This window comes from Lissotriton helveticus, chromosome 1_1, assembly GCF_964261635.1.
Source record: "Lissotriton helveticus chromosome 1_1, aLisHel1.1, whole genome shotgun sequence".
NCBI lineage: Eukaryota > Metazoa > Chordata > Amphibia > Caudata > Salamandridae > Lissotriton > Lissotriton helveticus.
Window position 1 is genome coordinate 226,679,188 of NC_136057.1, and position 144,179 is coordinate 226,823,366.

At 44.2% G+C, this 144,179-nt stretch overlaps 1 protein-coding gene and 1 long non-coding RNA gene across 2 annotated transcripts; one reads left to right on the forward strand and one right to left on the reverse strand.

Moving 5' to 3' along the window:
- Window positions 1-3,270: 3,270 nt before the first annotated feature.
- Window positions 3,271-107,886, forward strand: LOC144768635 (uncharacterized). The gene is made up of 3 exons (XR_013598590.1): window positions 3,271-3,370; window positions 32,467-32,622; window positions 107,812-107,886. It is a non-coding gene; the product is annotated as an uncharacterized LOC144768635 (long non-coding RNA).
- On the reverse strand, window positions 24,161-25,099 carry LOC144810322 (olfactory receptor 5J3-like). Its single transcript, XM_078673815.1, has one exon. The coding sequence runs from the start codon at window positions 25,097-25,099 to the stop codon at window positions 24,161-24,163; it is 939 nt and encodes a 312-aa protein (XP_078529941.1).
- Window positions 107,887-144,179: the final 36,293 nt, after the last annotated feature.

Here is a 144,179-nt window from a genome sequence, read left to right on the forward strand (position 1 = left end):
ATTTACTTTCCAGCGCTAAATTTGTTTAGTGCTGGAAATAATGGTAAAGAAATGCAACTCAGTGCAAATCATTGCTTTACATTGCTGAGCGCCAAGGGGGTGTACCACGGGTGGAGCATGGGCATTCCAATGCAACTACCCAAGGCTTCTCATGTTAAACTCAAGGTACTAAACTAAGTAAAAAGGTTTAGCATGAGAAAACTGTGGGCGTTCAAAGTAGGTGAAAGGAAGGAGAATGCTTTCATTTCTCATTCCTTTTCTGACTTTGCATGTGTGCTGCACTGTAAAGCACACATACAATAAGGGAAATGGCTTCAAGTTAGTATAAGCATAGTATTTTTACTGGAATAGTTCCAATCCACTACAAAACCTATGCTATACTCGGGGAGATCCCCTTGCACCCTCGTGCAAGGTTGTCCCCGTGGCACAAGCCAGCTGATTTCAGCATCAGCACAAGGGAAAAGGGAGGAGGGTGCCCTATTTTAGTAAATTAGACACTCTTCTCTTCTTTCCTTTTCACGCTGCTCAGCACAGTATTTGTGCCTGCTGCAGTGCACTATGTGAAAAAAAATTAAATCTCCACCCTAATGTGTTAATCCTTTACCTCCAAAACTTCACTTTCATTCTCCTCAAATTATTGTTCCTGAAACAAAGGGGCACATCTACAAACATTTTCAACTACTAAGTGAAGCAAAGAAAAGACTTTTGGTGCATGGATTTATTTTTTTATATGGTCAGACTGGCTGTAATTGGTAGATGCCATATTTCGCTTCTGCTGGAGATGGATGGTGGACTTTCATATTCAAAAGTTTTAGAATCATTTGACCTATACCTTATAAGAAGTTACATTTTGAAAGATACTCACTTGCATAAGTCAGAGCGGACAGTCGCTCTTTGACTAAGACTGCTTGCCTTAGCAAAAAGTTAACAATTTAAATTAATATAGGTCTTATGATCTGTTGACTTATTACAGGAGGTATGGGAGTATTATAACTAGACCTGCAGAGAAGGACGAGGTGCGCTCTCTAAATTTGAGAGCCCATGTCCTAATCTGAGAGTTCCGGAAATGCCTCTGAGAAGAGTTTAACAATAAATTGTCCAGGGTTCTCCCTTTCTCTCCCCTCTGGAATGCAAAAAATACAAAGGTTTTTACGACGTTGGCAGTTTTCCAAGTCCTCAATCTTAAATTGAATTTTGTTAAGGTGCTGGTTGTGACATTCAATGGTCTTATTTGTAAGTGCCCCAGCATCCTCTAGATCAGACTCTTTGGAACGCCCACCATCTCTGTGCATGTAATGCATGAATATCGCTGACTCTTCAGCGATATTCATGCATTGCGGCCGTTTTTTATCGCATTTGCGATAAACCTTGGTAGTACCAAGGTTTATCTGCGATAAAAATCGCCGCAGCTCAGCGGTAAATTTTTGTCTCTAACCAAGCAATGGGGATAATTATCGCTATTGCTTGGTAATATGCCCAAGGGTTCTTCTGAAAAATAAATATATCACATTTATGCCATTCAGATTCGTGGGACAATTCTTTATTTTTTCTATGAACATAATATATCATGGAATATAGCATTAAAAAGTCTACTACAAAACCCAATGTGAAAATTCTGGACTTCTGATAGACCATAATCAAACCATACACTATCAATTTAAGACTTTGACAGCCTGCTCCTGAGGTTACTTGAGGAAGCCATTAGGTTCCTTCTGTCCTAGAATGTCTTAGATCATTGCCATTGCTGGACACTACTGAGAAGACTGAAAATAATCTAAAGCACAGCAACCTACCTGCTTATGCATGCCCCAAACCATCATTCCATCTCCATCTCATCGAACTGCATTGCTTGCGGGTTGATAGATTGAACTATTTGTAGCATCTTGACCTAACAAACACAGGTCCACAGTACTTTCAGTGTCTCATCCAGTATTACATTCCCTTTAGGGCTGTTTGGTCCACTAAATTAAATCTGACTCGTGTTTCTCCTATTACAAAAGGAAGCTCTTTTAGATACCTTGAGCCAACAATTTGGAACAGTCTACTAACTTATCCCGACATAGTCCTCCCGAATAATCTACCAAAGTCGGGGCAGAGACCTCTGCCTGGTAAATTATAGGAAAAGATAAAAAAGTGAATTTAAAAAAGAAATTACATTTTAATAAATGCAAATGCAATACATCAATTTTTTTTCTAAGGTTTAAATTCCTACCTAAAAAATACATGTTTTAGTATGCATGAACAATTATTAAATGTTTTAAAATAGGTATTTGTACATTATTTTTGTATATTTGAAATATGGTATAATTCAATAACGCGTATAGTCTATTTTTACATTGTTTTACAATAAGATTTGTACTTCTTTTAAATAATTAGATTTATTTGAACAATAATTCCTATTCATTGTTATTTTAATTACCTATCTTTATTAAGTTAAGTAATTTAATCATATTTTTTCTTATTTTTTGGTTATTAGTATATTGCACTGCTTTTGTGAAATCAAATAGTGTAAGTTACCTTTGTAAATTAGGCCATAGGTTCAGATTTGTATTTTTTAGTGAGTAGAAAAACTGTAGTACTAGTAAACTGACTATAAAATGCTGTTTGTTAATCAGACCCTTAAAGCCTGATTCACAAAGTGTAACTTACATGTTTTCAATCCCTCATTTGAAAAAGTGAAGTCTGAAAAGTCAAAATTTACAAGAGTAAACTTACTACATGTAGCTTACGGCCATACTTTACAACTCGCAGGCACTGTGTCTCATTTATGAGAGTCTTCATCCGCCGGAGCATCAAAAAAAGTAAGTCCCTCAATCATATCTATGAAGCGACGTTAAGCCACTCTGCATGGCTTGCATGACCTCATAGATATGAAGTACAAAGCAGCACATGTCGCTGCCATGCCTTGCTCTGCATGAAAGTGGCATTCCATGTGTGCTGTGGTCGGTTTTTTCAGCCAGCACACATTGATTTTGATGCTGCCTCAGATTTACTTAATCATGAAACTGTGTGCAGCGCCAAAGTCTTATGCCTCTCTAGAGCAGTTGTAACAAAGAGAAATATTTTAATTTCTCCCGGTTGTTTCCTCTCTTCATTTGTTCCAATCTGCAGATGGAAAGAGGTTAACCTCTTTGATTTGTTTTTGTGCAGGAAGGTGACCCATGGTGCAAAGGTGTCTACACCATATATCATACATACTGTGTATTCCTGCCCTTTCACATTGCTCAAATGTTTTTTTTTTCATTTCTTTTCTTTTTCAGTCTCAAAGTTATTACATACAGACCCAACCAACATGTTTCGCAAATGACAAGGCCTTCTTCAGGGTGGCTGACACATTCAAAAAGACATATATATCTACAGTGTTGTCCAGGTATGCGCATCTCCTCCGAACCTCAGGTTTATTACATATTCATTTGCTAGAACTAGCATAGTGCTTAGATATAACCAGTGAGCGTGTTAAGTACAATAAATTAGGATGTTACAAGTTGTCCCTATTTTCACTGTTACTGTAATTTCTGTATGTTTCCAGAATTTTTTGCACTAAATTCCGGCATTTTAAAATAAACATTTTAAAATAAATACATTGATTTGCATATTATGTTTCTATTGATATTGAGGGTCTAAATTATTAATTAACGATCAATTAGATTACCACTGCTTCATATTAGTAACCCAAAAGCTATTACTCTACTCCAGTATATATTGGGTTGGGTTCTGCGAGGCTACAGTGACTCAACAGTCACATTTATCTCTGGTGCTGCCATGGCTGTGAATTCCTATTTTGTAGAGCTGATCCAAATTCTCAGTTTGCGCAACAATAGGGAAGAGAGTGTCTGTGAGAGGCCAACATGGTCATAGGAGACCCTCTGGAAAGATCCAGTGGCCATAACATTGAGTTCACTTGTATTTACACATATGCCAGTATAGACTGGTAAAACCCTATAGGTGAATCCAGCTCATGCTTCCTCTTAACAACTTTGCCCAGAATCCGGTAGCAAGTCGTATCTGGAAATGGCTGCTTGCCTGAACATATTTCAGGGGAGATTTACTAAGATTTCATGCCTTTTTTTTGTCACAAAAGTGATGCAAATTGGGACATAATCTTTTTTTTTTCTGATTTACTTTCCAGCGCTAAATTTGTTTAGTGCTGGAAATAATGGTAAAGAAATGCAACTCAGTGCAAATCATTGCTTTACATTGCTGAGCGCCAAGGGGGTGTACCACGGGTGGAGCAAGGGCATTCCAATGCAACTACCCAAGGCTTCTCATGTTAAACTCAAGGTACTAAACTAAGTAAAAAGGTTTAGCATAAGAAAACTGTGGGCGTTCAAAGTAGGTGAAAGGAAGGAGAATGCTTTCATTTCTCATTCCTTTTCTGACTTTGCATGTGTGCTGCACTGTAAAGCACACATACAATAAGGGAAATGGCTTCAAGTTAATATAAGCATAGTATTTTTACTGGAATAGTTCCAATCCACTACAAAACCTATGCTATACTCGGGGAGATCCCCTTGCACCCTCGTGCAAGGTTGTCCCCGTGGCACAAGCCAGCTGATTTCAGCATCAGCACAAGGGAAAAGGGAGGAGGGTGCCCTATTTTAGTAAATTAGACACTCTTCTCTTCTTTCCTTTTCACGCTGCTCAGCACAGTATTTGTGCCTGCTGCAGTGCACTATGTGAAAAAAAATTAAATCTCCACCCTAATGTGTTAATCCTTTACCTCCAAAACTTCACTTTCATTCTCCTCAAATTATTGTTCCTCAAACAAAGGGGCACATCTACAAACATTTTCAACTACTAAGTGAAGCAAAGAAAAGACTTTTGGTGCATGGATTTATTTTTTTATATGGTCAGACTGGCTGTAATTGGTAGATGCCATATTTCGCTTCTGCTGGAGATGGATGGTGGACTTTCATATTCAAAAGTTTTAGAATCATTTGACCTATACCTTATAAGAAGTTAAATTTTGAAAGATACTCACTTGCATAAGTCAGAGCGGACAGTCGCTCTTTGACTAAGACTGCTTGCCTTAGCAAAAAGTTAACAATTTAAATTAATATAGGTCTTATGATCTGTTGACTTATTACAGGAGGTATGGGAGTATTATAACTAGACCTGCAGAGAAGGACGAGGTGCGCTCTCTAAATTTGAGAGCCCATGTCCTAATCTGAGAGTTCCGGAAATGCCTCTGAGAAGATTTTAACAATAAATTGTCCAGGGTTCTCCCTTTCTCTCCCCTCTGGAATGCAAAAAATACAAAGGTTTTTACGACGTTGGCAGTTTTCCAAGTCCTCAATCTTAAATTGAATTTTGTTAAGGTGCTGGTTGTGACATTCAATGGTCTTATTTGTAAGTGCCCCAGCATCCTCTAGATCAGACTCTTTGGAACGCCCACCATCTCTGTAGAGCGAGTGGAGATCTTGTTGGTAACTTTATCTAATGATTGCTGGATAGTTTCACTGCCACAACAGCCAGGGATCAGAGATTCCTGTCAGTGGTACAGCAGTCTCGAGCCAGCAATATGCTTGGGGTGACCCCTGTAGCCCCGCCAAGCATATCACAAGTTTCCCCTCTGCCACCGCTTTCATGGCGGTTCCTACTCCATGAAATACAAAACAGAGAGGAAACAAAAGGGCCTGACAGAGAGTCCCCTGCTGCTTAAGGGTCATGGGGTGCATGCAGGGAGGCACATATGGTGCCCCTCCTGTCCATGCACCACAGGACCTGCACAGCATGGATTGCAGCAGTCCATGCTGTGCATGTACTTCCTTTGATGTTCCCATTGTGTAGCCTATTTCATAGGCACTGCTGTGGGCCCACCATAGAACCAACAGCCATTGATTGTAAAAGTAATAATATGGTGAGTAGTGCGCACATAGGTTTGGAGGTGTGCGAGCTGGGTGGCAGCAGGGCTGAGCATTCCCAGACAGCCATACTTGTAATCAGGGCCAAAATGAGTACGATTTACTATTACCACTCCAATTTAAACCAATTTGGGAAAGGTTTGAACACTAAAGGTAATACATTTACTATTCACATTCCAATCTAAACCAATTTGGGGAAATTGATGCTCACTATAGTGATAACATTTACTATTCCGACTCCAACATAACCGTATTGAGGAAGATGTTGGACACTAAAGGGGTGACATTCACTATTCCCACTCCAATGTAACCATAAAAGGGAAGGTGTTGCACATTAAAAGTGTAACATTTGCTATTCCCATTTCAATATAAACCAATTTGGAGAAGGTATTGGATACCAATGGGGTGTAATTTGCAATATCAACTTCAATGTAAACCATATTGGGGAAGATGTTGGGCACTAAGTAGGTAACATTTACTATTCCCGCTCCAATCTAACCATATTAGGGGAGTTGTTGGACTATGAAAATAGTGAAGGGCACTAAAGGGGTGTCATTTAGTATTCCCACTCCAATTTAAACCATATTGGGAAAGGCTGTGGACACTAAAGGGGTGATAGTTACTCTTCACACACCAATTGTATCATATTGGGGAAGTTGTTGGACACTAAAGAGTTTGGGCCTGATTCACAGAATGAACTTAAGACTCAATCCTAAACTTACCAGAGGTCCTGAGTCAGCATTCAGCCGTGAGGGCAACGGCTTTAGCGGACGGAGCATTTTCTTCACCCTTGCTGTAAGGGGACAGTGGGGCCACTTTCGCGCCGTGAGGGAAACGGCAGCGGGGAGACTACAATCCCCAGGTGCCCCGGGACCCGCGGCGCACTACACACGCCACCACCAGCGACCGGAGGTGCTACAAAGCACCGGACCGCCTCCTGCACCGTGGGGGGACTTACCAGAGGTCCTGAGTCAGCATTCAGCCGTGAGGGCAACGGCTTTAGCGGACGGAGCATTTTCTTCACCCTTGCTGTAAGGGGACAGCGGGGCCACTTTCGCGCCGTGAGGGAAACGGCAGCGGGGAGACTACAATCCCCAGGTGCCCCGGGACCCGCGGCGCACTACACACGCCACCACCAGCGACCGGAGGTGCTACAAAGCACCGGACCGCCTCCTGCACCGTGGGGGGACTTACCAGAGGTCCTGAGTCAGCATTCAGCCGTGAGGGCAACGGCTTTAGCGGACGGAGCATTTTCTTCACCCTTGCTGTAAGGGGACAGCGGGGCCACTTTCGCGCCGTGAGGGAAACGGCAGCGGGGAGACTACAATCCCCAGGTGCCCCGGGACCCGCGGCGCACTACACACGCCACCACCAGTGACCGGAGGTGCTACAAAGCACCGGACCGCCTCCCGCCCCGCGGGACGCGCGCGGACAGCGCCGGGCTAAGCCCGGGCAAAGGGCGGGCCCTCTACGGCCCTCATCGGCAGGAGGAGGCAGGGGCAGGGCCAGAATCCCTGTCAGAAGCTCAAGAGGCAATCAACGGACCAAGTAAGACTGTATTGTTTCTAACAGCCCCAGGTACTTTTTATTTAGTTGCCTAGGCTCTGCGCTACATTAGCTATAATGTCGAAAAAGAACCAAGGTCCTCAAGCTAATAATATGAAGAACTATTTGGTCCAGACTGTGGAAAAAATCAACTCCCAAAGGAGAGATTCATTGGGTCTTAGTCAGTCACCTGACCTACGTTGTTTATCCCCCTCCCTAATCCCATTACCGGATGATATAGTCTCCTTACAGACCTTCCCTGATGCCAGTTATATGTGTCCGAAACCACTGGAATCCGGCCCCATGACCAGTAACGTACCATCTGGATCTGGCTCCGAGGTTCTCTTAGTGGACCTTGGGAATCAAGTGGTCAGTGATGAGGACCAGGAAATTCTTGCATCCCCCACCGATGATGATACCTCTATTACTGAATTTCCCTCCTGTTCGGATTCCGGAAAAAATAAAAATCCACCTAGGCGAGGTGGTCTGAGATCTGGGACTAGGAGGAAGAGGGTTAATACCCCAAAAGTTCCTCCTAAGGAGACTCGAGGGGGGCGTGCAAAGTCTACCAATACCATTGATGAGGACTTATTCGATAGACTCACTGAGTTAATTGATGTGAAAATCAAAACCATCGTCAAGCCTTTGCTTTCTAAAATCGATAAACTTCAATCCGAGATTAAAAAATTGGGAGGGCAGATGAACAAACTAACTGAGGGGGTTGACTGTGTTAAGACAGCTGTGGTAAATATGGGTAAGAGTAGAAGTCAGGATGATGATCAAGAGAGGGTGATTCCAGTTGTAGCCCCTAGTAATTCACCATCCCAGCTTCCTGACCAACCTTTTGGCAGTTTAGGTACCAGTAGAGGGGAGGGCTCCTTAACGGTTGAGATACCCCCTGCTCAAGACCAGCCAACTGACCCACTTCAATTTATAGTTGAAGCCTCCCCGGTCGTCCTAGTTCTGGCGAACGTCCCACCACTAGAAGCTGGTACTGAGGAATTTCCATCGTCCCTGTCTAATAAAGCCCTACAGTGGCTAACAACAAATATGAGATTAGCTCCAGGGGGTGGGCGGCAGCTGGCCCAGGAAATTAAAACAGCCAAAAGGGTCTCATGGCTGGGCAATCGCCCTAAAAAATTTAAGGGGGATTGCGTAGCAGTAAGTTTTACTCACACAGGGGTGTTACCCAACATCCTAATTAACTTACTCCCACCACAACGCAGGCAGGGTTCTGTTGTACCATTGACACTTAAATTCTTTTATGGTGAACAACAGAATGTCACATACCCTAAAACACCAGCTTTTGCCTGGGATTCTAACCCTGATACACACCAGAGATGGGGTTTTGAACAAACTCGCAATACAGTGAATCATTCTGTACCCCAAGGGTTTCAGAATCCTTTTGCTCAACCCCTCTCACTGTCCAACCGCTTTGCACCCCTTTCATTTTTAGACCACAATGATTGACTTCAGCCAGAACAACCCGTAAAGCCTAGGATCAATGTGCCTGTTTTTAGTATCCTTACCTGGAATATTGCTGGCATTAAGACAAAGGCAGATAATGCAACCTGGTTAGATTTTATATCCACGTATGACGTTATCGCCTTTCAGGAAACCTGGGACACTAACAACACCTTTTCTCTTGATGGCTTCAGCTACTTTAGTATTCCTGCCGTGGCTAGCTCAGCAGGAAGGGCTAAGGGGGGCTTGATTAGCCTGTTTAAACTTGATATTAAGGGATGCCTTAAGGTACTAGCCTCAGGTTCAGAACACTGCCTTATCGTTGAATTGTCTCATGCTGAGTCTCCTAATATTTTGTTTATTAATTTTTATAACCCCAATGCTGCCGATTGTACGTCATATAGTCTCGGTAGATTGGATGATTTCCTGTCAGTCTACAGTGAGGATGTTAATGTATTCGAAATTATTTTTTTAGGGGATTTTAATATTCATCCGTGCTTATTATCATGTGTTTGTGATGACGTTGAATCCCCCCCGAACAGTGCAATGGTTCATCTGGCGCACAACAAGCAGGGGGAATGTCTAGAAAACTTTCTTGCTAGATGGAACCTTTATGAATCTAGTTGTGGGGAGGAGGATAGGGCCCCTACTTTTAAGGGCTCAGACAATGGCTCTATCATTGATTATATTTTTATCTCTGCATGTTTTTTATCTAATGTTTTTATGTATAGAACTGTGATATCTGTTTTTAGTGACCACAACCCAGTTTCTCTGGATATAGGAGAGGGTGGATTATTAGGACGCATCCATGGTTCAACCTTTATGGATGGACCAATTAAAGTTAAGGACCAAAGACGCAGACTCAAATGGGACAGCTTAACCCCAGAACCATTCATTCAGGAACTTTTGTTAGACGCTGAGGAAGAGGTTGGGGTCTGCTTATCGAATGATGCTAATGATGGGGATGTCATTCTCGCATTTACCAATATATGCTGTAAGATAAGTGGTAGGCTCTCTGTGATCAGTAAGACCAAGACAAAACCTCCTAAAAGATGGTTTGATCACAGTTGTTCCCTAGCACATTCTGTGCTGCTTAATGCCCTCAAATCCGATCCAAAGGATCGTGACCTTATTAGGACTAGTAGGGCCTTATATAAAAAAGCTATTGCAGCCAGAAAGAAAGAGCTTAAAGATGAAGCTTGGGCGCAACTTACAGATTCAGCCATATTAAAAAATAGTGGGGAGTTCTGGAGAATTGTTAATCAACCCCTTCTCACAGGCGAGGATAACTCCCCTCTGGAAGCAAATATTCCAGATCAGGACTGGATTCAACACTTCAGAGAGATATACTCAGGCCAGTCTCTAGCTAAGAATAGTGCTTATGAAGAGTCTACTATCATACTGGGTAACCACTTGCACTTTGAAGTTGAGGACATTTTAGACGCCATTAGTCGAACTCTGACAAAAAAGGCACCGGGACCGGATGGTGTTCCGGCCGATGCCTTTAAATGTTTTCCCAACTTCTGGTCAAGATTGCTTTGCAGGGTTTTTAACGCCTTAAACCGTGACAACATCCCGAAGTCCTGGAAAACTTCAACTATTATTCCGGTTTTTAAAAAAGGCAATAGGCAGGACCCTGTATGCTATAGGCCCATTTCACTGATAGACTCCTCAGTCAAAATCTTGGGGAGAGTTCTATTAGCAAAACTGAATACATGGGCCACCGAGAACAACATCTTGAGCAATGTGCAATACGGGTTTAGACCCAAGAGAAGCACTCTGGACCAGTGCCTCAATCTCCATCTACTGATTGAGAAATACACCAGAGCTAAGGATGGGTCCATGTACCTAGGGTTCATGGACCTCTCCTCTGCATTCGATATGGTCAATAGATCTAAGCTTTGGGGTAAACTGGTTGAGATGGGTCTGGACAGATCTATAGTCAGCTTACTGTCCGACCTGCATTCTGGCCTGTCTGCTAAAGTTAGAGTCTCTACTGATGGAAGATGTACTGAAGTGTTTGCTTCGGAAAGAGGTGTCCGTCAGGGATGCATCTTGGCACCTCTACTGTTCACGCTGTATGTGAATGCCTTAGAGCCCGCCCTAAGAGGGGTCACCTGCGATATTCCACGTGCGGGGGAACAGGGTATTCCAGTTCTCCTGTACGCGGATGACGCGGTGCTTCTGGCGCGAACAGGAGTGGGGCTACAACGGCTGCTGGATGCTTTCGAATCCTTCATGGGTTCCTTAGACCTGAAAATTAACGCAAAAAAATCCCAGATTATGCTTATGGGTCTGGCCTCAAGGAAATCCGCCCATAAAACCTTTCTCTGCGGAAGGGAAAAACTTGTTCGGGTTACTACTTTCCCCTATCTAGGGATCACTTTTGACGAAAAAGGTAGTTGGGGCCCTCACGTAAAAAGTAGAGTAGCTACACTGGCTAGAACTTCCGCGGCCCTACATGGCTTTTCAAAAAGATTAGGGGGCAGGCCTTTTGAAGCTATTAGTAAAATATACAAAGCCAAATGTATCTCTGTAGCTTCATATGGGAGCTCCCTTTGGGGGCATAAAAGAGTTGACCCCATACAGACCGCGGAAAACAGATTTTTCAGATTAGTTTTGGGCGTCCCGCAGTCAACCCCATCCTATACTGTCCACCAGGAGATAGGAGAAGGCTTCATTAGCGATATGGTTAGAATAGCCCCATTAATCGCATGGCTCAAGCTGTGGCTTAATCCTGAAATTTCCCTAAACCATTCCATAATAAGGGACTGTTTGACCCTGGATAATGTACACAAGATTGGATGGTTAAAGTACATTAAGGACAGTTTTTGTAGGTTGGGGAGGCCTGAACTTTATACAGCCATTGACTCTATAACATCCAATGACGTTGTATTCATCAAGGCTACCATGAAAGACCTTCTTTCCTTGGAGAGGGAGGAAGTCGAGCTACAGAAACCCTGTGTTAGGGCCAGCCTCCTGCTGGCTATACCTAGTGGTCCTGACAACTACCTTAATGTGGTGACTAACCCTTATCATAGGTTCATTTTAACCCGTTTTAGACTTAACCTAATTCATTTTAACTTGGGTTTTTACTCTGAGTGGAGTACCCCGGAAAAGGCCCCGCCATGTTCATGTGATCTTTTTTCAGATCAGAGCACAATGCACTTTATAATGTTTTGTAGCCATTATAACGATGCCCGGAGGCAGTTTCTCGTTCCTATACTTAAGGAAGCGGGATTCATTCTGGTCCGACCTGCTCTTATTTACCTACAAATGTTGCAAACTCCCAGGATCATGTTTTTCGTGGCAAATTTCCTGGTAAGAGCAATAAGAAGCAGGAATACCAGACTCAAGAGTGCAGACTTGCTTATTAACTAGTCGGGCTGATGGCAACTTCAGGTTAACGAATTTTAGATTAAAGTGTGTATCTTAGTAGAACAATTATTCGGGGATTATTCCTTGGGATATTGCACTTTATCATGCACTTTACTATTAATGTACTTTAATACCACGCAATTACAAAGTCTTAATGATTTGCACATGGTACATTGCTTTTTATCTGAAATGCTCTTTTTTAAAGTTTTAACTGTTTTTTAATTGTTTTTAATCTGCTTTTTTTTTTATTCATGTTATTTGTTGTTTTTTATGCCATTGTCTTTGTATGATATTAAGTTATCGCAATAAAGAACTTTGACTGACTGACTGACTGACTGACTACTACTATTTTGGTATTCACAGAATGCACTTACTACTTTTGGCATTCACCGAAAGAACTTACTACTTTTGGTATTCACAGAAGTTAGGATTTTGTCTTAAGTTTGTCTTAAGACAAATTTAAGACAGACTTAAGACAGACTTAAGACAAACTTAAGACAGACTTAAGAGAGACTTAAGGCAGACTTAAGACAAAATCCTAACTTAAGTTTGTCTTACGTCTGTCTTAAGTTTGTCTTAAGACAAACTTAAGACACATCCTTCTGTGAATACCAAAAGTAGTAAGTTCATTCTGTGAATACCATGAGTAATAAGTGCATTCTGTGAATGCCAAAAGTAGTAAGTGCATTCTGTGAATACCAAAATAGTAGTAAGTTTAGGATTGAATTTTAAGTTCATCCTGTGAATCGGGCCCTTTATTTTTACTATTTCCACTCAAATCTAAACCAATTAAAGGATGTTGCAAAGGACTGATATTTACTACCTGGCCGCCAAAACCTGGAACTCCCTCCCGACCGACCTGCGCCTGACCCAAGACCACCTCTCCTTCAGGAAGAAGCTGAAGACCTGGCTGTTCGAGCAGTAGCGGCACCCCCCCTCCCCCAGCGCCTTGAGACCCTACGGGTATGTAGTGCGCTCTATAAATGCCATTGATTGATTGATTGATTACTACTCTAACTCCAATCTAACAATATTGGGGAATGTGTTGGATAGTAAAGGGGTGACATTCACTATTCACACTCCAATGTAACCACATAAGAAAAGGCTTTGCACATTAAAGGTGTATCATTTGCTATTCCCACTCCAATATAAACTAATTTGGGGTAGGTTTTGGATACTAAAGGAGTGTCATTTACAATTTCCACTTCAATGTAAATCATATTGGGGAAAAAGCTGAACACTAAGAATGTGACATTTACTATTCCCACTCCAATCTAACCATATTGGGGAAGGTTTTGGACATGGACATGGTGACATTTACTAATGCCACTACCATCTAAACCATATTGTGAAGGTCTTGGACACTAAGGGGCTGATAACAATGCTGGGCAGTGTTGCCTCTGCCTGACATAGTCTCAGTCATCAGACCGATCGGCACCCGGTCAGCGGTCCCGACCAGCCCACTAGGATGCGATCCAACACTGTTGGGCCGCATTCCTACATTTTACAATGGGTGCATGTATTCTGGCCTTAAACTGACCAAAAGGCATGTTCCCATTGTGAAATGGGTGGTGCAGTTCATCCCTGCACCCCGGGTCAGACATCTCAAGGTGCCTGCCACAAGGTGCCAAGACTAACAGGAGGGCACCACAGGTGCCCCCTTGGCCTACAAGTGCAGGCTGTAAACCCAAGGGGGCCAGCCTGGGGGTCCCGAAAGGCGAATGTCGACAGCCTTTCTGTGTCTGAAGGGTCACCACGGAAAGGCTGCTGAAACCCTACATCGCAATCCCAAGGGTGAAACGAGCCACCCTTGAGATTACAGGCCACATTTCGACTGGCCATCGGGCTCTATGAGCCCATCAGAATCTAGCACGAATGACCGGTCGTATTCCTTACCAACCCCCTCCATTGTAGTGAGGCAGTCGGAAAGGAATCTGAGTAGCATATTATTATGCGGTCCTAAAGGCCCCGAATGAGGATCCAAGCTTTTAAGACTGCATCAAAATCGTCCCTGAAAGGGGTGCCATTTACTATGCCCACTCCAATTTAAACCATATTGGGAAAGGTGGTGGACACTAAAGAAGTGATATTTACTATTCCCACAGCAATCAGATCATATTAGTGAAGGTGTTGGACAATAAAGGGTTTACATTTACTATTCCCACTCCAATCTAAACCAATTCAAGGATGGGATAAATGACTAACATTTATTATTCCCAATTCCAAAGTGGTGTATTTACTATTCCCACTCCAATTTAAACCATCTGGTGATGGACACTAAAGGGATGAGATTCACCCTCCACACCCCATTCTAAAACAATTCAAGGAAGGTTTTGGACATTAAAAGAGCGCATTCCAATCCCAACCAATTTGCGGAAGGCATTGGAAACTAAAGGGGTGACATTAACTATCCCCACTCCCATCTAATCATATTGAGGAAGGTGTTGGATACTAAATGAATAATATTTACTATTGGCACTCCAATCTAAACTAATTTGGGGAAGATGTTGGACATTGCACTTTGGATATTTACTAATACCATTCCAATCCACAGTATTTTGGGGAAGGTATTAGACATTGAGGGGGTTACATTTACTATTCCCACTCCAATCTAAACCAACTTAGGTAAGATGTTGGAAACTAAAGGCGCAAAATGATTTTTCCCACTCTATTTGAGAAAGGTGATGGACACAAAAAATGTGTCATTTACTATTCCTTGTCCAATTGTACCTTATTTGGAAAGTTGTTGGGGCACTACAGGTGTGAACTGTAATATTCCCAGTCCAATCTAAAACAATTTGAGAAAGGTGTTGGACACTAAAGGGGTTACATTTACTATTCCTCCTTCAAATTAAACTCTACCTGGAGAAGGTGTTGGACACTAAATAGTTGAAATTTACAATCTCAATTTCAAAATAACATTCCCATGAAATGTTAGAATATAAAAACATCACAAAGACTATCAATACCACATATTCTGGCATTTTGTTTGTATTTTAAAATGTTGTAAAATATTACTTAAAACACACTAATTTAAATGCAGGCCTTTATATTCATAAAGTTTTGAAATTACTAAATAATATGAACAAATGCATTTTAAAACAAAAATGTATTTGTATTCATTGACTAAAAAAACCCACAAAATTAACAATAGAATTTTTTTTTTAAATTGCAAACATTTCATATTTTTAAAAATTATACAAAATTGAAGTTAACATTAAAAATATTTTTATATTTAAAAAACACACATGTTTTAAATTAATTATTGTTTAACATAAAATCATTTCTAAATATTAATATTTACAAACAGTTGTAACAATGATGTTACTATTATTAATATGTGTTTATTAAATATATAAGTTACTATTAACATATATCTTAAGTATCATCACATTACAATATATTAATATATTATTATAATAAAATACATTTTCTTCATATATTTGAATATAAGTGTACATTCTTCAAAAATCTCCTAAAGCTGATCCACTAAAAAACAAATATCCTTCTACTAGAACAATGAATAATTTGATACATTATTACAACTATAAAAACTAACTTCAACAAGTCCTTAAAAACATACTGAAAAATATGTACAAACACACTACAATACATTACATATTAATTAACTCATACAAGCGATATTACATTCAACAATATTTTCATCAATGATATGTTTTATAACAGTATTTAAAACAACGCTACAAGCAATATTTTTCCCTTTGATATTCCTGTTGATAATATTTTTGATGTTCTGATAGTCTTGACACAATATTTTTGTATTGCAATATTTTTTTCCGATATTCTATCCAAACACCACCTCTCGCACCACAGAGGACTGAGGGCCATAACGCCACAGATTGATAACCACAACAGCCAATGCTCAAAATATTATGTTGAAATGCTTGGGAAATCCGCCCCCAGCAAAAGGTCACACCTTTTTCGCAATGCTTCATGAAGGATAACAAGATAGGCCTCCTCCAGAAGACACATCTCCTATAAAGGAATAAACACTGGTTGAAATTAAAGTGATTCACCATGCAATATATCTCTTTTAACCATTGCAAGTTAGCTGATATTGTATACAGGACCATGTCCTTTTGGATTTCCATTAAGGTATATTTCTTTACTCTGATCACAATCCATGCCTGCAATATTGTCACATAATGATCCTCTGTGAAATTCTTCCTCTTGACATTACTTAAATTGACATTACAGGAATATATTTGCAGGTAGAGGCAGAAATATCTTGGCAGGTGTTGTTTATTACTGTACGGGCCCCACATAAAACAAATCAGCTCAAGATGCGGGTCGGACAAGTTTCTTGGAATGAAAAGAGGTTAGAACTAGATAAAGTAAGGGAGCTCTTGGTCACTCATAAACAGATGAGGTCACAGAAAACTTGGCAGCATCTCATTACAGCTTTTGGACAAGGCCCTTTGGGACCACTTCCAGAATGCAAATGATTTACCACCTGCTTTGAATTGGTGGTAAAATATTCATGATTTGCAGCTGGATTTCAGTTGCAAAACACAAATGCATACCTTAAGGAACCAGTGTTTGGAAGAAAAACCCTCAAAACTCCCCCATCCAATAATGATTATTTTTCAAAAAGTTACATGAGTTTAGTACATTTAAGGGGTTGCAAACAGATGTACCAAAACAAAGAGGGGCATATTCTCAAAGACTTATCACTGATTTATCGGCACTTTAGCACCGCAAAAGTGGTGATAGATTTATCGCCCTATTATCAAGCATGTGCAAATTGCCGACATCGCCAGTTTTCCAGCAATAGCTGCGGCAAAAAACATTGCCACGGATGAGAGCAACAACTAATTCCAGTGATATGCAGTGTAGGCGTTCCGGTGAAAAAACACACAAAAACACCACTTAGCGACATTCTCAATGACCAGTCTGATCTGCGATACAATCCAAAAACAGGCGATAATGCGCATTAGCAGCAGTGATTTAACACCTGCCTTTTACTGGTGTTAAGCAGGACGACAACCTGCAGTATGAAAGGGAGCCCAGCCCAGAGCCGCATCTGAAGACCAACACATGTCATGGAGCTACTGATCATGCCACCCCCCCGGACTTCCACCCTGGTCGTTACTCACCCTGTTGTTGTTGGCTCAGGTAACGTTATGCAGTGTACGGTCCCTCAACTCTTGCCACCATCTCCCTAATGATGGTCCCAGGCTGGTCCTCCATGGGGCTTGTGGGGTTCTGGTTGTCCTCTGTGCTTGCTCCGGCTACCTCCATGGTGCTTCAAAGTTGTTTGTGTTTTTTGTTGCCACCTTTATAGTGATTTTTTCCGCCTGACCTGTGGGACTTGCAGGCATGGCGCTGCTTATCTCTAAATTTTCTATTGCAGTTGGGCCCATCATAACTTTTTTTCACGATCGGGTTTAGATTTTTATCGATGTCCCAATGATTTTTATTGCAGACATTTGATGGGTTATCAGCAAACTATCGCATGTTACCGCTGTGTTGTGAATACGATGTTATCACAGAGTTATTTTGCCGCGATAGACAGAGATATGAAAATTTGCGTTAGCTTATTTTGGCAATTATTATCGAACGTTCTTGAGAATATCCCCCAGAGCGAGTGACAATCAAAGCACTTTGTACATCAGGCCCTTAGAGAGATTGGTGTCATCTACCAATATGGTGAGCATTGTTTCTTTTCTCTCTATATTTCAACTGCCTTTCTACAAAAACAACCCAGTCACCACTTCCAATGAGCAATAATATTGACTTCCTCCGCAGGGGTAGAGAGCAGAAAGTAAAGGTTGTCTTTCATATTTGTGCCTGTTAAGACATGAAAGGGTCTAGGTGAAAAGACTGCTGGCCTCGTGTACTAAAACTGCGTTCGGTAAAAGTTGTTTTAATTTGCACACTAACTGTCACTGAATGCATTTATATTTGTGATACAATCTATGCCTTAAAAAGTCAGAATTGTGGTTGGTCGCAATTTTAGCCTACCTCTTAAATATCAAAGAGGTAGCTCCGAAATTGTTACCAACTACAATTGGCAACTATGACAGGCATGCTAGCATGCTGGCATCAGCAGATCACAAGGTTTGCAATTGATTCTTAATAAAGCAATATGTTTTTTGTAATACAGCCTATTTTCCCAATTAGAAACAGAATGTAATTAAAAAGAAAAATGTTTTGTTTTACAAACATGGACTTGGAAGTTGGCATAGTGCAGCACAGAAAGCCACCATGCTGCCTGTCCCATGTCACAGTGAAAGGGCAGGAATGCACTGTATTTATCCAATACTGTGCATTCCTGTCCTATCCCTCTGCGCTGATGTCATTTTCTCAGTCTAGCGCTAATGCAGGTAGCCTTGCAACATGGTGTAAGGGTACCTGTGTTGTCAGTAGTATTGCTTTTGTGCAGGAAGGTATTCCTTCTTGCACAAAAATAATCCTGAGAGGCATTTTTTTCTCTCTATGAGTGAAGCACACATACAAAGAAAGATAAACATGGAGACATGTCTCCTTATAATTCCTCACCCTGAGAGTCGTAAGATTTAGATACATACCGAGTTTTACACGTCCTTGTAAACCTGGAAATATGTCAGAAACCGTGAGAGTTGTGTGGGAAGTTGGAAACACCTGTAATGCCCATGGAGTGCCACCCTTGAGTAGAATAAGACAACACAGCAATTTGCACAGCAGTGCCTCTCTAAGCCAAGCAAGGAGGCGTGTGGCTTCATAAATCTGACTCAGATCTTTGCGTCATGTGCGTATTACTTTCTTGGTGCAAACATGATGTAAGGCTCTCATAAATATGCCTCATGATTCATTAATAAACAAAGGTACCTTCAGCAAGTGCATAATCCCCAAAAATATTTTCATTAACATTTACAAAGGCTGGGTTAACACTTTATTTGAGGTGGTAGTAAAATATTAATGTTTTGCAACTACAATTCAGTAGCAAAAAGTTATTATATACCATAATTAATCCACATTTTAAAGGAATGTCTTTAACATGCCTCTTCAAAATACCAATTTTTAATGGTTTTCTAAAATCATTTAAATACTTAGCGAACCCTATCCATATCGTTAAATGTACTTTAAACCTTTTAAAAAGTATTTAGCATTTACGAATGCTAAACTCTTTAGTATATGGAGCCCACTCTCCCATACGCCCTAAACTATAAACCACAGTTGATGCCCTTCATTTATCTTATTCATCTTCTTTTTCTAAACAAATATTTCCGCAGATTTAGTCAAAAATCCACTCTCACTTAGGTCTAGTAATACCCAGTCACATAGGTAGTCACATAGGTTAGTCATCTGCTGATCCTTCGTAGACATCAGTTCATATACGAAGTGTGGTTGCGCTGCATCAGCTAATCCTATGATATGCTCTTCTGAAACTCTGGGGTGGATCCCAGGAGCACATACGATTGGTCAGTGTGCAGGGACCAGTATCCATTACTATGTGAGGCTCATTTGCTGCTCCTGTATGGATCCTCCCACCCGCTACGAAGATCATACTATGGCTCTCTGTACAAAGCCAGTTCTAAAAGCATGCTTCTAAAATGTTCTTGCGTTAACGCTACAGCATGTTTAGTGGCTTGTTGTACACCTTTCATGGTTTGCTCCTATGCCATTCATTGGTGGTCCCCTTAGAGCACAAAACTACAAACTACAATGGGTTATAGACTTCAACTGTCAATGGATTGTTCCTCTGCTATTCCGAGGTAGAAACTCACAGCTTATTCTTACAGAGGTTAAATACTTCATATTCCTTTGGTTCCTTCTTATTGTCTCCTGATTTGATTCCCCCTCGATTAACACATACAAAGGCTAAATATGCGATGCACATTCTAAAGCAATGTCATTCATTGATGAACCTCCGGTGCCTATAATCCTATTGACTGGAAGATGTACATTGCCATTGCTGATACTCTGTTGCTTCTGGGTAGCTCCCAGAGTATATTCAGTGACGTGTTGCATAATGGCTATTCCTGTGAGCTTCTCCTCTGCTTTTCTGGGTCACACCTCCTAGAGCACATACTATGACTTCTGTACGTATATTGGATTGTTACATAATTGTCATTCCACTGAGTTGCTCCTCAGCCATTCCTTGGCAAACTCACAAACTCATAGACTATGGGTAATGATATACAGTTGTTTCTACTCTCTGAATGAACAACAGTTTTTATAATATAGTTAATGGAAGCAGGCATAACTGCACTCTTCCTATACTTCATGTTAAGTGGGCCTCATTATGAGGGGCCCCATCTGTTACTGGGACCGACTGACCTCCTGTTGGCCATCCCAACCCAGCAATTAGAATGTTTGGTCAAACTCCCATTCTTTACAATGGCAGCATGCATTCTGACCAGAATCCCTCTAGGTGCCTTCCACAGGTGCAAGGATCAACAGGAAGGAACTATACTATAGGTGCCCCCTCGGCCTAAAACTGGAGGCCTTGTAGCCATGGGGTCCACTTGCAACTGTCTTTCTGTGTCCGAAAGGCCGGCACGGAAAGGATGTTAGAATCTGACATTGTAATCCCTCAGGCGGAAAGAGCCACCCTTCGGATTATTGGGCGCTTTCCGAATGGCAGACGGGCTCCCCAAATCCGTCGGAAGTCATTCGGAAGCCCAGTTTGGATTCTTTTCTGACCGACTACCTCCAAATGGGTCGGTCAGAAATTAATACGAACAGCTGATTATGATGCTGTAGGAAAAGCTTGGACAGAGGTTCAGAGCTGGTTACTAAGGCGTCGTAATCGGTCCCCTGGAGTTACTGGCACCACTGTTATAGATACCTCTAGGGGTTGGCAAAAGGCAGCCAATATTCCATGCCACTCACAATGAGGGTGTTACAATGAAGGATGAATAATACAGATGATTAAATGCTGTGTTTATTAAGCAATCATCATACAACCTCCAGTCTCACCTCACAGGCTCAACTGATAAAAACATTAAAACTTAGTAATGTGGCAGTCACGGCTGTACAAGCACAACAGAAACACTTCCAACATATACTACACTGTATTCATAAACTCGATGGGCCTCATTTACCAGCTTTCGGCATAGGGAAGTGCCACAAGCCATTTTGCTGCGCTGGCATACCACAAAAGAAAAGGACAGGAATGCACCGTATCTATCAAATATGGTGTATTCCTGTACTTTACTCTATCGCTGGCAAACTATTGTCTGCCATGTTCCAATGCAAAGCGATATCAAAGGAGATGATGGACGGAGTGTTTGAGCAAATCAAACACTTACCCCCAGTCAACTGATCTGGGTTTTATTCCATCATCATTCTTTAGCTCACTCCACCACCCCAGTTCAGACATGGCCGTATGCAAATCAGTATGATCGTGTGCCTCATAGGAACAGTCCAGCCCGAACTTCCAAGCCATGTCTTCCCTGGACCGTAAACAAACAACCTGAGACCGGTTTCGGGTTCATAACCCTCACCAGCCAGGCTATCTTGAATCCAGTGGCAAAGTGAGCAAGGGACCCACGTCTGGGGATACCCTGTCAACTTAGGGCGAACAAAGCGATACCAAAGGGGGATGATGGACGGAGTGTTTGAGCAAATCAAACACTCACCCCCAATCGACTGATCTGGGTTTTATTGCATCATCATTCTTTAGCTCACTCCACCACCCCAGATCAGACATGGTCATATGCAAATCAGTCTGACCCCGTGCCTCATGGGAACAGTCCAGCCCGAACTGCCAAGCCATGTCTTCCCTGGACCGGAAACAAGAATTCTTGGACAGTTTTCAGGTTCATAACCCTCATCAGCCAGGCTATCTTGAAAACAGTGGCAAAGTGAGCAAGGGACCCACGTCTGGGTATTCAAGCTAGCCTGGCTGATGACGGCTGATTAGCCAGAAACCGGTCCCAGGATGCTTGTTTCCTGTCTGCTTCAACAGTGAATGAAGGTACAGTCTTCTGTCTCTAGGAAAAACATTTAAAACCATAATTCTAGGAGCTCAAGCTGTTTTCACTCATCTCTTTGACTGCCAGGAATTAGTGATCATGCCCACCACATCTCTGAAACCCACAAGTCTTGCCTAATTAGCAACTCAGCTCCATCATGAACTCCTCAGAACCATGGTTAAGTGTATTATTATGCACTTTTCATGCTACAACATATCTTGCACGGTTCTCATAAAATATATATTAAACTTGTTATGAGGAAGTTGGAGAACTGCAATTTGTTGTACTCTGGTCTTTCGAAGTCGTTTATAAATGTGCTACACAACTTAAATATCAGGGAGCCAGATGTTGCCTGAACCCAAAGAGGTCTTAGTAGATAAATCTCCCTGCATGTCATAGTCAGGTCTCACAAGAAAATCTGGGCATTTGTCAGGCAGACAAGCAGAGCTTTACCAGAAATTGGGTTTCCATCACTGCACATCACCAATCTTTCAAAGATCTGTTAAGATATCATTGGTGCCTGTCTGAGGAAAATTATACATGTTTTCTGCAGAACATTATAAAGCAATCAGATTCAGCCTCATAAAAATATAGAAGTGAATTTTGTATATTAAGCTTACATTCTTGTGTGTTCCGACAATTATTTTGCAACACAGCTCAAAACAGCTAAAAGTGTGGCTCACTAATATCTTGAGTCCTGTTTTAGATATCAGAACCTTAAACAACATTCAAATTCTGGGAGACTCTCTAATGCACATCAGCATGAAAATGCAAAGAGGCCATCTGAATTAGTTAACTCACTGCACGCCATATAAATATTATATTAGAAATATATAATATTACTCCATCAAAAACACATGAAGCAAGTTTACCTGGTGTGGATTTGCATCTGAAAAACAGTGGTTGAAGAGGGGCAGTAGATGCAAGCGGAAGCACTGTTTGGTCCTCTGCCCCCTCTCCAGCATAACAGGGGAAGCAGAAAACACTGTCATTAAAGCATTAGCCTACAATGCCATTGGAAACTTTCTGCCCATTGCCCTCTGCTTCTATTGACCAGCACCACCCAGTTGACACTAAGGGCTTGATTATGACTTTGATGGCGTGAGAGTGCTGCCATGCTGCCACCACTCCCACACCACCAAAGCTGTGTGAGCACCGACATCGAGATTTTGCATGTTATCATTTCTGGTGGGCATTTCTTTGGTGGTCCCACAACTGTGTCTGTGAAAATGGGCACCATCATGGGAGCACCAAAGGCAGCTACTGCAAGGGTTAGACTCGGCAGTCCATGCAATGCAGGAAGTGGAATGTATGGACACAGGGGAGCACTAAATGTGCCCCCCACTTTCATTCCTTGCACTGGGCCAAGAGACGGCCCTGTAGGCCCCCTTTTTATCCTCACTGCCAGCAGTTTAATGGCGGTAAGAACCTCCATGAGACCAGTGGTGGCAAGGAAATCTGTAATATGCTTGGTGGTGCCGCAGGGCACAACGCATACTGCGACCTTCAAACCAGCACACAATCACCAGGGATTTCTGATCTAGCATTTGTGGCAATGCCATGGATGTCTGACCACATTCTGCAGTTGGACCGATGCACCACTGTGAGTTTGGCATTCGCCGGACTGCAAAACTCAAAATTTGGCGCTTAAGTCCCTATTCACAGCAGGGCTTAAATGCAGGGGTAAAATGTCAGTGAATTAGTAATTAGTATCCAGGAGCACAGGCATATTTTGACCTGGCATTTCCAGGCTTGCAAATTCATTCTCCACTCTCGGAACGGCGTCCTGTAATACAAGTGTAGTAGTGTGCACCTGGATTCAGATTTCAGGTCCTATATATCCTAGTACCTAGTACCAATATGATGACTTTGGCAAACATGGACAAAAAACATTTAAAGCTTGTCTTGATATGTAAAAAATGCCGGAATGTATATTTAAATAGGGTTTCATTCTCTGTTAGGTCTTGGCCGTTGCAGTACTTTCCATCACTGGGTTTTACATCTCCAGGTCAATATCTTCCTTGCAGCTTCTTTTACTTCATTGTTTCTCAGGCTGTATATCAGAGGGTTCAAAGCAGGTATCAGGATGGTGAGAATCACAGTAACCAGTTTGTACTGCCCCTCAGAAGAGCTTGCTTTCGGGAGTATCTCATTCAGGAAAACACTGCCATGGAAAAGAAAAACACAGGTCAAATGGGAGATGCAGGTGGAAGCAGCCCGGCTTCTCCCTGCTGTGTTACCCATCTTCAGGATGGCTGTAATAATGTATACGTAGGAAAAAAATATAACAAAGAGAGAGCCTACAACTATAAAGGAAGCAAATACAGAAAGGATCAATTCATTTGTCATGATGTCAGTGCAGGACAGCTTCAAGAGCACTGGATAATCACAAACAAAGTGGTTCATGACATCAGGACCACAAAACGATAACCGATAAAGACCACTGGCATGTATCAGAGAGTTTATAAAGCCACCTAGGTATGATCCTACAACCAACCACAGAATCATACTATTGTTCATGATGACTGCATATGTCAATGGATTGCATATAGCTGCATAGCGGTCAAATGCCATTGCTGCCAACAGGAAGAATTCTGTGCTGGCAAAGCCACTAAAGAAAAATATTTGAGCAATGCAGCCAGAAAATGTGATTATCCTTTTCTCAGTAAGAAGATCAGCCAGCATCTTGGGAGAGATAACAGAGGAAAAAGATAAATCCAGAAAAGCAAGTTGGGTGAGGAAAAAGTACATGGGTGTGTGGAGCTGGGGGCTGAGCCAGACAATGAGAATAATGCTGCAGTTGCCCAGCAGAGTAAAGATGTAGACTGAGAAAAACAGTAAAAAGAATGGAACTTCTAGCTTTGGGTCATTGGTGAATCCGACGAAGTAGAACTTGGTCACAGCGCTTTCGTTTCTGGACTGCATGTCTTTGGATGATAATATTTATCTAAGAGAAGAAGACATATAGCAAGTACATCAGCTTCCATACACTATTTTCCAATGTACACACATTGAAACCATAGTCTGTGCAAACCTGTAGAATAATGAATCTCACTAATTATGATAGTCAATGTCGCAATGCAAGTACACTTGCAGATAACAATTCATCTATAGATTGAAAAAGATACTCAAGATTCTCCACTTAAGAATGCCCGTAAGCCATATGCGACATGCTTTCACCATATGTCTCTTAGCATTGCTGTCTCAGGTGAGAACTGTCATAAGCTAATTTTTTAGGCTCATAAGTCATTAAGCAGTTTAATAAGAAATCCCACCTGATATCACTACAGTACTGGTTATTTATGCTTTCAGTTCTCTCTGTTTTAAGTTCTCTATGTAGTCATATTTATTATTTCTTCATTTAATAAGCAAAATAAAGTTACATTTACTATTTTAAAATAAATATATATGAACAATATACTCCCAATCTTAGAAGACAATACGATGTTGACACAGTTCATTTTGTCATACATGTTGTAACAGTATACTTGTTACGGTGTTATAGTTATTGAATATTGATAGTTCCTAAAGGCCTACATCCCACATGTGTATGGAGAATGAGAAGAAGCAAAGCACTTAAAATAATCCTGTGAAAAAATTGTTGGTACATCCACCAACAGGCACAACCAACAATATATTTTTTTACTACTATTACTCCAATTGCATATTACTTAAATATCCAGAAACATTATTTATTTTCCTCATCATCCTCATATCAAACACATGTGCCAGTTTTTCATGTTCAGACAGCTTTAGATATCAATTGGCAACATACCTATTGTACAGAATATAAATTTGGGTTTCAATTAAAATCATCACTGTCCGTGTATACCCACAACCCGATATTCTGGGTAGCGTAATAACGGGCATCAATCAATCAATCAACACCATTTGTAGAGGACACTACATACCCGTGAGGGTCTCAAGGCACTGGGGAGGGGCGCTACTGATCGAAGAGCCAGGTCTTGAGTAGCCTCCTGAAGGTCAGCAGGTCTTGGGTCTGTCATAGATTCAGGGGTAGGGTGTTCCAGGTCTTGGCGGCGAGGTGGGAGAAGGACCTCCCGCCAGTTGTTTTCCTTCGGAAGCGCGGGATGGTGGCGAGTGCGAGGTTGGCGGAGCGGAGCTGGCAGTTGGGGTGTAGAAGGAAAATCGTTTGTTGAGGTAGGCTGGGCCGGTCTTGTGGAGTGCCTTGTATGTGTGGACGAGGAGCTTGAAGGATATCCTCTTGTTGACGGGTACCCAGTGCAGGTTTCTCAGGTGGCGGGTCATGTGGCTGTGGCGTGGTACGTGGAGGATCAGTGGTGCCGAGGCGTTTTGGATGCGTTGCAGTCGTTTGATGAGCTTGGTCCGGGGTCCTGCATAGAGGGCATTCCCGTTGTCGAGTCTGCTACTAACTAGGGCCTGGGTGACTGTTCTTCTTGTTTCTGTTGGGATCCACCTGTAGATTTTGCATAGCATGCGGAGGATAATGAAACAGGAGGAGGAGATGGCATTGACTTGTTTGGTCATAAAGAGCGTTGGGTCGAGGATGATTCCTAGGTTGTGTGCTTGGTCGGTGTGTGTCAGGGCTGCCCCCAGTGCCGTCGGCCACCAGGAGTCGCCCCAGGCTGAGGGGTTGGAGCCGAAGATGAGGACTTCTGTTTTGTCCGTGTTCAGCTTCAGTCGGCTGTTCTTCTTCCAGTCGGCGACAGCCTTCATTCCTTAGTGGAGGTTGGCTTTGGCGGTGATGGGGTCCTTGGTGAGGGAAAGGATCAGTTGAGTGTCGTCGGCGTAGGAGATTATTTTGAGGTTGGGTGACGTGTGCAAGCGGGCCATGTAAATGTTGAACAGTGTCGGGCTAAGGGAGGAGCCCTGGGGTACGCCGCAGATTATCTCAGACACTTTGGATCGGAATGGGGGGAGGTGGACACTCTGGGTTCTGCCGGAGAGGAAGGAGGTGGTCCCTTCCAGGGCTCTGTCTCGGATCCCTATGGCGTGGAGGCGTTTGCGTAGTATGCGGTGGCAGACGGTGTCGAAGGCGGTGGAGAGGTCCAGGAGGATGAGGGCTGCGGTCTCACCGTTGTCCAGCAGTCTCGGTGCTGTGGTTGCTGCGGAATCCTGACTGGGAAGGGTCCAGGATTCTGTTTTCTTCAAGGTATCGGGTTAGCTGTCTGTTGACAATCTTCTCGATGACCTTGGCTGGGAACGGGAGCAGAGAGATGAGTCTGAAGTTCCTGAGGTCTTTAGGGTCAGCCTTGGGTTTTTTGAGTAGGGCGTTGATTTCGGTGTGTTTCCAGCTTTCTGAGAAGGTTGCGGTCTCAAGGGACAGATTGATGACGTTGCACAGGTGGGGTACGAAGGAGCTGCTGGCTTTGTTGAATATGTGGTGCGGAAATGGGTCTGATGGGGAGCCGGAGTGGATTGTGACCATGGTCTTGATGGTGTCATCGATGCTCACACTGGTCCAGGCTACCAGGGGGTCTTGATCGATGGTGTGCGGAGAGATTGATGTTGTTGCTGTCTGTTGGGGCTGTCTTGGTGTCGAAGCTGTCGTGGATGTCTGGTATCTTGCGGTGGAAGAAAGTGGCGAGGGAGTCGCACAGGGCTTGCGACAGCGGGATGTCGTTGGTGTTGGAGCTGGAGTTGGAGAGTTCCTTCATGATGTTAAAGAGCTCCTTGCTATTGTGGGCGTTGTTCTCAAGATGGTCCTCGAAGGAGGTCCTCTTGGCCATCCTGATGAGGTGACAGTGGTTGCGGGAGGCGTTCTTGTGGGCTGCGTGGCTGTCCGGGGTCTGTTCGCTGTGCCATTTCCTCTCTAGCTTTCCGCAGGCTCGCTTGGAGGCTAGGAGTTCTGGGGTGAACCAGCTGGCCCTCTTGCTGGTATCTCTGTGGGGGGTTTCTTCAGCGGGGTGAGGGTATTGGCACAGTCGTCGATCCAGCATCTGAGGTTGTGCCCAGCGTCGTTGGTGTTGGAGGGTTCGGTGGGTGGGCTGAGAGCGAGGTTTCCCTGAAGTTGGTCTTCGGTGATTTTTCTCCAGCAACGGCGGGTGATCTGTTGGGTACGGTGGTGTATGGTGTGTTTCTGGAAGGAGAAGTGGATGATGCGGTGTCGGTCCAAAGGAGTTCGGTGGTGTGTCTGAAGGAGACGTGGGGGCTTGCGGAGAAGATGGGGTCAAGCGTGTGGCCTGCGGAGTGGGTGGGCATTGTGATGAGTTGTCTCAGTCTGAGGTTGGCGAGGTTGTCAATCAGGGTTGTCGAGTTGCTGTTGTTGTTCTCTAGGTGAAAGTTCAGGACTCCGAAAAGGATGTAGTCAGTGGAGGTCAGGTCGTGCGTGATGATGAAGTCAGCTATGGAGTCCCTGAACTGGGGTCAGGGTCCGGGGGTCTGTAGACGAGGGTGCCTCTGAGGGTGGTGTTGGGGTCTCTGTGGATCTGGAAATGCAGGTGTTCGGCGGAGCTGAGAGTGTCATCAGTGCCGGTCAAAACCCTGATGCTGTTCTTGTGGATGATGGCGATTCCTCCTCGGACTCCGTTGGTGTGGTCTCTGCGGGTGATCTTGTAGCCGGCAGGGATGGCTATGGCTTTGTTGGGTGCAGAGAAGTCATTCATCCATGTCTCTGTGAGGAAGGTGACGTACGGGGATGTTGTGTCGAGCAGGTCCCAGAGCTCGACGGCGTGTTTGTGTGCGGAGTGGGTGTTCAGTAGGATGCATCTGAGGTGGTTGAGGTCTTTCTTGGCGGGTTGTTCAGTGGCTCTGATGGTGTTGAAGCTGCAGTTCTGGCAGGTAAAGGGGCTTTGTGTGCGTTTCGGGGTGGCCTTGAAGCAGGTGTGGGTCCTTCCGGGGTTGGGAGCGTGGAGTGTGCTAGAGTCATAGTGGTGGTGGTCGTTGTGGCAGGTGTGGGGACACGGAGTTCTGGCGCTGGGTGCGGCCCAGGCGCGGACGGGCGCTGACGGGCTTGCCTTAGGCGCACCTTCGGCGCGCCAGCGGCCACCATATATGGGGATGTGGGAGGGAGGAGCAGCTGGGAGGCGGAAGGCAGGAGCAGCAAATGTTAGCTAGGGGAGACAGGAGAAAAATGGGCTTAAGATACAAAAATCTAACAGAAGTAAAACGGGCAAAACAATGGCAGTGAGGGGGAGACAGAGGAGAAAAATGGGCACAAGATACAAAAAATTAACAGAAGAAAAACGGGCAAAACAGTGGCAGTGGGGAGAGACAGAGGAAAAAAGGGCACAAGATGCAAAATCAAATAGAAGAAAAATGGGCAAAACAATGGCAGTGAGGGGCAGACAGAAGGCAAAATGGGCATAAGACATCAAATCGAGCAGAAGGAAAAACAGTGGCCAAAACATTGGCAGCGAGGGGGAGACAGAGGCAAAAGCAGGCACAAGATACAAACCTAGGGCCTTCCACGGGCCACCAGGATGAGGCGCAGGTGGTAGCCTGCGAGTGGAGGAGGGACTCAATTTTCAGCAGCATCAGGGCACAAAGGCGGAGCTCTGTGGTGGGGGAGCGGCCTACCAGCAGGTCAAGGGTCGCTCATAATTCTACTAGCTGGACAAAGCTTTGGTTGGGTTCATCAGTAGCCACCTGATCACCAGCAAAGGCATATAATATATTATTTTGCCAGGCATATATTCCCGTTAAACCACAATCAACTCACCACACAAAATGGTCGACGCACATATTAACCACCTGCTCACAGACTGCGGTACATAAGTGTTAAATTCTATTCACTAAGTGCCCGATGTAGGAGCCCTAATACCGGTCGGAAACGGCCAATTTCGGCCGTTTCCGACCGGTATTAGGGTTTTCTAATGTGGGAGCATGCTTTACAGAATCGGTATTTTACCGAATCTGTATTTACAGATTCGGTAAAATTACCGAGTCGGTAAATACAGACTCGGTAAAAATACCGATTCTGTAAAAGCACATGTAGGTAGCACATCTTTGAGTGCCGCAGGCCTTTCAGATTCGGTATTTTACCACCCAATCCAATTGGGTGTTAAAATACCGAATTCAGGTGTGCATGCACATGTGTGCATGCACACCTAGCCATGTGACAGACAGACATGCCCTTAGGGCATTTCTGTGTGCCACATGGCGCACATGCCTATTTTTGGGGTGCCAGAGGGTGTCAAAGTGACACCCCCTGCACCCTTGCAAAATTCGGTATTTACCGATTCTGTAATTACAGAATCGGTATTGCCCATTGATTCCTATGGGCTTTAAGGCCCATAGGAATCAATGGGCAATACCGATTCGGTATTTACAGATTCGGTAAATACCGAATCTTAAAGATTCGGTATTTACAGAATCTGTAATACCTACATCTCCCCCCTTCATATTTACCGACTCTTAAATACCGAATCGGTAAAATTCGGTATTTAAGAGTCGGTAAATATGAATTACCTACATCTGGCCCTTAATCATTACCCGAACAAAATTAATTAGAAATTGCATGGTAGGGGGGCGTGGCTAAGCGCCCGATCCGGATGGCGGTGCGGCGGTAGAGCTCCGTCCGTACCAGAGTTGACTGGCGGTTTGCGCCCACCAATTTGCACCGAAGAAACAGCGCAAGACATGCGACAGCGCCAGGCTTCCGATGTGAGGACTCCCGTCGTGGCTTAAAGCCCCCACACCTGTACTTTTCAGCCTTCGTTCCGGTCGCGGCTCTGCAGCGGCCGCGGCCGCCATTTTGTTTTCCGAAACGGCGCTTTTTACCTGCGTGGACTTTCTTCACGTCTGCATTCCAGCGCCATGAAGCTTCCTGCTCTGTCCTCACCCACTCTACTATTATGGGGACATCTTTTGGATTTACTCAGGTGACTTTTCTTTGCTTTTTGGCTCCATGATTGGCAAATATTTCGTTTATCTCATTCTCCTCAGAACGAGCCGCCATTTTGTGCTGCGCTTTTCCTCTTCGCAATTTCTTTGCGCTCTAAAATAGGAGCTGCCTTTCTTCTCTGGCTACTTTGACATTTTTCTTGTGTCACAACATTCATTGACTCTTTTTTGGCCCTTTTATAAGATCTCCTGCACTTTTTGGGCGCTGCTTGCTTCTACTACCTATTTTTTATTCATTTAGAATCTATCCGTGCGTCTTCTACAATCCATTTCACGCACGCTTGAATGGCGCATACTTCCAGCAGGACCCCTAAGCGCAATTATATAAAAAACTCCAAACTATTCACAGCGCTAGCTCATTTAGAAGCTTCTGCACCTTCCAGCGCCAGTGACACTCTATCCACAATGGATGTTCCTTCACAGAATTCCTCTAAAACCACTCCAAAGAGGTTAAACCCCCCCCCTTCTCCCACGAAATCCTCCTCAGACATTTCCATGGCATTGTTACTTGAGGAGATTAGAGCATTGCGTCCCTACATGGAGGAGACTAATGCCAAGTTGCAAACGCTAACTGACAATTGGTCTCAGATGGATGCCAGGGTCTCCAATGTGGAAAAGTCTGTCTCATCCCTTCAGGAATCAGTCATCAAAATTTCCCACATGGATTCGCAGCTGTCCTCTCTTCAGAAGCAGGTGGAGGACCTTGAAAATAGAAATAGACGTAATAACCTTCGTCTTTACGGCCTGAAAGAAGGTTGCGAGGGGAATGATCCTATCACTTTCTTCAAGTCCTTTTTTCCCAAGCTTCTGCACCTACCCGAAGGCACTACGCTAAATATTCAGCGTGCTCACAGGCTTGGCCGACTCCCCTCTTCTACTTCTTCAACTGCAAAGCCTAGAGGAGTCATAATGTATTTTCTAGAATACACAGATCTTTTGAAGGTCCTCTTGGCTGCTAAAGCTTCTCCACGCCTAACTTGGTCTGATTCCACCCTTTTCTTCGCCCAGGACTACGCCAAAGCCAGTGCAAGTCGACGCAAAGCCTTCCTGGACATGAGAGCGGATCTTCGATCTATTGGAGCAAGATATGGCCTATTTCTTCCTTGTTTATTCAAAGTTACCCACAACAATAAGACCACAACCTATGAAGATCCTGTACGACTCCGAAGCTTCCTCAATTCTTGTGGTCCTGTTAACATGGAGTTCTCCAGTTCCGGCTCTTCATCCTCATTTCCTCCGTGACTTTTCACATTGTTGCCATTGGATCTCCTGATGCCCTGTTAACCTTTTATCCATGTTCTTCGTTGTACCGATTGTTACTCCTCAACCCTGTTTTTGACTAGTCCTTTTTGACTAACCGGCCCTCGTTGTTGTCTATTGCATTTTTTATATATCTGTTTTATTGTCATTGTTTTTTATGTGATGTCTTTTCTCACCTAACCACGCTGTTTTTCCTTCTTTTGCAGATCCCTATTTAGCGCCCCGTCATGTCTACCTGGTTGGACGTTTCGTTGCCCCGTTTCCTGCCCTCCGTTGGTTGGTCTTACCCCCCCCTCGTCTCATCTTCGCTTTCATCCCTCTCGTCCTCCTTCCAGATTTTGTATCCCCATTCCTTCACCCTTGTAAGTATCTACCCGTTCTTCCTTCCTAGTTTTGATTCTCCTCATCATCGTTTGTTGGTTTTGTATAATTGAACCTGCCCTCTTCATGTTTCTTCTTCATGCTCTATTTTTTTATTCTCTTGGTTGCTTATGTTTCTCTCTTCTTGTCATTTTCCCACTGCATTTTCTATATACCTTCTTGTGCTTCTCCTCTTCATTGACTTTTCTTCTTCTTGGTTTGCTTTTCTCTCTTTCTCACAACTCATTCATCTTACCACATCGTTCTTTTTCTTCATCAGGTTTCTCGACACTGATTTTCTTGGTGTTCTCTCTCTCTGGCTCTTTTTCTTTTCTTCCTATTCATTTTATCAGTTTTCTCCATTGACTCTGTTTTCCTCTTCGGTCTTTTTCTGTATTACTCTTGCTCGATTCTCTTTTAAGTTCTTCTCTCTTCCACTACCTTCTTCTCTTCCTTCTTCTATTTTCTCTTTTTCTTTTTCCTCTTTTTTCTCATTTCTCGACATTTATGAGGCTTTCTTATATTCCCTATTTACACTTTCCCTTCTTAATTATTCTTGATGTCAGTACGCATTGTTTCTTGGAACGTTAAAGGTTTAAATTCACCCATTAAAAGGCAAAAGATACTTTCCCATTTAGCTCAATTGAATGTAGATGTCGCCTTTCTGCAAGAAACCCATTTATCTGATACTGAGGCTGCTAAGCTCCAAAGAGGTTGGGTGGGAAAGGTTTTTTCAGCTCCTGGTGATGGTAAAAGAAATGGTGTTGCTTTGTTAATTCGAAAGTCTTTTTCTCATTCTGTACTGCATTCCGAATTTGACCCTGAAGGCAGATGGCTGTTTGTTAAACTTTCCTCGAAAGGTGTCCCTTTTTCCCTGCTCAATGTTTATGCCCCCACAGGGGGGAATCCTATTTTTTGGAGTGCGTTTGCCTCTCGTATTACTGAATGTATTGATGAAAACTTCAACTTAGCAGGCGATTGCAACATGCCATTGGATCCCTTTTTGGACAGGCACTCCAGATCTTTTTTTGTCCCTAACAAATCCCATAAGCTTTTTACACACGCCATCTCTCAACATAAACTAGTTGATGCTTGGCGAATATGTAATCCGACCAGTAAAGAATTTACATTCTATTCCCCGGTTCACCATTCCCAATCACGTATTGACTATATCTTTTTGTCTCACCATATGTCCCAATCCCTCACCCAGGCTGAGATTGGCCCCATCGTATTTTCTGACCACGCCCCAGTTCGAATTAACATCGACATTTTACCCAAATCCACCGGTCCTAAGAGATGGCGTTTCAACAATACCCTCCTTCTTGATCCCAAATTTACTGCCTCCTTTATTGAGTTCACTACTGAATTTTTTGTCATTAACGACACCCCCTCCTTAGCCACTCACACCATTTGGGACGCTTACAAAGCTGCGGCCAGAGATTTTATCATTAGACATGTTGCCGCAAAGCGTAAACTTGCCCGTAAACGTACCAGTGATCTTTTATCTCAGATCAAAGCCCTAGAACATTCCTTTTACACCTCTCACTCTCAGGAAAGCTTAACAGCCCTTGTAAATGCGAAAATAAGTTATAACAAACAGTCCACTGAAGATGCATCGTTGTACTTATTGAAATCCAGCTCGAAATTTTATGGTGGGAAAAATAAGGCGGGGAAAGTTCTTGCTAATTATTTGAAAGTTAAACAAAACAAATTGAATATTGAGTCTGTTTTTGATGTTAATTCAATCCTGCAACATAAAGATGCTGATATCTTGGAGGAATTTTCTCGCTTCTATACTACACTTTACTCTTCTGGAACTCAACCCTCTGATCACTCTATTTCCACCTTCTTTACAAGCATTCAACCTCCTCCCAACTTTCCTGTTGACCTAGCCTCCCTTGAAACTCCCCTTACCATTCGCGAATTACATACTGCACTTCACTCCCTTAAGAAAGACAAAGCCCCCGGCCCAGATGGTTTTACTGTCGAATTTTATCAACACTTTGCCACTCTTTTGTTACCCAAACTACTTCACCTTCTTGATTCCTTCAAAACCAGTGGTGCTTCCTCGGGCACTTTTTCAGATGCTTATATTTGCATTATACCAAAGGAGGGGAAGGACGCTCAACACTGTAAGAATTACAGACAGATATCACTTGTCAACATTGATTACAAATTATATGCCAAATCTTTAGCCATCAGATTAGATCCTTTTCTCCCAGATCTCCTTGGTCCTGAACAATCAGGATTTGTTAAGGGTCGCTTTATTTCCGATAACACCAGACTCCTCTTTAATGTTCTGTCTAAGTCATCACGATTTAGTAATTCCCTAGCCGCAATCGCCCTAGATGCCGAGAAGGCATTCGACAGGGTAGAATGGTCTTTCCTTTTCTCTGCATTAAAATGGTTTGGGTTTGGCCCTAATTTTATTTCCCTCATCTCCTTTCTTTATGCAAACCCTAGAGCAGCGGTCTGTGCCAATGGCCTGATTTCCTCATTTTTTAGCCTTGGCAGAGGTGTTAGGCAAGGCTGCCCTCTTTCCCCCTTTCTCTTTAACCTTGCTCTAGAACCTTTTCTATCTAAGTTACGTCAAAACCCAAAAATTCATGGCTTCCCTCTTTCTCATTCGCAAATCAAGTTAGCTGCCTACGCAGACGACATTTTACTCTTCATTTCGAACCCTTCTGTATCCATCCCAGCTTTCCTTGCCGAAGTTAACGTTTACTCCCATCTTTCTGGTTATAAACTGAACAACGATAAATGTGAAATTCTACCCCTCACCAAATTCACCTTCAAGCCTGATTTTGCAGCATCCAATTTCAAATGGAGTCCGACCCATATAAATACCTCGGTTTGCATATTACTCCTTCTATCTCAGATACTATCTCATTGTGCCTTACTAAATGTACTCAGAAGTTATCTGACCTCAACTCCAGATGGCATCCCTTATACCTTTCCTGGTGGGGCCGCCTTGACACCATTAAGATGATGCTATCCCCAATTGTCCTCTATACCATTTCTAATATTCCTGTTTCCATCCCTGCCAAATTTTTTGCTAAAATCAATACCACCTTATCCTCCTTTTTATGGTCTGGAAAGAAACCGCGCATGTCTCTATCACGACTGCGTCTCCCCAAATCGGAGGGCGGGGTTAATTTCCCAAAATTTTCCGCTTATCATAAAGCTTTCCTCCTGGAACAGGCTGCTATCTGGCTTAATGATCCTATCGAGCCTCTTCCCCTTTGGGCTGAACTCGAACGCCTTTCTCTTTCTCCCTTTTCCTTTGCTGAATATCTCTCCTTCTCCCGCAAACCCCAATTCTTGTCCACTCCAATTCACAAATACACTGCGAAACTACTTTTAGCTTCTGCTCCAGTTCCTCCCTCCTCTATTTCTGAACTTCTCACCACCACTATTTGGTATAATAATAGCATTCTTATCAATCTGAAACATTTTTACTGGAAAACTTGGAGGCAGCGAGGTTTAATCTGGGTTTCCCAACTCTTTACTGGGTCTGTCTTCACACCTTTTCCTGTTCTTAGCCGAATCTTCTCTCTCCCTTCCTCCTTTATCCACAAGTACATCCTACTCAAGACTGCAGTTATGTCTGTATATGACTCCCTTTCTCATTCTTCTTCACCCGCGATCTCTAGTACTCCAATTTCTTCTCTACATTCCCAACTGCGCTCCAACTCTTCAGCGTCTTCCATTTATCATTTCTTTCATAACCCTCCATCACCTCGGCCTAAAACCACAGTGGAAGAGCAGTGGGAATCTGAACTCGCCGTATCTTGGTCCACCTCCCTGTGGGATAAAATATGGATTAAGCTTCGCAAATCCTCTAGAGCTGCCTCTCTCACACAAACACTTTTCTTCCTTTACAATCGACTCCTTTACACGCCATCTCTACTTCACAAAAGATTCCCTTCGGTTCCGGACCTCTGCTGGTCTTGCTCCGCCCCCAATGCCACGCTTTTTCATATGCTTTTCCTATGTCCTCTCACGCACGCATTTTGGACTAAGGTATGGGACCAAATCAATTCTATCTTCCAGACTTCTATCCCCTTCTCTCTCACTGACATTTTCCTTGGCTCACTTTCTTCTTCCTGGACCGAAGTTGAAACAAATGTTCATATTATCGATTTGTTATTAGCTGTTGCGTTTCAACAGATTACTGTTAATTGGAAAGACTCAAAGGGTATTACTTTCAAAGCTTGGTGGTTCAATGTATGTTATAATCACAGACTGGATACTGCATTTGTTTATCCCCTTGCCCTGGCCCCGAAAAGACATGCGTTATGGCTTCCTATCACCCTTTATCTGGATGTTTGTGCCAAACGTTCCTCTCACTTACCCCCATTTCAGCAAGAGGTTTCGAAACCCCCCTGAGTTACCTTTTGTTCCTTCTTTTTCTCTAGTGTTTAATTTTCCGCATATATTCGCATTGTTTCCCATGTTACAAAGCCTCTTATAGTGTATATTTTACATTACCAGCCTCATTTACTTTTTATTTTCCTTTTTCCTTTCCCCCCCTGCATTCTTTATCTTATGATAATTACTGTGGTACCCTAGTTTATTATCCTTTTTGATGATGATGTATTTCATTTCTTTCTTTGTAATAATAATTTTGTTTATTCTAATAAAATTCTACTTGAACTTAAAGAAATTGCATGGTACTGGCAAGGTGTTACTGCATGGTACTGGAAACATGGGTCCATGGTTTTTGCCCAGCCAGAACCGTGCAACTCATATTCGGGTCCTTCGAATGGGCTAGTTTATTTTCTTGTTGATGATTCATTGGCTTTATTGCTTATCTCATTACCTTTATATTTCAGTGGCTCCCCTCTAGCCTGTTTGTGTGTCTGTGACATCAAAGGAGCATTTTAATCTCATCATGTTTTGATTGGATGAGTTTTATTCTTTTACATTAAACATCTTTGTAAGCTCAATTATTTATTTCTCCTGGTTGTTCATGCCCATCCCTTCCTTATGTGCCCCAGCCATCTGTTTAGTAAAGAATTAACCTCACCAGCACTGTTTTGCCCCCAAAATGCTCCAACCACACCTTGTGGCTAATGTAGTTGTAGGCACCCATTTCAGAGGTATCTATAACACATCTGAGATGGTCACTGATGCGTGCATAAAACACAGCTGTTATCAGGGCAACATTTTAATTATGCAGGACTAATAAGAGTAATTTGTGTAATGATGTGTTATTGTTTGACACAAAATAAATGACAATTCTGCTATTACATTGATTCTCATTTTTATGCGTAATTTGGCACATATTATATCCCAGGAGATTCTCATAATTATAAGTAATTTGGCACAAACTATACCCCATGAGAGCAGAAACAATCTACTCAGAAAATGTAAGTAACTGCTGGCCACTGCTGTTCATGATCTGTTGTATTTAGCAATATCCTCAGTGCAAAAAGCACCCTGGGGTCCATTTTGGATGCCAAGGTGCATTTTGTGCTAGAATGAAAGAGCTAAATGCTGGGTTGCGCTACTCTTGGCATTCCATGCAATCTTGCAATATTTTGCTATCATTTTGAGTGGAAATGCGACAGCAAACCATGCAAGTTTCTGCCCACCTCTAAATTAGACCTGAATGTCCAGCACCTACCTGCAGCTTAAATCCACCAAGACAGTTTGCGGATATTGCAGAAAACAGTAAGCAAAAAGTTCTCCAAACATCGCTCCCTGACATACACAATGACCTCTTCAAAACAAAGTACTACTAATTACCAGGGCACTTGTGTTTATTCTGGACACCAACCTTGTTGACAAGATACATGTTGTCAAGAAAACTGTTGAAGCTAATATTTAGACAACATTTTGAATTTATAATAGTTTAATATAAAAATATTATGCCAAAAATACAGTGGGTGCAGACATTTGTTCCACAGAATATTTTATAGTTTTAAATAATATTGCTTTATTTAATATTGTTTACTTAAATATGGCTGGAAAAATATTGTTTCTGTGAAATTAAATCTATGTTAGTTTTAGTATTATTTTAGATGTTAGCATTGTTAATATAATTTATTAAAAAGGTTCTTTTTTAAATTAAGTTTGTAATTTATAACCTAGTATGGAGTTGTTGGGCTTCCAAGGGAAAAGGATGAGAAGTAATTTATAACTCTCCTGTTCATTCTAATCTAGGGTGTCCAGGTGCTGTTATCCCTGATTGTTTCTAGTCTTCCTGATCCTAGTCCTGATCCTTTTGTGTAGAGTGGTGTGGCTCAATGGTTAGAGGCGGCAGACCTATAAGCAGAGAACGGCCTGGGACCAGGGTTCAATTCCCGACGCGGCAGGGTCTTGGACAAGGGTCAATGGATTCAATAATTCTTGCCTCAGTGCCTACTCTAACCAGGGAACACACTTGGCAACTCTGGGCATTACTACAACGGCCCCCCACAGATGCTGGGGATGCCTGGTTTCACCCTCGAGATACCCAGAAAAGGGACCATCTCACAGGGAAAACCAGGATGGGTTCCCCAGCGGTCTGCAGCGCCAGGACACTCGGGTAGAGTAACATTGCGCTTTACAAGTATCCCACATTTACATTTGTTTCTGGTCCCTTGATCCTTCTTGATCTGATTTCTTTGGTCATGGCCCTCCTGTATCTGGCCCTTCTTTAGATTGGTGTCCTAGAACTGGTCCTCTATGTCTATCTACCTGGGTCTGCTACTCCTGGCCCTTTTTGTCTGTGTCCCTCTAGTCCTGGGCAGTGTGACGTGGCCCTCATAGCCCTTCTTGTCATTATAGTCCAGGGCCCAATACCAATTACCTAATGTATGAGTCCCTTGCCCTAGGGCCCAGGTACCACTAGTATATCTTAATTCACTGTTTGATAATGGTTGTGACTGCTGCTGTTTCAGCAGATTTGCAATACTAAGCAAGCCCAATCTCCTTTAAACTGAAGCCTAAATGGAAGAATTCTATAAGAAGCCTACAAAAGTATCACACCGAGCATTGTGAACATTTAAAATATGTAATCTCATGAGTCAATAAAACATATATATAACATACATTAAAACCATACTCACTATTCTTTGCTGACAGAATACTCCCAGACTGAAGTGCAAAACGTCTGTGAGACATATTCTGAAGCTTCTGTTTGATTTCTACATGTCTTATTGAATTAAAAATTGATTTTAAGTTTTTTTTACCATTCATAAAAAGCTTATGTACTATTTTGTTGGCAGCTGAGTAAATAGCAAACATTTCGGAGCAGCCCTAGATCCAGTGCACTGCTCTCCTACTACTCCTGCTGCTTGCCTTGGCAGTCTTGTTAGGCTGCTTTTCACCTGAGCATGAGGATGGCAGTTCAGTACCAGGGACCGCTACTTGCTGTCTTGTCAGGGGTATCGTCCTCCAACGCCGCCCGGCCTCATTCCATTTGTGCACATATTGTGTGTCCTTATTTGTTTTATTTACTTTTCTGGTGCCCTAGCTTATTTTGTGACCGTATCTTCTTATTTATTTTACTAGTGCCATCATTTATTCGATTATGTGCCATTTTGGGGCTTTTTCCCAGGTTACTCACTTGCATTTACCACCCCCTCCCAGTCTTGCCGTTTTCTCCAGCTCCTGCTTTTTGGGATCCCAAGCTTTTTGGGATCCCAAGCTCCTGCATCCCTGCTAGCCCCTTCCACCTTCCAGGTCTATAAATTAAGGCTGCTGCTTGGCATGTCAAAAGCAAGGCTATCTGCGCCGGTTGGAGCCTGGACTGTGTTCAGCACCAGGAACCCTGGTCCTCCGACAAACCACCGATATTCTGCCACGGAACTCCTGAAGCTATACCCTGGAAACTGAAGTGACAGCTACTTCATCTCCACACCACGATCAATCAAAGGACCCTTCAGCTGCTGACGGTGTCACTTCTCCTGCAATACAACCCACCAAGGATCCCCTGCCACTCCTGCCCAGAAGACCACAAACATCCTTGACCCGCCCCAATGCATCCGACTGAACACCCTCTCCCTCTTCAAGTAAACCACTAAATCTGGACACCATCACCACTCTCTCCAATGAAGTTGCCTTCATCACAGAAACAAGGCTCTACCCCTCCTCTAACCACAACATCAGCATTGTCACTCCAGATGGCTACAAGATGCTACACTGAGACTGCATCAACAAGCAAGGTGGAGGAATTGCCATCATCTTCAAGGAAACCATCAGATGCACCATCACCATTAATGACTCCATGTCCCTCAGGGAAAACATCAACGTCCTACTACAGAAAGACTTGAAGATCACAATATGAAGCACCCTTGTCTACAGACTCCCGGGACCCTGACCAACTTACTGCAATTCCATCTCCAACCTAATAGGTCCTCTAGCCATAGACTCCCACCACTACTTCTGATTTAGCAACCTCAACTTCAACATTGATTACCGTAACAACGCCAGCTCCATTGCCCTCCTGGAGAAGCTAGACAATATTGGCCACACCAAACTGGTCACCAAACCCATGTGCAAGGCCGGACACAAATGGGGCCCCATTTTTACTTCCATTGACAGATTCAAATTCAGCCACACCACATAACTCACCTGGACTGACACTGCCATCATACAATTCACCATTTCTGACGCCCATCACCCCATCGCTAAGGGTCACACCACTTCACACTGTAGCAGAAGCAAGGACACATGCCCTGCCCACCCAACCCGAAGTCACAGCAGACCTTGACCAGGCTGTCTGGAACCTCTCCGCCGGGATCACTGATTGCACCAACAGAGTTGCTCCACTGAAACCTGCAAATGTAAAACAAAAACTCAAACAAGCCCGCTGGTACATCCCAGAGCTCTGGACCACCAAAAACAACTGTTACCAACTGGATAAGCAATGGCACAGTCACAAAACAGTCCTCAGCATCTAGCACATCAAGGAAGCTAAGAAAGCAGCCATGATTGCCCGGATCGACATCATAGCCAACCACACAAAGGAACTTTTCAAAATAGTAAAGCAATTTTCTAACCCACCAGCCACAGAGAATAGTCTAACCCTCCCAAAAACCCTCCTAGAATCTACAACAACTTCGACCCCCCCGGCCCACTACCCTCAACAATCTAAACTCACCAGTGAACCCCAGCCAAACCATCACTACTTGGTCTCTGCTCACCACCAAGACCACGCAGCCATATTGTCTTGTATCCACTCTGGGGCACCCTCCAGACCCTGCCCACTCCACTTCTTCAACCTCAGAATATCCTCAAAACCTGCATCAACATAGAAAACGTCCTAGGCAGAATGAAAAACCCAGAAGTCAGACCCCTCCTAGAAAATAGTCCGCCAACCCAGAGATCTCAAAATGTATCAACAATCTCCCTGCTCTCTACCCCAGCCAAAGTATTTGAGAAATCCATCAACCAACAAGTCATCAGATTCCTGGAAAAAAACACGTACAGTACACCTCACCATCAGGCGACCACAGCACAGAGACCTTCCTGATTGCTGCCACAGACAACAATGAAACTCTCTTCACCATGGAGAAACTGTGGCACCACCCTCATCGACAGGCTGTACAAAATTGGAATACAGGAAGACGCCTCCTTCCTTACAGAATGCACACAAATGTGGGATACTTGTAAAGCGCACTGTTACTCTACCCGAGTGTCCTGGCGCTGTAGACCGCTGGGGAACCCGTCCTGGTTTTCCCTGCGAGATGGTCCCTTTCTGGGTATCTCCAGGGTGAAACCAGGCATCCCCGGCATCTGTGGGGGGCCGTTGTAGAGATGAGGCAAGCTTAATGCCCAGAGTTACCGAGTGTGTTCCCTGGTTAGACTAGGCACTGAGGCGAGATTTATTGAGTCCGTTGACCCTGGTCCAAGACCCTGCCGCGTCGGGAATTGAACCCTGGTCCCGGGCCGTTCTCTGCTTACAGGTCTGCCGCCTCTAACCAGTGAGCCACACCTCTCCACAAAGTATCCGACTACCTCCCTTCGCCTCCGCACCTAAGCATATCATATGCAGCATACCCCAAGGATCATCAATCAGCCCCACCTTATTCAACACCTACATTACATGACCCCACCGCAGGTGTCTTCAGATCCCATGACCCCAACTTATCGAGGACCCCACCAATGACAAAATTAAATTCTACAATGCCATGAGCAATGTGGTCAACTGCATGAGAGACAACTGCCTCAGACTGTACTCCAAGACAGGAATACTGATCTTCGGGAACAACACCTCTGCATGGGATCATACTTGGTAGGTAGCTGAACTCCGGCCAACACCAACAGACCAGGCACGCAACCTAAGGATCATCCTCGACAGCCAACTGGCCATCAGATGACAAGTCAATGCAGTAGCCTCCTCCTGATTCCACAATCTTAGCATTTGCTGAGGAATCTTCAGATGGATACCTATCAACACCAGAAAGACTCTCACTCTGGCCCTCATCACCAGTCACCTCGAATATGGTAATGCTCTCTACACAGGCATCTCCACCCAGCTTCTCGGAAGACTCCTGACCATACAGAACGTGGTAGCCAGACTCATCCTGGGCCTTCTAAAATGCTCATACTTCACCCCCTACCTCAGAAACTTCAACTGGCTCCCCATCCAGAAGAGATGCCATTACAAGATCCTCACACATGCCCACAAAGCCTTCCATGATCAAGGAATACCTTACATCAATTATCAATTCAAATTTCATTAACTTTCCATGCACCAATGCTCCTCCTTACTCACCCTTCCCCATACTCCCCACATGCATCACAGCTGTAGCGGGGGGACGATCCTTCTCCTTCATCACCGCCAAGACCGGGAACAGCCTTCTCCTCCATCTGTTAACAGCACCATCCTTGCTGTACTTCATAAATAAACTCAAGACCTGGCTTTTTGATGGAGACTCTGCATCCTAAGTGCCCAGATACCCAGCGGGGTGACAGTGCTGAGCTATACGAATAGTGATTGATTAATTGCTTATATTATTTGGCTGGTGCCAGGGAAAATAGATACTTCTATGCTACACAGCTATGCTTGTGCTTCTGGAATACCAAAATGTACATAAAACAAAATTTTTTCATTTTTGAAATAGATATTACAACTTCTTTCTGAGGGGTATTGCATGTTGAGCTTGGGAGGTATAATGCTCAGTTTATTTGCTTTGTTACATTGGAACTTAAAGCAATGGCTGTCATTTCATGATGTGTATGGGTACATTTCATCAGATGTTGATACAGCATGCTAATGTTATCTCTACTTTCCTACTAAGTATGTACAGTTTTGATCGGTTGTGGTCATGTGCACTCCATGTAAATAATATTGATGTATGTAAAAGGTTTCTTGTAGAGAATGAGCTTGAACACTCCTATAACACAGCAATGTATTTTTTCAGAAAATTGTGCTGTAAAATGCACCATTGGCCCGGCTATTCAAATACTTTCTTGGTGAGAAATCTTATCTCCCAATTCTTCCATCATGAAGTAGGTTAATTTGTTTCACTCACTCCGACAATCCTATTAGAGGTAGCTATTTATGACACCACTGTGAAAGTGCACCAGTCGACACTACACTGCATCTCTAGTAATATAGTCAAGGAAAGAACCTTGTCATACAGCAGCAGGCCTTTTTGGTCTTTTCATCCAGGGTATTGTTAACATTCATGTATCCAAATGGGAAGAGTATATTCTCCATTGTTTATGGTGTAAACTACGGTTTAGACTTTCAAAGAAGTCTTGCACTGCAGTGCAGAAACAAACATGCTGCATTGAGTTGCATGACAGGGAGAGAGCAGGAAAGTGCCATATCTACAGAGATATGGCTCTCTCCTCCCATCTCCCTATTGCCTGCATTGATTTCAGCTGCCGTACTGCAGGCTCACACCATAGCGCCATAGTGCTAAGGTGTGTGCCTGAGCCTAGCATAGATTTTGTACAGGATGGGTACTCTTACTGCACAAAATACTATGCTGAGAGATGTTCAAATACTTTTCTCAATTTGTATGTGTGCTGCACAAGTGCATTACACATGCAAAGTAAGAAAGGAGAAATGAACACATTCCGCCTCTTAATGCCTCCTTTCCGATGGCATTACATTTTGGCACTAAATCCTGCCCACAATTATTTGTAGACAGGGTTTTGCATCAAAGGGCATAGATGGTAGCATGTACCACCCATGTAACGCCCCCTTGACGCTAAGTAACACAAAATAATTCTTTGGTCTGCAGTACCTTCCAATACAAAACAAGTTTTGTGCTAAAAAGTACATTTGCTAAAAATAAATTTTTGTGATACTAACTCAATGCAAAATGTTTGAAAATCTACCCCTGCATGTTCCCAGAAACTAGCAGTTTCTTCAATCACTTGTTGACCTTATCCTAGCCTTGATCTTGTCCAATCCTTTACTGCATGTTGGTTACGGTTGCTCTAGCAAATAACACATATATGCACATATGCATACTATGACATATCAAGATGTAGGTCTGATGAACATCTTAGAGTCACACCTGGGTTCAAAACATTTTGTGTGTTCACAGAATAATAGCAGGATTTTAATCAGATGTATATTTGTTATGAACCGATAAGGGAGCTACAGTATCTTTTACTGTTATATTCTTCTTTGTTTCCATTATTTTTCAAGGTGTTGCTCCACTGCACTTTGACACTAAATGCGGCAACCTCCAAAGTCTATACTGAAAAAGGCTTAAAGAAAGGATGTGCCCTGGCAGCCATGCATTTTATATGGCATTTAGCTGTGCTTCTCCAATGTCTAAAAAAAACCACAAATGTGTCCTTACCTAAAATTGGCCAGAAGGGCTTATTTCTGATGCAGTAAGAAGATGTTATGATTTTAATGGATCACACCAAGAAGGGGATGCGAAAAAGCCTTGGACACCCTTAAAGTATAAAACATAAAAAGAACAAACTGGTTACAAATTGCACTAAAACAAAGACCATTACTTTTGGGATGTATTCCAATATGGATAAATTACAATGGAGATTAGGCAACCAAAAGGTAAAAACCTCCATAAAATATAACCATCTGTTTATATGGTTGGAATGGAAGATGAAAACTGAACATTACTTGTATGGTAGAGAAAGGAAAGGCAGTGACCTATGCTTTGTGCAAGCTTCACACTAATTGTGCAGCCCGTCTACAGAAGCAATATGGAGGGTAATAAGAGCTAAACTCCTTCCAACCATTAGCTATGGCTAATTTGCTATTTCCAGGGACTTAACTGTAACATTGGAGCTGGGGCAGTGCCGAGCCTATAAGTGTATCTTTTGCATACATTCACATATTCTAAATTCCCTACTCTGCTTAGAGTTCCACCTGTGTCAACAATCTATTAAGAATATGGCGGCCATTGTCCAATACCATCAAAAAGTCTGTGCCTAGACATCCTATTCTCTCCCTGCCTCAGACCTGTCGAATTACAGTCTTTCTAATTTTTCGCTTGACGAGCAAACATTTGAAAGGATAGGTATCTGGGGCCTAACTCTACAATGGTTCTCGAGTTTTCTAACTCATCAAACTCAGACTATCCATTCTTGCCAGTTTAGATCCCTCACCATAGAGCTCAGCAAGGGGGTGCCTCAGGGCTCTTGCCCGAGCCCCACATTGTTTAACATCTATGTGCCCCCCCTATGCCAATACAATCCAAGCTAATTGATTTACCCCCTCTCATATGCGGACAACACCCAACTCCTCATCTCCATTAATACCAACCTATACACTAAGAACTTTTTCCAGTTGAATTTAGCAAAGTTGAGATTATGCTCTTTGGTAAAGATCAACTGCTCTGGTCGGCGGACTGGTGGCCAATAGACTTGGGTGTAGCACTGGCCCCAAATCGATAGTTAAAAGTTTGGACATTCGCCTGGAACAGATTCTAACTATGAAAGATCAGATAGTGGCTACCATAGGCACCTCCTTTAGGATGATGAGTCTGTTGGGAGGAGTCTTTCCATTAGTCCCACTTTCGGTGTGGAAACCCTAATACGGGCATTAGGGATCAGCCGCACAGACTAGTGTAATGCTCTTTTAGCTGCCACTAATGAGTCTCCATTTAAACAACTCCAAGTAGTTCAAAACACAGCGGCCGCCTCATTCATAGTATGCCGGCCAGAACAGCCTCTCCCCCTCCTATGTTCACTCCACTGGCTTCCCATCAGCAAGAGACGTATATTCAAGATCTGTTGCATAGTGCACAAATCACTGAATGACAGAGGACCCAGACATCTGGCAGAGAAACTTATTCCAGCCAAGCGGTCCTCTGTGATCGAGGGTGAAATCACTTCTCACTATGCTGAGCATTAGGAAAACACGCTCCGCGAGTAGAGCGTTCTCTTCCTTAGTCCTTTCATACTTGAATCAAGTACCCTCCCACCAATGGAAGAGCACAGACCACCTATCTTTCACTAAGCTTCGAAAAACAGAGCTAGCCAGATATTAGTGCTGCTTGTGTATGGTTAACACTTCCTGGGTGATCCATGGGCATTATCAATTAAATGTCCATAACATACAATGAATGAGGTCCTGAAGTGGATATTTATAGCTGGGAGGAGTCCCTGGTCAGACTACCTTTCAGTGATTCTGAACAAATTAAACCTGGCCTGGGAGAATTGAGAACATAGTCCAATTCAGCCCACAGCACTAAAAACCATATTGAAAAACAAGTTCCTTTCTTGGAAAGACAACATTAATAACAGAAGTCTCCAAATCCCACCCAGACTTATTTGAACAGCGCTCTGAGAAAGATAACAGTAAAGCTCTCCCTATCACAGAGCTATATGGAAGCTGAAAGTCATCTTTCATGGATGGCCCATGCAGACTACGTTATCGAAGTATGGAAACACTCTGGACCATCTAATATGTATTTGCCCAGCTCTTCTTAAAGTATGATGCATTTTAGTAAAACCCGTGTTCCTAGCATTCAGGGTTCGTATCTGGAAGGAAGTCAAAGAGCTAATTTACCTCCTAGAGATTCCAGTAGACCTGGCAAAAGTTAGTAAATACATGCTTTAGCCCAAAGAATTAGAATTCGCTTTTATGCTGGGTTTTTAATTGCTCTTTTATTCTTTTATATATTTCTTGATATTCACGAAAGATATCTTATCACAACATATGCTACAATGTAAATACACATTACAAGATCATTTGGATATTTAGGAATTGAAACTTATGTTTCAAGTCATGTCATTCCACTTTTGTAACAATTGTAATTGATTGAACAAATAAATGTACTACTTATTCACTGCACCTCATTAAGAAAGCACACTACAAAGGTGCATTAACGTTTGCAATGCCAGAAAAAACTGTTTGAAAACTAACTTAACCACTGGTGTAGTTACTGAAGTTAACACCTAAACTATGGTTCATTTATGGCAAATGAAGCAGAAATATGTGTAAATTGCAGCAACAGTCATACCCTAAATGGGCCAGGATGCAGCAAGTGTCTGATGCTGGTAAATCTAATACAATCAGTTCCTTAACATCAGTCAATGAATCTATTATTTTTTGGAACCTTGTGTGTTTTCTTTTTTAAATACATAAAAGTATCAGACATTGGAATCCATTGTTATGTGACCTAACATACTCATGGGCATTTGTATCAGTCTGTGAAAGAGAAAAAATGGAGGAAATAACAGAATTCGAGGCATAAAATGTAGCGGTCACTCTGTTTCTTTCTTGTCTTTCCATTTGTATTAACTTCTTCTGTCATACATACACACAAACATCACAATTTCTCCACTATTGATACAACAATTTGACATGTTATTTATTAATATCAATAGGTGACCAAAAAGGCTGTATAGTATAATTGTAGAAGGGCGAGGCTGTACACTGCACTGACTCTTTTACTTTTTGTGTTGACATGACTCACTTTCTCTAAATTCAGCCATGTAAGGTTTTGCACACAAATCAAGAAAAAAAATATGTTTTGGGAAATACCCTGTTTTAGGCAAGATGGGCCAGATTCACAGAATGAACTTAAGACTCAATCCTAAAGTTAGGATTTTGTCTTAAGTCTGTCTTAAGTCTTTCTTAAGTCTGTCTTTAGTTTTTTCTTAAGACAAACTTAAGACAAAATCCTAACTTCTGTGAATACCAAAAGTAGTAAGTTCATTCTGTGAATGCCAAAAGTTGTAAGTGCATTCTGTGAATACCAAAATAGTAGTAAGTTTAGGATTGAGTCTTAAGTTCATTCTGTGAATCGGGCCCGATATTAGCAAAGCAACAAAAATGTAAGGGTAGAAAAATTTCACTTTTTTCATGGTCATCCCCATTCTTATGGACTGATGCTGCTGCTGTCTTTTGACTATGTGCACGAGACCTCTACTTATCAGGCCCCAGTGCATATGACCCAAGCCAGGAAAAGCATTTAGAGATCGATTATATGCTGTATTAGCATATTTAATTTACCTGCATATTGCTAGTATAAGTAGAATTGTACCCAGTACCTGTAAGTTAAATGTCACCAGTAGACTGCAGCACACATTATTTTACCACTAGTGGGACAGTGCAAAACATGACTTTAGGCCTACTACTGTAGCCTGTCTGTGCAGTTACAGATAAACATATTTGACCAGTCAAAATAACCCTTTTTTTGACAGCCCTTAACCTTCCTTTTCAAATATTAGTATGTCACTCATACGTAGGCCTCAATGTTCAATAAAGCAGGGTGTATGGTAAGTAGGACATGGAATGTATTAATGCAAACTATGTTGATACATTGGCTAGGACAGTAACGATATTTTCACTTTACAAGGGTTATCAGATTCAAAGTAAAGCCTTCTGATATAATATTAAAATTTTATAATGTAATCTCTGCCTAGGAATAAGAGCAAAATTGAATTTTTGTACATTCTAAATTATTTATTACAAGTCCAGTTCGTTGGTAAACTCAGATTTTTACAAAATATTTTGCAAAGGGTACTTTTTAAAAATTGCAATTTTGCCTGCCTACAGTTACTAGACACCCATTTAAATGGCATTGCAGTTGTAACCTAGGACCTATATAACTCTTTGATGAGGGATGAACTTGCTCCCACAGCTGGGCAAAGGCCTGGAGTGTAGGGAGCTGTCATGTACCTCTTTGAGGCTGACCATCTGGGTAGTGCCCAGAAACTTAGTTAACTTAAAGAGGCATATCCTCTCACAGTCAGATGGAGCTAACACCTGGGCCTGTGTCAGAACCAAAACCAAAAAGAAGGATAAACTTACCAGACAATTTTTTGCACTAACCTGAGTTAATCAGACTGGCAGGAACAATGCTGAAGATAGACCAACCCCACAACTTGACGTTCCACTCAGACTGAACACTGGAGGCGGTACGGGATTGGATAAACTGCACAACACCTTGCGATTTCTTAAGTGGCTCTGGACCTCTCCTCGGAATGATTTCTTCTGGATTGTGCCCTCTGGATTGTGCCTAGGAATCAGTTGGTGTCTGTGAGAAGTAAACCCACTAGAATAAGTATAACGAAAACATAGATTCCTTCTTTACAAAATAACTTGAGATACAATTGTTTTTCTTCTCTTTTACAAATTATGCCTGTGAAATATTATCATGACATTCGTTAGTCAGTTCAACTTTTAAAAACCGTTTTGCAATCATATCTTTCAAATCTTTTGTCTGAAATCCTTTTGACTCTGGTCAAACGGCGGCGCTGATTCTACTAGATCTCAGTGCCGCCTGGAGGAGGTAGGGATCTTGAATGGTTCAGATCTTTTCTGACAGGAAGATCCTTTCGTGTGTCCTATCCTGAAAGTTTTGGGGTGATTCGTCAAGCGGTGGCCGAGGAAAAAGGGGGGTCCCAAAATGTGTTTTCCCCATGCAATTTTCTATAGGGACCTTTAGCCGTGGCTACAGCCCGAACTGCTGAACAGAATTACACTAAATTTGGCTGAAAGGTAGAGTTTGGTACACAGATCATGCTTTTTGTTAAATGGTGCAAATCCATGCAGTAGTTCCTGAGAAAATCTAAAGTAAAATCATAGATATATCTATGGACAAAGTAGGGTACGTGAATCCTCCGAGAATCAAACGCGAACCCTTATCAGCACGAGCTGCATGCTAATTGGCTGTGTACTGTCTGTCAACACTCCAAACCAGGAAGTGTTGGCAGCCATCTTGTGTCTCAGTAGTACTGAGGCAGAAGAAAACTGAAAAACAAGTGAGGAAAAAGATGCAAAGGGGCAGGGTAGAAACACCCTGACCCCGATAGGCCTGCTCAGGGGACCACCAAGGCCCCCAAAATTATATATTTTTTTTAATTGCTGGGTGTGCGGATCCTGCCGATCCCAACAAAAACGAAGTACCGGCTGCCGAGCTTTAATGCTAATTAGCCCCCGTGGGGGCAAATCCCGGGGGCATTGTAAAAATAAAGTGTTGGGGGCCCAATAGCCCGCATCCTGCCCCAGGGACCGCCACCCACGGGGCAAAGTATGTATAATAGCTAGGGGCACACGGCTGACTGCATCCTCTGGGACCGCCACCCCCTGGGCTTAAAAGTATAATGATGGGGGGCCTCCAAGGCCCCCTGAGCCCCGGGGACCGTCACCCCCCGAGGCTCTACTAAATTGAAATTGTAGTGGGGCACACTGCCCCCGGCTTGTTTTTTTTAAAAAAACATCCTGTGTGGGGGGCTTGAACCCCTCCCACATGCCCCAGGGAACGCCACCTCCCTGGGGCTCTAAAAATGTAAATTGGGGGTCCGTAACGGACCCCCCAGCCCTGACGACCACCTCCTCTTGTGGCTTTAAAAAAGGTGGGAGGGGGACCATGCAGCCCCCCTTCTGGAGCCCTCGAGGGCCCTGGGGACCACCACCTCCTAGGGCCGGCTCCTGCAGTGTCCCGGGGTGCCCACCCCAGGGACACTGTAGTTTGTTATGGGAGGGTGGGAGTCTGTATGGTTTGATGGGGTGTATTACTTAGCGAATAGATGCATGAATGAGTGACTCACTGTTTGCATGTGTTTTGAAGACAGCATGTGTGCAGGACGTTATGGGTGGATGAGTGTGTGTATGGGTGTGTTAGTGAGTGAATGACTGTCTCAATAGTGTCGTTATGAGTAACTACATATGTTTTAATCTAGTATATGTGAGTAATTGATGTATTTAAGTGAGTATCTGTGAGAGTGAGAGATTGGAAGAGTTCCTGTATAAATAAGTATGTGTCTCTATAAGTGATTGTTTAAGAGAGTAAGTATGTGTACATTTCTGTAAAAGTAAGTGTAGTAGTGTGTGTATATCTGTATATGCAAGTAAATGGATGTTTGATAGTTTATTTGCATGTGTGAGTATGTGTGTGAGTAACTCTATGAATGAGTGTCGGTGTGTAACAGGATGTATAGGTGTATGAGTGCATATGATGAGTGAGTACATGTATGAGTGACTGTATAGAACTGTTGGTGAATCAGTGGATATGTATGTAGATGTTGGAATTACTGAATAGATTGTTGTAACTGGTATTGATATGTCCATTTTTTGGAAAATGTTAGTTTCTATTTTTGAATGTGTGTATCAAAATGTATATTACGGTGAGAGGAGGTCTGCCACTCTTTCACAAGGATGATATCATCAGTGATGTCATCAGTGATGTCATTTGAGATGTCATCAGTGATGTCATGACTGATGTCACTGACCATGTCATAAGTTATGTAATATGTGACGTCATCAGCAGTGCATTGCGGGCGCGCAAGTTATAGTTAGCTGAACTAACTATGACAGGGGATTTTCAATGGTTTTGTATGAGTGAAATGTCCAGCTTACTGTAACATGTGTGAAACCTATGGTTTTTTCAGTGAATTTCTAAAGTTTTTTAAATGCTTATTCCTAACTATACCATTGTGAAACCTATACTTTTTTCAATGAATTTGCAAGGTTTTTTAAATGCTAATTCCTAACTATAACATGGCTGAAACCTATGTTTTTTTCAGTGAATTTCAAAGGTTTTGTAAATGATAATTTTTAAATGTATTAAATATTATATTTCTTTCTTTTCATACTAACTTACTACATTTTTATGATCATTATTGTTAGTTATTTTATTTTTTAAGTTACATTACATATTCTTAATAAAAAATAATAAAAAACTAAATTCCAAAAGAATTTTTGTATTATTTTTTTTTCCTTTATATTAAAATTAAATTCTATATATTTACTTTTTCATACTTTTTTGGGGGTAATTGTACGGTACGCGTACGGTGATCGCACCATCCTTTATACTGGTAATTGTACTGTGCATGTACCCGCGCATACGTTACGAATACGTTTAAACGATACGTGTCGCATTGTCACTTCCGCGTGACGTCATGTACGTTTGTACGGCGCCCCGTTCGCGTCCTGGGTGAAAGTTTCTAATTGTTTAAAAAGATATTTTTATGTATTTAATGTAAATATTTGGGGAAGACATTATATGGGATAATCATGAAAATTGTTTTTTTTAACTTTTAATAAGCGTATATTACTTTCAAAAGCAATCACGCAAATCACAGCAGTATGTCGTCCGTACACGAACCGTAAGCTCACCCTACACGTACGCAAAGCCATGTGACTTCAAAAGAACAGATTTGATTGGTTCATAACACTTCCTATTCCAACTGTTGAAAGACCCCACCCATTTTAATCATTCTTCTTTGACTTTCTTTGGAATGAAGCGGATGAACACTGTAATGTTTGTAGATTTTTTCAGATCTGGACACATCCACTTTTTCAATTTGTCCAGTTGACGAGTCACTATCTTCTTCTACAGTTATTTCTTCTTCTCCCACTTACACATATTTACAGTACTGATTATTTTTTACCAGATACAACATTGCCGTTTTCACTTTCCTAATATCCACTAATTCTTGCCAGATTTTCTTACTCTTAGTAGGAACGCTATTAACAAGAATAACTAGAGGTTCATCTTCTACATTTTCTACACCAATTGTTTCAATATTCTTCTTTAAATGTAGAGGCAAATATACAACTTTTCCCTTTAATCCTTTTTGTGAATCTGAAGGAAGCAATTTCCCTTTCTCAGTCTCCATACGAAAAATAGCCTGAAATGGATGCACACATTGAATAAGAATAGACTCATAGGTATTTAAATCCATCAGTTCAGAAGGAATAATTACCTACTCAAGAATATTATGCACAGCTCTAGCAGGCATTTTGTTCTCGTCTAATTTGTTATAACAATATTTACAAATACGCTTGTCAGAACCCAAATCAAAACAATTCTCTACCAATAAATAGGTTGCAAATTCCTTCCACTCATTATTATTTTCCTTTTCACTTTTTAAATACAAATCAACAGTCCTGATCTGATTTTTATAATGTGTTTGTCGACAACAAATACAAGAATAATTTGGCCTTTCACCTGAAATTACCCTAAACTTCGTAATTTCTTGCTCAGAATGTTCTGTACTACAATGTTGTACATTCTCTTCCACATTGCCTTCTATTAATGTATCAGTTTCTGCACTGCCTTCCTCAGGACCAAAGTAACTAACCTGAATTTCTTCACAAACGCTCATTACATCTGATACAGATCCACGCAAAAGAGCACTGTTCAACCTTTTTAATATTATTACTGGACTTTTTGCATAATACAATGTTCTGACTAATTTCCGCATTTGAGTATGAAGTACTGCTAACATCCTGAAATGGTGAAAAACACTTTGATACACTTTATAAGAAAGACAAGCAAGAGAATGACCTTGCAAACTAGTATTTCTCTCACTCTGCAAGGTTATAGTCCTTGCAACATCCTAATCTTTTGTTTAACACTTTTCTTAGTATAGTTACGTAAGGAATTGCGTAAAAAAATCAATAGATTCCTGCCGTACACTACAAATACTACTGCAATTCCAAGTGTAAACTGGAGCTTTAGGACGTCACCCTAAAACTTCATCAGCTAACACCTCTTCTGCATTTCTGGGAAAAAAATTCTCTTTCTCAATAGCACAACCATTTCTAACCTCATAAGCTCGACCACTAGTGTCAACTGCATGCAACAAATCATTACTCTCTTCATTAAAAAAAGGCTCAGAACTTGAACAATGTTTCCATTCACCCAAAAAAAATCAGAAACATTACTTCTGTTAATTAAACTTTTCCACTTACTTTTGGCCTTCATTAAATGGATTGGCTTATTTAGTTATCGAATTCTATTGATTACTAAATAAAAAACGTGTTTTTCGATTCAAAAGCGTTCTCAACTATATTTTTTATACGTTTCGTCTTCTTATAAAATGCTGGTTTTCCTATACATTTCTTCATTTCCTCCATCAAATTTAAAACAACTCTATTATAAAACATTCTTTTTCTAATTTCCTGAAATTGATTCTTCCTCCTTTTTCTATACAGTGTTTGTTTAGAAGATGATTTCCCATCGTTTTTCTTTTTTCTCTTGTTTTTCTATTTTGTTGCAGATACACTGTTTGTATTTTTCACATTGTCCACACTACTCCTAGTGTTTGATAACTTCTTCAAAAAATCCTTTGTTGTCTTACCAGAAGTTTTTTCTTTTTGTTCACACATTGTTGTTCAGGTAAATCTTGTGGTTGACTACTCTTTAAATAATAAGCTTTATTATGTTGTTTCCTCTTTTCACTTTTTGAAGGCATGATGAATTTCTTTTAGTGTTGATAAATAGAATATGTTCTAAAAAATATATATCACATTATAATTTTTTTTAATGAAATATACTATTCTATTACTAAATAAATACAATGTAAAATGACTAAGTATCAAAAAAGCTGTGTAACTAATAACAGAAGTGCATACATACTGCATAAAACTTTCAAGAACTACATCTTGAAGAAGAGTACCTTAATGAATTAATCAGTAGTTGAACTTTTGAGCAGTGAATGGATTAGTACATGGTACTAAATGCATTACTAGAACAGTACAAGGGGAAACACATACTATAACAGCGTAACTGAAGGTTTAAAATACACGTTTGCAGATGCATAGAAGACTAAATTCATAGTGTATAGTGGTTTGACGCAGTCCATGGCCTACGGCCTACTTCACTGCATCAGTACTTGGGTACTGACTAAATAATTACAATTCTGTAAGAAGAGTGCCTGACTGAATTTATAAGTGCTTAAGTATTAGTGCAGTGGAAGGATTATCACAGACTGCTAAATAGGTCACTACAGTAGTGCAAGGACAGTCACAGCGTGTTTGGTGGAAGGATAGCAATACAGAATGAAGAATTGAATATGTGAAACACAAGTGTGCAGGTGGATAGAAGAATGAATATATACTGGATAGGGTTTTAAAGCAGTTAATCTCCTAATGCCTGAGTATTACTGCAGTGAATGGATCATCACAGCCTGCTAAACGGGTCACTACAGTACTTCAAGAACAGTCACAGAGTGTTTGGTGGAAGGATTCAAATACAGAATGGAGAATTGAAGATGTGAAACATAAGAGTGCAGATGGATAGAAGAATGCATAAATACTGGATAGGGGTTTGAAGCAGTTCATGTCCTAAGGCCTACGTCACTGCATCAGTACTTGGGTACTGACTAAATGGTTACAGTTCTGTAAGGAGAGTACCTGACTGAATTTATAAGTGCGTGAGTGTTAGTGCACTGTAAACATTATCAGAGACTGTTAAATGGGTCACTACACTAGTAAAAAACAGTCACAGAGTGTTTGATGGAAGTGTAAGGATACAGAATGGATAATTGAAGATGTGAAACACAAGGGTGCACATGGATAAAATAATGCATATATACTGGATAAGGGATTGTAGCAGTTCATCTGCTAAGGCCTACTTCACTGCATCAGTACTTGGGTACTGACTAAATGATTACACTTCTGTAAGGAGAGTGCCTGCCTGAATTAATAAGTGCTTCAGTGTATGAGGACAGAGGAGGAGTATGAGGAAAGAGGGGAGAATATGAAGAGAGAGGGGGAGAATGAGGAGAGAGAGGGGAGTATAAGAAGACACGGGTGTGTATAAGGAGAGAGGGGTGTGTATGAGGAAAGAGGGTGGAGAATGAGGAGAGACGGGGAGAATATGGAGAGAGGGTGGGGGAGTATAAAGAGAGAAGTGGGGATAGTAAGAGGAGAGAGGGAAGAGTGTGAGGAGATGGAGGGAGCATGAGGAGAGGAGAGAGAATGTGGAGAGAGGTGGATTAATAGGAGAGAGGAAGGGGTATGAAGAGATGGGGGAAGTATAAGGAGTGAGGGGGGTATGAGGAGAGAGGGTGAGTATCAGGAGAGGGGAGAATATGAGAAAAAGGGAGAGTATGAGGAGAGGGGGAGTATGAGGGGATAGAGGAAGTATAAGGAGAGAGGGGAATATAAGGAGAGAGGGGGGACTATGAGGAGAGAGGAAGGAGTATGAGGAGAGAGCTGGCAGCATGAGGAGAGAAGGGGGATATGTGATGAGAGGGGGAGTATGAGGAGAGAAATGGTATATGAGGAGAGAGGAGGTAGTATGAGGAGAAAGGCAGGACTATGAGGAGATGGGGAATATGAGGAGAGATGGGGGTATGAGGAGAGGGTGGAGTATGAGAAGAGGGGGACATATGAGGAGAGAGGGGGAGTATGAGGACAGGGGTGAGTATGAGGAGAGAGAGGGGAGAATGAGGAGACAGGGGGGATATCAGAAGAGAAGGGAGAGTATAAGGAGAGAGGAGTGTGCATGAGGACAGAGGAGGGAGTATGAGGAGAGAGGGGGACAATGTGGAGAAATGAGAAATATAAGGAGAGAAGGGATGTATGAGGAGAGAGGGGTTAGTATGAGGAGAGGAGGGAGTATGAGGAGAGGGGGAGTAGGAAGAAAGAGGGGGAGCATGAGAAGAAGAGGGAATATGAGGAGAGAGGGGAGTATGAGGAGAGGGGGAGTATGAGGGGAGAGGGGGAGTATGAGGAGAGAGGGGAGTAAGAGGAGAGGGGGGGAGTATGAGGGGAGAGGGGGAGTGTGAGAAGAAGGGGGAGTATGAGGAGAGAGGGGGGATTATGAGGAGAGAGGGAAGAGTATGAAGAGATGGGGAAGTGTGAGGAGTGAGAGGGTATGAAGGGGGAGTATCAGGAGAGGGGGGAATATGAGGAAAAGGGGGAGTATGAGGGGAGGGGGGAGTTTGAGGGGAGAGAAGAAGTATAAGGATAGGGGGGAGTATGAGGAGAGAGGGGGGACTATGCGGAGAGAGGAAGGAGTATGAGGAGAGAGCTGGCAGTATGAGGAACGAAGGGGGAATATGTGGAGAGAGGGGCAAGTATGAGGAAAGATGGGGGGTTGAGGAGAGAGGGGGGGGTATGAGGAGAGGGGAACGTATGACGAGAGAGGGAGGACTAAGAGGAGATAAGATGGAGTATGAGGACAGGGGAGTATGAGGAGAGAGGGGGAGAATGAGGAGAGAGGGGGACAATGAGGAGAAAGGGGGTAGTATGAGGACAGAGAGGGGGAGTAAGAGGAGAGGGGGGAGTATGAGGAGAGATGGAAGAGTAAGAGGAGAGAGGGGGAAATATGAGGAGAGGCGGAGTATGAGGAGAGAGAGGGGACTATCAGGAGAGAGGAGGGAGTATAAGGAGAGAGAGGGGGAATGTGAGTAGAGATGAGGGAGTATGAGGAGAGAGAGGAAGAGTATGAGGAGAGAGGGGGGAGTATGGAAAAAGAGGGGCAAGTATGAGGAGTAAAGAAGAGTATAAGGAGAGAGGTATTTGTATCTCCCTTGGACCCCCACTTTGGTGGCCACATGATTTGAGTTCCCCCCCTCGCCTAAGGAATCTATAAAAAACCTCGGTATCAGATGGGACCCCATCCTCTCTTTCCACAACCAAGTACAGACAGTATCAGCGGCTTGCTTCTCCAAAATTAGGATGGTAAAGAAATTCATCAATTTCCTCCCTAATAACACCAGGAGAGCCATAGTCCAAGCACTGATCATCTCTCAATTGGATTATGCCAACGGTCTGTACACCGGGCTGTCTGTAGGGTTATGCCATCGACTACAGACAGTTCAACATTCAGCGGTCCGTTTAGTGTGTGGCATTTCCCTAAGAGAGCGTATCTCCTCTCACCGGCGCTCGCTTCATTGGCTACCAATCCAGAAGAGAGTTGAATTCAAATCCCTAATCTTGGCTCAAAGGGCTTTGAAAGGACAAGGCTCTGCTTACCTGACATCCTGTCTGCACCCCTATAAAAATGTGGGATCTCTCTGTTCTGACACCAAAAATCTTCTCATCTCTCCCAGATTTAAAAAAACTCGCTCTGGAGGGAAAACCTTCCAGGTCTGTGCCGCCTCTCACTGGAACAAACTTCCTCTTGCCATCAGGTTGATCCCTGAGGAACTCTCCTTCCGTAAGGCACTCAAAACTTTCCTTTTCTGCTGATCCCCTCAGGAGTAAGATTTATTTACACTCTCAGAAGCATGAATGTGGAGAAAAGAGGAATATAAGGAGAGAGGGTGTATAAGGAGAGATGGGGTATTATGAGGAGACAGTAAGACATATGAGGAGAGGGGGGAATAGGAGGAGAGTTGGGAGTATGAGGTAAAGAGGGAATAAGAAGAGAGGGGGGAGTTTGAGGGGAGAGGGGGAGTATGAGGAGAGGAGGCAAAATGAGGAGAGGGGGGAATATGAGGAGATGGAGGAGTATGAGGGGAGAGGGGAGTATGAGGAGAGGGGTGAGTATGAGGATAGAGGGGGGATTATGAGGAGAGAGGGAGGAGTATGAAGAGCTGGGGGAAGGATGAGGAGTGAGGGGGGTATGAGGAGAGAGGGAGGAGTAGGAGGAGAGAAGAGGGAGTATGAGGACACGGGGAGTATGAGAGAATGAGGAGAGAGGGGGAATATGAGGACAGAGAGGGGGAGTATGAGGAGAGGGGGAATATGAGGAAAAGGGAAGTATGAGGAGAGAGGGAAGAGTAAGAGGAGAGAGGGGGAAGTATGAGGAGAGGGGGAGTATGAGGAGAGAGGGTGTGTGTGTGAGAAGAGAAGGGAGAATATGAGAAGAGAGGGGGAGAATGTGAACAAAAGAATGGTATAAGAAGAGAGGGGGTGTATGAGGAGAGATGGGGTATTATGAGGAGAGAGGGAGGAGTATGAGGAGATGGGAGAGTATGAGGAGTGAAGGGGGTATGAGGAGAGAGGGGGTGTATGAGGAAAGGGTGAAATATGAGGAGATGGGGGAGTATGAGGAGAGAGGGGGAGTATGAGGAGAGTGGCGAGTATGATGAGAGAGGAGGGAGTTTGAGGAGAGAGGTGGGAGTATGAGGAGAAACAGGAGAGTATAAGGAGAGAGAGGGGGAGTGTGAGGAGAGAGGGCGAGTGTAAGGAGAGAGGGGTGTGTATGAGGAAACAGGGGGGAGTATGAGGAGAAAGGGGGCGAGTATAGTTGCTAAATGCACACAAACGCACAGTGTGATTCTAGACAAAAAATATAAGACCTTGCATTTTATCAAAACACATTCTCTAGTCTAGAAACGGTTAAGTTACTGCACACATTCCATGTATATACCTACTACATTTCAGTGGACAACCCTGAGTCTTTTACAAATACATAAGCAATTTGCTGCATTTTTTTGCCAACATTACATCAAAACAATGACACAGTAGAACAACAAAAAGGCGCAAAGGGCTTGTAAATCTGCCCCAGAGTGCATGCAGCAGTGTATGTATACTGACTGGGAAATTGTAGATTTAGAAGACAAGTCTGATTTTAGACAAACAACACTATTAATTACTCTTGAAGGGCTAATATCACTGCACACATTACAGAAATATAATTATTGGATTTTACTGTACAACCATGAGTCATTTTGCAAATACAAAACCAATTTTTAATTCTATCAAATGTTTATAAGCACTTATGTATCTGTAAACACAAAACATACACAAATGATTCTCTGAGAACAATTCCTAAATGCACACAGATGCACAGTGTGATTCTGGACAAAAAATATTGCACCTTGCATTTTACCAAAACACATTCACTAGTCTAGAAACAGTTAAGTAACTGCACACATTCCATGTATAATATAACTACTACATTTCAGTGGTCAACCCTGACTCGTTTTGCAAATACATAACCAAATTGATGCATTTTTTATGCCAACATTACATCAAAAAACTGTCACAATACAACAACAAATAGGCACAAGGGGCTTGTAAATCTTCCCAAGAGTGTATGCAGCAATGTATATATACTGACTGGGAAATTGTAGATTTAAAACACAAGTCTGATTCGAGACAAAAAAATACAATTAATTATTCTTGAAGGGCTAATATGACTGCACACTTTACAGAAATATAATTACTGAATTTGACTGTACAACCATGAGTCATTTTGCAAATACATAAACAATTTGCTGCATTATTTGTGTGAACATTGCATCAAAACAGTAACACAATGGCAGCACAAAGATGCACAAGAGGTTTGTAAATATATCCCAGAGAATTTACAGTAGTATACTGACTGGAAAATTGTAGATTTAAAGCACAAGCCTAAATCTAAACAAGCAACACTAATAACTACTCTACAACTGAAAAAGTGACTGCACACATTCAAAAATTTTCAGTACTGCACTTAATTGCACAAAGCTGATTCACTAAACACATTAAATTACCAAATGGTTTTATCACAATAGTTATCCAAATGCAGACAAACCCAGAATGTGATTCTACACACTTTAGAAGGATAAACACATTACTCTTACTAAAAACAAAATGCACCACATACATTCCCTTACAAGTTATCAACTCACCATTCAAATTGATTTGTAGATTAAGAAGAATGCCACGCACACAGCAGATATTCTTATACAGAATTTGTCTACTTCAGTGTTCGCACCAAAACCAGAAAATGGCACACTTTCCCTCTCAATTCACACATATACACATGTTAATAACAAATCAAATTGCTTCACACATTCATTCAAAACCACACACACATTTCCATTGGTGAATATTTGAACCCTTTCCAACTGATATAACTTTGAACCCTACCCCTAACAGATCATGAAAAAGTCAACTGTCCACAGAGGTCAAACGTTCAGTACACTGTAAAACACTCCTCCTCAACAAGTTTAGACTATGCAAAAGATACTTACTTATAAGTACAAATAAAGAGAAAAGCTCTTGTTAGAACCAACCAACATCTAAACACATAAGCTTGATAGATATCTGTAAAAGATATTTTTTTAATTCTTTTTTTCTTGCTTAGGTACGCGTGCGGGACGACTTAGGAACCTACCACCATACGTTGTCCGGCTGCGCATGGTACGGGTACTGTAAATTTACCGCAAAAAAAAATAGCCCCTATCACTAATTTTTATTATCCCCGGGGACCCCATCCTCCGGGGCTCAAATAAAATGTTGGGGGCTGTGGGGGAGCCCCAACACCCCCACGGTGCCAGCCGGCTCCCCGCGTCCTTTGGGATCCGGCATTGCTTTTCTTCAGGGAGAGCAGCTTACATGCTTCTCCCCCTGACGAAAAGCAATATGCTTTCCTATTTGTAAGAGAGCACAGGTTAACTGCTCTCTCTCCAAATAGGAAAGCAGTTTGCTATGGTAGGGCGGGAACCACGAGGCTCCTGCCCTATCATGGCAAACAGCAGTGTCCCGGGGCAGGCACCTCGGGACACTGCAGGAGCCGGCCCTGGGGGGGTGGCGGTCCCGAGGTCCATCACAAGGCTCCAGGAGGGGGCCGTGCGGCTCCGCACCCAACATTTAAAAGGCCCGGGGGTGGTGGTCCCCTATTTTGAATATTTGGGCCCCGGGGAGGTGGCGGTCCTCAGGCGTGTGGGGGGGCTTGAGCCCCCCCCACACAATTTTTAGAAAACATTTCTTTTAAAAAGAAGCCCCGGGGGTGGCGGTCCCCAGGGCTGCGGGGGGTCCGTGAGCCCCCCGCATACATATTGTTAAAGCCCCGGGGGTGGCGGTCCCCGGGGCTGGGTGGCCCCTCTGGGCCCCCCATTATAAATAAAAACATTGCCCCCAGGATTTGCCCCCCCGGGGGCTAATTAACAATAAAGCGGGCTTCTGTTTTTTTTTCTTTTTCACGGTGTACGCCTACCCTACGCTTATCCCGCGATTAAAAAAAAGAAGTCCTATAGCAAATAGCAAACTTTTCCTGTCAATCTACACACTCTATCTACACACATATACATATAAATAACAAATCACATTTCTTCCCACATTAATTCAAAAGCAAACACACATTTCTATTACTTGAACATTTGAACCCTTTCCAAATGGCATAACTTTCTACCCTACACCCATTCTGCCTTCTGCCTGTTACCATAGAAATACTTCATAAAACACCTAACTTAGAACACAGGTCATAAGTTCATCATACATTGTTGCAAATCAAAACACCAAGGGGCCGAATCCGATTCAGGAAACAAATCCGTAGGACGATTCGAATTCATAGCCCTTTCCATACGAATCGTAAAAAAACGTCAGAATCTATGCATACCGTACGAAAAGCAAGGGAAAATCCGTACGATACGGACCCTAAAAGTGAACCACACGAATCGTAAACATGCCATACGACCCAAAAACAAGTACGATCCAGAACTGGAAATCAGAATGCGATTTATACGGAAAACATTGTGATTTGTACGGAAAACGTCGCGTATGAGCAAGCCACACAATCAAATACGAAACAAACCCACACTGAACGAAGCGAACGCGAACCCCGTAAAAAAATGTCGCGTATGAGCGAGCCACAAAATCAAATACGAAACAAACCCACACTGAACGAAGTGCACGCGAACCCCGTATAAACGTTGTGTATTTGCGAGCCACAAAAACAAATACTAAACGAACCCACACTGAACGAAGCGCACGCAAAACCCAAAAACAGCACAAGGAGGCAGAAAACGACTCACACAACACCACTAAACACGTCTCCAGTGTACAAACCATGGACATGAATATCCTGGCCAGATCCAACAGGCAAACAGAGGGGCTACCTCAAAACCACCCCTTATAACACACCCACCAAAAATTCAAACTAAGCCCCACCCACAAACCCACACACCCACATCCATACACACCATCACCCCACACCATGTCCGCACAGAAGAATCCAAAGTTCACAAAGGAGGAGATGGAGATCCTTGTAGATGAAGTCATCAGAGTCGAGCCACAGCTGTTTGGCGCATTGGTCAGATGGACCAGCATAGCTGAGAAAACCCGCCTTTGGGAGAGGATAGTCAATAGGGTGAATGCTGTTGCACCCATCAGACGCACAAGGAAGGAGTTCCAGGCCAGGTGCTACAATCTGCACAGGAAGATCAAGCGGAAGATGGCCAAAGAGTACGCACAGAGCCAGATTACTGGAGGTGGTGGCTCCCGCAGACCAGTAGAGTACCAGCCCTGGGAGGAGAAGGTGATGGCCCTGCTACGACCGGTGGGAGTACATGGAATTGAAGGAATCGTAGAGCCTGGTGAGTACACAGACCACGCATGTAACATGGGGTAATGGCATCCACACCCCAAGTACAAAAAGTGCCTGCACCAACACCCAAGCGCCCACCGCCCACAACTACATCCAAAAACAAAGCTAATACCACTAACATGTGTATGCCCCATTGAGAAAGCAAGGCCATGCTATGTCCCATGCTACAGGAAGCACAGACTTAAAAATGGACGTCCAGTATGCGGGGAGGGTGGGTGTCACAAAATGCATTGTGGGACTCCAAATCAGACCCAAATGCATGGGCGTCTGCAGGGGAGGCAAGGGGGGATCGTGCCCCCCCCCCCGGATCACCAGTGCGTCTGATGCGGGCCCAGTCAATCATGCTTTTGAATTGGTGCCATTGTTCCAGGTGGCAACCCCCTCCATTGGGTGGGAATGGTGCAAGTGGGTGGCCGAGAAGGGTGCAAGGGGGTGGCTGAGAAGGGTGCAAGGCAGAGGGCAAGAAGGGCACAAGGGGGAGGGCGAGAAGGGTGCAAGGTGGAGGGCGAGAACGGTACAAGGTGGAGGGTGAGAAGGGTGCAAGGGGGAGGGCAAGAAGGGTGCAAGGGGGTGACTGAGAAGGGTGCAAGGCAGAGGGCAAGAAGGGTGCAAGGTGGAGGGCGAGAAGGGTGCGAGGGTGAAAAGGGTGCAAGGGGGTGGCTTAGAAGGGTGCAAGGCAGAGGGCAAGAAGGGTGCTAGGCAGAGGGCAAGAAGGGTGCAAGGGGGAGGGCGAGAAGGGTGCAAGGCAGAGGGCAAGAAGGGTGCGAGGGGGAGGGCGAGAAGGTTGCAAGGCAGAGGGCGAGAACCGTGCAAGGGGGAGGGCGAGAAGGGTGCAAGGGGGTGGCTAAGAAGGGTGCAAGGCAGAGGGCAAGAAGGGTGCAAGGTGGAGGGCGAGAAGGGTTCAAGGGGGTGGCTGAGATGGGTGCAAGGCAGTGGGAAGAAGGGTGCAAGGGGGATGGCAATGAATTTTAAAACTTGCACACCCCTACAAACATTTCTTTGGACGCCCATGCCCAATTGCCCTCATCCCATATGGCCCAGGTACATTCCCATGCCCCATGCTAAATGCACAGGGAGAGTGAAAGTACTGACAAGATAGCTGACACGGGGCCCCGGTGTAGGCAGCACAAGGCCCTCCTGTGAACAGTGCAAACACAAACACTAGGACAACAAGGTCAGATATCTTGAACAGGAACTCACAACCACTGTCATGGCAGCATGCTCCATGGGGGGACTGCCACACCACGAGGGAGGCCAGTTCCAACTCAGACTCCAACTACCAGCACGGCCTGTCACACACACCCCTTACACAAACATACCCTCCTGCGACAGGCAATGGAGTGGCCCACTGTCACAATGGTCATGTAACACAACAAAACCAATACAGATCTGATGAAGCATCCAAGCAACAAATGCACGGTGCATATTCACAAGCCCCTTGCACTTCTTTCACGCCACTGTTGCATCACTTTAGTGACACAGCGGCGGCACAAAAGTGGCGCCATGGTGCTGGGCATTTACAAGGTGACGCATCTGGGATATGTGCCACGTACTAAAGCTGTGCGCCAGAAGTAGGTGTTCTGGCGCCGGGGCATTACGGCGCAGCAACGCCTCACAAAAGTGGCTATGATAAATCTACAAGATTTCACTCAGTCACTTTTAACCCGTTGTATGCTCATGACGAGCTCAGCTCGTCATGGCATACACCTCTCAGGTGCTCATGACGAGTTTAGCTCGTCATGGCACGTGGAACACTCAGGTGCTGGGATAATTCCCCTGCTTGGCTGATCGTTCCACAGGAGCCAATGCACCTGTGATGAGCTCAGATCATTATGAGCATGCGGGAGGTGTATGCCATGACGAGCTGAGATCGTCATGAGCATGCGGGCGATGGGCGCGCCCCCCTACCCCCCAGCACAGCAGGGGAATGGAGCCAGCAGGGAAGGGGTTAAGCACATGCTGCATCAAAACCCTGCACATGCTTGAAGCAAGAGTAAGGATTGACGCAGCATTGTGCACATAAGGCCCCAGAGAGCATCGCTGGAGCTGTGCTGCGCTGGTGACGCAACTCCAGCAAAGCGCCACTTATACGGCACAGATCTTTGACACTGCTGTGCCATTTTACCCCCATGGTGCTCCGCATTGTAAATTTGTCGCATCTATGCTGGCATAGCTGTGGGGTACAATGACTGGTGAATTCCTGCTGATATGCAGGGCTGTGCCAGTTATTGTAAATATGCCCCCACATGTCAATGACTCTGAAGCACATATCAATCTGACCCCACAACATACACATCCACAAGTGAACATTGAGGACAATCCAAACCATGGACAACTACCAGGTGGAACAGTGCCAACTACAATGTGTATGAAAAATGGATGTTGTATTGAATGGCATTAACATTGTCTTTCTCTCACATCCACAGGGCAATGTGTGGAATCTACCCCCAACAATGGGGGATATGAATCACAGTCCTAGGCTCCGCAGGACCCTGATCCCACTGACAGCGACGCCTCTCACCACTCCACGGCTGACCCTGACTAACCTGGCACCTCTGGTGGCCCAACCCGTGCAGCACCTGGATCAGGAACATCTGCGCCAAACACCACAACCATTCCTGCCACATCCCAGCAGACATCTTGGAGCCCTGCCCATAGTCAACAACTGAGCCAATCTGACAATGAGGGACAAGGTTTGTCGTGTAGCCAGGAGGTGGCAGACAACACCACCACTGCCATCCCTCAGGGGTCCCGTCGAGGCGATGTGCCCACAACGGCAGGCCAGGCTCGTGTGGGCAGGAGTGGTGGGAGTAGTGCCAGGCGGAGGCGAGAACCTGACCAGCCAGCTGTAGGGCCCGGTATTTCTGAACTACGGTACATCATGGATGCATACCGGTGGGACACCAGGGAGATCAATCAGGTAGTGGGGACCCTCACAGAGATGAAAAACCGTCAGGCCGAGCAACACGCCAGTCAACAAGAACTCCAAGGACGGATGGAAGCAACTCTGGCTGAGCTCCTGCTGGTGCAAAGGGACATAAGCCATTCACTCCGTCGGATCACTGACAACATAGAGCACCCTCCCTGTGTCACCAGGCAAGACACTTCTAGGCGAAGATCGCCACCCGGCACAGGGAGGGAGTAGGAGGATGAATCGTCCGACGGAGCATCCCATGCATCGTCAAGACCTGCTTATGAGGGTCTCCCAAGGAAGGTGGGTCGTCCACGGAAAAGACAGTGAGAGGCAGCAGGCCATGCGCATCTCCCAGGTCACCTGGTCTGGCATGTTGACTTTGTGTGCAACAGCATCACCTAATTGAATGTCCTACTCTGCCACAATGGCTTGCTGGTTGCAGTCTGAACAATGATGCCAAGCACTGTGGTTTGGACTCTGGTGACTCCAACTGCAAGGCATCACATCTCCCTTTGTGAACTTTGGATTCCCGGGATTTTTGTATAGCACCTATCACTATCTCATGATTCATGCACCTGATTGATTAATAAACAAAACAATCCCAAGGAAAATTGATGTTGCGGTCATTTCGCATGAGTCAACATACGTGTGGGGATATGTCTACGTATGCCTGAGTGTGGGACAAACTCAAGCCATCCATACACTGGATTATGAGTCTGGTTGAGGAACACATATGTCACAATGTATCATCAAATACATACATGGAGTGCAATACTCACCTGTGATGGTTGCAAGCTGCTGAGGGGGGCTTGCCATACTGCTTGGCAGATAGGTCTGGAAGAGTATCATGAAGGCGTAGAGCTCATGTGTCACGTGGAGGTGCCCGGGGAGGGAGTCTCAGGTCTGTTTGCTGAGGTGGGAGAACTATCTCCCACATGCAGTTGTTCTGTGGATGTGATGTATGGTGGCCAGGGCAAGGTTGGCTGGACAGAGTTGGGGCAATGGGGTGTTGGATGAGAGACGTCCATACTCATTTTTGGGTCTGGGGTTGTGGAGTGCCTCCTGAGTGTGGCTGAGGAGTATGAAGGTGATTCTGCATTTGACTGTTAGCCTATTGTAGGTATCTCAGGTGGACGGTCATGTGGCTGTGGCAGGGGATGTTGAGGATGAGGTGTGCGGATGCACCCTGAATGTGTACAAGTCCTCCTGGAGTCTGGCTATTGTTCTTGCATAGAGGGTGTTGCCGTAGTTGAGCCGGTGGTGCTGTGGACCTGGGCGACTCTCTGTCTTGCCTAGGAGTGGATCTATCTGAGGTTCATTTGCAGCATGCGGAGGGTGTTGCAGCATGAGGTAGAGATGGTGTTGAGTTGCATGGGTATTGTGAGCGAGGAGTCTATGATGAACACCAGCTTGGGTGCATGGCCACTGGGTGCTGGTGCACTGCCCAGGCCGGTGTGACACAAGGAGTTGTCCCATCCATAAGAGGACAATCCTCAGATGATGACCTTAGTCTTGTCCAAGTCCAGCCTCAGGTGGCTGGTGTTCATCCATTTGTCAACGGACCTCATGCCTTCTTGAAGGTTGGATCTGTGAGTGGCTGGGTCTTTGGTGAGGGTGAGGAGCAGCTGGGTGTCAATGGCATAGGTCGTGTGCACATGTGATGGTGGAGAGGGGGGTCATGGAGACATTGAAGATCGTCATGCTGCGAAACTAGCCCTGAGGCATGGGCCAGATGAACCCAGTGTACTACGTGCTGAAGGGGGAGGTTGACTCCCTGGGCCTTGCTGGTGAGGTACTTGCTAATTTAATACTGGACCCTCCTATGGATCCCAGTGTTGTAGATGTGTGATCTGACAGTGTGGTAGCACATGGTGTACAATGCCGTTTAGAGGTCGATGGGGTGAGGGTGGTGGTCTCACCATTGTTGAGCAGGGTCCAAAATGTCGTTGGTGGTGGCAATGCTGCCAGTAACAGTGGTCTGATTACTGTGGAACATTGACTGGGGCGGGTTGCCCAGAAGTGTTTGCTTGGATGGAATTGGTCAGTTGCTTGTTGACTGTCTTCACGATGACATTTGCCGGGTAGGGAAGTAGGGTGATGTTCCAGGAGATCCTGCGGCATTACCATACGTTGTTTAAGAAGGGCCTGGGTCTCTGCATGCCTCCAGCTACCATGGAATGAGGCGTACTCAATTGAGACATTCATGACGTGCCGGAGGTGGGCTTCAAGGATGGGGTATACTGCGAATGAGAATTTGTGTGGGAAGGGTCCTGATGGAGAGCCGGAGTGGATGGTGTACATGAGCCGGGTGGTGTCTTTGCTGCTGATGGGAGTCCAGGCCCTGGGGTGGGGTATGTCCCGCAGATAGTAGCACTGTCTGCCTCTGTGTGGTGAGGCTGTCATATATGTCCATGAGTTTGCATTGGTAGAATGTTGTGAGGGATTCCCCTGGCCTTGCAAGGGTGGGATGTCTTGTGGATGGAGAGCTGGGGTTAGATAGTTCACTCATGATGCAGATGAGCTCCTTGATGTTGTGTGTGTTGGTGCCTATGCCCTACCTGAAGGATGTCCTCTTGTCCGTGCTGATGATATTGTGATGTCTGTGTGTGGCGGGTTTCAGGGCTGAAAGGTAACTCATGGTTGTTTGTTTTGCAAGGTTTGCACGAGAGTACAACTAGATCTGTATGAGTCCAATATGTGTTCCTTATCCCAGGTAGCTTAACTGTTGTTGTTCTTCACAGGAAAGTTCGCCAATGTGGCAAGAGTGTTGGATCAGTCGCTGATCAAGTGTGTGAGGTTACAGGGAGTGGCGGTGGTGTTGGTTGGAGTGTCCTGGGCGAGGGTGCCACACAGCTCATCTGTGGTGACTTAGATCAAGCATCTTTGGGGGATCTGTAGCGGAGTGTGGGGCAGTGTGTTGCCTGTCGGAGAACTGGATGCAAATGTTGATGTTCCAATCAAGGATGGTAGTGTGGTTGTCCTCCAGCCAGAAGTTGCTGTCCCCCAGCCACGTGTAGTCTGTGGAGGTGAGGGCCTGCGTGCTGATGTAGTTGTTGATGGCATAGCGGAATTGTGGGTGGAGGCATGGAGATCTGTAGATGACTGTTAGTCTGAGGGTGGTCAGGGGGTTTGTGTGAAACCTGAAGTGCAGGTGCTTTACAAGGCTGAGTGTGTCATTGGTGTTGTATGTGACTCTGATGGTGTACTTCTGAATAAATTGCAATTCATCCTCCTGGATTGATGGTGCGGTCCCTGCGGATGATCTTGTATCTGTCTGTGATGGCAATGTTGAAGTTGTGTGCTGAGGATGTGTCCAACCAGGTTACTGTAATGCAGGCGATGTGTGGGGCTGTTGTGTTGAGGAGGTAACAGAGTCGAATGGTGTGCTGGTGGACGGAGCGGGTGTGGAGTAGGAGGCACATGACCTGTTTGTACCGACATGGTCTGGTAGGCGGGCCGGTGTTGTGTAGGCAGTTGGAGTTGCACACCCAGCATACTAATCTGTCATGTGTGCGCTTTGGGGTTGCCTGCTAGCAGGTGGTTGATTGTCCAGTGTTCATTGCTTGGAGGGTGGCTGGAGCATGAGTCTGTTGTGTTACGTGGGTCATGCAAGCATCAGAGCGTCTTGCACTGTGCACGTTGCAGGCGCTGACCGTTCTGCCTTTATCACGGTGTTGGTGCAACAGTGGCACAGAAAAGCTGCTTCCTGCATCAAGAATGGGTGGAAGGAGGAAGGAACATCTGGGAGGTGTGTGTGTTGCAGAATCAGGGCCCTCGGTGGGGCGGTGCGGCAGGGGAGGCAGCAGCAGGAATGCGTGAACACCTGATGGCGGCAGGGGTGAGAAACTAGGCAAAACCTAGCACACAAAGACAAGGAGGTCAGAAAGCCACAGTGTAACATGTGTATGGAAACAAAGGAGTGTCTGGTTACACATGGCTCACTCAAAGAAAAAGGAATAATAACCAAAAATGACGGGCACTGGATCAGGCTCCAAAAGGCCAAGCTGCACATGGGACAGACAGCATCAGCAGGTGTTGGGTGGCCGTTGGGGGTAGCAAGCAGCACAAATATATACACAACCAAGTACTACATGCACAACAGGGATCATTGGCCATGAAGAACTGCATGCATGTTGCCAAAGTACACATACTCCCATATGCACTATCTTTGACAATTATGCTATAGATGAAGCATGCCAAGTGGCAAGAGATCTGCGGTGACAGAGATGAGGCACATTGTACTGCGGTGAACACATTTACTACACAAACGGATCAAGTATGTGTTTTAGGCCATGCTGCATGAGCCAATGTCCATGGCCAGTGCCATTGATCAGCGGAAATTAACAGTCATGTAAGGAGTCCACCTGTACTGCTGGTGATCCAATGTGCACAGGACTGCCTGTGACTGTCAGGGCTTTGAATTGTCGGAAACGTGTGATGCTCAAAGGGGTCCATCTCCTGAAAGCCCCTTGGTCTGAGTAGAAATGACAGACTCAGAAGGGTGATCAGGCAAGGGAAGGATAGGAAGGGAACAGCAGGGAGGGAGATCTGAAACAAAGGTAAACAAGCATAAGGATTCTACACTTTTTGTCACTGAATCACAGAATACCTCAGGACCTATACTGTAAGCGTAATACCTGTAAAGGGACACAACAACCACTGTATCCTAGTTGGGATCACAGTAATAAAAGTGATACTAGATCTGAGGATCCAACAAGGACATCACTACACACTTACAAAGAAGGCTGTTCCATACGTTTCCATGTATTTATCCAGCAGCTAGCAACATACCCCTAAAGAGTCTTAAGAGCCACTTACCTGGGGAGTTGGAGCTTTCTTCCGGGCGAGCTCTACAAGCTCCTGCTGTGAAAACAGAGATGAACAATCCACATGAATTCATAGCACGTGTACAGTAGATGAAACACCATAACACTCCAAAGATAATATTGTACAATTTGCAAAAGAAATGGCCAATATCATGATCCTGTTCCAAGGATTGTGCAACTAGCACAGGGATCACAGAAGAAACATAAAAGGTAGCAGAGTATTGCAGCGATATGAGGGGGTATAACGCTCTGCAGGCTGCTTCAACAAAATTAAAGCCATGCGGTAATCCAGAAATTCACAGTGTATGAATACAGTCAAATAAACAGAAATTCAAATGCGCTGCTGCGCGTCTCACACCAAGCCAACAATCGTAGTTCCCCCAGGGAATCAGTGAGGGTCAAGAAGGGAAATTACACAGCCCCCGCAAGAGCCTTAAGAAACTTGTCCAACGAGGTAGGGAATTAGGTAAACACAAGAAAGCCACACATGAGCCAGTCATCAGTTCGTCCAACTGGGCTTTGAAATGCCAAACATGACAAGCTGCTGGGCCGCAACTCAACGGAGAGTAATGAGGGGCAATGGCGCAAATGCACCCATACCATGACCAGGATATGCAGCACGCCACAAGAGAATCCTGGAATTAACGGCACATGACTGGTGCCACGGAAGTGTTCACATTTGCTTCCACGCAACGTTGTGACGTCACCAGCGCAAAGTCATTGGCTTCGTGGAAAATGGAAATTCTCATCCACTTACCCAGAAGGCTTGCACCGCAGTGTTCTCCACTGACCCTGAGGAAGCGGCGTGACAGTGACATGACATACTGACACAAAAGGCAATGCATCTGTCATATAGTTACTGCTTACCTATATACCGTGTTAAGTTAGCATGAGCTTATTAAATGTTTAAACGCCATTTTTCCTTTTGCTGCTTTTGCGCACGACACATAATTGTTATTTTAGCTTTCAACCTAGAAGAGCATTGTGATTTACATGAGAATAATATGTTATTGCTCTGATATCAGCTTTGCTTGGTAAAATATGTCTGTACAGTGAGTGCTGAAGCCTCCAAGGATAACTCGACACAGTGTTGTTGTGAGGTCTGATCTTCGCACCTTCCTAGACATAACATGAATGCAGCTGCTGCCAAAATCTGGCTTTATGCGCATTTTATATTGCTTTGCTTAGAGCACACGATACACACTTGATGGTGCTTCGCATGCAGAGAGCTGGTGGAAGATGATGTGATCCTCTGACACTGAGATCTTGAGGTATGGGCCCGCCCTGCTAAAACCCAAAGAGACCTTCATAGATATAATATCCTTTGCTAGTTAGGGCGGGTGATAATTAGGTGTTGTTAACTCCTATTCATTACAGCATTTTAGCATGCTGTCACCTTTTGCTTTCTATGGACTAGTAACTATGCTGATAACTTTGTTTCTTATAATATGTTTGCTTGTATTATATAAGATACTGCGTTTGAGAACCCTGCATTAGTAAATAAATATTTCAAATATGCACGTGTCCTCTTTTACTTCACGTTCTGGTTTGAAATGATTGTATAACGAAAGAGTGTTCATGTGTTCCACGATACCTGAGGTATTCTAAGTTCATGTTCACAGTATCTAGTTCGGTAAGGGCATTTTGGGGACTGAGGTGAGTTTTGGGCCATCCTAATTCACTGAGGTTCCAAATCTCTATGCACAGTTCTGTAGGAGAACGGAATTCCTGCTACATGGCGCCCATACGTTGGTGGTCTTATATCATGACACTCGAGTAGTATATCTTTCAATCCTTAACCCCTTCACTGTTGTTTCCGGAAAACGGTGGTGTCGGACAAAACCTACCTATTTTTTAAATAGGTCTTTTCAAGCTTGAATCTTTCTAAAACGGTTTCCTTGAATTACTACCCAGATGTGCTACAAAGTTTAATTTGTTTTTCTACATTCCTGTGCTGTCATGGCCCAGCCAGTGGACATTCCGCAGCATAGTCGCATTGCGGTGCGCAATCATTTGCTGTCTTACCATGTACCCGTGGAAGGCTTGGCTGTGATAATGGTGGTGAGTGTGGAAGCAGCATACCCGTACGAACTCTTTTATTCGTGGGTGATATTTCCGGCTGTGGACGCTACTTCTGGTGTGTTCCACACTTACACTCCCTCACCTGTGCTGGCTGAATATACTCCGTTCAGGGCACAGGAAGTACCTATTGATACTTGGCAGCATCGCGTTTGGTTTGGTGGCGTCCTACCCCATTCTTTAACCGCTCCGAGGTTGGGAACTTTGTCCATTCCAGGCGCTAATTGGCCTGTTTTGGCTGGATTTACTCCTCATCCTCTACACGGCAATTGTGCCCTTGCTGAAATTCGTAGACTACATGTAGTCTCAACTGCCGTAATTCCAGCCTTAGTGCAATACATAGCCCGTAATCTTCCGGGGGGGCTCGGGGGGTGCGGCGCTTCTGGCCGGACAGGGCGGTTTGAAGCTCAGTCCCGTGATGGTCAATGCTGTGATGGGCAGGCGTCCCCAGGAAAAGGATGATTTTCCTCTCTGGCTTGCCGAGAAATTTGACCAGCTGGAAGCTGTATTTCCTAATACGACTCCTGGTGCAAAACACAGGATTCTTACACTTAGTTTGCTAAAAGATTTGGCCCCTGAACTCGGTGACTGTGAGACCTGGAGTAAAACATTTGTGGCGGTCTATGCGAGGTGTTACGGCACTCCGTCTATGGCTGTCTTGCCTACGGTCCTTACCCGTGTTCAGGATGATCACGGACCGGAGGCTGCAGTTGAATTGGGCATGCGCCTGTGTGGCACCTTTGATGTGGTTTGCGATCTCATTCTTGCTAATGTCAATGGGGATGCAGTGAACTTTCAGGTAGCCAATGCTTTGGCGGTGATTCCCGATGCCGAAAAACCTCGACAGTAGGCGAGGATTATTGTGGCGGCTTATAAGACCGTGGGTCGCAATAGTAGGGGTCTCAAGCCTTTTTCTGTTAAAGAGAAAAAGCAACCTCAATGGCAGAATTCAGAAACAGAAGTTCAGCCCAAGTCCAAAACACAAAATTGGCCTAAAAAACAAAAACAGGGAAAGCAACAGCAACAAAAACAGACACAGGAATCACGTCCTGCGTCTCCGTTACCTGCGCAAACAGAACGTGTTTATGACTTGCGCGATCGCGCGAAGATTAAATCACCTGATCGATTTCAGGTTTCTGATCAATGCTCTCCTCGTTCCTTTCAGGACTCATCGGCCTCGACGACCGGTGGTGGAGGAGGCGGAAGGGGTCGGGGTGGTCAGCAGGGACGTGACCAGCCCCGCCTGAAAGAAGGTGCAGGGAAGCAGGACGGCTCAACGCCGAAGAGACCGCAGTTTGCCAAGTAGAAAGTCGCCGCTTTAACAGCGCATCGATATGCCACAGATAGTGAGAACGCGGCTTCGGAATCTGACATGGGCTTTGACCTTGCTGGACAGCGCGGCGGAGATTACCATTGTGAGAGAGGCCCTGCGTCCACTACTGAAGGTGACACCGACTGATATTTATGTTGTGATAGAAACAGCTTATACGAGAGTTGCTTCCCCTGATAGACTTTATGAAAATGTCCTGTTAATGGAAGGTGACATACAACGTACCATAAAAGGGGTATTTTGGGAAAATCTTTTGTCTACGTATGACATTTTGCTTTCAGGGGCTGACTTGCCCCCACATTTTGTGCTCGCAGCACCGCGAGGGGAGGAGGTGATCCTCCCCAGTTTCGCGCACACAGTCTCGGAAGAGCATGCGCTGCACTTTGCAGAAGAGTGGGCTAAAGCTCTGGCGCCGGCTTTGTACCGTAACCAATGTGGTTGGGATGAATTGTCCCCAAACCACGAGATTCCTTTATGGTCTCAGCCGCAACCTCAACCTCAATATCCCATACGGCGTGAAGCCAAGGCTTTCATCGCGGCGATCCTTGAACAATTGGAATATCAGGGAGTAATTCAAACATGTGTGTCACCAATGAATAACCCTCTGTTTACTGTAACCAAGCCTGACGGCTCATATCGTTTGGTATTGGATCACCGGCACTTAAACTCACATTGCCGTAACTGTGCAGTACAGAATACACACGGCTCTGCCCTAGTGGATAGTCTTGTGCGTAAGCGTTTTAAGACCACGCTTGACATTTCCAATGGTTTTTATGGCCATCGTTCGGATGGTCTAAGTTCCCAGTGGACCTCCTTTACTTGCGGCGGTGTGCAAAAACAACTGCGGCGTTTGCCTATTGGCTATAAGAATCGTCCTGGGATTTTTACCGCCCGCATTGTCTCTCTTTTGGAGAGAATCGACCCAGATGCATGCTCGTATGTGGATGACATATATCTCACAGACGATGAAATTTGGGAGCATCTGTGTCGAGTAAACAGCATCATTTGTACCTTTGCAGACATGGGTTACAAATTCAACTTTGCAAAATCGCACATTGCAGAGTACACAGTGTTGTTCCTGGGCTATGAGGTCAACAACGAAGGTAGAGGTTTGGCTCCTCACTTCCTGGAGAAATGCGCACAACTGCGCGCTCTGACAACGCTGAAACAATTACAGTCTTTACTGGGTTTCTTAAATTCCGGAAGAACATCCATTCCGGATTATGCCCAGCGTATCAAGCCTTTGTATGCTTTGATACAACCAACTTTTTCCAAATCAAGCTGGCTGCCTGAGCACTCAGCCATTTTGCAATCCTTGCAGGCTGATCTGCTCCCTTCTAAATTCTTACTGACTCATGATAACCACACAAACCTGGTGATAAGAATCATCCCTGGGTCGGTGGGTTTCACGTACCTTACTTTTAATGAAGGAGACACAGTACCTATTGCTTACAAGTCACACTTGTACACTTTGGCTGAAATGCGATTTTCCACTGTGGAGAAAGTTTTAACGGCTGTGCAGAAGGCAATTCTTAAAGAACGTGCCCTGTCGCAGGGAAAACGCATGTTGGTTGTTACCCCGTGTCCTGCCTTGGAGGCAGTTACGAAGGCCAGTGTACCAAACTCTAAAGCTTTGCACCCTCGGTGGATTCAATGGGCTGCGTCCTCGACATCTCAGGATGTCACATTTATTTTTTACGCCACTTTACGGTCGCAGGAGTATTTACAGTATGAATTTGTTCATCCAGCTCCTTTAGCAATGCGACCTTTGGAGGATTTCCATTGCATCATTTACACTGATGGATCGGCGCAGGTTGCGCAGTTCTCTAAACACGCCTACGTTTCGGCATGCGCCATTGTGGTCGGTGCCATGGTGGACGATAAGTTCAAGTCCGGAGTTGTGCACACGCAGACTCTAGGGGACTGCACCGCACAATTGGCGGAGCTTCGTGCTCTCTTACTTGCGTTAGAGTACGCAGATCCTAGTGTGACGACTCTTGTTGTGAGTGATTCGGATTACTGTGTCCAGTCTTACTATGAAAACTTGTTCTTTTGGATTCAGAATGACTTTCGTGATTTCAAGGGTAGCACAATAAAACATAAAATGATCTGGGTTCGCGTGGCTGAGCTCAAAGAGCAGTTGCCACTCGTGTTTGTGATTCATACTCTCGGCCATCAGCGTGTTGGAGTTCACGCTGTGGGTAACTCGCTTGCTGATGAAGCGGCGAAATCGTCGGTATCTACATATTTAGTTGCAGCAGTTACACAGTCCAAAAGTAAGATTGATGATGACATCTTGGCGGCGGTTGCTGCCACTGAGAAGGGAGGTAAACATCCTACGGGTTTCCCTTCGAAGTACACATACCACTTAAGTCCCGATAAGGTTCCTTTTGTGAAAATTCCTGAAGTTGGAGAACGTTTGATTCCCAACTCGGATCGCAGGGCTAGCTTGATTACAGCGGCGCATGGAGGTGTGGCGTCTGCGCATGCGGGCGTCTCGGCCACTGTAGCTCAATTACAACAACGTTTCTGGTGGTGGGGACTGTACAAACAGACGCGAGACTATGTCCTTCAATGTGAAATTTGCCAGCAGATTAAACCATCAACTGCTGCGCGTCCGCCACAGACACAGTTGTACATATCTAATAAACCGCTAGGTTGTGTTTATTTAGATCACTGCGGTCCTTTTTCTTCTGATACTGCGTATAAGTACATCTTAGTAGCAGTTGATTCATGCACACGCTTTGTGTGGGTATGGCCCCATCGCAACGCTGATTCACGGACTGTCATAAGAGATTTGCGTTTCTTTGTAGGGATTTTTGCCTGTGGTACCTTCGATTCGGATCAGTGTCCGGCTTTCGCCTCTAAGGCGTATAAGGATGCCATGATTTCGATGGGGGTCCAAGTCAAGTTTTCATCTCCCTACAGACCTGAGGGTAACAGTGTAGTGGAACGAATGAACCTTGACTTAAAGCAATCTTTGACAGCACGAGTTATAGGCACTGGCAGAAACTGGCTGGCCCACCTCAATGGCGTTCAGTGTGCTCTTAATAATCTCCCTAGAAGGTCTCTGGGTGGGCGGACCCCATACGAAATGCTCCTTGGTATCAAGATGTTTGTCCCGGACCTTGACGGTCTAGACGGCGTGGCCCAAGCCACAACATTTGACGTAGATGAACATTTTAATGTTTTACAGGATCTACAAAAGACCAGAGACAGTCATTTGCCCTCCACATTGGATAATGCGTTGCAGATCCTGGTAGGAGGCTGGCAACCCCAAGTTGGAGAACTAGTTCGAGAGAAGATCGATAACAAGAAAGAATTTGGTCCTTCATATCGTGCTCCGGTTCTTGTGCTTGGAGTGAGGGGCACAAGAACAGTCATTTTACCTCCACTTCCAGGTCGTAAGGAAAACAGGTTTATCTCAATTGACAATGTCAAGATACACAGAGTGGCCGATTCTTCTTAGTATGACTTAGTGTGAGAAATTTTGTTTTGGCCACTGCTTCGAATCCTATGCCTGAGGTGGCCCTCGAGATCCCTGCTGTTTCCAGTCCTTTATTAAGTACTTTACCTGTTGATCACGTTGATGAATTTGATTACACTTACCCAACTGACTTATCGATGCCTGATTTGCAAACACGTTTGGCCACAGAATCCAGATTCTCTTTTGACACTGTTTCACAAATTTAAAAAAAGCCCTCACGTTTGCCAATATATGCCACATTTAAAAAAAAACATTTTTTGATCCCCCCTTGGACATATATTTGGCTGGTGCTTTTTACGATGTACCTTTTTATGTCAATTGGTTTTGTGTTTTATTTTTTTTGTCTTGTCGATGGACACTATGTCGAGGAAAGAACATGCATTCGGCATCTTAATGGAACTTTGGCCCCCCTTTCCTCGTCACATTCAGCACACAGACTGAAGAGAGACTTGAATTGTGTTAACATCACTGCTTGGCCTGTTCTTGATGGTATTGTGTGGGATGCGGTTACATTTCAAATCCATGGCTGAGGAGCGGGGGACATTGTAGACCTACCTAGAGGGTCGAACTTGCTGCGGCGCTCACTGCTGGGGACTGACGCTGTCTGTTTCCCTCGCCGCCGTTGCTCTCCACTCTGCACGGCCGCCGTGGGGGGAAACTACAGCTCCCAGCGAGCTCTGCACACAGCACCCACACTTCCTGGTCTGTCGCGCCCGGAGGCGCTTAAACGGCGAGAGTTCCCACTGAGGAGCGGGGACATTGTAGACCTACCCGGAGGGTCGAACTTGCCGCGGCGCTCACTGTTGGTGTCCTGACGCTGTCTGTTTCCCTCGCCGCCATTGCTCTCCGCTCTGCACGGCCGCCGTGGGGGGAAACTACAGCTCCCACGAGCTCTGCACAGAGCAACGCCCACTTCCTGGTCTGTCGCGCCCGGAGGCGCTTAAACGGCGAGAGCTCCCTCCGCGTCACGGACACGCGCGGGCGGCGCCGGGCTAAGCCCGGGCAAAGGGCGGGCCCTCTGTGGCCCTCTGAGGCCTGAAGAGACCGGACTGGGCAATGGACTATGGTTGGAAAGTAAATACCCCTTTTACTTCAGATTTAGGCGTGCATAAGTTTATTTTGCGTGATTCTAATAAGGCTTAAATTCCATAGTTTCCTCGCCCTGTAACTCACTAGTGTGTCTGGCTAGTTGTGCTTCTGGAGGTGTTCAATTAGGTAGATAGTAGTTATTCAATATTGTTAATCGCCTGGTTTACATCTCAATCTCGCTGTGTAACTATGTCTATTTGTAAAAACATCACCAAAGGCCCTGGAGTATCCACACTTGACAATTACCTAGTAAAAGTGGTCTCTAAGATTAATAGTGATCGGAAAGCTTCACTAGGGAAATCTAGCTCCTCGGGGCTTTTGCTCCCTAGCTCCCTCTCCGATACAACAGCGACCCCCCCCCGAGGCTAATGCTGACTCAGGAAGCAGGGCAATGGTAGTGCCAGACATCCAGGTACACCCACCCCCCACAGAACTAATTCCTGATATTGTTGCTAGCCCAGTTGGTTCACCCGGGCCAGAAGAGAACCGCCCCAAATCAGTAAGAGCAGTCAGGGCCTGCAGGAAAGTGCCAAATAAACGGGGTGGTGGGAATCCAAGAAAAGTTTTAGAGAGTAAGTTATCCCCTCGGAAAAATAAAGGCAAACAAAGGGGACCTGAATCGACGGACACTGCTGTGGGCTGTAGTACCAACATGGAACAATTTGAACTCTTACTGGGTGTTTTTGAGGCTAAACTAGAGACAAAAATGGTAGAAATCATTACCCCCCTGCTGCATAAAATAGATGCACTCACCTCAGAAGTTGATAGACTGACGGCTCTTGTTAAAACTCAGCCTTCTCCAGTAGAAGTGGGTAGGGCTGCAGATAAAGCCCCTGTTGAGGGGCAGCATCAGGATGGTAATAGCCCTGTGCCTTTATTGCAACGAGTAGAAATTCTACCTATAGATAGGCCCACACAAATTCAGACACCCTTAGTTAATCAAGGGCCCTCTGGCTACAACAACCGTAAATGACGAGTTTAGTAAGTGTACGCGTTTTCGCTGCACTACTTGGAAGGGTTCGCCTTCTTTACGTGTTTCTTCATCTGAACCCTCGGGTTCCATTTTAGATACGGCATCCATTTTGTTTCTTGCCCTCACGTAGTTAGCTAGCAGGCAACTGTCCGCGCCATGACCCTTAGTTCCCAAGCCTTACGGAAGACGCATATTCCTTTCATGCGCCTTTTATGACCAGGGGAATGACACTGCAAAGGCAGATGGCTCCGCTTGAGGGTAATCTAGCCGTGCCGGTCTATTGTTTCAGCCGTGCATGTGCTGGGATCGAATCCTTTGATCCTGTGATCATGCTTCCGATATTACCCTCACACTCTTTTCTCTACTGTTGTCTGTCTTCCTTGCAGCTGTTCTTGTCTCTTTCTTTTGCTCGTTTACAACTAGAGTGGAATGTGCCTAACGGTGAGAAGATGTGCTTTTACAGTTGGGAACCGGCAATGTTACTGTAATTATGTTTCGGGTTTCAAGAAGCCCTTTTGAAGTTTATTGTGGGAACTGAGTTGTAACCTTTTGTTCATATGTTGTTCAATGACGAAAATGCGTATAAAAGGAGCGATCCACATTTGCAATTTGAAGCAGACTCTCAGAACCTACACTCTGTTGTACTTCTTGTGACTTTTGCCTCCCTGCAGTAATAAACGCTGATCTTTGACGCCGAAGGAAGTGTCCCGTGTCTCTGTCACTTGTGCGCTGAACAGGTATCTCACGAAGGTTTCAGGTGTTGTTCCCTGGCACCGCTGGACCTTAGAAATAGTCCAGTCCTTCAGTTGGCGCCCACGTGGGGCGACATCAGCGGTACCGGTCCAAAGCCTGACGATTGTGAGGAACTTCGTGTGAAATCTCCGAGGGGAGGTGCACCCCGCTTCATCGATCCTGTTGTCGAAATAAGTGGTCCGAAGATTTTTCCCACGAAGATCCCCGCCTCCTGACGGCTGCGACGGACCGATGCCCTGACTGTCGACCTGTTTTGGCGCCTGGCGTAGTCCTTTGTACGGCGAGACGATAAACGGGCCTTCCTGGTGACGCCATTGTACTCTCAGTTAAGTATTTGTGGGTCGCTCCCAGTGTCCTTGGTTGTTGTTGAAACTTAGTTGTTTGCATGGTTCCATTGCATTTGTGGTGCTTAGTTGTTGGTTCTTAGTTGTTATTTGACAGTTGCAATTGCCAAAAACCGAGGGTTTTGACTTTCACGAAGATTTAGCGCTTCGATAACCCTTGAAGTTTGATACTTGGTTAGTGAGCAAGATGCCTAGCCGTAGTGGTTTCTTTGGTATCTTTAAATGTTATAACACTGATTCCCAGTTGGAGGACTCGTGTCCGATACCTCCAGTTGAAACTCCAATTTATGAGCTCTATAGTCGACATGGTGTGGGCCCTATTATATATAATGAATATTGGGTTCGTTATACGAAAAACGATGGTGACCTTAGTTGGCCACCGCATGGAAGTTTTGAAATTACAATTTTAGATAATCTTGAAGCTAAATTGTTTAAAAAGAAAGCTAGACCAGCTATGTTCGATTCCTTTCGGTTATGGCGTAAAGAGGCCAAGCAGAAAGAAATCAAACAGCTTAAGAAGAATAAAAAAGAAGGTTTCATTACGATGATGCAAGGTGCAGAACAGTATCAGCGAGATAAAGCAGAAAAAGAAATAGAAGTTTCTACTAGACTGCATCACATGAGGATAGACAAATGTTATCCGGTTTTACCAACAAGTCTTGATAAGAAAGAAGAGGACTCAAAGGAGGATCCTCTGTTAGCGTATTTGATGAAATCGCCACCTCCTTATGCACAGGGTGCTACGGCCCCTGTAGTCCCTCCTGTAGTTCCTCCTGTCGGTCCAGCGGCTGCTGGTCAGCCTGTTGCTGGTCCTGTAATTGCCCCTTCAACTGCCCCTTTGCCTGTACCTCCTCAGCCTCTTGTTCCTGTTACCTCGACTGTTCTGGCTACCTCTGCTGTCCCTACGTTCACTTCTAATGTTGTTGCTCCTGCTCTTCTTTCTCCTTCTGTTCGTAATCGTATCCCTAATACTGTTGCTACCCTTTACTCCCCACCTTCTGGATCGTTATTTCGATCCGATGTCTCTGAAACCCCTCAGAGACGAAGTCAAATCCCTGGTGGAAGGGAGAGTGCCACGTTGGTAACTATGGCACGTAGATGGATAAGACACCCTGCTAACTACCCTCCGCGCATGGTTTTTGATACATTCTCTCAGTTTAATGAGCCCACTCAGAGATTCGTGTTTGAAGAAATGTGTAACTTTTTGAGAGAAGAATGGTATAATGATGATTTAGATAATGTACCGCCCGATATGACTGAACTTCAGAGTAAATTTTCGAACGGTATGATTGTAGGTGGAGATGTACGACGTGCACTAGAGCGATTGTTATCCTTTAGATCCACAGTGCCTTCTCGTGTGTCATTTGATGATGACACCGATAATACGAAAACAAACTCTGGTCAATATCCTATGAGAGAGGTTCCGCCAGTATGGATGCCAGGTGATGCTAATGCTAATCCTGTGATTCTTCCATACTTCCAAAGAGTTTGGATACACCTCCCATGGAAGCGATCAGAGGTTTTGCAGGTGAAACAATCCTTGCCTGATCCACGCAAGAATCCGGCAGGTTATTATAAGGAGTTATCCCAATTGGTGGATGCTTCTATTATGAACCTTGCTGACATCGACATGCTGTTTGGAAATGTCGTGCCACAACCGATTTGGGCAAAAATTCACCAAGAGAATCATTTACTTGAGTTAGGTGGTGACTGGGCTACACTAGTAGCGGCTGATGGACGACAAATTGGTGGGGCTAAGCCCGAGCCGTTAATTTTGGATCTACCCCAGAAAATCATTACACTTATGAAAACACTCATGCCAGCGATGAGGGTGAATTGGGATAAATTATCGGCTTGCAAGCAAAAGAAAGACGAGAGTGTCTCCGATTTCTTTACTAGATTTGAGGAGGCATTTGTCGATCATAGTGGTCAGGACATGAGCACCGAAGGAGGCCAACGGTTATTTGTTGACAAGTTTGTGTTAAATTTGTTGCCTGAGCTATGCAACAAATTGAAGAATTCGGAAAGTGCATGGGCTGTTTCAACCACTGCACAGATATTAGCGACGGCTCAATATTATGAGAATAGGGAAAAGGAAGAAAGTGATCGTTCAGACAAGAAAACGAAGGAGCTCAAAACAAAGGTTTTGTTGCAGCAGGCATATCCTCCACGTTCAAATCAAAATGATTTACAACAGCAGTATCGACCACGAGCCCAGTCCACTAAGATGCAGTTATGTTCTGACTCCTCTGACTTTAGATCTACGCTTGGGTATAATCAGTGTGCATATTGTAGGAGAGATGGCCATATAAAATTCGATTGTCCCGCTTTGCGTGATCGTTATAATAATGTTTCGGTTCGGGGAGGTCGTGGTGGTCCTCAACAGGCCTCTCGAGGTAGAGGTCGAGGTTTCGTTCAAAATCATGAACGCTCTACTGTTTCATCGGATGCAAATAATTGTTTCGACCAGCGAAATACGGGGTCCGATAAATCTGCACAGTACCATGTGGGCGATTATTATGTTGAGCATGAAATTGTTGCAAATGACCGTTACTAGGACAGCCATCGACAAAGAGAGGGAGTAGTGTCAGTTCCGGTTGATCAGAGAGGGCCTTACGTCGCGGTTGCCACATCTGGCGTAGTTGAGCCTTTTCTGTTGGACACTGGTGCAGCAAAAAGTTCCATCATGCATTCAAAACTCCCTGGCGCACCTTTGTCTGGCTTAACGAATGTTTCCATTGGATTCTCTGGCGCCCCTGTTAGTAATCCTGTCTCTAGCCCTTTGTCCCTTGCGATTGGTCCTCGTGAGCTGGAGGCTCCATTGATTCTATCCACTGGGTGTGGTGAGAATCTTTTGGGTCTGGATTTGTTGAAACGGTTATATGCGACTTTGTACTGCTCTCCTGCGGGAGTGGAGCTTACATTGGGTCAGAGAGTAATATCTCCTATGTACTTATCAGTCGATAAGTTCCCACCGGAATTGAGTTCTCTTCCTGCGTCTTTATGGGCAACAGGTCCCAATGATGTGGGCCTGTTAAACATTCCACCCTATGTGGTCCAGTTGAAAACGAATGTTCGATTACCGCGTATACCTCAGTATCGTATCTCTCTTGATGGTGAACGAGCGCTATTAGCGATCGTTTATGACCTGATTAAAAAGGATGTCATTGAAGAAACTCGGGGAAACGTGTGTAATAGTCCTGTGTTACCCATTTTGAAACGAAGTGATCCATCTAAGCCTCCTGTGTACCGTTTTATAATTGATTTGAGAGAAGTGAATAAAATCGTGATCCCACAGTTTCCTGTGGTGCCTGATATCACGGCCTTGCTGACCCTGATTCCAGCTTCTGCCTCCTGGTTCACGGTGATCGACCTAAAGAATGCTTTCTTTAGTATTCCGATCGCTGGGGAAAGCAGAGACCTATTCGGATTCTCATTAGGTGGTCGCAGTTTTAGGTTTAAACGCGCACCTCAAGGCTACTGTGAGAGTCCGTCGATCTACAGTCAAGCCCTTAAAAGTCAACTTGATGCATTCGTGTTACCGACGGGTGCAGCTTTGATTCAGTATGTTGACAACCTGTTGGTAGCTGCTGATACAGAAATTATTTGCAGAACTGCTACGGTATCGTTGTTGCAACATCTATGTGACTTACATCACAAGGTGTCACCTTCTAAGTTGCAATATTGTTGTCAAGAAGTAACCTACTTAGGTCACTTATTGTCAAAAGAAGGGAGAAGGTTGACCCCAAAAAGAATTGCAGCGATTGCTCGAATGACTGTGCCGAAAACCCAGAGAGATGTACGTGCCTTTTTAGGTATTACGTCATACTGCAGACAATGGATTCCAAATTTTTCATTATTGGCAAAACCATTGTTAGCCCTTACGTGCAAGGATGTTCCGACTCCTTTGCCTTGGACTGAAGAATGTCAGAAAGGTTTTTTCGAATTACGTGATGCGTTGTGTTCGGCTCCTGTGTTAGGTACCCCTGACTACAGTAAGCCGTTTACACTATACGTTCACGAGAGGGATGGTTGTGCGTTGAGTGTCTTGACGCAACAATTTGGCGACAAACAACGTCCATGTGCATATTTTTCTTCGACCTTAGACCCAGTAGCTAGAGCATTGCCGAGTTGTTTAAGAGCAACAGCGGCAGCTGCGGTGTCTATTCGACAGTCCGCAGGTCTGGTCATGGATAATATGCTCACGGTGATGGTCCCGCATGCAGTTGACACTCTTTTGAATCGAACAAAACCTCAACACCTGACAAGCGCAAGATTGTCGGGTTATGAGTTGACACTTTTGGCAAGTCATATACGAATAAAACGTTGTAATGTGTTGAACCCAGCAACATTGTTGCCGGTCAGCATGGAATCAGGTGATGTAGCACCACATGATTGCTACTTAAGAACTGAAGAAGAGACGAAAGGTCGTATTGACCTGAAAAACACACCATTGGTAGATCCCGATGGTACTTTGTACGTTGATGGTTCATGCTTTAAGTTGCCGAATGGTGAAGTAACGACTGCGTATGCTGTGGTGACGTTGAGTACGGTTGTGGAAACTGCGAGATTGAGTCAGAATTCGGCCCAGGCGGCCGAATTGATTGCGTTGACGAGAGCGTGTGTGTTTTCTAGAGGAAAGCGGGTGAATGTGTTTACCGATAGTCAGTATGCATTTGGCGTAGCGCATAGTTTTGGTCGATTGTGGAGAGAAAGAGGATTCTTTACGTCGCATGGTACGAAGATTCAGCATGGACAGCTTGTGAATGACCTTTTAGATGCACTTACATTGCCTAAGCAGGTGGCCATAATTAAATGTAGTGCGCATCGGAAAGTGACAGATGATGTTGGTCGTGGTAATGCATTTGCGGATGAGACTGCTAAGGAGACAGCCAGAGATCTGACAAATCGAATGTATGTTACGAGTTCAGTAAGATGGCGAGCGGAGACTAGCATGTGTGAAGACACAATTGAAAGTGTGAAGGAAATACAGAACGAGGCCACTGAGATGGAAAAGACTAAGTGGAAAGAAAGCACGGGGAAATTAGACGGGAATGGATGTTGGGTTGACTTGTCAGAAAAACAGAGATGGATGTTACCGGATGCATATGTGCTTGCTGTTGTTACAATGGCCCACGGTACAGCACATATTAGCGCGAAAGGAATATGTAAGTTGTTGTCTCCTGTATGGAAGAATGATGGGATTACTAAGTGTGCGGAGAGAGTGGTTAAGAACTGTATGGTGTGTTTGATGTATAATCCTGGTAAGGGCACCCCCACTCCACCTGGTCACTTTGCTCCCCCAACATGTCCCTTTGAAGTTATCCAATTGGATTTCATCCATATGGAGAGATGCAATAATCTGAAATATGTTCTAGTTGTGGTTTGTGCGTTCTCCAGATGGATTGAAGCTTACCCTCTTAAGGATAATACTGCCCTGTCAACAGCAAAAATTCTGCTCAAAGAATATTTCCCTAGGTATGGAATGCCACGGATTGTATGGTCAGATAACGGAAGTGAGTTTGTGGGAAGTGTGATGAAGAGTGTGTGTCGTGGCCTAGGCATAATCCAAAAATTTCATAGCGCTAATCATCCTCAGTCGGCAGGTTTGGTGGAAGGATATAATGGCACCCTGAAACTGAAAGTTGCCAAAATCCAGGCAACGACTGGTTTATCGTGGCCGGATGCTTTGCCTTTAGCTCTCTTATCGACCAGGGCAACCGTGCACTCTCGAGTAGGGCTTAGCCCATATGAGATTGTGTTCGGCCGTCCTGCGAATATTTGGGGAGTTCCGAGGCCTAAGGAGTTTAACAGAATTGAATATCCAATGTTGATTGACTATCTTTATGATCTGACTGCTAAATTGAGTTTGATTGATCAACAGGTCTTTGAAGCTTTACCGGCACAAACTGAGGGACCTGGTCATCGGCTCCAACCAGGTGACTGGGTGCTTACCTGGAACTTTGGACGAAAACGAAATCTTGAGCCAAGGTTCGTGGGTCCCCATCAGGTGTTACTGGCAACAAGGACGGCGGTTCGACTGGAAGGCAGAAAGCATTGGGTGCATGCCACCCACACCAAGAAAGTTCAGTTTCCTTTGCCAGCAGATGCTTGGATCAAGAAAGGAGTCGCCGCGACAGAGACCAGTACAGTCCCGGGTTTTATACCATTCAGTGATGCTCAGTTCGTAAAGACCGATTTAGCGCAATCAGACATCCCTGTTGAACCAACCGAAACTTTACCTACGTCATCACTAGTGGAGAGTTCAAGTCTTGGATTATTACCTGAGCAATCGAACACTGCTTTGCCATCTGAACCATTGTTTGAAGAACAGACTCGACCCGGGAGATGTCGATATTTTCTTCGACCACGCAATAAGGACAAATAAATCCCTTTTATTATTTTTGCTTTTACATTACCCCCTCATATTTGCCTTGAATATTGTGGACATGTTATATTGTGTGTACCCTTTTCTTTTCGTGCAGCTAAGAGACTTATATTAAATTGAATGCTCAATTCATTTAAAACCTATCATCTGGGTTGGCCGTAGGGCCGTGCGGGTACTTCCTTCTGTTTAGCAGGTTATTGACACTAGGTCGATTTCTTTTGTCGATTTCTGGGAACTCCTGGGAATTGATAAATCGCTACTCGGAACGAAGTGCGTCAAGAACGCCACGGACGGTTTTTAGAGGATGGAATTTACTATGCTGTCGAAAAGAGAGAAAATGTCGGCGCAAAGATCTAAATTGCATAAGGTGTTTCGTACAAAATGTTTTTTGTTTCAGATTTTTATGTTATTCCTAACTGTCTCCATGTTGCTAGTGGGTGGAGTATATTTTGGGATTCAGTTAATATTGCCTTCCATTTCGCCTACTCCTCCTTCACATGATTTGAATCTTGCCTCCACTATTTCTCCACATTCCTTTCATCTTTTGCCTCATCATGAACAAGTCAGACGTGCGGAATTTATGAATAATTCCTTTGTTCAACTCCTGCATCAGCATCAGTTGGTGATGAATACTACCAACTGTTGGGTGTGTGGGTTAATGCCACATACCATGGATAAGGGTATTCCGTATTTAGTTCTTCCTTATAGTTCCCAAGGGTCAGCTCGAGCATTTCAAAGTATGTTCCGTAGTGCACTAGATTCCTACCCCCATCGAGAACCACGCTCAGTAAACCTTGGTCCTGGCCCGTATCACAAGTCTTTGGCGATAGCTATTGCTGATTTAGATAGAGACATTTTTGATGCATCGCTTATCCCAGAGGAGGAGGTGCGAGCATATAAGGATCTGAGTGAGATTGAGTATAGTATATCAGTGGGTGATAGACAGCTTAAGAGCTCGTCTCCGATTTGGATCGTACCTCACCTTGGTCATTTTTGTCTGCAAGGTCTTGGTCAAAATCCGAGAGCTCAGTTTGGGAAGAGTGCTTGTACTGAGACGTATGTCTTACCGATGCTCTCTTCCCCTGTCTTTCTGACTGCCAAGGGTACTTATTTTGTGTGTTACGATTGTGCTTATACATGGTTGCCTCGTGATTTCTCAGGCACCTGTTATATCGCGAATCTTCTACCACCGACTTTCACTGTCGCCTCAGACTATCACAAGACTAGAGTTGTGAGAGGCATTATTAGTAGAGAGGATACTGCTGGTCAAGAGGCAGGAGACTTCTTTAAGGGTTTCCTACCGTTTTGGGGTCCTATGGTTAATAGTAGGAACTTGAGACAGCTGACTCGTGTGGTTGAATCGACTGCTAATATCACTGCAAGCTCCCTTGGTAATCTGACAGCAGAGCTTCAAGCGGATAGACTTATGACGCTACAGAACCGTATGGTTCTAAACGTTGTACTAGCAGATCGAGGTGGTGTGTGTAAGGTCATCCATTCAAGTTGTTGCATTTTTATACCTGATAATGCTCCAACTGTCTATCAAGCCATCTCAAAGTTGCATAAAATCTCAGAGTCCATACACGTGGACGAGGGAGATTGGACGCTTCTAGGATGGTTTTGGGGCTTGATATCGACCTGGGGTTGGAAGATTCTAATGATTATAGGGATTGTTGTGACGTTTCTGTTCACGTGTTGTCTTTGTGTACAGTGTGGTCCTGCCTTATGTGGCCTTTGTGCTACTACGTGTATGAGAAGGCCATCTGTTACCAAAGAGGCATTGATGGATAGGATAATGTTCCAGCAACACCTGAATGATCTGATGAATATTGAAATCGATTCTGATTTCGACTAGTGCTTGCCTACATGAGGGCAAAAGGAGCGTCTGAGGTTCCGTGAGAATCGTTATGATGTTTTGGGCATGATCGAATATGGGCAAGTTTGGTATCTATGAACCGTAAATGACGAGTTTAATAAGTGTACGCGTTTTCGCTGCACTACTTGGAAGGGTTCGCCTTCTTTACGTGTTTCTTCATCTGAACCCTCGGGTTCCATTTTAGATACGGCATCCATTTTGTTTCTTGCCCTCACGTAGTTAGCTAGCAGGCAACTGTCCGCGCCATGACCCTTAGTTCCCAAGCCTTACGGAAGACGCATATTCCTTTCATGCGCCTTTTATGACCAGGGGAATGACACTGCAAAGGCAGATGGCTCCGCTTGAGGGTAATCTAGCCGTGCCGGTCTATTGTTTCAGCCATGCATGTGCTGGGATCGAATCCTTTGATCCTGTGATCATGCTTCCGATATTACCCTCACACTCTTTTCTCTACTGTTGTCTGTCTTCCTTGCAGCTGTTCTTGTCTCTTTCTTTTGCTCGTTTACAACTAGAGTGGAATGTGCCTAACGGTGAGAAGATGTGCTTTTACAGTTGGGAACCGGCAATGTTACTGTAATTATGTTTCGGGTTTCAAGAAGCCCTTTTGAAGTTTATTGTGGGAACTGAGTTGTAACCTTTTGTTCATATGTTGTTCAATGACGAAAATGCGTATAAAAGGAGCGATCCACATTTGCAATTTGAAGCAGACTCTCAGAACCTACACTCTGTTGTACTTCTTGTGACTTTTGCCTCCCTGCAGTAATAAACGCTGATCTTTGACGCCGAAGGAAGTGTCCCGTGTCTCTGTCACTTGTGCGCTGAACAGGTATCCCACGAAGGTTTCAGGTGTTGTTCCCTGGCACCGCTGGACCTTAGAAATAGTCCAGTCCTTCAGTGGACCTAAGGTCTGCATTTGACCTCGATCCTGGGTCCAAGCTGTGGGAATGCCTATTGAAACTGGGAATGCCTGCAGTTCTTGTGCGACTTTTAGTGAATTTACATGCCCACACTTTTGCACAAGTACGTTGGGGTAAGCCTGGGGAGGTCAAGGATAGATTTCCAGTTGCCAAAGGTGTTGGACAAGGGTGTGTTTTGGCCCCTACTTTGTTTTCCCTATTTATTAATGGGGTCACCAATTATTTTGTGAACCACCCCACGGATGCTCCTACACTGGCGGGGATGAAAGTACCTCTGCTCATGTTCGCGGACGACACCCTGTTAATATCCAAGACGAGGCAGTGCCTCCAGCAGGCCCTGTCAAGATTTGAGTTGTTTTGCCGCGAGCATGAGCTGGAGGTTAACGTATCCAAAACAAAGTTTATGTTGCTGAGAGGTACATCTCCAACTGCTGCCAGGGTTACAATGGGTCAGAAAAGGGGGTGGTGATGAACAGAGTGCCTGAATTAAGCAGACCACTCTTACCCAGTCCAAAGATCAGGGCTTGATCCATCACCGTTTTTTAGCTCACTGCACGATCCCAGCTCAGAACTTGGCTATATGCAAATTAGTCTGTTCCTGTCCCAGTGCATGATGGGAACAGGGCAAACCAAACTACCAAGCCAATTCTTGTACTGGGAAGGAAACAAGCTTCCGGAGACCGGTTTCTGCCATTTCAGGCGTCGTCGGCCCAGCTTGCTTGAATCCTGATGGTGCAATGAGCAAGGGACTCACATCTGAGTATACCCTTCCACGCTTATGGTGGACAAAATGATTCAGAAAAGGGGGTGGTGATGAACAGAGTGCCTGAATTAAGCAGACCACTCTTACCCAGTCCAAAGATCAGGGCTTGATCCATCACCGTTTTTTAGCTCACTGCACCATCCCAGCTCAGAACTTGGCTATATGCAAATTAGTCTGCTCCTGTCCCAGTGCATGATGGGAACAGGGCAAACCAAACTACCAAGCCAATTCTTGTACTGGGAAGGAAACAAGCTTCCGGGGACCGGTTTCTGCCATTTCAGGCGTCGTCGGCCCGGCTTGCTTGAATCCTGATGGTGCAATGAGCAGGGGACTCACATCTGAGTATACCCTTCCACGCTTATGGTGGACAAAATGATTCAGAAAAGGGGGTGGTGATGAACAGAGTGCCTGAATTAAGCAGACCACTCTTACCCAGTCCAAAGATCAGGGCTTGATCCATCACCGTTTTTTAGCTCACTGCACCATCCCAGCTCAGAACTTGGCTATATGCAAATTAGTCTGTTCCTGTCCCAGTGCATGATGGGAACAGGGCAAACCAAACTACCAAGCCAATTCTTGTACTGGGAAGGAAACAAGCTTCTGGGGACTGGTTTCTGCCATTTCAGGCATCGTCGGCCCGGCTTGCTTGAATCCTGATGGTGCAATGAGCAAGGGACTCACATCTGAGTATACCCTTCCATGCTTATGGTGGACAAAATGATTCAGAAAAGGGGGTGGTGATGAACAGAGTGCCTGAATTAAGCAGACCACTCTTACCCAGTCCAAAGATCAGGGCTTGATCCATCACCGTTTTTTAGCTCACTGCACCATCCCAGCTCAGAACTTGGCTATATGCAAATTAGTCTGTTCCTGTCCCAGTGCATTATGGGAACATGGCAAACCAAACTACCAAGCCAATTCTTGTACTGGGAAGGAAACAAGCTTCCGGGGACCGGTTTCTGCCATTTCAGGCATCGTCGGCCCGGCCTGCTTGAATCCTGATGGTGCAATGAGAAAGGGACTCACATCTGAGTATACCCTTCCACGCTTATGGTGGACAAAATGATTCAGAAAAGGGGGTGGTGATGAACAGAGTGCCTGAATTAAGCAGACCACTCTTACCCAGTCCAAACATGAGTCCCTTGCTCACTGCTCCATCAGGATTCAAGCAAGCTGGGCCGACGACGCCTGAAATTGCAGAAACTGGTCCCTGGAAACTTGTCTCCTTTCTGGTGAAGAATTGGCTTGGTAGTTTGGTCTGCCCTGTTCCCATGATGCACTGGGCCAGGGACAGACTAATTTGCATATAGCCAGGTTCTGAGCTCGGATGGGGCAGTGAGCTAAATAACGGTGATGGATCAAGCCCTGATCTTTGGACTTGGTAAGAGTGGTCTGCTTAATTCAGACACTCTGTTCATCACCACCCCCTTTTCTGAATCGTTTATGGCCACTATAGGTGTGGCAGGGTATACTCAGACATGAGTCCCTTGCTCACTGCTCCATCAGGATTCAAGCAAGCCGGGCCGACGACGCCTGAAATGGCAGAAACCGGTCCCCGGGAGCTTGTCTCCTTTCTGGTGAAGAATTGGCTTGGTAGTTTGGTCTGCCCTGTTCCCATGATGCACTGGGCCAGGGACAGACTAATTTGCATATAGCCAGGTTCTGAGCTGGGATGGGGCAGTGAGCTAAATAACGGTGATGGATCAAGCCCTGATCTTTGGACTGGGTAAGAGTGGTCTGCTTAATTCAGACACTCTGTTCATCACCACCCCCTTTTCTGAATCGTTTTTGGCCACTATAGGTGTGGCAGGGTATACTCAGACATGAGTCCCTTGCTCACTGCTCCATCAGGATTCAAGCAAGCCGGGCCGACGACGCCTGAAATGGCAGAAACCGGTCCCGGGAAGCTTGTCTCCTTTCTGGTGAAGAATTGGCTTGGTAGTTTGGTCTGCTCTGTTCCCATGATGCACTGGGCCAGGGACAGACTAATTTGCATATAGCCAGGTTCTGAGCTGGGATGGGGCAGTGAGCTAAATAACGGTGATGGATCAAGCCCTGATCTTTGGACTGGGTAAGAGTGGTCTGCTTAATTCAGACACTCTGTTCATCACCACCCCCTTTTCTGAATCGTTTTTGGCCACTATAGGTGTGGCAGGGTATACTCAGACATGAGTCCCTTGCTCACTGCTCCATCAGGATTCAAGCAAGCCGGGCCGACGACGCCTGAAATGGCAGAAACCGGTCCCCGGAAGCTTGTCTCCTTTCTGGTGAAGAATTGGCTTGGTAGTTTGGTCTGCCCTGTTCCCATGATGCACTGGGCCAGGGACAGACTAATTTGCATATAGCCAGGTTCTGAGCTGGGATGGGGCAGTGAGCTAAATAACGGTGATGGATCAAGCCCTGATCTTTGGACTGGGTAAGAGTGGTCTGCTTAATTCAGACACTCTGTTCATCACCACCCCCTTTTCTGAATCGTTTTTGGCCACTATAGGTGTGGCAGGGTATACTCAGACATGAGTCCCTTGCTCACTGCTCCATCAGGATTCAAGCAAGCCGGGCCGACGACGACTGAAATGGCAGAAACCGGTCCCCGGAAGCTTGTCTCCTTTCTGGTGAAGAATTGGCTTGGTAGTTTGGTCTGCCCTGTTCCCATGATGCACTGGGCCAGGGACAGACTAATTTGCATATAGCCAGGTTCTGAGCTGGGATGGGGCAGTGAGCTAAATAACGGTGATGGATCAAGCCCTGATCTTTGGACTGGGTAAGAGTGGTCTGCTTAATTCAGACACTCTGTTCATCACCACCCCCTTTTCTGAATCGTTTTTGGCCACTATAGGTGTGGCAGGGTATACTCAGACATGAGTCCCTTGCTCACTGCTCCATCAGGATTCAAGCAAGCCTGGCCGACGACGCCTGAAATGGCAGAAACTGGTCCCCGGAAGCTTGTCTCCTTTCTGGTGAAGAATTGGCTTGGTAGTTTGGTCTGCCCTGTTCCCATGATGCACTGGGCCAGGGACAGACTAATTTGCATATAGCCAGGTTCTGAGCTGGGATGGGGCAGTGAGCTAAATAACAGGTGATGGATCAAGCCCTGATCTTTGGACTGGGTAAGAGTGGTCTGCTTAATTCAGACACTCTGTTCATCACCACCCCCTTTTCTGAATCGTTTTTGGCCACTATAGGTGTGGCAGGGTATACTCAGACATGAGTCCCTTGCTCACTGCTCCATCAGGATTCAAGCAAGCCGGGCCGACGACGACTGAAATGGCAGAAACCGGTCCCCGGAAGCTTGTCTCCTTTCTGGTGAAGAATTGGCTTGGTAGTTTGGTCTGCCCTGTTCCCATGATGCACTGGGCCAGGGACAGACTAATTTGCATATAGCCAGGTTCTGAGCTGGGATGGGGCAGTGAGCTAAATAACGGTGATGGATCAAGCCCTGATCTTTGGACTGGGTAAGAGTGGTCTGCTTAATTCAGACACTCTGTTCATCACCACCCCCTTTTCTGAATCGTTTTTGGCCACTATAGGTGTGGCAGGGTATACTCAGACATGAGTCCCTTGCTCACTGCTCCATCAGGATTCAAGCAAGCCGGGCCGACGACGCCTGAAATGGCAGAAACTGGTCCCCGGAAGCTTGTCTCCTTTCTGGTGAAGAATTGGCTTGGTAGTTTGGTCTGCCCTGTTCCCATGATGCACTGGGCCAGGGACAGACTAATTTGCATATAGCCAGGTTCTGAGCTGGGATGGGGAAGTGAGCTAAATAACGGTGATGGATCAAGCCCTGATCTTTGGACTGGGTAAGAGTGGTCTGCTTAATTCAGACACTCTGTTCATCACCACCCCCTTTTCTGAATCGTTTTTGGCCACCATAGGTGTGGCAGGGTATACTCAGACATGAGTCCCTTGCTCACTGCTCCATCATTATTCAAGCAAGCCGGGCCGACGACGCCTGAAATGGCAGAAACCGGTCCCCGGAAGCTTGTCTCCTTTCTGGTGAAGAATTGGCTTGGTAGTTTGGTCTGCCCTGTTCCCATGATGCACTGGGCCAGGGACAGACTAATTTGCATATAGCCAGGTTCTGAGCTGGGATGGGGCAGTGAGCTAAATAACGGTGATGGATCAAGCCCTGATCTTTGGACTGGGTAAGAGTGGTCTGCTTAATTCAGACACTCTGTTCATCACCACCCCCTTTTCTGAATCGTTTTTGGCCACTATAGGTGTGGCAGGGTATACTCAGACATGAGTCCCTTGCTCACTGCTCCATCAGGATTCAAGCAAGCCGGGCCGACGACGCCTGAAATGGCAGAAACCGGTCCCCGGAAGCTTGTCTCCTTTCTGGTGAAGAATTGGCTTGGTAGTTTGGTCTGCTCTGTTCCCATGATGCACTGGGCCAGGGACAGACTAATTTGCATATAGCCAGGTTCTGAGCTGGGATGGGGCAGTGAGCTAAATAACGGTGATGGATCAAGCCCTGATCTTTGGACTGGGTAAGAGTGGTCTGCTTAATTCAGACACTCTGTTCATCACCACCCCCTTTTCTGAATCGTTTTTGGCCACTATAGGTGTGGCAGGGTATACTCAGACATGAGTCACTTGCTCACTGCTCCATCAGGATTCAAGCAAGCCGGGCCGACGACGCCTGAAATGGCAGAAACCGGTCCCCGGAAGCTTGTCTCCTTTCTGGTGAAGAATTGGCTTGGTAGTTTGGTCTGCCCTGTTCCCATGATGCACTGGGCCAGGGACAGACTAATTTGCATATAGCCAGGTTCTGAGCTGGGATGGGGCAGTGAGCTAAATAACGGTGATGGATCAAGCCCTGATCTTTGGACTGGGTAAGAGTGGTCTGCTTAATTCAGACACTCTGTTCATCACCACCCCCTTTTCTGAAGGGTTACAATGGGTGGCACCACCCTTGAGCAGACTACGTTATTCACATACTTAGGTGTCACTTTTAGTGAAAACCTTAGTTGGAAACCACAAGTCGAGCTCTTGGCACTAAAACATGCGCAAATAGGAGGAGCCCTCCTCAAAGAACATAAAAGTTCTTACACCCGGCCAATGTCCCCGCTCATGAAAATCTATGGCACACAAATTTTGCCCTCTGTTCTGTATGAAGCAGAGCTCTGGGGCTTCAGTAATCTGGATCCCCTAAAGGTAGCCCAAAATAAATTTCTCAGGGCGGCGATTGGTCTACCGAAATCAACTCCGCGCATCCCGCTCTTGTACGACCTAGGGTGCCAACCAGTGGAAGACCTAGCGAGATTCAGACCCCTAGCATTTTGGCGGCGCTTGTGGACCACACCAGAGCTACTGCTCTACGCCAAAGCATGTCTAGAGGTAAGGGATATCCTGGGTTCTGACAATATAGGATGGTTCAAAGGGGTAAGATCTACTCTGTGCGCCATGGGGCTTGGTAATTTATGGCATAACCCTGACTCGGCCACCTTTCCTCCCAAAAAAGAGCTGAGAAATCTATACTGGGAATGGGTTGTTGGTAAAAGTCACTCGGCAATGACAGGAAGTTCCCTAACAATGACATTTGTTCTTCTGAAGGATGTCTCTTCCTTTGAAAAGTACAGGGATGTCATCACCAAGCCCCTGGATCGCAAACTTTTCCATCAACTGAGAGTTGGCTCGTTACCACTGAGGTGCCTAACTACATCATGGGGTAAGGGATGGCCAGAGCACTGCCCACTGTGTATCAGGCAGGGTGAAACTGTGTGTCATTTTCTCTTTGTATGCCCCCTGTAAGTTGCCCCTAGAAAAAAGTGGCTACATCCACTATGTAGAAGTCTGGGCACTCGTTCAGGATCTACAGCCTGTAGAATCCTAAAATCTGATCTATCGTCCTTGATAGTAATAGGGGTTGCAAAATATCTTGGTTGGGCTTGGATTCTATGCTTGAGGTTGATTAACTCGCATCAAGGACCCAGTTAAATAAGCTACAAGGTCCCAATTAGACTGTGTCACCCTGTAATAACTGTTTTTTTTAAATAATGTTTAACTTTTAAATCTGCAAATGAAGTTGTGTATAAACGATTTAATTCTGTCTTAGTTCATGTTTTTAACTTCATATTAAGTTATTTTTTTAAACAACTATCCGTGCACTTTAGAAATTGAGACATAATGTTGGATGTGTAGCATGTCTTTTAAGATGAACAATCGAATAAAGACTTCTTTTGACTTGACTTGACACAGAAGTCCATGTCCAAGGTTAGACTTACCGATACTAAATTGTTGTATTCAAAGTCCTTTCTAGACAGGTTAGCTGTAGAGGGCTACGAGCTATGGAAGGAAAGCATTGACCTTAAATCTGTTTGGGGTTCTAAAAGTTGGCAGGTACAAGGCACGGAGGCTTTGCACCGTGCATGTCTCATCCCAAATCATATGTTGTTTTTCAATTCTACAGTTTCTCAAACCACATACTTTGGATTGGCTACTTCTAAAAAATTAAATACACCTACTGTCCCTGATTTAAAAGAATATTCTGGTTGGAATAATATTACACAGTTTTCCATTAGGGAATTGCAAGCTCTATTGCAAAATGCGTCCTTTAACATTTCCAGTTTGGATCCAAAAGGTTGGCTGATGTGGCACAGAAGTTCTGATTCCTGCCAACGTAATTTTCTGGGTTTAGCTAATGGGTTTACACAAGTCAGGCCTGATCCCCGTTTTGATACTGACCATTCTGTCACCACTTATTCAGTAGGCAAAATATGTCAGACTTGGCTGAAACATTCTACCTTGGCTGCGGTTAAGCTGCATCTATCCAAGCTCACTGATGATGTAGATTTAAACGATTTCATAAAAGGCCCGGCTAGTGGTAGATTTAAAAGATGGATATATGCGATTTACAATGAAATCTGGAAGACGTCACAAATTGAGGCTGCTACACGCCTTAGAGCTATTGATCAAGATAATTTAGAAAAAGTACTTACAGTTGTGGAGAACAGTATTATCATGCTTTCTTCCCGCATTTACACGTTAAATAACATTGTGTCTTATGTTGTTGATATTGTGCAAGATGAAGTGTCTATGTTATACCATGGTAAGAATCAATTGCGTTCCATTATGCAATTTGCGTGGACCCTGCAGACGCTTAAGTCTGGTAAGGTGCCTTGGACTTACATGAACGTGTCCTCTCTCTTTGCCCCTTTTGAATTTGACTGACAAGCAGCGCATGCTTTCAATGCGAGATGCATCTTTTTCCATGTTACAAATTGAGAGATTGGAGTCTTTGCCATTCTCTGTGGCAGAAGCCACTGCTGCGACGTGGCTTATCCACGGGTTGATTACATTACCATTTGCTTTGTACTAATTTACAAATTGTATGCGATATATCGCGATAGGCAGATATGAACCACTAGGTAGTTCGTTTCTGCATGAGGCCTGGTCACTTCCATTCACTTATCGATGCCTGAAAGACGAGAAAGAAGTTTATCTTAAAGGGGAGGAGTGCACAGAAACACCAGATCACTCATTAATATGTAGACACATCCAATTGCACGGTTCTTGTAACCAGGACCGGCCCAATTTAGCCTGTGTGTTGAAAGGTACTCCAGTTCCCGCAATCGTTCCTACTTTCACATTACTGGCAAACGGCAGTTATTTACTTTTGAATAACTTATTTATTTTATTTTATTTATTTTGAAAGTTTTATATAGCGCGAACAGGATCCTTGCAGATATCAGAGCGCTTTACAAAGCAGGGAATACCAACAAGAGAGTGAGGAGCAAGTCATTAGGGAGTAAAATAGAACAGGTACAACAATAATGCAAATATTACTAATAACTGTGTGCATAAATAGTCAAATAAATCAATAATACAGGTAAAACACATAGTCATAGGGATCGAGCAAAATAATACAGATCGGTGCAGAGTCTTTACAGATCCAAATTAGTAGGTCAGGTGTATTTGGCCATGAGAATAGCTTTTACTTCTTTCTTAAAAAGGGTGATGGAGGAGATGAGCCTGGTTTCAGGAGGGAGTGAGTTCCAGATCCTGGGTGCCATTCCTGAGAAAGAGCGTTTATAGGTTTTTTCCTTCCGGAATCTTCGAGGTTTTAGTAGAAGATTCTTTGTGGCTCTAGTGTGTCTAGAGCCGCCAGAGATTGACAGCTTCTGTGTGAGGTATCCGGGAGAGCTCAGGTGTAGAGCCTTGTGTGTCATGCAGGCTATTTTCAGATGTATTCTAGCTTCAAAAGGCAGCCAGTCCAAGGATCTAAAGTCAGGGGAGATATGCGAGTGTTTTTTTGACCCAGTGATGAGTCTTGCTGCAGCGTTTAGAGAAGCTCTTAAGGGTGCAGTAGTCGTTAGCGGGAGACCGCAGAGGGCGATGCTGCCGTATTCTATTCGCGGGATTACTAGTGCCTGTACTGCAGTTTGGAAGTCTTTGGCTGGCAGGAAGGGTTTAAGTTTCCTCAGGGTATTGATTTGGAAGTTCGCTCCCTTAGTAGCCTTGCTGATATGATGCTGCATGTTGAGATTGGAGTCGAGAGTTATGCCTAGAGATTTTGCTGAATCAACTATGGTGGGTTGGACATTGAGTGCAGTTAGCTGTTTAAGCCAGGTTTGAATGGTAGAGATCTTCGAGGGATGTGAGATCAGAAGGAACTCTGTTTTCAGAGCGTTGAGTTTGAGATGATTATCGGCAAGCCAGGATTGGGTGTTTCTGATTGTTGAGTTCAGGAGTAGATTGTCATTGGGGGATTGTAATTTGAGATATAGTTGGGTGTCATCTGCGTACATGTGAAAAAGTACATTGGATGCTTGTAGCAAGGTGGTGAGAGGTTCCATAACTAGGTTGAACAAAGTTGGTGATAGGGAGGATCCTTGGGTGACGCCTAGCGAAACAGGTATATGTGAGGACATCAGGTTGTTACTCTTGAATTTCTGCGACCTGTTGTGTAAAAAGGAGGTGAACCACTTGAGAACAGTCCCAGATATACCCATTCTTGTGTTCAAGAGTTCGAGTAAATTCTCATGTTTGACAGTGTCGAATGCTGAAGAGAGATCAAGAAGGATGAGGAGGCAGGTATCATTTTGATCTAGGATTTGAAGGGCGTCCTCAATTATGTGAGTCATAGCAGTTTCAGTACTGTGTCCTGCTCGGAAGCCTGATTGATGAGGGTTGAGGAGGTCAAACTGATAAATGTGTTTAGTCAGTTGTAGTTGTGCGCATTTTTCCAATAGTTTGGCGAGAGTGGGAATATTGGTAATGGGACGGTAGTTGTTTAGGTCGAAAGGGTCGGCGGTAGGTTTCTTTAGTAAAGGTGTGACTTGTCCAACTTTGAGGGAGTCTGGGATGGTTCCTTGTTGGAGCGAGCTGTTGATAATTTTAGTTCAGAGTGGAAGGAGCAAAGGGGTGAAATCTTTGACAGCGTTAGCAGGGAGGGGATCCGTGAGGTGATTGGAAGGTTTCCAGGTGCTGAGCAATTTGCCTATTTCTTCTTCTGAATAGGTGTCAAAGGAAGACCATGTAGCATTGTTTTTTGGTTCGGTGGGTGTTATACAGTTGGGTGTGGCGAAGAGGCTTGCGTCATTGCGGAGATCACTCTTTATGTTGTCAGTTTTTTGGGTAAAGAAAGCGGCGAAGTCTTCACAGGAGGGTGCTTCGCATAGAGTACTTAGAGGTTGGGGTTGTTCCTTGGCTTGTGTTCTGATTAGCTCAAACAGTTTTCTTGGACGATTTTTTGCTTGGTCAAGCTGGAGGCTGAAAAAGTTTGCTTTTGAGCGCTTTATTTTCCTGAAGTAGGCGTTTCTCTTTTTTTTCAGGATTTTCAGGTGCAGTGCAGAGGGAGCTGGTCATCCAGGTGCGCTGTGCCATTCGCATGGCTCGTCTATCTTCATTGAGACTCCCATCGTACCATGGATTGGAGATTTTAGCGGAGACTCTTTTTAGCTGCATGGGAGCAGCCTCGTTAATTATTGAGGTCATGCCGTTGAGATAATGGTCAGTCAAGGATTGGACATCTGTAGCGCCCGTAGGAGGGAGCAGGAGGTCGCGGCTGTTCGGGGGTAGGGAGTATGGGTTGAGTTTTTTCAGATCTCTTTTCCAGATTTTAGGTCTGGAGGATTGACCCGTGTTGAGTTCGACTTTTTCATTGATGAAGAATGTGACAATATGATGGTCTGACCAGTCACATAACGAAGACTGTTGTGGGTTAAATAGAGCTATCGCTTACATGGTAACAGTATCAGAACGTGTGGTGTGTTGCAAAAACGTTCTGTATCCTCCTACACATGGGAATTCAGATGTTTCCATCTGGCCGTGAATCCCAACCTTGACTGCAGAGTTCAATGGTATGAGTAGAATAAGAGCCCTTTTGTCTCAGAAAGAGGTGGCCCTGAGTTCGGCTCAAGAAACATTTGTCCTTCACATAGCTAACACGCGCACAGAAGTGCAAGCGCTATGAAATACTGATTTGCCATTGCATTTCAGCAAGCTGGTTCATCAAATCTTTAATGCCTCCTCCACTTCTGGCCTGGCACCTTTTTTTTAAATAGTTAGCAGTGGTCTTGTGACTTCGTTTGAGAAAATATTTGGAGTCATCCCTGCTTTCTTTCATTCTATATTTTAAAGCCTGTTTGGTGGCTTTCCGGTTTTGCTGGCGCTGGCTGCAGGCGTTCTGGTGATATTTTGTTTTATTAAAAATGGATGCCCGTCCTGTGTTAGAAGCCGCACAGCCCCACCTGGCACTGTTCCGCAACCGGATCCTTGAATACCATGGCACACTGCCGCTTGCGACCTTAAGCACGGCATTTGGATTATCGTTTCGATTTTCCTATTTCACATGTGTCCAGCCTGTGTTTCATTGCCTGAGCTGCGATTTCGACTGGGCCCTTGATTTGAGTCTCTGCAAGACGGTGTCTCCTGACGTCGATTTTTATCACCTGATGAGTCCCGTAGTTACTCACGAGTTGGTTTGTTCTGGCGAAAGGATTATGGCCTTTGTAGCGATGCATTGACTAATGGGTCATTGGAACATTCTCGCAGCAGCACAAGATTTCTTGGCACAGAGCTATATTGAGAACCCACCGAGTTGTCCTCTGATGATGCTGGAGGAGCACGTATGTTCTTTCCCACTAATGAATTCGATGGCTGAACTGTTTTCGTATGATGATAGTGATTTCATGCTGGAGGCTGTTGCTGCATATTTTGCATATTCAGTCCTGTCCCAAAAGCCTTCGAAACTTTTGCTGATAGCCCGTTCATGATTACATATCTTTTTGGACCTTTTGTGTACACATTTTTTTTTTACAAACCGAGACCTATTGACTTGAGTGAAAGTGAGCCATAAGATTGCCATGTTGTGAACTTTTTAATTGGCCTCAATAAGGCCTTTTCACCAGATTTTGAAATTTGACCTAGCTCATTATTATTGAGCTCTGCTTTCATGATGTGCCCCTATTCTGGTCTTATCATTCATTATTTTTAACCCTGGGCGAAGCACTACGCTACGCTCGCGGAGTTTGCGAAGTTTGCGCAACTTCGCACTACGCGAGCTGCACGTAGCACAGTGCGAACACGCGTAGCGCAGTGGTCATTTTTTGCTTGTTCGCGGTCCTGAACGTCATGTTCGAGGCGGCGAGCAAGCAAAATGACATCCCAGCGAGATTCTCAACGCGGGGAGGTCAGGTTTCTCATTGTGAGTGGTTGCGCATGCTCACGACCACTCTCAATGAGAAACTACCTGTTCGCGTTGAGAAAGCTGCCGCTCGAGTAATAATCTACTCGAGCAGCAGATAACTACAGCTCGCACTGTGCAAGACGCCGTTTTCAATGCTTGCACAGTGCCGGATGCTTGTCCGCACTGTGCAATCATTCAAAACGCATCTTGCACAGTGCGAACATGCTACTACGCAAGTTGCGTAGTGCTACGTGAGTTCGCGTAGTGCGAAGTGCACTTTGCTTAGCTTCGCGTAGCTTCGCATAGCGCTACTTCGCGAACTACGCCCAGGGTTAATTATTTTGTCCGTGCTCGGATCATTGGGGGGGGTGTCATTTAGTTACTGCTTACCTATATACCGTGTTAAGTTAGCATGAGCTTATTAATTGTTTAAACGCCATTTTTCCTTTTGCTGCTTTTGCGCACGACACATAATTGTTATTTTAGCTTTCAACCTAGAAGAGCGTTGTGATTTACATGAGAATAATATGTTATTGCTCTGATATCAGCTTTGCTTGGTAAAATATGTCTGTACAGTGAGTGCTAAAGCCTCCAAGGATAACTCGACACAATGTTGTTGTGAGGTCTGATCTTCGCACCTTCCTAGACATAACATGAATGCAGCTGCTGCCAAAATCTGGCATTACGCGCGTTTTATATTGCTTTGCTTAGAGCACACGATACACACTTGATGGTGCTTCGCATGCAGAGAGCTGGTGGAAGATGATGTGATCCTCTGACACTGAGATCTTGAGGTTTGGGCCCGCCCTGCTAAAACCCAAACAGACCTTCATAGATATAATATCCTAAGCTAGTTAGGGAGGGTGAGAATTAGGTGTTGTTAACTCCTATTCATTACAGCATTTTAGCATGCTGTCACCTTTTGCTTTCTATGGACTAGTAACTATGCTGATAACTTTGTTTCTTATAATATTTTTGCTTGTATTATATAAGATACTGCGTTTGAGATCCCTGCATTAGTAAATAAATATTTCAAATATGCACGTGTCCTCTTTTACTCCATGTTCTGGTTTGAAATGATTGTATAACGAAAGAGTGTTCATGTGTTCCACGATACCTGAGGTATTCTAAGTTCATGTTCTGGTTTGTCTAAACATTGGGAGTTTGTTATGACCAATGAGACACTGTAGCTAGCTCGGTAAGGGGATTTTGGGTACTGAGGTGAGTTTTGGGCCATCCTAATTCACTGAGGTTCCAAATCTCTATGCACAGTTCTGTAGGAGAACGGAATTCCCGCTACACATCCATACGACCAAACTCACAGAACAGTTGACAGAACATGTGGGACATTCGCTGGTCCCCACCTACACAACATGGATGTTGGAAATCCAATTGTAGTGGCACACAAGATTAAGTGGATGAGCCAAACACATCTTGCTGCACACAGAGAGGCTGCAATTCCCAAAAGAGCCTGTTGTTGTGATGTCCCACACAATGTCAACCCGTGGCATCCGCAATGTGTCAGGGGCAAGGTTTACACACATTGATGCCTTCACCAGAGTCCACACTCCACTACAGATGACTGTCAAGAAGGGTGATTGTCATGTCATGGGAGTGGTGCAACATGTAATTGATCCATGGTGATGAGACATGTATGCATTGTACTACAACATGCACAGAAACAGTTCCCACACATTCCCAAAGCGTACCAACACCAAAAAGCCTGTTTGGATCTCTTACCTGAACTGAGTTTTGCACATGTCCGTGCATGGAATACTGATTCAGCCCACGTTGCAATCATCATGAGGAATAGTAGGAGTAGAAAGATGGCACGAACGGACAACAGGCACAGCAACCCGGGAATGACATACACACAAGAGGTCACCGGTAAAAGAAATTGCAATTGACAAGGGCAGTTACAAAACATGAACAATGTAGGACACATGCAAATCTCAAAGAAAGTCATAGAGCATTACTGTGTGGTCTAACATCAGCACTCGCGTGGCACATCAGAACACACATCAAAGTCACTTTGCATACAGTCAGCTGGACACACACATTGCAACACATGCCACTCAATGCTACAAGCTTGCTCACTCATACCCTGTGACTCACAATTAAGAGAAGAAGTTGCATATGAGCTGACTCTGGATATCATCCTCCTCCTCCTCATCACTTGCAACATGTCAAAGCCCTTGATCCTCAACGGGTGGATGTTCCTGCTCCTCAGGATCCAGGATGAGCGGCACTGCCTTCTCAACTGCCATGTTGTGCAGAACGCAGCACACAATGAAGATCTTACAGACCTTGTCCGGTGCATGTGGGAGGGATCCGCGGTCTTATCGAGGCACCGCAATCGGCTCTTCAGGAGGCCAAACGTCCTCTCAATCACTTGCCTTGTCTGCCCGTGAGCATTATTGTACCTCTGATCTGCAGCTGTTCTTGGGTTGCGGAGAGGTGTCATTAGCCATGGCATGTTGGGATATCCCGAGTCCCCTACATAGATACATCATGTAAATAAGTGGGTGAGGAGATGCCGTAAGAGCAAAAGATACTGAAACACACAGGGCCAACAGAGTTTACCCACCAACAAGACTTGTCCGCTCGTTGCGCAACTACAGCATCATTTATGGCACCCTGCTACGCCTTGATGAATGCATCATATGCTGATCCTGGAAAACGTGCACAAACGTGGGAAATCAGCATGTTAGCAAGACACACCACGAGGGCATTTATCGAATGGTAATGTTTACGATTGCGGTAAGCCTGCCCCTGTGCCTGTGGTTGCACCAAAGCCACATGTGTCCCATCAATGGACCCAATTACATGTGGCATCACTCCCAGGGCATAGAAATCACTCTTGACATCTCTCAACTTTTCAGGAGTCGGAAATTTGATGAACTCATCAATGTGCTCCAACATGGCTGCCAAAACAGTTTGCTTACCTCAGATTCAGAGAACAATCTACATCACGGCGTGTTTAAAAGAATTTGGTTTATTTCAAGTAGGTACGTAGTGATATTATTCTGGCTATATGCCTGCCGTTCTAAAGAAACATCTTACAAACGAAATTAGGTGAACAATGTTTCCTTTCTCCCTTTTTTCTTGTCGAACAGTATTCATTTTTCTTATTTTGTCGCGACCAGGAAGTAGAAAAATTTGAATGTGTACTAAGGTAAACTTCTATATTATGCATCTGCTTGTAATTTAGTTTAACATTTCAGTTGAAAGCTGTTTATTGGACTCAGTTAGATTCTGTCCTTTTTATCTACACCTTTCAGACACATGCGAGTTTCGCCTTATCCATTTTGCCATAATCAACATCGTGATTACCGGCTAGAAACCTTCTAATGTACATTCTTCAGTAGACATTTATAAGAATTGTTCTTCATTGGTCATATGTCTCATGGAATTATTAGTTCCCTATAGGGTTGTATATGAACAAATTATACTTGAAATTAAATTCAAGTGACCGCCTATACTTCTTCAGAAAATTGATTAGATAAAAGAGCTATTGATATCTGTCGAATGTTGTAATCTAAGCTTTGACTATAAATAGTAAAATAAGTAGATGTTAAGCACTTTTTCACAATACAATAACCGTTAAGTAGTGGTTCTTACAAAATAGCATCATAGCATATGATTCCTGCTCTAATATATCAAATAACGAATAGCTTCCAGTTTGATTTAATAAATACGATCTTCATTTTTAGAAACGATCTTGCAGATAGTATCTACACTAAAAAGGCCTTGCCTATAAGAAGCCACATCACTGCATTTCAAAATTGAAATACATTCTGTATAACCAGAATACCTGGAATTGTAAGTTTCTAAACTATCGTATTTTTATAATTAATTTAGCTTGGTCAGTTTAATTTATGGGAATATTCCTCATAGGGAATAAAAATAATTGTGTCATTTCTCCTTCCCTTTTCCTTAGTTAAAATCGTTTTTATGTTCACAGACGACAACCCTATCTTGCATCTTTTATTAACTGCTATTGCAGTAAGTATATCAGATAACAGCATATATAAGAATATTTATCGAAATGGACTTTCTAAAACGATATCAGACATTAAAGTTAGTCTATCAATATGAAGGCTCGATAGGTGACTGTATCACTTTCCTTATTTTAATTGTGTTTAAAGTAATCCAACCCCCACCCACATCATTATGTTTGAGTATTCCCTTTAACGTTTTGAAAGATAATGAGCAATGCAATAAGTATGTTGAATGTGAAAACAAAGTTTATGTAATAGGTATATGCTATATGTTTATTTAAGTGATATAAGGAGACATTTGTTGACAAAATAGTTGACTTTATTTAGTGACTGAATTTTAATAAAATAGTAATATGTTATAAAATAGTAATATGTTATAAACTTTTGTATGAATTGTTAAAGTAGGTGTCTTATGCTGTTTTTTCAATATTTTTTGTTATCAGATAATTCGTGGCTACTCCAGAAGAAGGCGCTGGTCGCCGAAACGCGTGTCGACAATTTTTAAATTGTATTGTGAGATTATGTAATGTTGACTTAATTGATTTCTGTAGTTGATTGGTTACATTTGAGACTCAATTTTTTAATTGTGTTTCATTTTTTATGTCAATAAAATTTAAGTCACTAATTTTATGCCTTATAGTAATTTTCGCTCCTTTGTCACTTTTCTCATGAGTACCAAGTTTTGAATTGCCTAGGTGGTTACATTTAATGAGTTGTTTATGCCTGGCCTAGGAATCGCTATATCTATGTTCTCCTTGTTAACTATAAATAAGGTTGTCATCCCATCCAGACAGCTGACTGCAAGGCACACGCACAGGTCACAAGGAATGTCAAATGTACATATCAAACACATTGCGATTAAGGTGTACAAGTGATAACAAAACAACACAGCCATTGACACGACACAGGCTTGTATGCCTGGTAAAATATGATGTCTGATGCACACAGACCCAACAGCTGTGGGAATCCACATGTGGCATGGTGTGAGTAGATGTGAAACCATTCCCATCTCAATACAGACCCATGTTAGATGCATCAACAGCAGATGCAGTTTACAGAACACAAACATCAAGCTCAATATAACACATGACACACACCTGACATAGTCACAAATTGTCATGCTGAGCATGACATGTCATTTGATAAAGTGCCCCAGTCCCTGGCATCAATGTACAGATGCCAGTAGTGATGACTATGCCATCCCAGTGTTGCTGTGCATGACAAAATCTGACTAATGATACACATGTGACAAGTGTCAAGGTGATGTGTGCCACATAGTGCCCCATCAGACATGACATGTGTCCACAGGTCATCACACATCGATTGTGCAACAAGATTAGATGCCCTGCGCTATGGCACTGGCTGCCACACCTAGGGCCTGCACATGAAAGTATGCAATGACAAGTACTTGATAGACATCCTTGTGTGAACCGTACCCCTGCATTCGCATAAGCGTGTGAAATACACCGTACCCCTGCATTCGCATAGGCGTGTGAAACGCACCGTACCCCTGCATTCGCATCAGCGTGTGAAACGCACTGTACCCCTGCATTTGCATCAGAGTGTGAAATGCACCGTACCCCTGTATTCGCAGCAGCGTGTGAAACGTACCATACCCCTGCATTCTCATCAGCATGTGAAACGCACCATACCACTGCGTGTGAAATTCACCATGTAAAATGCACCATACCGCTGCATTCGCATCAGCATGTGAAACTCACCATACCCCTGCGTGTGAAATGCACCATGTTAAACGCGCCGTACCCCTGCGTGTGAAACACACTGTGTAAAACACACCGTACCCCTGCATTTGCGTAAGCATGTGAAATGCACCATACCCCTGTATTCGCATCAGCGTGTGCAATGCACCGTACCCCTGCATTCGCATCAGCGTGTGAAATGTACCGCACCCCTGCGTGTGAAACGCACCATGTGAAAAGCACCGTACCGCTGCATTCGCATAAGCGTGTGCAATGCACCATACCCCTGTATTTGCATCAGCATGTGCAACGCACCATACCCCTGCATTCACATAAGCGTGTGAAACGCACCGTACCAATGCATTGTATCAGCATGTGAAACGCACCGTACTCCTGCATTCGCAGCAGTGTGTGAAACACCCCATACCCCTGTATTTGCATCAGCATGTGAAACGCACCGTACCCCTGCATTCGCATCAGCGTGTGAAATGCACCGTACCACTGCGTGTGAAATGCACCATGTGAAATGCACCGTAACCCTGCATGCACATCAGCGTGTGAAACATACCGTACCCTGCCTGTGAAACGTACCATGTGAAACGCACCGTAACCCTGCATTTGCATAAGCATGTGAAAAGCACCGTTCCCCTGTATTCACATCCGCGTGTGCAAGGCACCTGCATATGCATCAGCGTGTGAAACACACAGTACCCCTACTTTCCAGGCGTGTGTGCCCATCGTATCACTATTGTAATTTTGTCATACGCGAGCGCGTGAAATGCACCGTACATGTGTGGGGACACATAGGGGACAAGTAGTAGGCCCTGAATGCATCCTGGGTGTCATGGATACTGACTTTTGAGTAGCTATGTGTCCTGCAAAAGTTAGTTGGCCCAAAAAATACAATGTTGCAAATTGTTTGTTGAGCTGAAGCTCAAATTTTAAACAATGTAAATGCGTGACAGAGCTGTATGTTTCAAGGGAGTGGAGGAAACGTACGATGCGAACGAATCTGACCTATCACTCTGTACTCCTCGAACTGAAAGACCCTCAGCAGCACTGATTTAAGGCAGCCTGAACCCCTGAGAGGGCACTTGCCTGTACAACATTGGAGTGGACCACACTGCTGCTGTCTCTGCATCCTCTGGCATATCATGGCTCATACTATGGAGACGGCCCCAGAGGAGGAGAACCAGGCCCTACTGGACAGCCTCCTACCACAGAACAACAAGCTGTATGGGAGACCAGAGGATCAGGTGAGTGCTGACTCCACAACCTTTGACTGTGCACCTGTTGTGTGAGTGTCACAACAGGCATTGTGTATTGGTGGGACAGACATGCAATGTGGGTTGGGGTGAGTCCCAGGGGGTGTACATGGTTGTGTCTCTCATGCAGAAGAGCATGATGTAGTTCATGTGTATTTACTCATCACTTGCATTGTGCGCACTGTGACATTCATTGCATAGTGAATGACACAATCATTGGTAGCTTTATTTCCAAATGTCCGGTGGTGGAACAGCGGTCCCCCTGGAGTGACAGGTGACTGTACTCACAGATGTTTATGGCTTGAGGGGACCTGTGGTGAGATTGTCCAAATGATGTGTACACCCTCATGGACATTGATATGTGTGAATGTGCCTTGTCACGTGGGTGAGTGTGTATGTGATGTGTTGCACCACTGCTGCATGGCATATTTAGCAGCTCTACCCATCTGATGTGACAAGTAAGCAGTGCTGTGTGCCTGACTTGCAAAGCTTATTGACAGACTACAGGGGCTGTCCAACTACCCTGAACCAGGGACGATAAATTATTAGAAAAGGTTGAGGTGAAAAGGATCAAAATCAACCATTACACACTAAACATTAGGACCGTTAAAGGAAAATGAAGAAGCCTAAATTCACACATTGACAAATTTACAAAAACAATTATAATTTATTATATACTTTTCTGTAAAAAGGAGATTCCAAAAAAGAACAATAACGCTCAAAAGAGTGTTGGCAAAACAAAAACAAACAATTCACATGCCAAACCAGTGGCTAACAGACAAACATTATCAATACAAAAAGGAACAACAAAAACAGAATGATGTGTCCTTTATAAATTATGGCCACAAAAAGCGTTGACGGCGTTTCAACCGCGTGAAAACTGTGCGGTCATCTTCAGGGCAAGGAGTTGTTTTGTGCATACAAATTCTTATTATACAGCAAGCCAATCATATATGGAATAGCGTGTGGATAGAATTCCCAACTTCCAACGAATCAGTGCTTGGAGCAATCCAATAAAATAAGGTCCAGACGTATCAATACTGCCTGCCAATATCTCCAAGTGAAAGAATTTGGTAGGTGGCTTTTAATTGCACCTGACAGTCTGCTCAGTTAATCAGCAGTTATGATTTCCAGGTGGCCTACGACTACGAACGTCCAGCCGGAAAGCTAGCACGACACCTGTGACACCCCAGTGGCAAGTGACACATGTGCAAAGTGAGGGTTGTATCCGCTGTTGTCAGTGACAGGCGAGTGATCTGTGCCAGGGTGTGTCTGTCTGGTCTGCTGAGGGTTCTTCAGTGGAGTGGGATATGTGACTGCTTGGCATGTGCTGTCCCACACCCTGCAGTTGCATGTGTTGTCTAGTGTGTGCCATGATCAATGAGTGTGTTGCACCTGTTACGCCATCTGTTGGCTTTCAATGCCATGTAGTGCATTGGGGATTATCATAAGTGTGGGTTTCTGTTATTTTTAAAAAAGGAAACTGAAATTCACAGTGACCAAAAGGAAGGAGAAACACTCAGTGGCAAAAGAACATTGAGTGAGGAGGTAATTAATTACTTTTTAAATTTCTCCATGATGAATGTTGAAAAATTAGAGAATGTTTCATGAATAATGACTGATGGTGTGATAATAAATACAGACCATGAGGTTTGAAAAAGAGCCCTTAGTGTGATCCACCATTCTTAGATTTGTTTTAGGATGAGGTTAACAGAATTTGAAACCTGGAATGCTTATGAAATAATATAAAGATGTTACCTGATCTAGTGGAGAAACATAAATCTTTTTGATGATGTATTAATTTTCTGCAATGGTGAAATATCTTTCTCTTTGTTTGATACACAAAAGAGTAACACTGTGATTGATATGATGTAGTAATGGACCGAGGGCAGTGCTCCTGGCAATGGAGCTTCCCATACCGTCCGATGTACAATGACATCTGCATTGAATGTACTAAAGATGTGGAAAATCCAGGACTTGGATATGTAGATGTATTTCTATATTCAATTTGTGACCATGGTATCCATGTGAAGAATTGATCTGGTTTTTGAGAAATGTAAAGATGTAAATAGGAGAATGTACATTTTTTTTTTTTAAAAGCTATGTGGTTTTAAATTAGAATATTTTGCATATTTGTTTTTGTAGCCCTCAAGAAGTCTTTGAAAAAGACGAGTTGGCTACTGCAGAAAAGAATAAATAAACATTGAAGAAATACAGATTTGTGTGAACTGATCCTTTCTGAGTGTGCGAGCCACAAATATGCATACAAGTGTCTGTTGTGGAAGGTTCTTCCACGATTAAGAGAATCAAAAGGATCAGACTCTCTGTTGGCGAACGCACCACCTGTTAATCCAATTCGCCAATTCAAATAAGTGCGGTATCTTTTCCTAGGTCCTTGTTTGTGAATCCATAACTCAATAAAGACCAGCCTTTCACACAAAAAGACGAATGAGTTGGTTTTGGATTTCTCTTCATGTGCTCACTGCTTTGAACATTGTCATATAATTATATTGTGTAGTGTTGAACCTTTGTAAATTGTCATGCCATGTCTGTCAACTTTGACGTGGCATATTCAGACCTCAGTCAGTTTTCCTCCTTTCTTGATAATGGACAGAAGTTGAACTTGAGGTCTTCCAAGATTTTTTTTTTTTACAATTCTTACAATGACTGTTAAGCTCTGCATGAAAACCTGTGGGGGTAGAACATTGTCTTAAATCGGTTTACAGGCAACAAACAAGTCATCTACACTCTCATCCAATCATGGCAGTCTGGCTATATGTGGTACAACTCAAAATCTAATGATTCTATATTTACACCAATGTCAAGGTTTGGTTCTGCTCATCGACAACCCAGAGTCCACAAACTCATTGACGGCCATCACTCACAAAGCAGGATAACTCCACACTTGCCAGTTGAAGTGCAACACCATCACCCATGTCTTTCAGGATCAAGTTGAAAACTATTCATTGTCATATACAAGGCAAAGCACATCAATAAACTGGAAAGCTTAGCAATGCTAGGCCAGTTGTTTCCATAGAAAAAATATGACAGAACTGCACATCTGAGAGAATAAGAAAATTGGTGTTCACTGACTAAAGTCCAAGCGCTTGAATATTCTTCCTGTTTATCTCAGTCTGACCTACACACTCTTGACGTTCTGGAAATTTGAAAAAACCTTGGGTTTAATCACTAGTTTGGTGGTCTACATTTCCCTGGTATTGGTGCAGCAGTGTAGATGCCACAGTATGCTTGGCAGGACCTTTGTGGTTTCACCAAGAATATTACAAGTTCCTCTCTGCCACGGTTTTCATGACAGTTCTTCCTCCATGAACATCATGGTGGAGAAGGATACAAAGGTGGCCCTGCAGGGTCCCCTTGTGCCTCTGCACCATAAGATGCATGCCGGGGTGCACAACACTGGGTATAAGAAATGTCGGCCCCAATGATAACATGTATAACCTCAGTACCAGCACTTAGTAGACAGGGCATGTTCTATGGATTTCTATCATGGGGCAGCGGAGTTGCAGAATTATTTTTAAAACTTAAATGCAGGTGGCTGGGCAATGTATTCTTCCAAGCCATCTTCAGAGTGCTTGTCGTTCTCACCTATTAGTTATTACCCCTGCACCTTGGCTGAGCCTCCCACTGGATAATTAAAGCTGGGGGCTGACTCATAACTGCCCTACATGAGGCAGATTTGGAAAGCACAAGCCTGGAGGGAAGTTGGGCCTGTGTTGCAGGGTGCTGCTTCTGGACCGGGCCCGTGGGACTGAATTCAGTGTGAACTTGCCAGTGTGAACTTGCTGATGAGTTACTTTCTTTCCCAATCAGCATTTTAATTGCACCTCAAAATTCCCGGCTGCATATCAACACCCTCTGCTTTGGCTGCAAAAGTCCTCAAATTTGAAATAAGATTAGGGTGTGCTGGCAATTGAGGAAGTGGGTAGCACGAGTAGTTTTGTTTCACATGATTAATTGGCTTGAACGGATTTTATGCACAGTCACATTGCATATTCAAAACGATGGGCCTGGGTATTTATTTTCATTTTCAAATTAAGCACTGAGGAAACCAGCAGAAAGTTACGAAGTCTGTTGCAGTCCAATGATATGCTAATTTCCACAACTCTCACTGGCACTACCAAGGCATTTACACTTTTTAGGGCCACATGCTTCAAAGTAAGGAATTGCGATTCCTAAATTGCGATTTTTAAGGAATTGCAATTTAGGAATCGCAATTCCTTATGCATGTAGGAATCTCAAAATAAATTGTGTTTCCTACACATTGCTTAATTTCTCTATTAAATTCGAAATTAAGGGAGTCATAAAAATGTTTACTTCCTTAATTGCGAATTGCTCCGACTGAGCACACTCCCTGATGAGCCCACAGACCTGATGGAACACCTTCACTTCAAGATACTGGCCAGCCCTACCACCGGCCTCCAAGGAACGGTCATCTACCAAGCCCCTGGACCCCACAGACGATCTGCCAACTCCATCACGGACATCATCTCCCCGCATGCCATCGCATTCACCAACTACACCCTGCTCGGAGACCTCAACTATCCACCTCAACAACCAACTGGACCCCAACACCACATTCCTCCTGGACAGCCTCCACACCATTGGACCCCGCCAGATCGTGACCGAACCCACACACTCAGCAGGACACACCCTCGACCCCCTCTTCACAACAGGAAACTACATCAATTTCATCCACACCACCTAACTCCCATGGAAAGACCACTGATGCATCCACTTCACCTTCAGAACAACCACCATCCACAGACACCAGCACCTTCTCCCACGAAGAAACAGGACCAAAATCACAGATAACCAGCTCACCTCCTCACTCAGCAACTCCACCCCAACCATCGTGGAAGACAACAGCCCAAAATCTGCACAGATGGATCGCTGATAGCGCCAACACCATAGTCCCCCTCAAGAAACAACACTCACACCAATGAACCCAGATGGTTTACCACCAAACTCCGAAAGTCCAGATGCATGAGCCACCGCCTCAAAAAGGCCTGGAGGTACTCCAAATCCACAGAGGCCAACAACGGCTTCAGTGCCACCACCAACCTCCACCACCAACTCATCAGAAAAAAGAGAAAAAAAGCAATTGAAGACAAAATCTCCACACACAGGCACAACAGTTAAGAACTCTACAGCATTATCATGAAGTTCAGCCAACCCACCAGAGAGTCTACTGACATCCCTCCCTCACAAGGCCTCTGCAACAAAATCAGCACCTTCTTCCACCTCAATAGCAAGAACATCTATGACAACTTTGGCGAAGACAACCAGCACACTAAACCCTCACCAGCCACCCTGACACCCTGAAGCCAACACTTGACAACTAGACATCCCTCACCACCGAAGACACACTGAAAACAATTAAGTCAATCCACTCTGGGTCCCCCACAGACCCCTGCTCTCACCACATCTTCAACAGAGCCGCCAACACCATCGCACCCATGCTCTGCCACACCATCAACCTCTCTCTGACTAACGCCTCGTTCCCTGACGACTGGAAACACACAGAGATCAACCCCCATGTGGCGGACCCCACCGACCTCAAGAACTACAGACCCTTCTCCCTGCTCCCATTCCAAGCTAATGTCATTGAGAAACCAATCAACAGCCAACTCGCCACCTTCATTAAAGAGCACAACATCATTAACTCCTCCCAATCGAACTTCAGAAAAAACCACAGCACAGAAACCGCCCTCCTCACCGCAACAGATGTCATCCGCTCCCTACTTGAAAGAGGAGAAACTGTAGCCCTCGTCTTCCTTGAACATTCAATGGCGTTAGACACAGTCTCTCACCGCACCCTAATACGCAGACTCCACAATGCAGGGATCTGGGACAATGCCCTAGACTGGATCCAGTCCTTCCTCTCTGGCAGAACGCAGCAGGTCAGACTCCACCCTTTCCTCTCAGACCCTACACCAAACACCTGCGGAGTCCCCCAAGGGTCCTCCCTCAACCTCACGCTCTTCAACAACTACATGGGTCTGCTCATCCCCATCTTCAGAACCTACGGTCTCAAGATTGTATCATACAAAGGCGACACCCAACTCATCCTCTCCTTATCCAACGAACCCAACACCGCTAGACACAACTTTCAAGAAGGCATGGAAGCCGTTGCCAAATAGATGAAAAGCAGGTGCCATCAACTCAACAGTGACAAAACAGAGGTACTCATCATGAGCCCTAACCCCGACGCCTGGAACAACACCTAGTGGCCCCCGCCTTCGGAAGCCCACCCACCCCCACAAACCATGCACGCAACCTTGGAATCATACTGGACTTCAAGCTCAAAATGGACTGGCAGATCAACTCCGTCACATCCTCCTGCTTCCACACCCTCCGCCTCCTACGTAAGATCTTCAAAATGTTCCCCTCGAGCACAGAAAGACCGTCAGTCACTCCCTAATCACCAACAGACTCGACTATGACAATCCACTCTAAGTCGGAATAAACAAAAACCTCACCCGCAAGCTACAAAACATCCAGAATGCCGCAGCCAGACTGATCCTCAACCTGCCAAGACACTGCCACAACTCCCAGCAACTGCGCACACTCCACTGTCTCCCCATCAAGGCTAGAATAACCTTCAAGATTCTCACCCACGCACACAAAGGCCCTCCACAACACTGGACCAGCATACCTGAAAAGCCAACTCAAATTCCATGCACCTCGAATAACCCTACGATCAGCCAGCTCTCCTACATCATTGTCCCCCACACCAGAAAGACCAGATCGGGAGGCCCCTCGTTCTCCATCCTCACGGCCAGAGCCTGGAGCACCCTTCCGCTCCACCTCAGACAGACAACATCGCTCTCCATCTTCGTGAGAAACCTCAAAACCTGGCTCTTCGACAGACTCTCTCCTTGTTGGACTGAACATGTACCCCCCAGCACCTTGAGACCCTTACGGTTGAGTAGTTGTGCTTAACAAACACCTGATTAATTGATTGATTTATTGCATCGGAACAGGCCATTTTGCGATCGCAAATGGACACATTTTGCAATTTGCACTGTTTTCAATCACAAAATGGTATGATGCATTTGCCCCTTACTTACGTACCTGGCACAAGGATGTTGCTGCGTTAAGTTTCTACCTTAAGAAGGGTGGCAGATTGCAATAAATGTCCTCATTATGGCACTTACGGAGAGTACATGATTGGCAAACTGTGTTTCGATCTGGTACTTGCATTGGAATGAAGCGTATCTTTTCCAAACTTGAACAAGTCGCATATATCTAAGGCTTGTGGTACATCTGCTGTGTATGTGTTATGAGTTCATAAATGTTTGCAATGTTGATCCCTGAGATGTACTTTAAGGGTTAAAATGAAGGTTATTATAATAGTTGTTTTTATTAACTGAAAGGTAATGTAATCCTTGTCTGAAGAAATTTTTTTTTTTTAATATAACACGTATTTCTTCCTTTCTAAGGGATTTCGAAGCAATGAATTTCACTCTCTTTCATACGAAATGTTCCTTGACATCTGTTTCTCAGTTGTGCTTGAAAGGAGGGACACCACCCTGAAAATGTTGATGAACTTTGACACGGCCTCGATTTTGTACTTACTTGCAGTGATGACATCACAAAAGTGTAGGACTTATGAGCAAACGCACACAGAACACGGGGTAAGCTGTAGACAGTCTTAGCCACAATTACACTAGATTACTACATCACTTAATTACAGCATTATCAAGAATGATGAAGATTATGAAGTCTTGTGTGAAATATTCTTGGAAGCTGCACTGGGTGAATGAAAGATGTCCCCTTGCCTTTGAACAGTGATGAGTAACCGAATTCTGAGCTGCACTGCTTTGCTTCTGTAAGTATGTATCCTAATGCCACAATATATCTAGAATGTTCTTGCTCGGGGGACTTGAGTCTGGGGACTTGTGTCTGATAGCTTTGGCAATAACTGGAAACTGTGGTAATTTTTGCAAGACAGCTGCAAGGAGATAATGAGACTTAAATCCATAAGGGAAGGGCAGATAAGTGATGGAAGAAACAACTGAGAAACAGCCTTAGACAGTTGGGAATCAAATGTCACTAATATTTTTAATGCTAAGACAGCAACAGAAGATTAAAGGCAAAAATGTGAGTGACCATAACAGTGTTCTTTTCAACTAGGAAAATATCTGAATTATGTCATTCAGTTTTTGAGGCAGTTCTTTATAATTATGTGAAAATAATATATCAAGGTTGATAATCCCAAGCTTTGAATAGTGGACCGTACTGGTATGCTATAAAGAGATCCCCTTTATCCAGTCAATGTTAAGCCAGGGCAGGTATTTAAAAGAAAAAGTAATTTGAATTTAACACTCTGAATAAGAAGGGTGGCTAGGGATGTTGGCAGAATTACAGTGACTGGGAGATGAGGGTTAGTGTACAATAGGAGACCACGTTGTAGCAAATATTGGAAACAGGCACACACAATATAAAATGCCCGGCTGCTGTTGGATACACATGTAGTCTGAGTTCAGTTGGGACATATCTGATCACCAGTGATATGAAAAAGAAGTAAATACTAAAGTATAAGAACATATTACAGTGGAGTTTTTGATGTTGTAGCGCTTGCTGCTAGAGCCATCTGCCAATTTGAAAGTCAGGTCAGAGATTATCCACACGCTGGACCCCGTCTTCTCCCCGTCCTCTCCAAAGGCACCTACGTCGCCTTCGACCACACCACCGAACTCCACTGGACCGACCACAGCTGCATCCATTTCACCTTCAAGAAAAAAAACACGCACCACCGCACCCAACAGCTACCCCGCAGCTGCTGGAGCACAGTCACCAAAAACCAGCTGGTCACCACTCTCACCCAAAACCCACCCACCGACCCCACCAACCCAGACACTGCATCCCGCAACCTCTTAAGGTAGATCGACAACTGCGCCAAAACCCTCGCCCCATTCAAGAAGCCCTCCAACAACCATGCCAGCAAGAGAGCCACCTGGTTCACCGATGAGCTGCAGACCTCAAAACACGCATGCCGGAAACTGGAGAAGTTATGGCTCCTCGAAAGCACTCCGGACAACCTCGCAGCCCACAAGGACGCCACCCCAGAAATCCCCACGTCATCAGATTAGCCAAGAGATCCTCCTTCAAAGACCGCCTGGATAACAATGCACACGACAGCAAAGAGCTCTTCGGCATCGTCAAGGAACTCTCCAACCCCAGCGCCAATGCCAACGACATACGGCCATCACAAGAACTGTGCAAGTCACTAGCCACCTTCTTTCACCACAAGATCACTGACATCCATGACAGCTTCAACACCATGACCGCCCCGCCTACGCAAGACCCCACCTCCCCTGTGAACACCACCAGCGCCAACCGCCTGACCTCCTGGTCCAGCGTCAACGACGACGGGATATGCAAGGTCATGAACTCCATCCACTCAGGATCTCCGTCGGACCCGTGCCCACACCACGTATTCAACAAAGCAGACACAGTCATCGCACCCCAACTATGGAAGGTCATCAACATCTCCTTCGAAGCAGCGACATTCCCAGAAAGCTGGAAACACGCCGATATCAAAGCCCTCCTCAAGAAGCCCATGGCGGACACCAAGGACCTCAAGAACTTCCGGCCCATCTCCCTGCTGTCGTTCCCGGCAAAGGTCATCGAGAAAATCGTCAACATGCAACTGACCCACCACCTCGAAGACCACAACATGCTTGACCCATCCCAGTCTGGATTCAGATGCAACCACAGCACCGAGACAGCCCTCATCGCCGCCACAGACGACATCAGGCACCAACTAGACAATGGTGAAACATCAGCCCTCATCCTCCTGGACCTGTAAGCCGTCTTCGACACGGTCTGCCATCGCACTCTAAAGACACGCCTCCTAGAAGCCGGAATCCAAGAGAAGGTCCTCGACTGGATCATGTCCTTCCTCCCTGGCAGAACTCAGAGCGTCCGCCTCCCGCCCTTCCGATCTGAAGCCACCAACATCATCTGCGGCATCACCCAGTGCTCATCCCTCAGCCCGACGCTGTTCAACGTCTACATGGCTCCCCTCGCAAAAGTGGCCCGCCAACACGACCTCAACATCATCTCCTATGCTGACGACACTCAGCTCATCCTCTCCCTCACCAAGGACCCGCACACCACCAAAACCAACCTCCACGAGGGAATGAAGGCCGTCGCCGACTGGATGAACAACAGCCGTCTGAAGCTAAACTCGGACAAGACGGAGGTACTCATCCTCCGACCCACCCCCTCAGCCTGGACCGACTCCTGGTGGCCGACCACACTGGGAACAGCACCAACACCCACCAACCATGCACGCAACCCAGCATTCATTCTCGACTCCTCCCTCTCCATGTCCAAACAGGTCAACGCCGTCTCCTCCTCCTGCTACAACACCCTCCGCATGCTCCGCAGGATCTACAAGTGGATTCCGACCGAAACAAGGGGAACGGTGACACAGGCCCTCATCAGCAGCAGACTGAACTATGGCAACGCACTCTACGCAGGAATCCCAGCCAAACACCTACGTCGACTACAACGCATCCAAAACACCTCTGCCTGACTGATTGTCAACGTCCCCCACCGCAGCCACATCACCCCCCAACTGAGAGTCCTACACTGGCTCCCCATCGAAAAGAGGATCAACTTCAAGCTCCTCACCCACGCACACAAAGCACTCCACAACGCTGGACCAGCCTACCTGAACAGCACACTCAGTTTCTACACCCCCATCCGCCAGCTCTGCTCCACCAGCCTCGCCGTCGCCCGCTCCCCCGCATCCAACGAACAACCTCCTGCGGCAGATCCTTCTCCTACCTCGCCGCCAAGACCTGGAACATCCTACCTACCCACCTACGACAGACCCAAGACCTACTCACCTTCAGAAGACTCCTGAAGACCTGGCTCTTCGAGCAGTAGCAGCACCCTCTCCCTCAGCACCTTGAGACCCTCACAGGTAAGTAGGTGCTTTACAAGTACTCTGATTGATTGATTGATTGATTGATTACAGCTGCAGTTTAAACAATCAACATAAGAGCTATCTTTTTTGTTCACATGAATGACATTTCTAAAATGAACAACAATCAGCAAAGAAGAAGTGTTCATGAGAACATGAAAACAAAACAGCTTCTTACTCCTTGAGTCTCTGGATCAATTGGACTGACTTCCACCTCTATGGTCCATAGAAGTCACACATGCTAATGTTTCTAAATCTCCCCTTCTTCGAGGTGCCTCAGTGTTTAAGGTGATTGCAAATCCTGGTTCTTCTACTGAAGGTACTACTGATGATCTTTTTATATTTTTACCCTTGTTACCTGGCCCACTGAATTTTAGTCTGTCGGATCACTCTACTGAAATAGATGGCATCTATTCTGATCTTAACAATTATTCCTTTAGTGGACTTGCTCCCTTCATGGTGCAGCTGCACCTGTTGCTGCTACTGACACGCAGGTCAGGAGTTCGAGGCCTTCCTCCTCCTGCATGCTCCTGCTCGAGTCTCTTCCCTGGTGGTCTAGTGGCTGAGCGTCACTGCTCTGCTACTAGGGCTGCCCCACTATCTCTGTTTTTTGCTTAATTCCGTTTTTGACTTTATTTCTGCTCTTTTTTCTGCTTATGCCTTTTTTCAGTTTTTTTGTTTTGCTCTTGATACTGCAACTGCCTTTATTCTGTTTTTCTGCTCCTTTTTCGCCGCCCTCTCCCTAGCCACAGTAATCCCCTGCAGCTTGCCCCCTACAGTAACCTTTTGTACTCCAGTATGTCCTGCCCCCCAGCTGTGCAGCCTCTTTACAGCACTACGTAATGGCAGGCTCTATGCAGCCTGGACGCTGGCAGGCCAAAGGCAATCCTGTCTGCACCGTGCCCAGCACCAGAGACCCTGGTTCTCAGACCTTCCACTGCTGTAATGAGAGCATCCTCCTCGCCCCCAACTTCGAATGCCACACCGCCTGTCACCATGCTTCACCGAAGGAGATCCATGAACTGCTAGCTTGCCAAAAATTCAGCCACATCTTCACCCATGCCAACACGCCAGATCCTCTTGATGCCCAGCCGACCAATAGCGCACCCGACAGGCTCAACTGCTTACTCCTCAATGTGTGCTCCCTCTAAAAACATGTCACAGAAATCTGGGACCTCCTCAAAGCCGCCCATCTTGACAGTACATTCTCTACTAAAACCTGGACCAACCTCTGTTCAGGACTGGACATCGACATTGCCATACCAGAAGGCTACAAAATCATCTACAAGGACCGCACCAACCAATTAGGAGGAGGCATCGCAATAGTCAACAAGATTACCCTCTGATTGACCACACGCTCAAATGACCCAACAACAACCAAGGAACACCTACACTTCCAGATCGATGCCAACCTCAACAGCATCCTCATCTACAGGCCTCCTGACTCCCTCCAGCCCTTCACCAATGCCATCGTAGACCTCTTGCACCCAAGGCTCTCGCACCCACTGATTGCATCCTACTCAGAAACATCATTTTTCACCTGGACAACCCCATTGACCAGAACATGCGTAACTACTGGGGAATCTCAACAACATTGGACTCAAGCAACTAGTCACAGCACTGACCCACACAGCTGGATGCGAGCTCAATCCCATTTTTTATGCCAGCGAAAACTTCACCTACAGCCACACCACTGAACACCTCTGAATTGAAAACCACTGTGTATATCTTGCCTTCGCCATGCCCATTGCACAACACTGCCCTCATCAGCTCCTGTCAGCGTTGGAACAAGGCCTCCGAAAAACGTTTCGTCAACTTCCTCAGCATGACCACTCAGTCAACACCAACAGATGCCAACACCACACCACACATCCTTCACCGATGGATCTCCAACTGCACAATTACTGTGGCACCCCTCAATAAAAAAAAAACACCAGGCCTGCAACACTCAAAGAAAGCCAGCTGGTTCAATCCCACCCTTTGTTTATAATTCTTCAGTTTTTTTCCGCAAAAGTATACTTTTTCTATCCACATTCCTTGCAAATGCGTCTAGCAGCAAATTCCACCCTGTACGCTTCTTTCAGATAGTTGCCACTGTGATTCCTCAGATACCGGTCCTTCAAATCCAGAGGGTGAGGCAACCACGCCCACTTCCACGTCCCCTCTATGAGGTCCTGCACTGGCGGACTGCATCCCCTTATCTCCCTGGCTTGGACGAGCCAGCCGCTTAGAATGCTACATCACTAAGAGAGCAGCCAAGGGTAGAACTATACAGCGGTCACATTAGGAGCAATAATCTGCCAAATAACGTAAGGATTGATGTTGGTTAGCATGCGCTCTTCACTTTCTTCTAAAACATGGTAGATGGCGGAACCTTGATACAAATGCACCTGATAAACAAATTGCCACTATTGTGAAAAATTCCCCTTATCTAAACCCTTAGGTGGGGATCATGTGCACACCGATACCACACCCGCCAACACAATGCCAGTTCTGAACAGAACTACAACATGAGTTAAATGAAAGCACAGGTGCACCATAGAATGAACAAGTTTTTCAAATTCAATTATAATCACTTCACAAATATGAATGTCCAAAAAGTCCGTTTTGTTTAGATGATTTATTTTTCAATAGAGTGAAAATAGGACAGCTCTTCACTTTCTTTTTTGGGTTGGAATCTAACCAACCACTTATCATTCTTTTTTAATATCTCTGTGAGAGGCTGGCTCAGTATATTGATGTACACTTATGTAAGTGTACACCCTGTACTGATCCAGATAACCCTTTTGGTGATTTTAGTGGTATTAGACAACCTTAGAAAGCTCTCTAAGTGGTACCTGTTTAGAGCAGCATTTAGGTTTATTCCAGAAGGAGTGTAAAGCAGCTTGTTTTACCTGAACATAATCTTATTAATATATATTAAGTGAACAAGAACCTCACAGTGTATTTATAAAAATATGTATTTATTATAAGACGCTCACTAACACATATGGATATCTCCCAGCCGGATATATACTCAATGCACACAATACTTTGCAATAGAAACAGGTAAGTAGCACAGAATAGACAATGGTCCCCAGTGAGAGACCACACCATGTACTAAAATAGTAGCATGTGAACCATGACGCGAGTACAGACAATAGTCAGAGGACGTAGAAGTGCCGGTGACTGAAGAAATCACCCAAGGTGAGTATCTCGGAGCCCAGCGGAGGTTGTGTGCAGTGTAGGAACACAGCTGCGTTCTCGGTACAAATCAAAGTGTAAGTCATGTTTGCAATTTTAAAGAAAGAGAACCCTTTCGTTTGGACCCCGGAGAAACCATGTGGAGGACAAGAGGTTTGAGAGTGTTCCCACCCGTGGATACCCTAGTAACTAGGTTCCCTGAACCAGGGAAGCCAGGTGCAAAGGAGTGAAGTGGAGTTGGAATCCGCCATCGAACCCAATAGAGGACTTCAGGAGGATGCCGCTGTAGGGGAAGGTGGAAGTGTCCAACGGAACTCAACGTTGAATTCAAGATGTAAAGAACCTCCAAGCAAAGGGTACAGAGTCTATGCCACTCAGGAGTGACCAGGAGGCATGGACGACGAATGGACACCAATGTCAGATGCTGCAAGAGAGCTAACGGTGACCTTGAGACTGCAGCTGTGTAGACCAGGCGATGCTGAGGAAGACCAGCTGTCCCAAGTCAGATGTCGAGAGTTGAGGTGTTAGTGTCCAGCGGGAGCACCTACAAACCTGCAACAAAAGTGGAAGTTGAAGAAGGTACAATGTCAGACCAGAAGGGGCCAGGAGTCTCGCCACATAAAAGGGGAGTCAGGACAGGCCCCTAGAAATCAGGGGAACCCAAAGAATTAAAATGTGATCCTCCTCAGGACCCACCGGCCGGATGCACCAGAGTCACTAAAGGACCTCGAGCAACTTACCAAAGAAACAGGCCCACGGTGCAAGCAATGCGGTGTGGTTAAAGATTCTTGTCACTGGTGATGCTTGAGGTTTGGGCTACTTGGAGCCCGAAAACCTTGATGGAAGGTAGCAAACAAGCCTTTGCAAATGCAAGTCAACATGGTGCACAGGGTTTTGACTCCTGCGGCTCTGACAAGGGATACTGGCCTCAAACTTGGTGAGAGGACAGGGCAGATCAGGCCTCAGTGGACCAGTGGGAGTCCAGGATCAGCAGACAGGTCAGCTCAGTTGTGGTGCCTGCAGATGCAGGGAAGTGACTCCTTCACTTCAAGGGATATACCTTCCAGTGTCTTAGATGCACACAGGCCTTGGAAGGTTCCTGTATGGAGAACAGGCACAGACGTTGCAGCAGAAAAGCAGGATAAAGAGATCAGGAACAGCAGGAGTCTTCCCAGTTGCAGCCTTAATGCCCAAAGCAAAGTCCAGCAAAGTCCACAGTGCCCAGACGGTCCTAAGGAAATGGTGGGGACGATTCAGTGGTCCCTCCGTAAGGAGGGGATGGACAAGGGAGAGGATACTCCCCTGTCCTTTGTCCAGTTTTTCACCAGAGCTGGAGCCATTGGCTCTCTGAACTGGTTTGAACTGGACTTGCATAGAGGGTACATTAGTGCCCTGCATGCAGACTGTGTGGTGCTGGCAAGCACTCCCACCCTGCCCTAATACACTAAACCCTGTATAGGAGGTGAGCACACCTCCCTGTGATAGGATGCCTATTGCTCTGCCTTCAAATGAATAAGAATGAGGACCCCCTCCCAAATATACTTAAAGTTCAGAGAGTAGAGTGGTAAGACAAACAGAAGCAAAAAAGAACTCCCTCTTGACCAATAACCACTTTGCTACTGGGAAAAACCTCTAATGGCACAGGCATACATAAACCCCGTATTCATCTTTTTTTTGGTTTGTTTATTCATTTTTATTTTTAAAGTCTTTTTATCATTCATTGAATAATTTTTTTCTCTTTTTTGAAAACATGTAATTATTCACTGTATTTCATATAATTTTCTTTGAATACATATACAAAAGTTCATTTTATAGTTACATTATCTAAATAAACATACATATCTCTTTAAAAAAACGAGACAGTTATGATCCAGGTCGAGAACCACAAACACATCCACTCACTCACACATCCTAATCATGCATAAATCCACTACAACCAAAAGAACACCCTGTTGTTTTACACCAGTTGTCCACTATACAACCAAGAGGTTGATTCTAAGTAAAGGAATGGCCGACGCGTTTCGGTGGAAGAACTGCAATGAAGACCACCTTCATCAGGACCAGCCAGGGGCAATTCAACAGTGTATCTCGCAACCTGGAGTTAGTGTCTGTAAAAAAATTTAACACAAAGACAGTTTTACAAGTATGCCCAGATTAATTTACAAAACCTTTTGAGACAACAGTGACATGGAACAAACGCACCAAGCTAACATTCTATTCCGATTGTGCCACCTTATAGCCCCAAGGACGTGAAGATACACATGAGAATAAACTCAGGATTTGTTGAAACAAAAAATAATAACAGAAGAAGGGGTGAGGGGGGGTAGGGGTTTTTTCGCCACAGAGTCGTACAAAAGGCCTAATTAGTGCCAACATTCTTGGTATCTACCTCTTTATTAAAATGTACTATGTCAACATGCTAGTACGAGCCTTCTTCACACCTCGACTAACAGCCAGAGGTTTAAGCCATTTCGATTTGGTGACCGAGGATAAAGATTATCCACCGTCCTGCAAAAAGTAAAGATTCACACTGTTTTCTATATCTAGTGACTACAATGAAAACCTGAACATGAAACAAATTAGACTCCCAGTTACCTCCACAATCTCAATCAGAGAAGGGACCAGTCAAGAGAATTCTCGACTCCTGTTGTATGTCGCCTTGGAAAGATTTTGACAGAATGAGCTGCAAAGAGTATAATAATAATACTGTTGTATAAACCCTAGAGATATTCTCCCTAGAAAGGTAGTAAGACTCATCCTTAAAATGAAACCTCATCTTCCATTACCTTGCTCATTCATGCAGAATAACCTTCATAAATGCTTTTAGGTAGATCCCGATTTCCTTCTTTACTTCTGATCACCGAATCTGTAGTGGGACAGAAACATGCTATTCTAGTCCTCTCCAGATACTATAAAGATCAGAGACCTAATTACACAGTAACCAGAGAAAACTTACTTTGTATTGTTCTTCATGGATCCTACAGTTATCTGGTACTCCTCTTCAGACGCAGTAGCTCTGGTAAGAATTTTTTTTTATATAGTGTATTCATCTGATGGGATGCCTATCAAATAAAAACCTACCCAATATTTTATCTACCATTGGACCATCAAATCAAACCATACTCCTCATATTGCCTACTGAGACCAACTAGTAGTGTTTTTAACTCTATATTATCAATGTTCCTTACCGCATGTGACACGGTGTCACACGCGAGATACAAACAGCCTGCTCCTATTCAAATCGGCGCAAGCAAACCAAGGACAGATTGTGCACTGATGGAAAAAAGTTTTTATCTTTCGTGGGCTTGTGATTAAGAGCTTGCCTATATTTATTTATAAGTATCACTTCCACTTTACAAGAACCACTTTTTACACTAACCAAGAAATAATACACAAAAAAGCGTATCAGCTCCAATACGTCTACACAATGTATCTTTGACCAACAACATACGGCATTTCTACAAGGCATTTTACCACTAAACACTCATCCCCCAATTCTGACAACCAAGCAGAGGTTATCTCCCATCGGAAAAACGTTTTGTTAAAAAACAAAATAACTGTGCACAGACACACAGCAATATTCGCAATGAGGCATATATAGTGCCCGATCTGTCCAAGTATCCATCACTATAACTACAAAAAAGCAGGCTGCACTTCAAGGCTTACCGAGTTACAAGGGTCTGCATACGTCCCAGAGCTCCGCCAGCATACCAGCTGTACTTTATGGCCGCAGTAAACATCTGCGATGAGACGCCGTTTTTAAATCCTATCGGCTTCCTGCTCTAATCCGTAACACCTGTGCGGCAGTTACCTTTCGACCTCTCTTGTGTTTCCGGTGCTAATGCTTCCAGATTCAGCCAACAACCAAGACGACGGACTCACCAAGTCATCGCCATATTAGAGGTAGACATTCTATGCCGTAAAATAAAGTTATTTAATGGAATTGCCGGCCCTCTGATCACACGACCTCCAGGGGCATAGAAAGCGGATTATCGATATTGCTGATTTTATACACGGACATCATCAATTATAGAATCTTTATTTGCCATGATAACAATCGCTCTTTTGGTCCGACTTTCAACAATTTAGTTGGACCTTTAAAATATTTCATCTAAATGTGTTGAAAATGACCATGTAAAGGACAAACTGATAAAAAAAAATATTTCAATGTTATTATATGTTCATGACAAATGTCGATTACATATAAATATGGAAAAATCAATGACGGCCCACAATAAAAAGCTGATAGGACGCAATAAACGGCCTCAGATGCTGAGGCAAGCCGTAGTATATCATATGCATAACCAATCCCCATATATGTATTTTAACTCCACCATGGGGGCCCAATAGCAAGAGATCTCATAGTTATAAATGCTGCATTAAAAATTGTTTTTTTTTAAATTAATTTTATTTTTTTTGTTGACAGTAATAGGAAACAAGATATTAGTTTCCTCAGACTGAAAAAGATCAAATGCCTGCCAAGATGTCCAAAACCTTACACACATATTTACAGCTAGTAGGAGATTTAACCTGGGCAGGTCTTTAGACTTCCCTGAGACCCTCCTACCCTGTGTGTTGTATGTCTTATTAGAGCATCTGTTGGCTGCGGGTCAGTTTATGTGACTGCACTTTATAGGCAGTCTTTACTAATTACTGCATTTCAGAATAAGTTTGCATACACTCTCCTTTCCTTTTTAGCTCCCTTCTTAGTTCCCCACTCTCCTGTCTGACGGCAGTTGTCAGTTTTTCCATCATGGCAGAATTTCAAGGGTTGTCTTATGACGAGGCTATCCTCCAGAGTATACTAGAAAACATGCTGAGTGTATTAGAATCGCTTCCTGGTCCTTCTACAAGTACTGCTGATGAATGGACCAAAGTATTAACACTCAAAAAATCCTATTCCCACACTACGGTGCATGGGATAGCTATGGCCGAGTACCTACGGGCTAGTTGTGCGCCACCAGGCCTAATTGTTACCAATGCCCTTAGACTTTTTCTTACTGACAAGACATTTCTTAAGGACTGGTCCTTGATTGCTTGGCGGTGTACCAGGGATTGGTTGATTTTGATAATAAGTACTGCGAAGAAGACAGCAGATGCTATCCTTATTGAAATTCAAGTCCTTGAAGGACATATCAAAGCTACAATCACTCCTGCTTTGTATAAGAAACAACATGACGAGTCTGATAGAAACAACAAAGACTTCCATGATTCCATCTTACAGTCAAAAATAGACAAGTTCAAAAAGGACCTGGCTAAGGTCTAACTAGAGAGGGTGAACCCCTACACTAGTGACAATTACACTCCACCGGAGTTTAGAAAAAACGGTAGGGTTTTTGGTTCTAACTATTTGGGTTCCAGCACTGACTCTGGGAGCGATTCAGATACAGCCGGTCCTTTATCATACATGGGTAGAGGACAAGGGCGTCCTAACCGGTATCAGAATTACAGAGGACAACAGAACCCCCAGGCACAACCTTGGTGGCCACCAGCACCGTGTGGACCTCCTGGTAATTTCCAGTACCCTTTTCAACCACCAATGGGCCCTTTTTCAGATTATCCAAATGATAAAAATCAACCTTTTTTAGGGTTTGGCCAATGAAGATCCAGAGGCAAAAGAAGAAACACACAGACGCAGGTACACTGGGAGGACTCAACAGGACCTCACACAGGGACGCGCAGTCAGACGAGAGGGAACCTACGGCAGTGAGCACACACACTGAACCAAGTTTGGTAGTCAATCTCAGCAGCAAAATTCTCTCTACCATGGAGGAGGTGGTTCTTAACAAAGGTTTGGGGTATGTCATCACAAACAATGGCGACCCCTTCAAATTACAGGTGAAACTTGCTCAGTTCTTTTGAAAACTACGTCTGCACTACTTTTTTAGAGACAAAGTTAGCGATGACAACTGTATGACTGATGTAAATACGGGGCTGAGGACTAAATCTTCCTTTTTCCCTCCAGCACATTCTGTACCACCACAAGTAGGGACCTTTGAGAAGGCCGTGAAGGATGATGTGGAAAAACTTTGGAGTATAGGTAATAGTACTTTCAAAAATGTGTCTAGACTTGAAGAACAGGCTTTACAATCACTAGCAAAAGACCCCTTGATCACAATCAAACCCGCTGACAAAGGGGGGTCTATAGTCATCCAGGATACAGAGATATATAGAAATGAATGCCTTCGACAGTCAGGCAATAACAACTCTTACATTCCTTTGAGCACTGACCCAACGGATAGATTGACACACGAAATTAAATACATGGTTGATGAAGCTTTGAGTGAAGGTTGGATCACCAACCATGAAGCCCAGTTCCTACAAGCACAGAACCCTATTGTGCCTTATTTCTATACTATACCAAAGGTCCACAAAGCCCAGAGACCACCACCTGGCAGACCCATAATATCGGGTCAAGGCTCCCTTTTGAAGCCCCTTTCGGCTTTTGTTGACTTTTTCCTGAGACCTCTAGTGCAGACAATGCCCACATACCTTAAGGATACCAAGGATGTGTTACGGGTAATTCCAGAGATCGACTTCATTGAAGCAACAGACCATCTTGTTTCGTTAGATGTCGAATCTCTCTATACCTCCATCCCCCAGGATGAAACTCTTGACTCCATCACGTCCATTCTAGAGGGTACCAATTTGGAGTCAATCACGCCAGTCTCTTTCATCATGGCATTAGCAAGAATTGCCATGAAAGAAAATGTTTTCAAGTATGAAAACACGATCTACTTACAGACATCAGGTACCAGCATGGGAAGCATTTTCGCGCCCAGTCTGGTGAACCTTTATGTTCATACCTTTGAACTGGAACATGTTCTGACTACTACCAACTCATTCTTTCCACACATCCGTTGGTGGAAGCGCTATATAGACGATATCCTCGTGATATGGCGAGGTGACACCGAGTCTATCTTAGCTTTTCATCAGTGGTTGAACTCCTGTAATCTGTTCTTAAGATTTACTGTGGAGAGCAGTAGAGAGAGAATCTCTTTCCTGGAACTATCCATTTATGTGACCCCTGCAGGTCTACAGACTGAGGTGTTTAGAAAATCTATGGCCAGGAACTCATTGTTACTTTACGAGTGTCAGCACCCCAAAGCTCTTAATATTATTGTTCTACATTGGAAACCTTCAATAAACATGCTGAATGCCTATCTAGCCAACTACAAGCCAGACATTATCCCAAATGGTTGATTAAACGATCTTGGAAAAGAGCAGTCAATAATCACCGTGATGCACTACTGGAGACAGCCCCTCCTAAGGCGCCACTTGAACGTCTCACGTTTGTCAGTACGTTCAATACGAAATCAAATCAGATCCAACGCATCGTAAGACATCATTGGCGAGTTCTCAACTGTAGTAATGACAAAATTGAACCACCTCTTTTTGCCTTTAAAAGATCCAGTAACCTGAGAGACCGGCTAATACATACCCGCCCTAAAGAGTACCCCAGGCGAGCTATAGGTACGTATAGATATACGGTACTTCCAATATTCACTAAAGCACTATCTACACTTAAACCTTGAGATTTATGAATGGTCACTGCATATGCCGATCAAATAGGAAACTGTTTTCTGCGTACATACAAATCTTTTACAAGCAAGAACCGAGATGAACAACAACTAAATTGTTGTATTTCAGGAATTTCATCAAATTTGATCTTCAAAAATGTAATCCCATCTCTATTTACATAATTAACAAAATCAACAATTTTACCCATTGCTCCATTTACGAAACCGTTTTCCACATTCAAATTACGGCGTAAAATTACCCTACAGTTTGCACATGCATATAAACTCTTTTCTAAACCAGCAGTTTTACTTATCGACTTCTCCAAAGAACCCAATTTCCTCTTCAACTTTTCAGTCAAAATAATAGTGATTCCTTCATGCTCTATTTTATCAGTAGCTTCCAATTTTATAATTTCTTCATTTTCCAACTTTAACATTTCTTCATTGAATTCAGAACATACCTGCAGTGTTGGCATTAAGCAGATTACAGACTTGTTTTTTGTAATTTTCATATATATTTTCTCTGGAACAATATTTTCATTTGGAAACAAATTGGGAAGTAATTGTCTCAGTAAAGCTTGTTTGCCATGTTCTGTCACTTTTCCAATTCTTACCTTTTGAAGAACTTTTCCATAATCTGCTTCATTTGCCTGACGCATATTTGTAATAAGTTCCTTATACTCAAAATATGACCCAATATTAACATTTCCAATGCTCCCCAAAGACTTTCTGGTATCTTCATGTGCCAGTGTTTTAAACACTGGTTGTCCTTTTACAGGAGTAAGTTGTAGTAGATCTCTAAAACTATGATGTGTTTTCCTCCAAATCATACTCTGTTTTAAGAATTTTCTGCATTCTTAAATGCGCAAAGGCAAGCATTAACTTTGATACCATGCTTACCTCATCAATAATGAGAACTTGCATTTTCTTCAAGACTCTTGCAACTTCAAAACAACGTTCTCCAGATAGCTTGTAGTATTCTAATTTGTTTTCATGCTCTACTGGTAGCATCAATGAACGATGTAAATTAACTCCTTTAATATTGTGTGCTGCCAACCCAGTTGGAGCAGTGACAACATAAGACAAATACGAGTCAGTTGTTTTGTGTAAATAAGTTGAAATTACTTTAATTAAATAAACTTTTTCCTGTTCCAGCTTGTCCACTCACACACAATCGCATAGGTTGAAATAATGAGCAAGAGCACTCTTTCTTTTCATGAAGTTCTCTCACTTGATCATATATTTGTTTCTGCTCAACATTAAGTTGTCCTTCCAAATTTCCTACATTTCTTACATCTTCTTCTGCTTGATACATTTCTGTTTCCACCTCTTCCATAGCAGTTGCTGCTTCATTTTGAATAATTGGTTCTCCTAATGGATCCTGACTTAACGGAGCAGAAGATTGACTGTCTTGAGAACTGTCTCTAGCAATCTCGGCTGCAATTGTAGCTTCTTGTTCAATTTCATCGTTCAACATTTTCAGATAATTAGCAAAAACAGGACATTCTATACTTTCTTTAGTTGCATTGAAAGAATCTTCATAGCTGTCAAAATCCAATTCCAATTCTGAACGCCATGGCTTGAAAAGTTGCAAAAGAGATAGTAGTAAAATTCCCTTTTGTCAGGAGTTTTGCAACTCAGTCTACGGTGATTAATCAAATGTCCTTTTCTTTGTTTTACCAAACATCCTTCAGAACCAGTCACGGCATATATACCATTATTGATGTTTTCTGTAATATTCAGTTTAAAAATTTAAAAATATAGGGGCATATTATCAAGGTGGTTTATCTCCGCTTTTTTGGCTTTAAAAGCCAAGAAAGCGGAGATAAAATTATCTCCCTATTACCAGTTAGCGACAGCTAGTAGGAGATAGCGACCATCTTGGGCCCCACTTTGCATGTCAGTGATATTTATCACTAATGACATGCAAAGTGGGCGTGCCAAGATGTTAGCGACTGGAAACAGTCGCTAACATCGCTATCTCCTACTACCAACTTTTGGAGATATTCGCGCTAAGCGTGAATATCTCCAAAAGCTAACACCTGCCCTGAGCAGTTCTTAGCCATGTTATCCAATGGGAGGTGGATAACATGGCTAAGAGCATTAGCTCGGTAATGCATGAATATCGCTGACTATTCAGCGATATTCATGCATTTTGGCCGTTTTTATCGCATTTGCGATAAACCTTGATAATAGCAAGGTTTATCTGCGATAATTTCTGACGATGCTTAGCGTTAAAAAATTTGTTGCTAAGCATCGTTAGCGATAAATATCGCTTAACGTTGGTAATATGCCCCATAGTTGTGCAGCACTTCATAGAGACAAATGTTCTCCAGATGGTGACTTCTGTTTGGATAATATGTATCCAACATATTTGTTTTCACAATATCTGTACTTTCTGGCTTCTTTTCAGCTAAATATTCAATTTCTTGTGCAGATTTAAGTACTCGGTTTCGTGTTGCAGCAAGACATAGACTCACCCAAATGATTCTTATAGATTTGGAGTATAGACTTGCAGATGTTAAGCGATCCGAGCATTCATATGCTCCAATTTCTCGAAGAGATAATATCTTCAAACTGTAAGTATATCATTCCTTACTTAGACTCTTCTCGTGGGAAATTCCTTCAATTCTGTCTTTTCTGATTTAGTTATGTACAATGTTACATATCCAGCAACAGCAATGGAATTGTCTGCAACATATTGAATATCCATGTTAGCATTCCACATAGACAAAATGACTGGGTTGTAGTCATTTATGTATTTTGACTTTTCATTTCTTCTTAAGTTGTAAGTATTTTTAGGAGACTTTCTTGTGATAGTATGTCGCAAAGATGACATAAAACTATTCACTCTTCCTTTCGATATTACTGGTCGTAGAAATCCAAAACGGCATTTGGTGTAGAATTTGTCTTTTGATTTGTACTTTCGACGACAGTATTTCCCACAAAGATGGCTTTGGAATCGTAAGACCTGTTGTCTTAAGTCCTTATCCTGTGTGCTTTTGGGAATATCACATGTAGCGTATTCTTCAATAAAAGATATCACAGTATCATCTGACTCTGTTCCAAATTTGGGAGCATGTTTGATCCATAGTAGCATGTGTATGTGAGGAGCGCCTCTTGCTTGATACTCCTTTCTCCAAAAGAAGTCCACATCCTCTCCAAGAGGAGGTTTTCTTTTATTGGTGATAAAAGACATCATAGCTTGAAATCTATGATTGAAATACCTGCATACATTTACTGGATCCAAAGAGCACAATTCTCCAGGTGTCTAGTTTCAATATTTATTATGTTTGGATTTGCCTCTCGAAGAAATTGAAGCAAATCATCCCAATCATATTCAGCACAGCTTAGAGTTAGGAACCATGTAGGAGTTCCTAAGTTCCTTAACATACATTTAAGTTCTCCATGACAACGGTACCATTACTCATTAGTACCACGCTGACATGCCATGAGATTAATCAGCTGAGATTCCAAAACATTATCTTTCTGGTGTACTTTATCCATAAATTCCTGTGCCGAAACATTTTGCAGATTTACACCTGTTTTCAATATATGGTTTACTGCATACGAAAGTCCAGACAAATCACTCTCAAACAAAAGATGAAACAAATACAGAATACATTGTCGAAATCTTGGATCTTCTGCATACAATCTTAATGCCCGGTATTCAGATGTAGGAATCTGCACTGGACCGTCATCATATCGTCCTCCTTTTCCTGTAGGAAACAAATGAGGGAAACAACGAGCTTCCAAGCTTTTTTCCCATACGCTAATGGGACTTCCCTTTGCTTCTTTCATTTGGAATAACTCTATAGTATTCCCCATCAGTTCTTTGGAATGCAGTGGATGAACACTGTAATGTTCAGATATTTCTTCAGTTCTGGACACATCCACTTTTTCAATTTGTCCAGATGGCAAGACACTATCTTCTTCTACAGTTATTTCTTCTTCACTCATAAACACGACTTTATAATATTGATTATTTTTCATCATATACAACGTTGCCTTTTTTACTTTCCTAACATCCACTAATTCCTGCCAGATTTTCTTATTCTTTGTAGGTACGCCATTAACAAGAATAACTAAAGGTTCATCTTCTACATTTTCTACACCAACTGTTTCAATATTTTTCTTTAAATCTAATGGCAAATACACAACTCTTCCCTTTAATCCTCTCTGTAAATCTGAAGGAGGCAATTTCCCCGTCTTAGGCTCCATACGAACAATAGCCTGAAAAGGATGCACACATTGAATAAGAACAGACTCATAGATATTTAAATCCACTAGTTCAGAAGGAATTTTTATCAACTCAAAATTATTATGCACAGCTCTAGCAGGCATTTTATTTTCGGCTAATTTGTTATAACAATATTTACAAATACACTGATCACAACCCAAATCAAAAGTATTCTGTACCAACAAATAAGTTCCAAATTCCATCCACACCTTATTATTTTCCTTTTCACATTTTGAATACAAATCAACATTCCGAGTCTGATTTTTATAATGAGTACGTCGACAACAAATACAAGAATAATTTGGTGTTTCACTTGAAATCACCTTGAACTTTGTAACTTCTTGCTCAAATTTTTCTGCACTGCAATGTTGTACATTCCCTTCTACATTTCCTTCTACTAACGTATCAATTTCTGTACTATCTTCTTCTGCACCAAACTAACTAACCTGAATTTCATCACAAAAGTTATTTACATCTGACACAGATCCATGCAAAAGAGCACTGTTCAACTTCTTTAACATTAGAGCTGGACTTTTTGCATAATACAACATTCTGACTAATTTCCTCATTTCAGTATGATGTACTGCCAACATCCTGAAATGGTGAAAAACACTTCTACATACTTTTTTAGAAAGACAAGCCAAAGAATGTCCTTGCAAACCAGTATTTTCTCTCACTCTGCAGGGGTCTAATCCTTGCAACATTTTAATCTTTTGTTTAACACTTTTCTTAGTATAGTTACGTAAGAAATTGCGTAAAAAATCAATAGATTCCTGCCGTACACTACAAATACTACTGCAATTCCAAGTGAACACTGGAGCTTTACGCCTTCTTCCTAATAGTTCATCAGCTAACACTTCTTCTACATTTCTAAGAACAATTTTCTCTTTCTCAACAGGACAACCATTTCTAACCTCATAAGCATGACCTGTAGTGTCAACTGCATGCAACAACTGATTACTCTTCTCATTAAAAAAAGGCTCCGAACTTGAACTATGTTTCCATTCACCCAAAAAAACTTCAGAAAAATTACTTCTATTAATTACTCTTCTCCACTTACTCTTGCTCTTCATTAGATGGATTGGCGTATCTAGCGATCGAATTCTATTGATAACTAAAACAAAAAGTTGTTTTTTTAATTCAAAAGCTTTCTGAACTACATTTTCAATACATTTTCTCTTCTTATAAAATGTGTTTTTCTTCTTACGGTTCTTTATGAACTTAGTCAAATTAAATAAAATTCTATTATAAAACATCTTCTTCCTTATTTCCTTAAATTGGTTTTGCCTCCTTTTACTATATCTATTTTTTTACAAGTTTTTTCATGGTTCTTGTCTTTTCTCTTAGTTGCAGAAACAGTCTCAGTATATTTTACTTTGCGCACTCTACTGTTACTTGTCGACAATCTTTGCAGAAAAGTCTTTTTTTCTTTCTGTTAACACATTGTCTGCAGGTAAATGTTGTACCTGAGATCTCTTTAAGTAAACTGCTTTCTTTCGCCCTTTCTTCTTTTCAATTTTAGAAGGCATGATGATTTTTTTTCAGTGATAAACAAAAGAATCTATTATAAAAAAATATCACTTTAGAAAAATAAATGTATCAAATAGACTATTATATTACTTATAAGAAGAGAGTAGATAGTATGACAACAAACATAAGAGTATGACAATAGAAGGACTTACAACAAGAGAAAGAATGAAACAATAGGAAATATAAATAAAATAGAGGATATAAGCAGGCACTACATTATAAGAGGATAAATAGAGTATGAACACACTGGAAAATATGAAGAAATAATGAGCAGTATGAGGACAAAAATGTCAGTATGAGAAGAGAAGGGAACGTATAAGAAGAAAAACATAGAGAAAAAGGAGACAAGGGTCAGTATAAAAAGAGGTTACACAAAGGAGTATAAAAAGAAGTTGGACTTATAGAAGACAGACGAGACAATGAGGACAGAGAAACTCTAAGGGGCACATTAAGATGGCAGACAAATTGCCCCCACCAGGCTGGCGGTACCCACCACTAGCCTTGCAGGGGCAATCCACTCACCATCCGAACTAGAATGACCCCCCACCTTATTACCATGGCTAGGGGGTCCACAGCAGGCAAAAACACTGAGCACCACTTTTCCGCCCCAGTCACCTAGCAACCAAGGCAGAAAGAACTTAACATGGTGGTGGTGTCTAATACACACTGCCAGACATATTATAATGAGCCTCTACAGATGCCTTTCCGTAGTAGCAATGCCATCACGGAAAAGCAAGCAGTCTTTACTATAAAGGCCCCCTGCGGGCCCCCGGAGTGAAGGTGTGATTGAGGTGCCAGCTGCATTGTGTATGCAAATGCATATATGCATTTATAGCATTGTAGCAGGCGAACCTGAGAGCATCACCCACCACAATGTTAAAAATGCAGGATGCATCCGCCACTGTGGCGGGCACATCCTAATACCCCCCCACAGGACTCCCACACTTATGGCAGGCAGTCCCAACTACCATGAGGAGGGCAGTAGAACTAAGTCCACCCACTATCCTAATGACCTAAGAGTACAGAAGACACTATGACAACAAGCAGCACTATAAGAAAATACAAATGAAAATAAAGAAAGAGAGAAAATATCACAAGAAAACAGACACTATAAGCAGAGAAAGGTAGACTGTGAGAATGACAGCGGACAATATGGAAAAAAGTACAAGTGTAATTCTTTAATTTACACAGATGCTCAGTGTGATTCTAGACAAAAACATTTTAAAACCATACATTTCCCCAAAACACATTTACCACACTAAAACATTTTAGTGACTAAACACAATCCATATATGTGACCACTACATTTCAATAGACAATCCTGACACATTTTGCAAATACATTAACAATTTGTACCATATTTTTTTTGCCACCATTACCTCTAAATATGAAACACAATACAAAAAGAAAGAGGCCCAAGGGGCTTGTAAATATGCGCAAGAATATATGCAGCAGTCTAGGTATACTGAATAGAAGATTATTAAGAGAGAGATATAATGAGAAAGAGAGGAATAAGAGGTCAGAGGAGAGACTATAAAAAGAAGGTGCACTATTAAGAAACAGAAGGAAAAAATAGGGACAGAGGGGGACTAAAAGGACAGGAGGGAGTATGAGAAAAAGTAGCACTATGAGGAAAGACAAGTAAAAATAAGGAAAGAAGGGAAATATCAGAAGAGAGGGCACACTATAAGCAGAGAAAAGTAGACTGTGAGAGAGAATATAGAAAAAGGTGCAAGTGTAAATGTTAATGTTATGTTATGTTAATTATGTCTTTTACAGCGCACAGCTACTCAAAGAGTGTCCCGGCGCTTTATTGACATCCTGAGAAAGACAAACACAACACATAGATAAAACAAGAGCGGAGTCAACTAGAAAGAGGGGGGAAACTACAGGGCAAACAACCAAGTTTTAAGGCCCTTCCTAAAGGCCAGCAGGTTCGAGGTACTACGCAGTGCCAAAGGCAAGGTGTTCCACAGCTGTGGGGCCCGCAGCCTAAAGGAATGACCTCCAATGCAGGCCTTCTTCACGCGAGGGACCGTGGCAAGGAACATTGATTCTGATCTTAGCGCTTGTGCCGGTTGGTAAGAGGCAAGCCTCCTTTGCAGATATTTAGCCCCTGAGGCGTGAAGAGCCTTATGAGCCAGAGTCAAGGCCTTAAACACTATCCGCTTCCGGATAGGGAGCCAATGGAGAGTCTGTAAAAGGCCGGAGGCTCTGGCTCGCCTATGAAGGCCGAATATGGCTCGCGCGGCCGTATTCTGGATAACCTGCAGCCGTTGCAGGAGATACTCCGGAAGGCCGAGGTACAAGACGTTGGAGTAATCCAATCGTGAACCAATTAAGGCCTGTACCGTGGTCCTCCTATGATCCTCGGAGAGCAAAGGAAGAAACTTCCGAAGCATCCTCAGGAGGGCAAAACAGGTGCCAGTAAGCTCAAGGATCTGAGGTCTGAAAGTCAGGTCGCTGTCTACCTTAATCCCCAGATTCCTAGCTGACTAAGACGATCGAGCTGGAGGCGACATATCCACCGGCCACCATCCCTGCCAGTCTAGATTGGATTGGCAACTGAAGAAGAGTACCTCAGATTTATCTTAGTTGCACCTGAGGCTGTTCAGCTGGAACCAATTAAAGACAGCCCCAAGGCACTCACGGATACTCTCTCCTTCCAAAACCTCTCCTTTCCGGCAAGTAAAAAGGAGCTGGGTATCATCGGCGTAGGATACGATCTGGGCCCCAAAAGACTCAGCCAATGCCGCCAGAGGGGTCATAAAGATGTTAAAAAGAGTCGGGCTCAAGACCGAGCCCTGCGGGACTCCGACTCCCAAAGGCGGCATCTCAGCCGAACTGGATGAGGCCCAGACCGTTTGCCGGTGGCCAGCCAGAAACGATCTAAACCAGCTGAGCACCGTCCCCCTCAGACCGATCTCATAAAGTCTGGCGAGCAAACCCTTGTGGGGGACGGTGTCAAAGGCCGCCGACAAGTCAAGCATAACCAGCATGACTTTGCCGCCTGAGTCCAGTGCCTCCTTGATGGCTTCAGACACCTCCAGCAGTGCCGTCTCAGTACTAAGGTTAGGGCGGAAGCCAGACTGAGTGGGATGAAGCAAACCGTAAGTTTCCAGAAAATTGGAAAGCACATTGTGTACATGCTTCTCCAAAATTTTGGCCAGCGCGGGGAGGAGAGAAATGGGCCTATAATTGGCCGGAACCTCGGGATCAAGGCCCGGCTTTTTAAGAAGGGGAATGACCATTGCCTGCTTCCAAACCTGCGGGACCACCCCCCGGCTCAGTGAGAGTTTCAGGAGGGGATTCGCCAACGGATTGACAGCAACCGCCATCTTCGCCAGAAATTTGGCCGGACATGGGTCAAGCGGCGAACCCGATTTAAGATTGGCCATGAGTGTCAGTGACGAAGTAACAGAGATAGGCGGAAAGTCAGACAAAACGAATTCTAGAGGGACCAACAAAGCTGGTTCACCCACAAAATTGGGGGAAACTACCGCCGATCTTGATGGAAAAGAGTCCTGAATCAGCTTTATCTTAGTCGTAAAAAAGTTGGCGAGATCGGAAACCCAGGTCTCGGTAGGGGCGGACACGGTCGAATTCGACCGTGGAGCTGTGAATTCCCTAACAATCGTGAAAATCTCCTTACAGGAATTGGAAGCGGCCTCAATCCTCCTAGCAAAATAACCTTTCTTCTCTGGGAGGATATCCCGATGATAGGCTTTGACCATAGTTCTATAAGCGAGCCTGGCGGCAGAGTCATACTGAACACGCCAAGCCCTTTTGGCCACCTTGCACTGCCTACAGGAAGCCGCCAGCGCCTCCGTGAACCAAGGGGCGGAGACCCGTTTAGGTGTGTTTAATTTACACAGATGCTCAGTGTGATTCTAGACAAAAAATGTTAAACCATACATTTCCCCAAAACATATTTACCACACTAAAACATTTTAGTGACGAAACACATTCCATGTATATGACCACTACTTTCAATTGACAATCCTAACTCATTTTGCAAATACATTTTCCAATTTGCACCATTATTTTTTTGCCAACATTAAATCCAAAAATGAAACACGATACAACAAGAAAGAGGCCCAAGAGGCTTGTAAATCGGCCCAAGAGTGTATGCAGCAGTCTATGTATACTGCCTACAAAATTGTAGATTTATAACACAAGCCTAATTCTACAGAAGCAACACTATTAAATATTCTACAACTAAAAAAGTGACTGCACACATTCTAAATTTTTTAGTAATGCACTTTATTGCACAAAGGTGACTAACTAAACACATTAACTTAACACATGATTTTATCACAATACTTATCCAAATGCAGAGAAACTCAGAATATGGTTCTACAAACTTTACAGGAATAAACACATTACTCTTACTAAAAATAAAATACAACACAAACACTCCCTTACAAATAATCAACTCATCTTACAAACTGATTGGAAGATTAAGAAGAATGCCACTCACACAGCAGATAGCCTCACACAGAATCTCTCTGCTTCAGTGCGTGCAGCAGAACCAAACAAATGGCACATTTTGCCTCCCAATTTACACATATATACACATTAATAACACATCAAATTCCTTCACACAATAATTCAAAACCAAAGACACATTTTTATTGGTTCAACATTTCAAACCTTTCCAACTGACATAACTTTCCACCCTACCCCCAGCAGATCATGCAAAAGTTAATTGTCAACAAAGGTCAAACGTTCAGCACTCTATAAAACACTGCTGCTCAATAAATTTAGGCTATGCATAAGTACTTACATATAAATACCAATAAATACAAAAGGTATTATTAGAACCAACCAACACATAAACACATAAACATAATAGTTATTTCTAAAATATATTTTTTATTGACTTTTTCTTGCTGAGGTTCGCTCACGGGATGCCTTACAGTTTTCACACCGTATGTCGTACGTGCGAGCATGGTACGCGTACGATAAATCTATGGTAAAAAAAAATTGCCTTTATCACTACATTTTTTATAATCCCCGGGGACCCCATCCCCTGGAGCTGAAAAATAATGGTGGGGACCGTAGGGGAGCCCCAAAGCCCCCACGGCCCCAGCCAGCTCCCTGCGTCCTTCGGGAACCGGCATTCCTTTTCATCAGAGAGAGCAGCTAACATGCTGCTCTCTCTGATGAAAAGCAGTTTGTTATGGTAGGGTGGAAACCGCGAGGCTCCTGCCCTACCATACCAAACAGCAGTGTCCAAGTGGTAGGCACCCCGGGACACTGCAGGAGCCGGCCCTGGGGGGGGTGGTGGTCCCAAGGGCCACACAAGGCTCAAAGAGGGGGGCCGCGCAGCCCCCTCCCAACATCAAAAGCCCCAGGGGTGGTGGTCCCCGGGGCTGGGGGGTCCGTAACAGACCCCCAATGTTCAATATTAACCACATCAATGCTATAGCAATTCCCGCTCTGTGCTGATATTTTAGGACTCCCATTGTTCATGACGAGCTCAGCTCGTCATGAGCACACAAGCAGTGTACTGCATGATGAGCTGAGCTTGTCATGAGCATGGAAGGGGTTAAAGCCCCGGGGAGGTGGTGGTCCCCGGGGCGTATGGGGGGGCTTAAGCCCCCCACACAGGTTTAAAAAAAAAAAAAAAAAGCCCCGGGCGTGGCGGTCCCTGGGGCTACGGGGGGGCTGTGAGCCCCCCAGCACACATATTCCTTAAACCCCGGGGGATGGGGATCCTGGGGATTAAAAAAAATTATTAATAGAGGCTATTTTTTTTTTACGGAAAATTTACTGTGCGCGTACCATGCACGCACCGTATGACATATGGTGCAAAGTCTGTAAGTCGTCCCGTAAGCGCACAAAACCAAAAAAAGAATAAAAATGGACATTGGGGATCATTGTGAAACCCCCTAACTAACCCAAGAGAATCAGGAAGTCCTATAGCAAACAGCAAACATCTCCTGACAATCTACACATTCAATCCACACAAATATACAAATAAATAACAAATCACATTTATTCCCACATTAAATCAAAATGAAACACACTTTTCTATTGCTTGAACTTTTGAACATTTTCCAACTGACAAAAATGTCAACCCTTCCCCCAACCACATTCTGCCAGTTACCATAGGAACACTTCAGGGAACACCTTACTGACAACACAGGTAAAAAGTTAATCATACATTGCTGCAAATCAAAACAGCAAGTGTGCTTGACTTCTCAATACACCAGCTTATATTAAGTAATGTTCTTTTCTATCACTTTTTCTTAACCAATAAATGACAGGCTTTTAAAAAACTGAAAATTGCACCCTACTTTTCTACCTAGTAACATTTCAAACAACCAATCACTTCTTTGCTTTTTTTCAAAACTCCACTTATCCACCATTTTAGAAAAAATCTTCAAACTACCCTTTCATTTACAGAG

Coding starts and splice junctions, on each gene's coding strand:
- LOC144810322 (XM_078673815.1), bottom strand. CDS start 25,099: ATGCAGTCCAGAAACGAAAGCGCTGTGACCAAGTTCTACTTCGTCGGA.